The 103,037-nt window shown below is 41.7% G+C and overlaps 3 protein-coding genes and 1 long non-coding RNA gene across 15 annotated transcripts; 1 reads left to right on the forward strand and 3 right to left on the reverse strand.

Annotated features, from left to right (window-relative positions):
* Positions 1 to 3,163: 3,163 nt before the first annotated feature.
* On the reverse strand, positions 3,164 to 9,655 carry ACBD7 (acyl-CoA binding domain containing 7). Of its 2 annotated transcripts, none has more exons than XM_037060744.1 (4): positions 9,551 to 9,655; positions 3,687 to 3,804; positions 3,517 to 3,579; positions 3,164 to 3,431 (listed from the first exon to the last, which is right to left on the reverse strand). In XM_037060744.1, exons 1-4 carry the CDS (start codon positions 9,560 to 9,562, stop codon positions 3,358 to 3,360), a joined length of 267 nt encoding a protein of 88 aa, XP_036916639.1. In that variant the 5' UTR covers positions 9,563 to 9,655; the 3' UTR covers positions 3,164 to 3,357. The 2 variants fall into 2 exon arrangements, with proteins under 2 accessions (XP_036916639.1, XP_036916638.1); XM_037060743.1 differs by lacking the exon at positions 9,551 to 9,655 and adding an exon at positions 6,695 to 6,875.
* Positions 9,656 to 14,729: 5,074 nt separating this feature from the next.
* RPP38 (ribonuclease P/MRP subunit p38) lies at positions 14,730 to 29,417 on the forward strand. Of its 9 annotated transcripts, none has more exons than XM_037060751.1 (3): positions 24,344 to 24,443; positions 26,566 to 26,624; positions 28,475 to 29,417. In XM_037060751.1, exon 3 carries the CDS (start codon positions 28,489 to 28,491, stop codon positions 29,332 to 29,334), a length of 846 nt encoding a protein of 281 aa, XP_036916646.1. In that variant the 5' UTR covers positions 24,344 to 24,443; positions 26,566 to 26,624; positions 28,475 to 28,488; the 3' UTR covers positions 29,335 to 29,417. The 9 variants fall into 9 exon arrangements, with proteins under 9 accessions (XP_036916651.1, XP_036916646.1, XP_036916645.1 ...); XM_037060749.1 differs by having other exon boundaries at positions 24,360 to 24,423; positions 26,517 to 26,624; XM_037060752.1 differs by having other exon boundaries at positions 24,381 to 24,423.
* Positions 27,489 to 100,537, reverse strand: NMT2 (N-myristoyltransferase 2). Of its 3 annotated transcripts, none has more exons than XM_037060746.1 (13): positions 100,361 to 100,481; positions 75,123 to 75,258; positions 74,706 to 74,748; positions 70,731 to 70,875; positions 63,632 to 63,750; positions 63,444 to 63,535; positions 63,213 to 63,329; positions 62,383 to 62,553; positions 60,913 to 61,021; positions 53,265 to 53,435; positions 34,941 to 35,108; positions 32,925 to 33,062; positions 27,489 to 27,586 (listed from the first exon to the last, which is right to left on the reverse strand). In XM_037060746.1, the coding sequence occupies exons 1-13, from the start codon at positions 100,386 to 100,388 to the stop codon at positions 27,563 to 27,565; spliced, it is 1,461 nt and encodes a 486-aa protein (XP_036916641.1). In that variant the 5' UTR covers positions 100,389 to 100,481; the 3' UTR covers positions 27,489 to 27,562. The 3 variants fall into 3 exon arrangements, with proteins under 3 accessions (XP_036916641.1, XP_036916642.1, XP_036916640.1); XM_037060747.1 differs by lacking the exon at positions 27,489 to 27,586 and adding an exon at positions 32,157 to 32,744; XM_037060745.1 differs by lacking the exons at positions 27,489 to 27,586; positions 74,706 to 74,748 and adding an exon at positions 32,157 to 32,744 and having other exon boundaries at positions 100,361 to 100,537.
* LOC118997126 (uncharacterized) lies at positions 90,297 to 95,939 on the reverse strand. The gene is made up of 3 exons (XR_005068616.1): positions 95,929 to 95,939; positions 94,299 to 94,305; positions 90,297 to 92,086 (listed from the first exon to the last, which is right to left on the reverse strand). It is a non-coding gene; the product is annotated as an uncharacterized LOC118997126 (long non-coding RNA).
* Positions 100,538 to 103,037: the final 2,500 nt, after the last annotated feature.

The following is a 103,037-nucleotide window of genomic DNA, read 5'->3' on the forward strand; positions in this document are numbered from 1 at the left end:
TAGAACAGTCTCTCGCCACTGACAGACAGCTGCTGCTGTTACCCACGTGTGGGGTCAGCTGCTGGGGTCAGACGGGGAGCTCTCAGACACCCCGAGCCTTGTGGGTGGGACTCTCCCCACATGCCTGCCCTGTCTCCCTGTGGTTGGTCTTATGCAGAAGTCCCTGCCCTTCCCAGAAGTAGAAATGTTGGTACAGACTTGCTTGGCTCTCACCCCACTTTCAGTCACTTCTCTGACTACACACAAGNACAGTCTCTCGCCACTGACAGACAGCTGCTGCTGTTACCCATGTGTGGGGTCAGCTGCTGGGGTCAGACAGGGAGCTCTCAGACACCCCGAGCCTTGTGGGTGGGACTCTCCCCACATGCCTGCCCTGTCTCCCTGTGGTTGGTCTTATGCAGAAGTCCCTGCCCTTCCCAGAAGTAGAAATGTTGGTACAGACTTGCTTGGCTCTCACCCCACTTTCAGTCACTTCTCTGACTACACACAAGCAAACTGGGCCGTTCTGGTGCTCATTCCTGGGTGGATGGGTTTGTGTAGGTTCTTAGACCCTGTGGGTCCCTCCAACAAATTCTCCTGTGAGGCTAGGAGTTTCTCCTGCTGCCATGACCCCCACAGGTTTTTGCAGTCAGAGGTTTTGAGGCTTTCTTTCCGCACTCTGGAACCCTGGGTAGCGCAGTCTGCCTCACTCCCCAGTTATTCCTCCCAGTTTATCTGCACACAAATATGGGACCTCCCAGTCTTCTAGCCACTGCCTTGCTGGGCATCCTCTGTGCCAGTCTCTGCCCCTCTTACTGGTCTGGATGAATGTTTCTTTTTTAACTCTTTGGTTGTTGGACTTCCATACAGTTTGATTTTCTGGCAGTTCTGTTGGTTTTTGTTTTTAAATTTGTTGTTGTCTTTTGGTTATGTGAGGAGGCACAGTGTGTCTACCTATGCCTCCATCTTGGTGGAAGTTCTTCCTGTCACCTTAAGGATGACCGAAATCCCAAGGATGGCCTTTATGAGGCCTAGACTTGGCCCTCGTCTACCTCTTTTACTTTAATTTGTCCCAGTTCCTGCTTCACTCTCAGAAAGCCTCTGGTTTGTGCTCATTCTCTTTCCTCTTCTGCTGACTCCCCCCCATCCCTCCCTGCCAAGTTTTGTCCTATTCACTCAGATCTCAGACCCAACTTTTTCCCCAGGGAGACTTTGCTTGACACTGCCCCACCCGCTCTGTCAACTGGTCAAGGGTCCCACTGAGCTCCAGCTGTCTGATCACCTCACTCATGTCTGACTCCTCAGCCAGTGGAGGTGGAGCCAGTGGAGGTGATTACACGTGCTGCTCTACTCATCGGTACACAACATCCAGGTTTCCTTACAGAATGATGGCTACTAAAGCAATTTAGATTCTCAGTTATTAATTTAAATACTTCTCAGTTAATATAGTACGCAAACCTCACAGTGAAGCCAATGCCAGCTTTTGAGGTAGGCTTCTCACCTGCCTCTCCCTCTGGTGGAGGCAAGGTCCACATGGGAACAGCTCTGAGTTTCCAAGCCCTTGACTGGAAGGAAGAACCAGGCCTCTCACTGCTGACTGACAGTTCTTCTCACTGTTGGATTTGGATGTCAGCTTCATCGTGCAGCCTTCGGACTGTCTTTAGGCAAAACTTAGTAGAAATGAGAATCACTGTGACTTACCCCAATTTTCCACGTTAGAATTCAAGCTGATTTGTTGTTATACTTTTTATTTTTAGATAATTGTAGATGCACATGTGGTTGCAAGAAATAACAGAGATACCCATTTTTTGCCTCATGCTAACAGTGCACACAATGCAACCGGGGCAGGGCCATTCACACCATCAAGATGCAGAACGTTCCCAGACCAGAGGACCCCTCCCGCTGCCCTCGTGGAGCCACGCCCTTGTCCCTCCACCCACGGCCCCTGTTCTGTCCTCTAGGTCTGTCATCAAGAACGTTAAAGAAATGGGGCTGTCCAGTGCGTCACCTCTTGGGATTGGCTTTTTTCACTGAAATTCATCTAGTGAATCTAGTTTTTTTAAATCCCATGAAATCAAGCTATCCCTCTGGTCATACCACACCTGAACCCCCATGCAGGTAATAAAAGTACACTGCTTTGGGGAGGCTGGTAGCCTATGAAACTTCAAACAGATTTTCAAACTACTAACATGGGACTATCTTCCTTCAGAGAGCTTGTACACCAGCAGGAAGGGCTGAGTCCTGGGCCAATGAGATATTTCAGCTCTACACTCTCCCTCTGAGAAAACTCAACAGGAGAGTACAGTGAGTCACACTGTTTACCACCATTAGACGCTGCATTTCAATTTGATTTTCTGATTTGTCTTAAACATAAAAATTTAAAGAAAAATAGCTGTTAGTCCCATGATGGCTTTTTCTCCTTTGAAGAGGAAAAAGTTTATAAGCTTACAGACTCACAAGCTTATTTTTGGAAAATTAGCTTATTTATTGTTAGGTTTTATGTAGCATAAGCTTTAAAGTGCAAGCAGAATCATCAAAATTATCCCATTCAATTCTCACCACCCTTTGAGACTGGTATTTTCCTCCCATCTCTACAGAAGAGGCTTAGCAAGGTTAAGTGCTTGCCTAGGTACCTAGTAGCTACCTCACAGGGTGAGGAAGGACTGGAACCAGGACTGGAGTCAGGCCTTGTGTTAGTGTGAACCCCACGGCCGCACTGTGCAACAAAGGAACAGTAGTTATTGGTTCTTTGAAGACTGTTGATTATACCAGTAATACCCCAGGCAGAAAAAGACCAAAAGAACAAACAATTGTTAATGCTGTGTGCACACACTACCAGATCAATAACTTTTTAAAAGAATATTTAAAACCACCTTGTTATGTTGATTAGTCTTTGATACATGTGATGAATCCAAAAACTAAATACAGATAATTTTTTAAAGATTTTATTTACTTATTTTTAGAGAGAGGGGAAGGGAGAGAGAAAGAGAGGGAAAGAAACTTTAATGTGTGAGAGAAACTCCGATCTGCTGCCTCTCGCCTGCCCCCAGCTGGGGACCTGGCCTGCAAGCCAGGTATGTGCCCTGACTGGGAATTGAACCAGCAGCTTTTTGGTTCACAGGCCAGCACTCAGTCAACCGAGACACACCAGCCAGGGCTGAAGATAATTTTTTAAATGTGAAAAAAATTCACCTTGTTTTAGCAAGTAACATTTGCTTAAACATAGTTTCATCATACTTCTTAATTAAGGACTATAATTAATGTTACTAGCAAAAAACGTTCATGATACATAGAATTAACAGTGCATTTCTCCACTAATGTTAGGTCATGATACCATTATGAAGGCTTTGGAAGGAAAGTTTTTTCATAGGCTGGATTCTAAATTCCATATTTTTCTATGAGCTCTTTTGCTTTAGAAATATAGGCATTCATGGCATCTTCCTTCGATAATCCTGGAAAGATACAAATAGATTATCTCACTAATAGATACACTGGGAAGCTAAGACAATGTGTTGAACTTATTTAAGAATTCACAACCTTTTTGGAGGTTCCATGCTTCCCATTTAGCCTTGCCTTTCAAATCTAACATTCCTGGACACTCTGCCAAAAGAAGGGTAGACATAGCTTCAGGATTGCTTTTTACTCTACACTTCTACACACATTGCGCAAACGAAGTCTATCACTACTTTTAAGATGACAGTAAATACCAATATTGACGTCTCCAATTACAGACTGTTTGTAGAGCCCGTAGAGTTCTTTCAGTTCTTCATCATCCGGCCTTGCTTTCAGCTTCCTCACATCTTCCGCTGCCTGATCAAAATCAGCCTAAAGCAAAGGGGGAAAAGGCACACGGTGTAATCACCAAGTTTATGAAGGCCTGTCTGTCTGGGGCATTACCACCAGGCAGGGCCAACTCCCTGAGCAGCAAGGGGGTTTCAAGGAGAAATAAGCTCCCGCTGCTCTGGCTCCACCAGAATGATTGTTAACTTACGGACACCGCTCCTGGTGCTTCCCTGATACACAGACAGGACATGGAGAAGGAAATATAATTCTGAATCTTGAAATTGTTCAATTTATCTGTGTTTAAAAATTGAAGAAGACACAAGAAAATGGAAAGATATCCTGTGTTCTTGGATTGGGATTCTCAGTATGGGTGAGGACATGGAGAAAAGGGAACCCTCAAAGTATGTTGGTGGGAATGTGAACTGGTACAGCCACTGTGCAAAACAGAATGGAGGCTCCTAAAAAATTAAAAATAGAACGACTATATGATCCAGCAATCTCATTTTGGGAATTTATCTAAAAGCAGCAAAACTGCTACTGTGAAAAGACACCTGCACCTTCCTTTTCACTGCAGCACTATTTACAATAGTCAGGACGTGGAACCAGCCAAATGTCTATCAGCAGATGAATGGGTAAAGAAGATAAATACCAGGAAGTATTATCCAGCCATAAAAAAGAGACAATCCTGCCATTTGTGAAAATATGATGCACGTGAGGGCCTTGTACTATGTGAAATAACTCAGACGAAGACAAACCCCATAAGCTCAAACTTACACACTAATATAAAAAACAGAACTCATAGAAACCAAGAACAGACTGGTGGTTATGAGAAGCAGGAGGCTGGAGAAGAGAGAAATCAGTGAAGGTGGTCAAAAGATTAAAGGAAAATTGTAGCACATGTTTTCCCTGTAAGTGAAAAGCACATAAATAAGCTTCTATTACATGTTGTTTAATCACATTGCACTCAGTGCACCTTTCTCAATCACTCTCACAGACACTTTCTTCACTTCTTCCCAAACCTACATTTTACTACACATAACAGCTTTGCTACCAATAAATATCTTGCTCAGGGCATATGCCTCCCACATTCCTCAGCATCAGTATTAGTTCGATCTGGTTAGTGGACTAGCTAGTTTCTGAGGTCAGTATCACTGATTTCATTGTGTAGATTCCTGAAAACAAAACTTTTAAGACTTTTTCCAGTTGGTTCACAGAAAAGAGTTATTCAGCCAATTAAGAGCTGATTAGTGAAAAGAAACAGGCTTCCTGGAAAGTCTGCACACAGAGATTCTCAGTGATAGACTGTCCTCCCCCCACAACTTAACTCTGAAAACTCTGACCCGCCTCACTCCCCTGGACCCTCGGGCTGGCCTGGGCCCCTGGGCTCAGGGCTGGCCAGCAGCCGCGCCTTGGCAAATTCTTCTCAGAGACACAGTGCTCCTCCAAACTTGGTTCCTGTCCCCTTTTTAACTTCTTAGTGTACATACAAAGGCCGTGGTGATTTTCTTCCTCAGTAGAATTTTTCCATTCTTTTTTAGTAGACTGTATTTTACCTAATGTTATTTGTTTTAAACCACGGGTAAAAGGAATTGTAGGGCATCAAACAAGACAGTCTCAGTGAGGTGTCCCACCTGACCTCGTATTTTCTTTCTCCAAAGCTAGAGCTCCTTTTGACCCAAAGATCCAAATGCCTAGGAGAGAAAGCAGATAGCCCCACTGTAATTTCAGAACCCCAGTGATCTTAGCAGAGCTGCCGGATAAAATTTCCACCCAGTACCAAAGACTCCTGTAACACAACCGAACCGTTGTTTTGTAACGAACAAAAATCACTTGCAAATGGGAGACCAGACTCCCACCTAAATAACCTTGAAAATGGCCCCACTTCCTAATTTATTCCCTACAGGAGTCTGGGAAGCATGGGTGCATGTGATGAGGGACAAACCCTCAGCTCATCTGAGTTTTTTTAGGAAACAGTCAGCTGCTTTGTACATAATGTCATGGTTAAGAACACAGGCTTTGGAGCTAGACTGGCCTGGTTCGAATCTCAGCTTCACCACTTCAGAGCTGTGTGACCTGGGGCAACTTACTCAACCTCTCTGTTTCTTCATCCAGAATATGGACCAATGACAACACCTGTCTACCAGGTTGTTGGGTGGATTTAAATAAATGAACACATGTTAAATATTTAAAATAGTGCTTGGCACACAGTAAGTGGTCAATAGAGTTTAACTACTATTATTTTTATTATAAGGCTCTTTGAGAAAAAATGGTTCTAGAAAAAACTGAAAAAAGTATTCACAATAAAGAAAGACATGAAAAATACTTTCCTATAATTTAACAAAGAATACAAAATTGTTTTTAGATACTCAGCTTTGCAAATAATAAAAGAAGACTAGAAAGAAATATACTAAAATATGTAAAAATTACCATTGATTATTGGTAAGTTTTCTGGTTTTTTAATACTTTCTATACTCTCCACATCTTCTACAATGTGCATGAACTGTGTCTATAAAAAGGACAAAAAAACAAGGAAAATGATACATTAGTGGCGGGGCTTCCTCAGGGCAGGGCAACGCAGGGCAGGGCTATTGGGAGAGGAGGCAGCGTCTTCCCCTTCGGTCTGTCAGGAGTCTTGGGTGTTCCTGTTTCTTGTAAAACCTCATGCCACTGTCTAGCGACAGCAACTCAATTCCTCTTGGCAAGCTAAGCCTTAATTAGAATTCTAAGGCTTCTCAAAAAACCACATTAGGTAACGGCCCTCCAGGAAGGAGTTTCGGGAAAGTTGTCCTCAGACCCTCTGCACGGAGGAGTCCAGCCCCACACAGCTTCACAGGCAGTGTCAGGGGTCCCGGTTTCTCCTCCCTCCCCAGAGCAGCCCATTCCAGGGCAGGGCCCAGGACCAGTCCCTCTCCAGCTTGTCCTTCCCTGGCACTTTGATTTGGTGTGTTCCTGCTCTGCAGGGTGGTTCCCACATGCCGTCCTCTGTGAGGACTTACGCGTCCAACCATGATGAGCTCCAGGGGTAGAACACTGGCCCTGCGGCAGGATGCTGGATTTGAATTCCATCTCTGAGATCCACTACCAAGGGATTCTGGGCAAGCACCTAGCTCCTCTGAGGTTGGGGTTCTGCTGAAAAAGATCCTATCAACCTGTGGGGAGGTGTTAGCATTACACACAATTAAGAATGTAAATTTTAAAATTTTATCCTGTTGATTCTGCCCACCCAGGGCTCATTACTTGCATCATACTGTTTAACAGACACATTGGCTGGGCAGCCAGGGATGAATAGGAGGGCAGCCAGCACTCAAGGAGCTCAAGGTTTCCTGGGAGATGAGCAGACAGACAACGATCATGCGATATCTGGGTGCTCTTGGAACAAAGAGGAGGGAGCAGCCAAAGATACATTCCCAGAGGAGACAGAGCTTAGCTGAGCTGGAGGCTAGCAATTTTGGGCTGGGCAGGAGCAGGAAAGGGTTCCTGGCAGCATGGATGGCATTCATTAGGGCTCCTCGTAGATGCTGGGGGACTGTATTTGTTGTTTCCCCGTATATCCACAATAGAGGGCAGGCATAAACATCTGGGTAGCGGGAGTCGTGCTTTACAGAGTGCTGGCAGGTGGTACAGCCTATGTAAGCCCCTTGTCGCATAAAGGAATATGTGAATGGATACGAAGTTATCATAGGTGAGGAGCAGCTTCAAATGTACAGCTGTTTACATTTAATCCCAATGCATTCTTGGCAAAAAGGAATGTTTTGTAATGTTCTTGAGCTTCTTCGAAGCTGGCTGTGCTGGAGCCGGGTCCCCAACACCCTGGCTGAAGGTATGTGCAATCATTCCCTGGAAACTGTGGTGGATTCCTCAAAACAAACTGCCTCCAGGCCCCCTCTCAGACCCTTACTGGTCCGTGTGTGTGCTGCAAGGACACCTGACTACACCGCCGGGGTAGCAGTGACCTCAGCATCTCCACTATCACTCATAGCGGGTGTGTCCTACCTTCCTCGAGATGGGAGCTGTCTCTTACCCCCTAGGAGTGCCGACCACCCTGGCCTCTGTAGCTTTCCTTTCAAATTTCACCACAGCTGAAGGCAGCCCCTGACAGTGACTCTCCCCTATTCTGCCTCAACTCTCTGCAGCCAAACAACGTGATCATCCACAAGGGCAGCTGATGACACCTTTGGGAGCCACCCTTTCCCTCCAAGAAACTGGTGTAGGAAGATCATAAATTCTCACGCTTGGGAACTGCACAGTTCTCAGGTCCAAAAGAGGTGTGTGTGGAGGGTAAGGGGTTCACTAGGTCCCAACTGTAAAATCACCAATTCCCTGGCCTCAAAAAGATGTGTTTTCTTGAAGAAGTAGTCTGCCTTTTATTTTCATTATCTAAGAAAGAAATATGTCCAGTTTACATGACTGTCAACTGGCCTAAAAGCTCTGCTGTGGGTGTAAACACATTATAATTTTAAAATAAAATTTGGAGATTATAGCTGAATTAGAAATCCCATTTGTTTGGTCAAACAAAATGAAACAAAATACTAAGCTAAAAAGGAAGAATGTTCTGACCTGGAAAGATTTATTTGGGGGGAAAGTTCAGTATGAATTATGTCAAACATAAGAGGAAAATGCAGACAACTATAACTGAACAAAAAAGAATTTTTTTAAAAGAAAAATATCTAAAGGTTCCAGGACATGCTTATCCTTACTGCACAGTTAGCACATGCACAGTTAGCACATGCCAGGCAGTTTTAAATGCTCTACACACGCAGCTCATTTAATCTTAGTTCCCCACTTCCATTTTTAGATCAGGAATCTGAGGTACAGAGGGGTTAGGTATGTGACAGGCTAAGAAGGGATGAGTTTGGATTTGAAACCTGCAGGCTCTGGAGTGTGTGCGTTCGCCCATCATAACATTTTTCTTAAAGAATGCTCAATGAAGTGAGACATGCTCATTCCATGAAATTGTATGCAGATATTTTTTAAATTATATTTTAGAGTAATATTTAATGGTGAGAAAGTGCTGATAAAGTAGTGTTACATAAAGGAACCCAAGTGTACATACACAATAGCTTAATCGGTGTGCCTATATACACCCGCATATTTGCACAAGAACATGCCTGCGTGTGCACACACATGCGCATGTACACATTTCTGGCACAGAGGAGACAGTAATCCATTATGTCAGTGCTGGTTATCACCTAGTTGAAGGAATTCCTGATGGTTTTCATTCACTTTATGTTTGTTCGCCTTCGCAAAAAATTCCACCCTCAACATACATATTTTTCACATATCAGAAAAACAGTATTTTTAAATCAGTTTTACAGATACCTACCCTTGCCTAAGAGAGCCCCCAGACGTGGCAAGGCCAAAGAGGCGCGAGTGGGACCCGAGATGCCCTCGCCTGGGTCTCCAAGAAGGAAAGAGCGGCGGCGCAGGGCCGCGTCGTTGTCCCGGAGTCCCCCCGCGTCCACCCTCCCTAGGGCCTCCCCGCCCCGCGGTTAACCAGTCCCCCGGGTTCACAGGAGTTGCCACGGAGAGCCCCGGCTCTGCGTCAACAAATGGCACCTGTGCGGTCTCCCCTCCAACACGCGGGCGCCGGCGAAGGCTTGGGAACGTCCTCGGGGTCAGCGCTGACCGCTCGTGGGTGGCGAGGACGGCGGGCAGCAGCCGCCGAAGCCGGTGGGAGACGCGCCGCCGCCCCGGGGACCACACGCCCGCCCCACGCCCCACGCCCCACGCCCCCTCCAGCACTACCCTTCGGGGAGCAAATCTCCCGCGCCGCCCGCCTCCGGCTCACCTGCAGGGTCATGGTAGCGCCAGCCTCCGACACCCGCACTCCGAACACCGGTCCCAGCACGTCCCGCGGCCCGCGGCTCTTTAAAGCGCGGTGCTCCCCGCCCACCGACTCCCATTGGCTGTCGGACCCGGGCTGGGCGGGGAGTGGCACCCGCCGCGGGGGGTTGTGGGCAGCCAGGGCAGCTGCAACGGGACCGAGGAAAGAAGTTTAAGTGAGTTTCTCTCTGCGCTGGGCTCGCTCCCCGATTCATTCTCAAAACGTTGTTCGCGGGAAATCCAAAGAGGTCGCCCCTGGTCACTGACTTCACTTGAAATTCTTTTTTAAAAAATACATTAAATGTATACATATTTTATATATATATACACACCTGTCCTCTCCATAATTCCCAGAAACCTGGAAGGCAGACAGCGTTTGTTCAGACCTCTCACGTCTCCCCACCGTCCCTAGACACACTTCGTCAGTAATGAAAAAGGCTGGTAGTGTGGGTCCTTCCTCCTCTCTGCAAAGCGAAGACACCTTCTGAACACGCACTGCAACCCAATTAGTTTTCAAAGGCGAAGGACTCGCCTATCCAATGTCACTCCAAGTCTGCAGGCACAGAACGGGGCGATGAGTCACATTTGATTAAATTTTCAAAGAACTGGAACTGCATTTCTCGGCCATATGAGGAGTTCACTTGGCTCTTCATTTAAATAGAAACATTGTGCAGCAAGGTGACTGGATAAGCCCACAAAGTCAGTGCCAAGAAAGTTACTGATTTGAAACGTCTAACGATTCAACAACGCTTCACAATGCCAGGGACAGAGTGGCCCCCAAATATTTTACCTTGTTTTTCCACAAAACTACATTTAAGAATTTTTGCTACTTTTTTTACATAAATCCCTTGGTTTTTTATTTTCTCCTCGAAAATATTTTCATAGTGCTATAAGTGAATTTCCAAGAAAAGGACAAAAAAGCAAATGTTAGGAAAATGGACTGGGCACAATTTTTTCGTTTTTATATTTTGATATTTTATATTCCTGGGCGGCAGACCATGCACGCTGGGTTCAAAGGCAAACAGCAGCTTCCCAACAGTGAGCGATTCCTCTGCTGGGGAGAGCCCTGTCTCTCTCTACACAACAGGGAGAGACTGCCATGAGGGCCGATGTCCATCTGCGACAGAGGCATTTCGGCTTCATAGTCATTTTAAGGAATCAGGAGGAGAAGAGAGGGAAAGTACTTTTCTCTGCTGTATGCTTTAAGTCTAGAATGTCCTTTCAAGAACTCAGTTCAAAGCATGTTCTTCTCTTGAGTTGCCATTCCTAGACTGAAGGTCAGAGCTATGGGTGTCTTATCTCCAGGAGCAAGAACAAAGAAGAAAGAACAAAAATATTATTTCTTCCTCTTACTATTATCACATCCTCTGTCCAGTGATAATAGTATACTAGGTTCAGTGGAAACTCAGCTTTCTGAAACCCTTAGGAGTGAGTCAGTTTGGACAGAAAAATCAAGATTTTTTTTACCATTTTTATTTAATGTTAATTAATTATAAACCAATGTACGTATATGTATGATAAAATGTTACAATTAAAGGGCACACTCATGAAGCAACCCCCAGTTTAAGAAATAGCACATTACTTTTACCTTCGTGACTCTCCTGGTTCCATTCCATCCTATCTTTCTAGTCATTCATTAATTTGCCAATTCATTAATTCCATTCTTTCATTCAAATAATAGTGCCTAATATAAGCCTGGCACTGTTCTAGGTTCTTGAGAAACAGTCATCAAAATTGCAATAATCCCTATTCTTGTGTGATGTTCTGGTAGGAAGTTACAGATAACAAATGCTGTAACAAGCAAATTATATAGTTTATTAAAAGATGTTTGGTGATCAGTGCTATTTTTTAAAAGAACAAAGTAGGAGGGATGGAAAGTCTTGGGTATATGAGATGGAGAAGGTGACTTGGAATTGTAAGTAGGGTGATCAGGAGTCTCCTTGAGAATATGACATTTGAGTAAAAACTAGAAGGTGGAGAGCTCTGCAGGGAGATCCCTGAGGAAGAGCTGCCCTTGCAAAGGCAGCATCCAGCACAAAGGCCCAAAGGAAGGAGCTCCTCAATCCAGTGAGAGGACAGCATGGAGCTGGTGTGGCCAGAGCAGAGTAGTAAGAGAAGAGGACAGAGAACAGGAAGAGGAGACCAGGTAGTATGAGGTGTTCTCGCACAAAGGCATTTGGTTTTATTTTTCATTTTTAAATTTTTATTTAATGATGAGAGAGAGAGGTCAAAGAGATCAAGCTGTTGTTGTACCTGTTCAGGCATTCATTGGTTGATTCTCACACATGCCCTGACTGGGATCGAACCTGCAACCTTGGCATATCAGGGCCATGTAACCCAGCCAGGGCACAAAGGGGGTTGGTTTTAGTGTAAGTAAAACAAAACCACTGATGGGTTTCGAGCAAGGACTGACATAATCTGACTTACTGTTTAAGAGACTTGGTCTTGCTGCTGTTATATTGAAACAGACTACAGGGGAACAAGGTTGGAAGCAAGATCTTTACTGCCATAACAATCCAGGGGAGAACTTAAGGTTGTCTCAACTCGGGTGGCAGCAGTGGAGGCAGTGAGAAGTAGTTTAGATTCTGGGTGTATTCTGAAGGTAGAGTCAACAGGGGTCGCTGGTGGAGTCTGCGTGGGATGGGAAAGAAGGAGAGTCAGGACCACTACAAGATTTTTGACCTGAGTTACTGGAAGGACTATAGGTAGAATTTAGTTGGTGGCAAAGATCAGATGTTCAGTTCTGGACTTGCTTCTTTTGAGATATCAGACATCCAAGTGGAAATGTCAAGTAGGTAGTTGGGTATTCAAGTCTAGTCTGGACTGAGTATATAAATTTGGGCATAAAGATGGTTTTTAGAACCTTGAGAATGGATGGCCCTAGAAAATGATGTAGATAGAGGAGAAAAGGGAGGAGGACGAAGATTGAGCCATGCAAAATTCTAACATTAAGAGTTTAGGTGAACAAACCATACGCACACCAAAAACAAACAAACAAACAAACAAATAAAGAGTTTAGGGAGAAGAGGGAGAATAAGCAAAGACAGAGAAGTGACAATTGAGGTAACAGGAAAACCAAGAGAATGTGGTGTCTCAGAAACCAAATCAAGAAAAAATAGCAAGTGAGAAAGTATATTAGGTTAGATGAAGACTGAGAATGATTGGATCTAGGCCATTGTCAAGATCATTGACGACCTGAACACAAGTTTCAATGCTGTGCTGGTGGGGTGAAGGGGGCAGGGTGTAAAGCCTGAGTGGAGTGGGTTTAAGAGAAAACATGAGGAGCAATTACAGAATAATGTTGGGGGGCTATTTGTTATCCCTCCATCTACTGTCTTAATTTTAAACCCTCCCCATTTGGTTCTTCTTCAAGAAGAGTTGTTTTGGGCACTTGGCTCTTGCATGTAAATTTTAACATCCATGAGTCAACTTCCGCAGAAGAAATTTTTTTTACTTTATTTTTATCATTGACACCATTACAGATGTCCCCATTTCCCCCCAACTTTGCCTAACTCCACCTGGCCCCCACCCCATTCTTTCTGGCCACCACCACACTGTTGTCTATGTCTGTGCATGTACACTAAAAGCGAATTCTTGATTTTTTTCTTGGAATTGCACTGAAACTCCACACCAGGTGGGTGGGGGGAGAAAGGTTGATATCTGTGTGACAAAGAGCTTACTATTCATGGCTCATGCCTCTTGTTTGATTTGTCTTAGGTAATGTTTTCAGATAAAGTTTTCTCATTTTCTCCACTGATGGTCATGCACATCTCCCATAGATTCAATTTTAAGTAACTTTATAATTTTTGATTATGTGGATGGACTTTTAAAAAAGATTTCATCGTTTATCTGTTTACAACTGGGATATAGAAAGGGAATTGATTTTTGTATACTGAATTTCCAGCAACCTGGATAAATTGTTTAAGTTTTAATTATTTTTCAGTAAATTATTTTGTATTTTCTATGTAACAAACATAGTCTATGAACCATGACAGCTACATTTCTTCCTTTTTCTCGCTTTGCTGCACCAGCTGGGACATCCAGTGTGATCGTGAACAGGGGTAGGGACAGTGTGCACCCCCTCTGTTTCTCAGATGCAAGGACTCCAGTGGCTCACTCTTAACTGTGATGCTTACGGCAGCGGTTCCTTCATTCTTTGTAATTTAGTAAAAAATTGTTTTCATGAATGGATGTAGAATTTCATCGAAAGGTTTTCATGTCTCTGTTGGGATAATCACATGGCGTTTCTCCTTTAATCTTTTAAAGAGATGGCTTACATTATTGATTTTCAATTGTTAAACCAACCTTACATTCCCTGTTAATCCCAACTGGATCTGGATGAAGTTTCTTATCTAAAGTACGCTGCTGCCTCCCTGACCGGCTTAGTTGGTTGGGCATCACCCTGTAAAGCGAAAGGTCACCAGTTCGATTCCCAGTCACATCCATGTTTCTCTCCCTCTCTCTCTCCTGTTTGTAACTTTCCTTCTTGAGACTGTGTTTTTAAAAAAAATTCATATCACCATTATGCCAACACATAAACAAGTTGGGAAATCATCCTCCAGTTTCTATATTCTGGAAATAATTACAAATGACAGAAAATCATACAGCAGCCAATGACACTTCCGCTGATTTTTCTCTTGCTGCCTCTCTCATTTCCAATCCCTGAGGTTAAAACCCACTTTCAAGGTACGAGGGAAGCCTAACTACTTATCTCATCCAATCTCCAACTTGCAGCCAGAACAAGTGCCCTACAATACCAATGGCCCTATTCACTCTTGGTTGGGTCCACAGATCAGTGGCACCAGCCCTATTATGATAAACTCCAAACTCCTTTTGGCAGCAGAGGTGGTTTTAATGCTGATGAAGTCCTACATAAAAGTCACCTACGAGATTTTCCCCAGAAGAATCTGTTAAAGGTTCTAAAATGTCACCAAACTGCCACCTAGGAACACCAACACCCCTCCCCACAAGCGCAGAACAGACAGCACAGCACAACAGAGCACAAACAATAGTCAAGGGGTCTCCGGAGTTTTGCCCAGGTCGGGGCGCAAAACTCTTGTCTCCCTGGGGGCTCTTAGCAGCCTCTTAAAGGTTGAGCTGTGGTGACTTTGGAGGCCATGCTTTTGAAGGTCGGAACAGTTTAGGAGAACAGACTGTCCTCTTAAATGGAACTCCATTGAGAAATAGCTGATTCTTCAGACCCCTCCACCCTCCAGTCAGAGAGGCTGGGTGCCGTATGTACACAGCAGTGAAAGTTTCCTGCTCAGATTATAATGCCACTGTCTGGTTCCAGCACCTAGCTGATCTCCTGCACCTTTTCACTGGGCTCTGTGAAGTTCATGACCTTTATATTCCACCTCAAGTGTAATGAGCATGACTTGACCACACATCTTTTAACACTGACTAAGCTTCCATTCAGTGAGGTTTGAGGGTCTCCCCCCAGTCTCTGCTTTCAGATTCCTTCTGGCAAACAGGGGACACAGATGTGTCAGTATAAATTTGAACTTGAACCTGCTACAGAAGCTTCCTGTGGCCCTTTCTGGCCCTGACTCTAGTCAGAGGGAGAGGCTGGGGTGGCTCATCTGTCCAAGATTGCCCAGGTGGATGGAGCAGCCTTTGGACACCCCCCGGGAGAAGGGTGGTAGGGGCACTGGTTTCTTCTCTGGCTCTGCCACTGCTTCTGATGCGTGGGCTAAAGAGGAAGTCAAAGGGACACAGTTGGGAGGCTGGGCTGGGCTGGGTAGGGGCATCTCACAGATCCATTCTGTTGGGCACAGCCCTGAGGCCTGGTTGGATCCCTGGCCCAGGTGGGGCCTTGTGGGAAGACTGGGGGTGGGGTGTGATGTGGAGGGGAGCAGAGGCTATGGAGACCCAACCCCAGATGGATTAGGCCATCTTTGCCCTTATGCGTGGAGGCCTGGCTGAGGCCGGGCCACTCCAAAACGGGGGGGAACTGCTGCACTGATTCCTGCTGGTGGAGACGTCTGGTCCTGGAGGCATCTCCCCCCCCCCACTCCTGCTCAGGAGGCGCTTCCTCTCTGGGAGGATAGGGGATTGGCAGGCTCGTTGGCTCTGCTGCTGTCCTTGCACCTGGGACCTGGTCCTTCTCAGGCTTAAGTTCAGTGTTACTCCTTTGAATATTCTTAGAGTAGGAATGAGAGGTGGGAAGAGCCGGCCTGTGGACGCGCCACTGCTGTATGTTGGCAGAGGCTCTATGTACCGAACGAGGAATGGAAGCGTGCTGCGGTCAGTTCTACCCGCCGGAGCCTGAGTTTCACGGCAACAATGTGGCCCATAGCTCAGCCCTCTTGTAACTCAAGAACAAATAGATGGCCATCGCTTTGTGGTGCTTCTGGGCCATCAGCAAGTCTTAGATCCACTCCCTTGTGTGACACATGGACACCATCGATGCAGCTGGCCAAGGTTCTTTGTAGTCAGTGGGTGGCTCCACATAAGGCTTTAGTTTGTCTTCATGACCTTTATTCACCCATGGATCCTTCTTTAAACAAAAAAGATTTTATTTGTTTTCTAGAAAGAGTGGGAGGTAGGGAAAAAGAGAGGGAGAAAAACATTGATGTGTGAGAGAAACATCTATTGGTTGCCTCTCGCACATCCCTCATCAGGGACAAGCTTGCAACCTAGGCATGTGCCCTGACTGGGAATCAAACCAGCGACCTTTTGGCAGGATGATGCTCAACTCACTGAGCTTACACCAGTCGGGGCCATGGATCCTTCTTAATGGGCTCTAAAGCGCTTCCTTTGCTGGGATTGAGAAAGGGAAATTTCCTGAGCAGTTTTTCACATTTCCTGGACATGTAAATGGAATGAATATTCACTGAGTCCCCAAGACCGAGAGGCCCTGCAGCGGGTTGGACTTATTGCTGACCTTGGAGTTAAGATGACCCCAGGTTAACTTAAAATTGGGAGAAGCTGTGAAGAGCTTGGCCCAAATCATCTCCAAAGAAATTCATTTCCACAATCCACCTGATGGACTGGTCTTTATAATAGAATCAAAACACAATGCCAGCCAAATATATAAATAACAACAAATACTGACAATCCAAATAAAAGGGGAAAAATGAGGAAAAGATAGAAAAAGTAAAGAAAAGGTGAAAATGAAAAAATAGTAAAGCAAAATGATGGAAAAAGAGTAAAAATGAAGGAAACAGAAAAAATAGGGTAAAAGTAAAAATAACAAAATGGACAAAAACCGCACGATGTCAAGGAGAAACTTGGGTCTGAATTTTTTGAAAACCAGCTTCTTGAGCCAGAAGAACCAAAAATGTAGGCCTAGCCAGGGACTTAAACAGAGGCCTGAAATTTCATAATAATGACATTTATAAGGCCAGGCCAAGAAATTGACCCATCCAAGCAGGGATCACCCACTGCAGATTTCTTACTTTTTGGATTCTAGAACACTTTACTCTTTTAAACAAATTATTGAGGATCCCACAGGAATTTTTGGTCAGTTGGGTTTTGGCTACCAGTATTTACTGTATTAGAAACACCAACCTGTAGGATGCTTCAGTGGCCTTTTCATTTCTAGTCTGAAAAGCTACAATAAGTTTTTGGCTTTGAAGAACTCATAATGTCTACATATTTAAAAAGTTGTATATAAGCCCTGGCCAGGGTGGCTCGGTTGGTTGTAGCGGTGCCCCACAGGCCAGGAGTTTATGGGTTTGGTTCCTGGTCGGGGCGCGTTCCTGGGCCGCAGTCGGAGTGCGTGCGAGAGGCCCCCGACGGATGTTGATGTTCCCCCCCTTCCTCTCTTTCTCTCGCTCTGGAATCAACAAGCATGTCCTCAGGTGGGGATTAAAAAGTTATATGTGAAGCAAATGGCATGTTTCAAAGATTTTTTTAAAAAAGATAAAAAAATTCTGCCCATTTTATGTTCTTTCCTGCTTTGTGACATTTTTGGTGATGAGTTTGACATTATTTTACTTGTCACTAATATTGGGGTTTTTTTTGCATAAATCTAAGTGGTTTCAAGTGCTAGATTAACTACTATAATATGGCTATTTCTGACATATGGTTTTGTGTGATTGGTTGGATTTGTTTATGGTCTGATTAGCCTAAGCATCTGTCAGTGATGAAGTTTCACAAAATGCAAGACGGGTAATCAGTGTCAGCAAAAAGACTTACACTGCGTTGTTCATAAGAAATGAATTTACTAGGGCTGCCAGATTCATTACAAATAGGTCTGTAGGCAGAAAATCAAAACAGGAGTCCTAAGAGTTTCTGACTAAGCACTAAAATGAAGTCACCTTTACAATAGTAAAGTTATAAGGTTTGTGATGTCACAACATTGGATTAGTGATTACGATACTTGTAATTATATTACAACTTTAGGTAAGCACATAATTTTCTACATTCTAGTGAGTGTCATGTTCTGAAGCAACAAATAACTGATATAATTTCCCCAAACAAATAACTAAGTGAGAAAGGCCTAGACATGAAAGATCCCGTTGCATGTCACTTTAAAGTTAGGATGTTTTGAGACAACTTGCAACAAAACTAGCCAGGACCATTTTACTATCAACAAGTTTCAGAAAAAGAATAAATCCAACAGGAGGCACTTTTACCTTAACTTGGTTTAATATTTATATTTTTAGAGCATTCGAAGTAAAGGTTCATAGATATCTTCCATCTCTAGCCAACCTATCAAGATGTAACTGCTAGCCCAGGGCTTCAGCCTCTTAAAGCACCATTGGCATCAATCCCTCATTTGTTTGAATGTTCCTCATTAAATTTGTGAAATGTTTAGCCTTTGTTTTCAGTGATAACATGTAGGTAGGGCTCAATGGAAGTATATAGGGCTTAGAACTTTGTCTCCACTCTGCTCTTCTGGTTGTAACATTGCATGTGTTTTACATACTAATGCCCAGTTAATGTGTTTTGCAACTGAGCTCCAGCAAACTCCTGTCTTCCTACTGTGGTTACTTCTGGTTCCCCACCTAGAAGTTATTTCCTTTCCTTTGGTCGACAACCCTACTTTTGCTTAGTTATGGAGTCAAAAGATGCTCAGGGAGGTGGGTCCATCTTCAGGAGACAAACCATACTTGGCCTAAGCCAGTCTGGCTCAACTCATCCACCTCTGCCAGTGGCCGATTTAGGTGTGGGCACATGACCAACTCTATCCAATAAGCCACAAAGTGTGCTGGGGCTTCTTAAACTTTTCTTTCTGGTAGAAAGAAATGCACGAGGTAAACCTTACTGCGATTGTGCGGGATGGGATGATTGGAGCTGTGACAACTAAATTGTGGCTTGGAGAGGACAAGCTTGAGGGCAAATGCCACCATTCTGAGGACAGCAAAAGGGAAAGAGAGAAAGCCCTTGGGATTCTGATGAACTGCTGTGTAGCCAAATGAGCCGTGTCTGGAAAACCTCCAGACCTCCACGGCAGATTAGAGCCCCTATCGAATTACCACTTTCAGTAGAACGCTTTGTTACCTGTAGACTGAAAGCGTCATCATCCTTAAAACTGGATGAAGACGCCTGCACCTTTAGACTGTATTTAATACAGACGGCACAGGTGGGTACGAAGAGGCACATTCTTTGCAACGAAGTATTCCTCGCTTTCCTCCAAGGCACACCTTTACTGTGCTCCAGCCCAGGGCTTCTCATCAGGTGAGGGGCAGGCCACATCTGAGACCTCTGACAAGCATTTTTATGTGTGTGGCAGAATGTACAGAACACAAAATTTATCGTTCTAACCATTCTTAAGGGTACAATTCAGCAGAATTAAGTAGGTTCACAATACTGTGTTACTACCACAGCTATCTACATCCTTTGCCTATTTTTGAATTGGGCTTTTATTGTTGAGTTGTAGGAGTTATTTTTATATCCTGAGTATTAATCCCTTAACACGCTATGATTTGCAAATATTTTCTCCATTCTGAGGGTCATCTTTTGCTCTAGACAGTAAATGCACAAAAGGTTTCAATTTTGATGAAGATCCAGTTTACATATTTTTCATTATCTGTGTCATACCCAAGATTCATTGCCAAATGTAATGTGAAGATTCTTCCCTGCTTCAGGAATTTTACAATTTTAGCCCTTATGTTTAGGCCTTTGATCCACTTTGAGATAATTTTTGTATCAGGTGTAAATGAGGGTTCAACTTTCTTTGGCTCGTGGATGCCCAGTTTTCCCAGCACCACTGGCTGAAAAGACAGTCCTTCCCCCATTAGCCCCCTTGTTCAAATCAACTGACCAGATACACGAGGGCCTATTTCTGGGTTCAACTGACAAATTTTCCTGTTGGGACTTCCATTTAGTTCATCAAAGGACTGTGGCTAATGACATAACTTATCACCAGGTATCTTAAACCACTCTTACATCATGCCAAATATATAAATCTAATAGCAGTCCAATTCTAGAATTAATGTAAAAAAGCTTTGTTATTCAAAAACCAAACTGAAGTTTTCCATGGTGAAATTGTTAGGTAGCAGCTAACAATAGGCAGGAATGAGCAGCCAGAGGGGAAATAAAGGCAGGGTCTTCGCCATTACAACCCAACAAAGAACTCAATACAGGAGGCTGGAAGCAAAAGGGAGACGTGTCTCACCAACTGACTCAGCAGTCCTGACTGGGCTCGGTCTGGTAGAACTGCTGGGCATCCCGAGCATTACAAGAAAAAAGAGCCCAGGAGAAGCAGAGTCCTTGAGCCTGTGTGAAGAAAAGGGGGGCTTCCGTAACAATCTCGCTAAAGTTGCCAGATACAGGAAGGGGGCCAGACTGTTGGGAACTGCCCTGCCTGGTTTCAGAAGCTGTTAAACCGCCCCCCTCCACCATCCCAATTATCTAAGGTTGAGTGAGTGACCTTTGGACCATAAGCCACTAAGGAGACAAAACTTATCTCCCTGGCAGGAGTACGCTTCTGCTCCTTTTACTTCGTCCATAACTGGCCCCCACTGCTTGGTTGGTTAGCCACTGATGGGTAAGACCCCCAAGGGGGGAACAACCTAAGCATTAACAACCTTAATGCTTAGGTTGTTAAGAATTAAGAATTCTTAAGAGTTAAGAATTAAGAATTAAGTTATACTCTGGTTTCTCTTCAGATCGTATAAATCTTTCGCCTTTTACTAAAGAATTAAGTTAATAAAAATTAACTTGCCTCTATGATTTTAGTGCTTGTGTTCTAGTTTAAGACTAATCATATAATTTCCACAAGAATTTTTGCTAAAATTAATAACTACATTTCTCTCCTATTCGTATCATGCAAACATAACAAAAAAAGTAAAAAGAAAAAAATATTCCCATGACTCAATTACCTCAAAACACATTTCCTTTCAGTGTTCCCTTCTAATTTGTTTCATATTTATGCATACATTTACATTGTTAAAATGATAATAATGTAGGTACAATTTTGTGTTCCAATTTTGTTTCATATATAACATTTTCCATGTTTTTCAGAGTCTTCAACTTATCACTCTAACTCTTATTTCTTGGTGTCCTGTACCGAATGATTCATTTTACTTGTCAGTGGCAGCTGTTACAGTATTTTGTGACGGACGGAGAGAAAGAGATGCTGGTCAGGAGGCTTCTTTCCCCGCCTCCGTGCTTGGTTCTTGTCTCTCCTCAAGAGATAAATCCAAGTGAGCAACAGCGCGTATAGTGGAAAGGAGACAGTGAGTTTGCTGGTGAAACACACATGAGCACAAAGCCGCAAACAGCCACCCAGCTAGTCTGAATGCTGCAAGTATAGAGAAAATAAAGTTGTTAGTAAGTTAGTAAGTGTGTTCTATACACTTGAGCCGAGGCTACAAGTAGATACTTAGTTAACCTAAGTATGCCGACTATTGGGGTTTAGGGGTGTGTTGCGACCCTTTAAGGCCAGGCAGGTCCATGGAATTTGTGCAGACAGAAAAATATTCGTGGAGCCATGGGACGTCTGGCATGCCTTTATTCTTGGGTGGATGAGCCACGCACGCTGCAATCTGCGTGTCACACATCATGGTCCTTGCTCCCCAGAATGTCACCCATCATGGCCTCTGTTCCCATGTGTGTCTCCCATCATTGCCCCCAGCAGGGAGTCCCTACCTGTTTAAGTTCTAGAAGGGAACAAAGCTGGAAAACTGCTGGAACATTGCATGACATAACATAACCCTGTGCATGCGAGCCCACTTCATGTTATGGGAACAGTTTAGCGGACCCAGTCTCAAGGCTATGAGAACACTGCTTCTCTTAGTTACCCAGACACCCGGGGGAGAAGCCAGACCGCCTTCACTTACCCTACAATTGGTTATATACCTTAGCTGGCTTCTCGGTTCCCCTCCTTTCTCCTTGGGAATAATGTACAGCTACAAAGGCCTTCTTTCTCAGTTGGTGAAGCTCTTTGTTTTAGTGAAGTTGTTACAGGAGCTTCCTTTCCCAGCATTGGATCTCAGGGACTGGTGACGCTGACACTGGCCCGCAGTGTTCACAGGGTTATGGATGAGACATGAGGCAAATTCACACGGACTACCGAGTCCTGTGGAGGAAAAGGGGTGGCACAACTACTCTCTCAAGGGGAGAGCACCCTGACCCTTGCCCAGACAGGCTTTTATTGGGTTCAAGTAGCACAGGAATACAGGGGTAAAGTTCATTAATCATTGTCAGGCAGTAAGGATCAAACAACAGATAGCATACAAAGAACTCTGAAGGCCTATTCTGAGTCAGGGTCTGTTAGCTAAAGGGCTACAAAACTTTGGGAAACAAACTCATTTCCTGCTAGGACTCTTATCATTTAATTAAGAGCATTTTTAGCAAAGCAGGTTTCACAGGATTTTATATATTCTTTCTCAGGCCTGACCTTTTGGGGAGCCCTGCCCTCTGTAATTATTTCAGGCTTAAGTCAGGCAGAAGAGGCAAGATAGCCAAGAAATTAGGAGACTTCTTGCAGACAGAATGAGGACTCAGGCTACGTCAAAGCCGAGGGGTGAGGGTCCATCACCCCCTTTCTTCATGGTCCCCCAAGTCCTTCCTTGGGGCCTCCACCTAATCATGCCTGTCTTAAGTTGTTAAGAATTAAGAATTAAGAATTAAGAATTCTTAAGAGTTAAGAATTAGGTTGTTTAGGTTGCTTAGGTTGTTAAGCAACCTAAATGCTTAAGAATTAATGCTTAGGTTGGCACTAGAGGCATCATGGTTATCATAATCAAGCACTTTTTATGCACCAGGGACTGTGCTAAGCATCTAACACAGACAGGCTCTTCTAATGCTCACAACAGGGACTATTCTGATCACTCCACAGAGGATTAACTAGCTTGCTTTACAGTCGCAGGCTTACTCAGTCATGGAGTTAGGGTTTCAGTCTAGCCAGCCTGGCTCCGGAGCTCGGGAGGGAATGGCAGGTACCGGAATATTCACCCAGCAAACATAGACTGGGATTATGTTATAACTCTAAAATCTGGAACCTTAAGGAGGCAAAACATTATACTCATTTCCTTCTCATTACTTTAGCACGGCAAATTTCAATCTTTTTCATGGCACACATAGACTAACTACTAAAATTTTGTGGCACACCAAAATACATATTTTTTTGCCAATCTGACAAAAACAGGTATAATTTTGGTTCACACTGGACAGCTATTGTTGTGTTGACTGTTGTCATTTTTTTATTTGACAATCTAAGGGAAAAGAGGTCAATGCCCCGGACTAAACAGTCAGGCATTGTGTGTTTTAAACACGCTTGCAGGCAGTTGAAAATCACTACTCCAGCATTGCAATCAGACATGGCATCTCTGTTTGTCTTAGGGCTTCAAAGTAGAGATCTATTTCTACTTTAGAAGTGCATGTTTACAGCTGATCACGATGAAGAGAATTCATTTTATTAAACAGGGTCTGTTGTCACACTCAGACTCGCTGTAACTTAGTTCTTTTTGATCTTTCTAACTGTGATTCTAAAGATCACATTGTACTCTACCCTGTGCTCAATCTTTGACAAAGGGCAACACAGCTTTGTTTTGTTTAGTTTACAGCCAATTAGGTACATGTAGGTGATGAAAAATGAATATACAGAAACTAGAACAAAAGAAGTAGGGGGAGGGGAACAAAATGAGCAGTTAAGGGACTGAGAAAAAGGGGAGGAAACGGTAGAGGGGGCTAAATTAAACTGGAAAAGAAAAGAGTGCCTGAGTAGGAAAGAGGCTCGTTAGATAAGAATCAGCCCGTTTTCTAAGTTCTTGAAATGTTGACCTTGAAAATATTCTTCAGCTGGTTTACAACCGTCCGTAACTTCCACGCGACTCCATTTCTAACCATTCATCTCCATTGTTCGGAGTAGCCACAGCAGACGTTTGGAGTTGCCGAACTGCTGTCCCAGAACTCAAAGCAGCCTTTACTCCCTTTCTTTGGGTGTGGGGTGGCGGGGAAGGAGGCCTCAAGATTGCCTGTAGGAATGTTATTTCCTCAAACCGCTCCCCATCCTCCAATTATCTCGACTTTCGTGGTTCTGGGATTTTCTCGTTGATTCCACGGAGACGGGAGGCTGGGAGGGGCTAGGGTTTTACATCCCTTAGGCAAGCCAAATGTAGAAAAGCAGGAAGAGAGAGCGGGTTGCCAAGCCCGCCAGGCTGAAAGGTAGCAACTGAGTCAAAAGGGAGAAGGTGGCAGGCGAGAAGGCGAGCTTTCAACAATTCCAGTCTGACGGGTTCACAGACTGTGCTATCCAGCCAGCTTACAGCAGGTTACCGTGGTAACTGCGAGATCGCGCGAGACAGACTCCACGCCTGCGCACTGCTGCCATAGGGCCTTGATAGACACCTCCCCACCCGCCCCTGCGTAAACCTTACGCTCACGTCTGAAGGGTTTTAACAGATCCGTCCTGGTTGTGTAGCTTCCGGCACCCGCGAAGCAGTAAGCGGACTTTTTCTGTTGTGAGTGAACAAACGCAGAATGATGAAATGTCAACTTCCGTGAGCATTTAGGAGGCGGAGCCGGGAAGGCGGGGGCTCTGCGCACGCGGGTGGCAGCTCACGTGGGCTCTGCGCACGCGTGTGGCGCCGGTGGCGATCGTGAGTGGGTCGGGGTAGGGTGGCTGAGGGACAGGAGGGTCCACGTGGGTGGAATCGTGGCTGGGACTCGTGGGGTGCCGAGGTCGGCGGGCACGAGTCGCCCCTGCCAGGCGGCATGTTTTCCCGTCTCGACCTTATTTAGTTCATGCTCTGTGCTCTGTGTAGGGTCTTTTGGGTACCAGAGATACCAAGATAAAGCCGCACGTTGGCCCTTCAGTATTCCACAGCCCGGAAGTGGAGCCGAACAACAAAATAACTACACCCCGTGTGCTCAATAATAAAGTACTGAAGGTCCTAGATACCAGCGCGGTGTCCAGAGAGAGGGATTAACCCTGGGTCTGGACTGCAGCCTCTGGGAACTGGGCCTGTTCCCCTTTCGCTATTGGTTCTAGAAACCGGAAGGCATCCCTGAGTCCATTCTCTGCTTTACTCCCTGTTGATCGCTGCGTTCAGGCGATTTTACCTAGCAACAATTTTAACTAGCCTGTATTTCTGTACATTCCCTCTGCAGTGACTCTACCATCATTTCTTACCAGGACTTCTTCGGAGTCTCTGTTGCTTCCACTCCTGGCAGATGACCCGACCCTTACACGCCCAAATCCATAACGATCTGCCGTGCTTGCCTCATCCTGCCCCTCGTCTACCTTACAAGGCAGTATAGTTACTTCCCACTTTAAGGTCTTCAAAGACCTTCACCATGTGGTTTTTACCCGTCTTTCCTAGTATCTCACTGCTCTCTAGCCTCTACCCCAGTGAGTTGACTTCCTTTAATGCTATTCCCTGGGCATTGTACTTGGGGTTCCATTTGGTAGGCATTCTTCAGATATTTAGTTAAAGGTCATCCCTACCAGGAGGCCCTTCCTGACCCCCTCAACTAGGTCAGGCTTCTGCTATATGTTCCTTTAGTATCCTGTAGTTCCCTGAACTGAATGTTTTATTATGTTGTTACTGGGTTGGCCAAAAAGTTCATTTGGTTGTTTCCATAAGATGGCTCTAGAAGTGCTTAGTTGTCTTTTAACTTCATTCGAAACAATTTTGTCAGATTGTATGGTGACAGCTGGCATATCAGTGTGCATTTAAAAATTTATCAAAGTTGGTGATTTTTATGTAGTCATTTTAATATTGAAGATGGAAGAAAGTATGTAACATTTTTGGCATATTATGCTATATGATTTCAAGAAGAGTAAACATGCAACTGAAATGCAAAAAAAGATTTGTGCAGTGTGTGGAGAAGGTGTTGTGACTGATCGGACGGGTCAAATGTGGTTTGTGAAGTTTCGTGCTGAAGATGTCTTCCTGGAGATGCTCACAGTCGGTTAGACCAGTCGAAGTTCACAGTGATCAAACTGAGACCTTAATTGAACAAGCATTGTGATACCACTCAGGAGATAGCTGACATCCTCAAAATATCCAAATCAATCAAGGTATTTGTGAAAATGAAAAATGTGTCTTTTATTTTACAGAAAACTAGACAGACTTTTTTGCTAACCCAATAAAATACTGATATGCCTTCCTCATAGATTCGATGCTCAGTGAGGTCAATGAATTTTTTTCTGTAATACTTTACTGGTTGGTACATTGTAGATAATCCAGAAATACTTGTTGAAGTGAGAAGAAGCAGGGTCATGAGGCTGAGGGTGGGAGTAGTATTCCAGGCAAAGGGAATAATATGCATGAGGACATTGAGATGAGAAACTGGTTCAGTGGTGGGGTGGAACATGCATGGTGGGGCATATTAAGGAGAAAGGCTGGTGGAGAGATGGGGGCAGAGTGTGGTGAGCCTTCTGTGTCACCTTAAAGAGTTGGTACTTGATCCTGTAGGCAGTAGAGGCCTCCAAGGTATAGCTCAAAAGGCATCTCAGCAAGATGAGATGCCTTTTTTTCTTTTCCAAAGTCCTTCTTCTTACTAGTGAGTACTTTGTTTTTGGATTATAGGGCATGGAGATTTTGCTTATCTGAATTTTTTGGTTCTCGTCTCCCCCAGCTGACTCTGAAGACAGGAAGAGTTAATGCACACCGTGCTTTCTCTGCAGAGCATAGACTCTAAGTATTTATTCTGTGTTGTTTGAATGCTGACACATTGACTTGTAGTTTGGCAAGAGCTCTGTCAGATAATTTTTGTCTTGATTCCTGATCACCTTCAGCCTGATGCCAGCCTCTGCCAGTCACCCGTGGGTTTGCATGGGCTACTTTCTGATTCCCTGAACTTGAGGGGAACATGGAGATAACGGGGTATGGGGAGGGCTGTGCAGTGGGGCTGGTTTGAAGGCCACAGATACTGAGTCTCTAGTAGTGGACGAGATATGGACACAAACGAGGTCTGACCTTTCACCTCATGGAGCTGTGGAGAAGGGAAGAGGTCCTGAGGCCATTTTTCAGGTCCAGTGTGGAAGGCCTCCTACACCTGTTCTGTATCACATTCAAAACAGTTCCAGTTCTGTATCACATTGACCCAGGCAACTTTTTGCAAGTCCAGATGCTATAGGCCTGTTCTCAGTGATTCCAGTTGAGTAGCTTGGATGTAAGGACCAACCGTCTGATGTTTTAAAGGCTACAGATTATTTATGAGGTGCAGCCAGGATTGGGAGAGCCTAAAAATTTAGATTTAGAAACCAGCTGTGACTTGGAGCAAGGTATTTGACCCGATGCTATTTCCTCATCCACACATTGGACAATTACACAGTTGTTTTGTGAGACTGAAGTTAATAGACGGAGAAAGTGCTGTATAAATTCTGACATTCCACAGGGACACTTGCTTGTCAACATCAGTAGACAGCCCAGTAAGTGGGCGTTTAATTGGAGAGGATTTACTTCTTAATCCTGGTTGGTACATTGTGTACATTTCAGAGAGGGTAGGCCTCAGTGGAGTGAATGAGGGCATATCTGGAGTGAGAGCTCAGGTTACTGGAAAATAAGGACAGTTCTGATTCCAGACTTCTCCTGGGCTGCCTTATTTGCCTTGAGTTTTGCCACATGGGTTCCTATGGTGAACATGAGGAAGAAAACTGAGAGAAGAGAAAGGAATATGCATTTAGCTCTGGGGAAGAGAAACAGGATATGCCCCTGGACTACTATTTTATAACATTTTCCCAGAAAGGCTCCTTCTGGTTATTTTTCCTTAATGGAATAGTATCTTTAAATTTCATGACAAAATTACCCTAGTTTTCCTCACATTCCCAGCTGGAAGAGCGGCTGGATAACTAGGAAAGGGACCGTCCACCTGTGCACGTAGCAAATGTTTTAGGAAGGGTACACAAGAAGCTCAGGGTCCAGAGAGGGGGAAAGAACTTACAAGAGGGCATAAAATGAGAGTGTCATTTGAACTTTTAATCATGTACATATGTTACTGTTCATTTTTTTAAAAAAGAAATCACGTCTAGTTAATTATAAAAGCAGAGGCTTCCAGGGCCCTCATGGCTTGTGAGCTTTGTGTAGACAGACACAGGGACTCATGAGTGGGTTGGGGACTTGTTCACTGCTCACCCCGGTGCCTAGAACAGTGCATGCATGTTGAATATTTGTTGAATGCACAAATGGAGGCCTAATTCCTAGAGAGGAATTTGGGAAATGGTAACAAATCTATAAGATTAATATGATATAGTGATTAAGAGGGTAATTTTGAACAAGTAGAAACATGGAACAATTTTTTTAAGAAATAAAATTTCACTGTGATTGCAGTCATGCAAAACATTCATATATTGCCTATATATAAATAAAGACTGTCATATAAAAAATAGGGAAAATAAATTACTTAATCTTAAAAGACAGGTTAAATGTATGGTCACATAATTGGTCCTCTATATTAAGCTTGCTCTGGCCTATAAAGAACCAGGATGTTCTTAAGACATGCATTGCCAGTTAGCACTAACTTTCCTTTGTCATTTGCTCCTTAGGAAGGATTTTCAGAATGGCTGCGGCTCCTCAGGCACCAGGGAGGGGCTCTGTTCGGAAGACAAGACCTTTAACTGTAAAGACATCGTTGAATAACCCATATACTATCTGCTGGAGTGCTCTGGAGAGAGAGGATATGCACTTCATCTTACAAACACTTGAAGATAGATTTAAATCTGTTGGGCTTGAGAAGATTGAGGATAAGAGGAGAAATAAAAAGCAGCTTTTTTCAAAAAAACAAGGCAGAGAGAAATGTAGCATAGATGTTGATATGAGTGAGGATCTGGAGAAAAAACCAGAAGATAACCAACAAGTGTCAGGGTGGACTTCTGTCCACGTCAGGAAGCAGCTTGCCATTGGCGTTAATGAAGTGACCAGGGCTCTGGAAAGGAACGAACTGCTTTTAGTTCTTGTGTGTAAGTCAGTCAAGCCCGCTATCATCACCTCACACCTGATCCAGTTAAGTGTAAGCAGAATGGTTCCTGCTTGTCAGGTTCCCCGTCTCAGTGAGAGAATTGCACCCGTCATTGGCTTAAAATGTGTCCTGGCCTTGGGATTCAAAAAGAACACCACTGACTTTGTCGATGCAGTAAAAGCTATAATCCCCAGAGTGCCCAGTTTAAATGTACCATGGCTTCCAGACATACTTGAGGACTCCGGAGCACATTCAGAGTCTGACTCTTTGGAAAACAAAGACAAAGAGATTTTGGACACTTCCTTTGAAGACCTCTCTAAACGTAGGAGAAAGGCAATTGAAGGTCAGCAGGCTGTAGTGCTGCAACCCCTTAAAATAAAGAAACTGATTCCAAACCCTAATAAAAAGAGGAAACCACCCAAAAGTAAAAAAACTACTTCAAAGTAATCTTGTGTAAACTTGTCACTTCATACAATTGGAAAATGACACCCTGTAAAAAAACCTTGAATAAATTGTTACTTTTACATAGATTCATGGGAGATTGGTAATGTTCCTTTCAAATGCATAAGACTTAGCACAGAGATGCTGAAGCTTAAAAACACTTAAATGCAGAGCCCTGGCTGGTGTAGCTCAGTGGATTGAGCACGGGCTTGTGAACCACACAATCATGGTTCGATTCCCAGTCAGGGCACATGCCCGGGTTGCAGGCCAGTTCCCAGCAGGGGACACACCAGAGGCAACCATACATTGATATTTCTCTCCCTCCTTCCCTTCCCCTCTAAAGATAAATAAATAAAATCTTTAAAAAAAACCCCAAAACACTTAAATGCAGAAAATAGGAGTATGCATAGCAAAAGTTTATTGTGACCAGTTCTATGCTTGTGTAAACTCACTTTTTAAAAGGCAGCCACAATGCTTGTGAACCAGAACATCTTTCTTTCAAACTTGGAAAGTGTACCACAGTAAACATGGTTGTAGTTAGGGTAGATGAAATGGGACTGCAGATATGTCATCGGTTTAAAGGAAAGACACTAAATGCCAAGCAATACATTGTCTTTAGAAATAATACATCAGTTTTTATTCCTCTGTTTGACTTTAGGTGGGTATACTGCATCGGCTTGGGAGAAAAGGCTTGATACGAAGAAGACAGTTAAGGTCTTTTGACTGGTTAGAATTCACCCTTTTACGTGGTTAACATTTCCTTAGAAATTTGACATGTATAAAAAAGTGTAATGGTGATCAGGTGAAATGAGGCAGGAACAGAATTCAAAACCTGAGGAGCCTGAGTTCTCAGAGGTGGGTCTGCAATGATGGGCGTCCCTCATGTTGGGAAGTGGGTGTAGTCAACACTGCAGTGAGGTTACGGTGGCTGCTACTTACAGTGTGTGTTTGGAAAAGCTACTTTCTCTAATTTAGGGGAAAGAGTTGCCAAGTTTATTTTCAGCTTAAATTCTGGCTGACACTTGGATTATGCTGCCTCCACTCATTTAAATTTTACTAATGCCATCCTGGCCACCCCCCTTCCCCCCAAAAAACAAACAAACAGAAAGAAACCGCTTATGAAATAGAGCACTTCCATTATTGACAAAAGGATGCAGGGTGAAGACAAATGCAGTTTTTAATATATATGAAACACTGCATGTTACACTGAAATTTAATTCTAGTAGCTCTTTAGTAAACAGTTTTACTGATTATTTGAAAATGTTTATTAATAATCTTAAATTACAGAGGCAACTGCTATTTTTAAATGACAGAAAAAATAGGACTTCTATGACAATTGGAATTTTATAAACGAATAAAGGAACAATGCCACAGTTTCAGCATGAGGTAAGCTCGTGACAAGATTTCAGACTGAAATTCAGTTACTTGAAAACCTACTTCCTATGCCTGTTCCATAAAAAACTAAACATAAATCCCAACTGAGCCTTGACTCCAGATTAAATTAAAATCTCATTTACTTAATGCTAGTTCCTTAAAAAAGTTTTAGTGAATTGGTTCAGTTTTGCTTCTTGAAGTTTTCATCTTCTGTTAAGAAATATGGTTATACAATTGGGTTGAATCATCCTGAGAGAAGTCTTTCCCTGTTCAAGAAAGTACACAGTGCTGTCCTAAGTGGCACTGGTACACGTGCGCCCTCTACTGGTAGCCTCAGGGATCGCACAATCGGGTTGGTTTTCAGGATAATGAATGGCAAGCTGCAGAAAGTGGCTTTTGGCTTGTCAGTGTAAATCAGGATCAACAAAATTTGTTTGTAAGGGTCAGACAGCAAATATGTTAGGCCTTTTGGTCTAAATTGAAACAACTCTGCCTTCTGTAGCATGAAGCAGCCACTGGCAGTGGATAAATGAAGGAGTGTGGCTGTGTTCCAATAAAACTTTATTCATTCATGGATGGTGAAATTTGAATTTCATACAATTTTAACATGTAACATGTGGGGGGGAAGTAACATTTTGTTACTTCCCCCCCACAACTCAAAAACAAAAAACCATCCTTAGCTTGTGGGCTGTACAAAACAGGTGATGGGCTGGATTTAGCTGCTAGCTGGATTTTAGTTTGCTAGCTCTTGCCTGCTATGCTAGCTCTTGCCTGCTATAAGACGTGACCAGTTTTACTTAACTATTCATAACATGAAGGAAAAGCCATTATGTCTAAAACAATTACATTTTTCTGGATTAAACAGCCTAGGCACTGGAAGAGGGAAGGCAGGAAGAAGTATCTACTTTGTGATATTTGAGTCAAGGCCAGAGTATGTGGCCTCATTTAGCATCTTTTTCCCCTTGGACTATTGACAATATATGTATATATGTACATGTGAAACTTGGTTTTTCATTTCTGGATAAAAACACCATCAGTAACAAAATTATGAATACTTATTTACAAATAAGACATTTTCCATTAGCATGACAGCTTTCATGATAAATTAAAGTCAGCATAAAGGAATATGTGCAATTTTGCATAAGTAATAAAAACATTCAAACTATCGATATCCTGATAGCACTAATAAAACCCACCAGGCATTTCCTTTGACTTTAACGCTTCCATTTCTTACCTGTCCTTGCTGTGGCTGAGAGGAGATGAATTTGCGCAGCAGCAGGAGTCTAACCAGTTACAGTGCACGTACTTTCAGAGAACACAGTTCGTGTCTGCACAAAACTTTGCTTTTGAACTAATCCACTGGCAGGTTGAAAATTAAAGCACACATTTATGTGTCTACTGATTTGGGAACTTTGCTTCTGTAGAAAAAATGTACTAGTCCCCAGTACATTTTAATCTTGCTCTACAAGTAAACATCCACCACTCATCACTGAGTTATGGAAGTGCTGATTTCAGAACTGTTCCCAGTGATAGCGTGGAAGGTGATACAAGGACAAATTTCTCAAATGGATCCTTTATTCTGTTACACAGACAGACAGACCACCACTTGATAAATAGAAATGCAGCAGTTTATCTCCACACCTTAGCAAAGATTTTCTTACATGAGTCTGTGACTTCTGTTCCACCCATTAAAAGGGTCCCTTTCTAGAGAATGGAAAAATAGCTTCTCTTCATCGAGAGACAGCTGCAAGTTTGAAAATTAGAGGAATGTGCTCTTTGTACCCTGTCATCCCTCCTTCAAATGGGTAAGCCGTGGGGAAAAAAGGAAGAATGTTAACATTCTAGCTAGAAATACAAAGTACTGGTCATATGGATGCTTTTTCATCTTCTCCAGCTGTTACCGACTACATCGATTTCACTGAAGTTGTGCTTTTATTCTTCTTTGGAAAGAAGTTCCAGGAATCATTAAGTAGAACATTAACAAATGATGGTGTCAGAGTTCTAGAAATGGAAATATTCACCTATTGTAATACAAGTCCAACCTAAAGGGAGGGAAGAAATGGAATAGTAAGAACAGGTAAGCACGAGGAATTAAATTATAATGTGGTATGATAGATCTGTATTTTTAAAAAGCTACTAAAAAACTTAACAATCCTAAGGGAAGTATGGAATTTCCTATGTAAATTTATTAAGTTTACAAAGGGTATATCAACTTCTCTTACCTTTTCAGAATCTGTTCCTGGACACCTCCAATTGTACAAGTAATACTGTAAATTGCCATCTCCTATACCAAACTTGAGCTTTTCCAAGAATGTCTTATTTTCCATCAAATCTAGTGCATTGAATACATCAAATCCTTTCTGCCAATATAAAAAGGGTTTAAGATTGAAAATTCGAAAAGACTAGAGTGTTTTCTGTATTATGTACTTCAGTGTAACACTGAATTCCTCTAATAACCTGAATATGCATTTATAATAAGATTTAGTGTCTGTCATATATAGTATAGGTTAAAAATTCAGTTCCAAACTGTCTCATACAACTAGCAGTGAATCTGATGGAGTCAGCAAGATTGTTCAGAAATGCCGAATCAAAATGCAGTGCTCTGCTAACAATGACATAACAAAATCTAGTAAGAGTTCTGAAAATATTCTGTTCCTGTTTTAAAAGGAACTGTTGCCTAGATGTCTCCATCTCCAGAGCTATTAGTTACTAGTCTTTCTAAATTCTGACTTCTCTTAACCAAAAAGACAAGAAACCAGCTGTAAAACCTTTAAATACTTTATTTGTCTTTCGCTGATAATGGGAATTAAATTTAATAGTAAAAATCTAATGTCTTTAAAATGTTAGATAATACTATGCAAAGTAATATATTGAGTTGACCAGAAAGTCCTTTTTTTTTTTGGTAAAATGAAAGACACACTTTTCTTTTTCACCAATAACTTTATCCACTTGGATATTTTGAGAATGCTGGCTGTCTCCTGTGTGGTAGAACAATGATTTCTCTCAATGTCTCGATTTGATCACATCAGCGCCAACTGGTCTACCCAACTGTGGCGCACTGTCCAGTGAGAAATCTCCAGCATGAAACTTCACAAACCACTTCTGACTCATTCGATCAGTCACAGCACCTTCTCTATATACTACACAAAACTTTTTTTTGGATTTTAGTTGTGTTTTAAACTTTCTTGAAATAATAAGACATAAAAAGATTGAAAATGTTACATATTTATTCATATTCAGTATTAAAATGGCCACACAAAAATTTGCCAATTTTGAAAAGTTTTCTTTTTAAATGCATGCTGATATGACAGCTGTCACAAAAAAATGAACAAAATTGTTTCAAATGAAATTAAAGACAACTGGGGCTACGAGAGCCATCTTACAGAAAAACAACCAAATAAACTTTCTGGCCAACCCATTAGATGAAGCACCTAAATTTCTACTTCTCAAGGTTTTTACCTTAAATAACTTATAGGACTTTATTGGGAAGCAGCTGGAAATGAGTAATAGGATCAAGGAATCAGGATAATGTTGATTCTAGGATCCACTAGTAATGAATTTTTTTTTGAAAAATCAGTGATCAAGTACTAGATAAATGAAAGGAAGACACTTTTGATGTGGTGTTCCAATTTCTCATCAATGATATTTTCTCATATTTAGTAATGTGCATCTGTCTACTGATTTCAATTTATTTTTCAAGAAAAATGTTTATTTGTAGCAAGAATTTAACAATTATCCTAACTACTACACCAAAGAAAAAATATAAACATAGTAAGGCATATTATGAACTTAATTCCTTTTAAATTATTTTAATTTGACCAGTAATCCCCTTAATTTAAAAAATAAAATCCCTTTATTTTTACAATTCAGAGGCCATTTATTTGAATCAGAAATCTTACTGTTGCTAATTATTGACTGTAGAACAAACACTCATGTATTTTCCTTATGTCATAGGGTCATATATTCCTTATGGGTTTTATATATACTTATATAAGTATTTAAATTATCTACTTTATACAAAAATGTCTTTTTGGTTAACTTACAATAGAATTAATGATGAAAAGAGCCACTAAATTCTTCTTTTGACTGATGGTAGAAAGTAAACAAACAAACAAAATAAAAAACTCAAATGATTCCTTCCTATGTGCAAGAAAATACGGTAAGATGCTTTATGTACTTTGACACACATAGGACAGTGTTGCAAAAACACATAGGACAAAACGCAGTGAATCACTTACCAATTTAGCTATAATGAGTGCATCATTCATGAGGTCTAGCAGGGGCGTCTCGGTGTGAATGTTGTAGAAGGAGTAGGCAGCTTTGAGGCTCTTGTGAGCAGGGTGGTGCATGACTGTGGAGGGGAGTGTGTAGAAGCTCAGGAAGTCAGTAAGTTTGCCACTGGAGTTCTAAAGAACAAAGGGAACATCAGGTAAATACCCCCTAGAAGAAATCTTATCCATGCATTTAAGCTAACTTTTTGACTTACACCATAACTTTCTGTTAGAACAAAAAAGCAACAATTCATACCCTCCCTTGGCAGTCTGATTTGGAAACCTGTAGGGTATGCTATGTGGAGGCTGAGAAGGGCATGGCATTGCAACCGTAGGCTAAGTGCTAGTTCGTGACTTGAATAAAGATGTTGATCAGTAGAAGGTTTAAAAGGAAAGCTTCCATTGGGATGACTAATGAGTCTCTCTGGACTTATGGAAAAGTGATCAGAGTAGAATCATTGTTTTTGCAGAAATAAGAGAAAGCTAAGGATTTGAAGGCTGCCTTTTCCAACTAACAGACACTACATAATGGTTCACATCATCTTGGCACAAAGTGAGAATTTTATTAGCTTAAAGCAAAGTTGGATAGAGTTTGAAGCTGTTTTTAGAAGCTTGTGAAAGGCACTGGTACTTCACCAAAATATACATATGTGAGTAACAGAAAATCCAATGCTATCAAAAATCAGAAGGGATGCAAAAGTGGTATTGATTTCATTATCTCTGGTACACTTTTTAATACAACAAATTAGCCAGTATTATTGGGCTGTTTTGGCCCACACAGGTTGCATATAATTCAAAGATATCATAGTTTGAATTATACAGCTGAGGCAGCTAGTCCAAATGCATGCTATTGTTAGTGTTTCTTTCAGCAGAAAACACAATTCCATAGGGATGGATTACTGGCTTTTGAGTGTTTCTGACTCATTAGAACATCTTTTTAGACATTAATTTAGAGACATTAAGCTAAAGTGATTGTCTGTTGCACAGGTGGCAAACACAAGGCCTGTGGGCTGAATCCGGTCCTCCACCTTGTTTTATCAGGCCAGCACCTTGTTCCTGCTCAGCGGCAGCACTGAGCTCCTTGCCCCTAGTTAAGGAGCAGTTGCATTTATACAGTCCTAAAATTGCATTCAGCCCTTTGTAGGCAACTATGAGGCTGATGTGGCCCCCGGTGAAAATGAGTTTGACATCCCTGGTCTATTGTCTTGTATTAGCAGCTCAGTATTAGAGATGAATACTTCAGCATTAATAAAGAGTTTTAAATTAAAAAATAATACAACAAATTAAAAAACTCACTGGACGGGCTTAATAGTAGAGTGGAGATGACAGAGGACAGAATCACTGAACTTGAAGAATTCAGTAGAATTTACTCAATCTGAACAAAAAAAGAGAAAACAGACTGAAAAAAATATGAATGAAGTCTCAGGAATCTGTGGGACAGTAACAAAAGAGCTAATACTTATTGTCACTGGAGTCCCAGGAGGAAAAGGAAAATGTGTGGAGCTGAAAGAGTATTTGAAGAAATAATGGCTGACAATGTCCCAAATTTGACAAAATACACACAACAGGTTCAAGAAGCTGAGTGAGTCTTAACAGGATAAGTGCAAATAAATCCACTCCAAGATCATCATAGCTGAATTTCCAAAAAGTAAAGACAAAGAAAAATCTCAGAGGTAGCCATAGAGAAACAATGCACTACCTATAGAATACCAATTCGACTGACAGAAGATTTTGCAACTGAAATCTCTCAGAGGCCAGATGAAGTGACATTTTTTTAGGTGCTGAAAGAAAAGAACCATTAACCATAAATTCTGTATCTGGTGAAACTATCCTTCAGGAATGAAGGATAAATAAGGACATTTCAGACAGATGATAACTAGAAGAATTCGTTGCTAGTAAACATACCTTTAATACTAGCCAAAGGAAATTCTTCAAATAGAAAGAAAATAATAAGGAATCTTGGTACATCAAGAAGAACAAACAACAGAAATAGCAGAGCCCTGACCAGTGCGGCTCAGTGGGTGGGGTGGCATCCCGCAAAGCAAAAGGTTGCCAGTTCTATTCCTGTTCAGGGCACATATTTAGGCTGCAGGTTTGGTACCCAGTTGGGGCATCTACCAGAGGCAACTGATTGATGTTTCTCTCTCACATCAATGTTTCTCTTCCTCCCTTCCCCCCTTCCCCTCTCTGAAAGAAAGAAGAAAAGGAAAAAAAGTAATACCAGAAATTTTGTTTACAGTTGACCTTTGGACAACGTGGGATTTAGGGGCGCCAACTCCCCAGGCAGTTGAAAATCTGCATATAACTTTTGACTCCCCTGAAACTTAACTACCAATAGCCTGCTGTTGACTGAAAGCCTTATTAATAACAAATAGTTACATATTTTGTATGTTTTAAGTATTATATCCTATATCCTTACAATAAAGTCAGCTGGAAAAAAGAAAATGCTATTAAAATCATTAAAAATACATTTATAGTACTGTATGTATGTATTGAAATAAATCTGTATGTAAGTGGGCCCACACACTTCAAACCTGTGTTGTTCAAGGGTCAGATGTATACTACAAATTATGCTTCAACTCTTAAGTTTTACAAATTTACTTTATGATGGAAACAAAAACTGTAACACCATCTGATACTCAAGACCCTGATATTTAAAAGTTGAGAATGTAGAGGGAATTTAATGGAAATGGAGTCACTTGAAGTGGTAAAATGTTAATGATACCAGTAGACTCTGAGCAGTCACATGTGTATATGTAATATACCCAGAGCGACCGTCATGAAAACTATACAAATACACCGAATGTGCTAAAAACAAATCAAGACAATCCTAAAGAATTCTTCAAGTAATGCACAGGAAGGCAAGAAAAAAGAAACAGAGTAACAGTACCAGAGGGATCAACCAGTAACAAATAATAAAATGGCAGAGTTAAGCTCTAACATATTAATAATTATCAAATGTAAATGGTCTAAATATACCAATCAAAAAAAGATTGGCAGCCCTGATAGGATGGGTCAGTTGGTTGGAGCATCATTCCATACACTAAAAAGGCTGCAGTTTCAATCCCCGATCAGGGCATATACCTAGGTTGCAGGTTCAATCCCTGGTAGGGGCATGTATGGGAGGCATCCGGTCAATGTTTCTCTTTCACATCCATGTCTGTCTGCCTGTCTGTCTCTGTCTCTATCTCCCTTCCTCTCTGAAGTCAATAAACATATCCACAGTGATGACTAAAAAAACAAAGACCAGCAGAGTGGATAAAGAAACATGGCCCAACTATATGCTGTTTGTAAGAAACTTGCTTCAAACTCAGTGACATAGACAGATTGGAAGTAAAAAGACTACAAAAAGATATATGCAAACATTAATGTTTAAAAGGTAGGAATGGCTATATTAATATCCAATAAAATGACTTAAGAACAAAGAAATTACTAGAGACCAAGAGGGATATTACATGATGATAAAAAGATTGACCCACTAAGTAGACATAAAGGTCTGAAAGGTGTAAGTACCAAAAAGGCCTCTAAATACATCAAGAAAAATTGACAAAGCTGTAAGGAGAAACAGACAAATACACAATTGTACTTGGGAAATTTTACACCTCTTTCATCAAATAGAACGACTAGAAAGAAAATCAGTAAGGATATCAAAAATCTGAACATAATCAACAGGATCTAATTGGCATACATGGAACATTCCACCTAAAAACAGCAGAATATACATTTCATTAGCACATGGAACATATTAGGTCCACAGAGCAAATGGGCCTAAAAGAAACCTCAAGAAGCCCAATAGAGTACGAATCATTTAGCACATGTTCTCCAACCATAATGGAATAAAACTAGAAATCAGCTGGAATTCCCTAATTACATCAAAACTGAACAATGGAATTTAAGTAATCTGTAAGTCAAAGAGTCTCAAAGGAAATTAAAAAAATACATAGACGTGAATAAAAATGAACATAGAAGATACCAAAATATGTAGGACTAAAGGATTAAGTTAAAGCAGTATAGAGAGGGACACTTACAGAAATAAATGCTTACATTGTAATAGGGGAAAGTCTGAATAGTCTCTCCCTTAAGGTATGAGAAGAAGAAGGAAACTGGCCCCCTCAATAGCCAAAGCATGTAGAAGAAAATAATCACAGGATCAGAAATCAGTGACACTGAGAAGAGGAAAATAATAGAGAAAATCAATGAAACAAAAGCCTGCTTCTTGGAAAAAAATATCAGTAAAATCGATGCAATGCTAGTAAGACTAATAAAAATAAAGTGTGAATCATCAATAGAAAGAATGAAATAAGAATTACCACTATAGATCTGACAGCCATTAAAATAATAACAAAGGAGTAGTATGAACAAGTTTACTCTAATTTGACAATTTTGAAGAAATGGACCAATTCTTCAAAAACCGCCAACTATTAAAACTCAATCAAGATGAAATAGATCATCTGAATAGTCCTTATTTTAACAAAACACATTCCCTAAGGTTAGATGGTTTTAGCTGGAAAATTCTAGCAAAAGCATTTAAGGAAATATCATCAATTCTACACAATCTCTTCTTGAAAACATAAGAGGAGGTAATATTTCCCAGCTCATTTTATTAGGCCAGTATTATGCTGATGCCTAAACCACACAAGGAGAGTACCAAAAACCAAACAAACAAACAAACAAACAAACTCAAAACCCCACTAGACCAACTATCTCTCATGAACTCAAAAAATACTCAACAAAATATCAATAATCCCAATTAAAAATGTATAGAAAGTATTATACACCATAATCAAGTGGATTTTTTCTGAGTAATGTAAGGGTGGGCAAAAATTTGAAAATCAATCAATGTAATATATCAACAGACTAAAGAAGAAAACTCATGATCATAGCAATTGAAGAGTGAAATGCACTGGGGAAAAATTCAACACCCATTCATGATAAGAACTCTCAGTAAGTTAGGAATTGGGGGGGGGAATAATTGCAAACTGGTAAGGTGCATCGACAAAAATTCTACAGCTAACATCATACCCAGTGGTGGAAGTCTGAATGCTTTTTGCCTAATATGAAGATCAAGGCAGGGGTGTCAACCTTCACCACTTATTCAACAAAATATTGGAAGACCCAGACTCTAAACAAGGCAAGAAAAATAAATAAAAGGAATACAGATGAGAAGAGAGGACATAAAACTGTTCTAATTTGTAGATGACATGATTGTGTATGTAGAAATCCCAAGAAATCTACCAATAAACTGGAACTAATAAGTGATTTCACCAAGATTGCAGAGTACAAGATTAACACAGAAAAAGCAATTGTATTTGTATATACTAATGATGAACAAGCTGAAACCAAAATTAACCCTGTGGAGGTCATGGTCAAAAAAATTACAGTGTAGGTCACATGTATCCAGGAGATACATTCATTACTAGTATGTGCTGAAATGCAAAATAAATCACTGCAAATTTGTATTTATTATATTTATGTAATAAAATACATGATTTTCATTTATTTTCTGTTATAATCTCTAAGTTAAACAAAGAAATATAAAAACATAAAGAATAAAACTTTTTCTTTTCAAATAATGAAAACATGGGTATTGCTAAAAAATACAACAAAAAATATCTTTTAACGTTAATCAGAATCTTCAATAGTTGGCTTTGCAAAACGTCTGTAACAGCTATTGCAAATGATATTGCTGTGCTCAAGGCATAACTACTTTAGACAACACTTGCAAAAATATTTTGATAAGCCACTCACTTTGGATGCATAGCACCTAACACACCTTTTTCTGCTTGCCCAGGGAGCCTTATCTGTGCTGTCATTAGCATTTCCTTCACTTTGTGTTTGAAATTGATAAAGTTTCAGGTGTAAAGGCTTGTGCACACCTACAGAGATTTCTGAACACCTTTTTATTTGTTCTGACACTAACTGCATGACATTTCTAATACATATTCTGCACCTTATTTTCACATTGATGTTCAGCATAGAATAGTCTGAACATTTATTCCTGCAATATTCCAAATTGTGTAGAACATAACCATAGACCATCTTTTGGTGTTCCTGGCCACATTATATGCACCTATCATTTGGTCCCCAGTGTCAACTACCATCTTCAGTTGGTTGTAATATTCTATTATATCAGGCTTTTGTGAATCTAAATTTATGGCAGCATTGAAACGCATACTCGAAACTAAAATTGCGTTTCCCCTTTTTGGGTATATGAGATACAAATGTGCAATCTGTACTAAAAGCAAATAAGTTGGATTTTTCAGGCCTGTTTTTGAAGACACAAATTCAGGAGGTAGTTGGGGTTTATTCTCATGAACAGTACCAACACACGAAAGTCACTTCTGTTTCAAGTCACAGATAAGGTTTGTATCAGTGAACCAGGTATCCGCTGTAGTGTTACATCCTGAGGAGTAAATGGGTTCTTCAAGTCCCTTGATTATGTCTGCTGGTTTATTACTAATCAAGTAAGGACCTCTGGCCTGCTTACTGACATGTATTTCAAGATTTCCTGTGTAAAATACCTTTGAATCAACCATAGTAAAATATTTATACCATATTTATTGGGCTTGGATGGAATATATTGTCTAAATCCGCAAACCCTCTAAATCCAGGTAGCATTCCTTCTGTTGTTACATTCTGTCCCAGAGATAAATAATTTACCATTCTTTACAAATGCTGAGGAAACGTCTCTCACAGCTGCTAATTTGTCCATTTCCAGGAGTTCTAAGCAGGTAAGTTTGTCATCAAACTTGATACAATTGTGAATAAATATAGCCCTGGCTGGCATGGCTCAGTGGATTAAGCACTGACCTGCAAACCATAAACTTATGGGTTCGATTCCCAGTCAGGGCACATGCTTGGGTTGCAGGTCAGGTCAGGTCTCCAGTAAGGGACGTGCAAGAGGCAACTACAATTATGAATAAATATAAATCTCTGTAAAGATATCATAAGTCTAAAAAGTTCAATCCCACTACCATCTGTAGCCCATAAATCCTGTAAATTTAGCCAATTGCTGCTATATATAAACCAGCTAGATATGGGCCTAAAAATGCTTTCAATTCGATTTTGTCTATTTATTTAGCGTCTCTTTCTCATGAAAATCAGCTCAAGATAGAATCAATATATTTATTTCTAAGATTAAATATAGATCTAACTAAGAGTAGATCTAAAATATCAATTGTGATAAAGCAGTTCCAAGTTTCAAGTGCTGTCTTAGCATTTTTTGCATTTGGCCAAACTAATGGAAGTTGACACAAAATAGTCTGTGACTATTTTCTAATTTGTCTTCTTACTGGATTTTCCCTTCACTTTGAACCTTTTTCCTTTCCCCCCCAAAAATACTCTTCATTAATGTCCAATCAATCTTTATTTTTTACACTAAAAATATCTTGCTCAGTATCCAAATCTTCTGAACAAATTTCCACATACACTTCATCTTCTAAATCACTTTCACTTTAACATTCAACTTTTACCATTCTCATCAGACTCAAGTAGCATTTGCTGAAGTTCTTAAACATCTCTTGGATTATTGAGTCAATATATTTTTCCAGCCATTTCCAACAGTAAATTTAAAAAAAGAAACAAAACACTCCTTTGAAGCTTATTAAAAAACAAACACACCAACACTGACTTTGAAGTTTGTGGTATCTTTCAGATACAATTTACTATCAAATATCACATGCTTTTACAAAACATGTGTTGTAACCAAACTGATGGCTTAAATGTATGGCTTAACATTAGTCACGTACCAATGTGCAGCTAGTCATGACCTTGAACCTATGTACCTAATATATGTAATAATATTTAAGACAACAGTTTGTATCTCTTACATCAGCTGCATCCTTTGCAGGGTTAAAAACAGAATGCCATCATAATCACTGCAAGGAAAATGAAGCATTTAGGTATACACTTAAGAAAATATGAGGGGTGGAAATGGGAGGGAGAAGGGAGGGCTGGGTGAGTGGGCTGGGATGGAAGTAAAAGACAGAAAACTGTACTTGAACAACAATTAAAAAAACTTAAAAAAAGAAAACAAAATATGAAGCCCATGCCAAGACACCTTATAACTAAAATGGCAAAAGTTAAAGACAAAGAGTCTTAAAAGCAGCAAGAGACTTCTGGTCAAGATGGAGGTGTAGGTAGACACACTTTGTCCCCCTGTGCAACCACAAAAAGAATTACAACTAAATCTCAAATATTACCCAGAACTGTGAGAAAACTGAAGTGTATGGCAGTCTGACAACCAGGAATTTAAAGAAGCCATATCCAATCGGATGGGCAGGCGGAGTGAAGACACAGAGACAGAGCAGAGAGGCTAGTAGATGCAGTGCGGTGCGGACAGGTGGTGGTGAAATGGCCACAGGTGACTTCACATTCACATGTGGGAGACAAAAATTGGGAGGGACACCTTGTGAGTGATGGATCCCAGCCCCAGGACAGACCACACAGCCTAGGGTTCCAGCACCAGGAGATAAATCCCCATCATTTCTAGATGTGAAAACCAGTGAGGCTAGGGGTGGGGAAGAAACTGCTGGATTTTTAGGAAACTCCATTTAAAGGGCCCACACAGTCTTAAAATATATGTAAATCCACCCACCGTGGAATTCAACACCATGGCAACAGTTGGAAGGGCACCAGTTGCATATGGGGAGTGGGTGAAGTGACTAGAAACAGGGTGAATGCCGGGCAAACCTCCAGAAGCCAGGCAGAGGCACAGTCTTCTTTCCAAGTCCTCTTCCCACACAGAGCCCCAAAGTGGTAAAGCGGGTTGCCCCACCCTGGTGAATACCTAAGACTCAACCCCACCCAATTTATAGATACCTTTTTTATAATAGGCTGTGCTACTAAGATGGGGACTCAAAGCAGCTTTGCCTAATACATGGAGACAAACACAGGGAGGCTATGAAATTGAGAAGGCAAGGAAATGTGGCCCAAATGAAAGAGCAGAACAAGATCCTGGAAAAATAACTATTAGAATGGAGATAGCCAACCTATCAGATGCAGAATTCAAAACACTGGTGATCAGGATGCTCAAAGAATTCATTGAGTACAGCAACAACATAAAGGAAGAAATGAAGGCTACACGAAGTGAAATTAAGAAAAATCTACAGGGAACAAATGGTGAAGGGAAAGAAGCTGGGATTCAGATCAATGACTTGGAACATGAGGAAGTAATAAACATTCAACCAGAACAGAAAGAAGGAACAAGAATTCAAGAAAACAAGGATGGTGTAAGAAGACTCTGGGATATCTATACATGCCAACATCTGAGTTATAGGGATGCCAGAGGGAGAAGAGCAAGAACAAAAAATTAAAAACTTATTTGAAAAGATAATGAGGGAAGGCTTCCCTAGTTTTGCAAAGGAAGTGGACATGCAGGTCCAGGAAGCACAGAGACTCCCAAAAAAGTTGGACCCAAGAAGGACCACACCAAGACACATCATGGTTAAAATGACAAGGGTTAAAGGTAAGGAGAGAATCTTGGGAGCAGAAAGAGAAAAGCAGAGAGTTGCCTACAGAGGAGTACCCAGAGGACTGTTGGCTGTTTTCTTGGGAGAAATACTGCAGGCAGAAAGGAACTGGCAAGAAGTATTTAGGGTGATGAAAGGCAGAGATCTATAGCCTAGATTGCTCTATCCAGCAAAGCTATCATTTGGAGTGGAGGGACAGACGGAGTGCTTCCTAGACAGGGTAAAGCTGAAGGAGTTCATCATCACCAAGCCATTGTTACATGGGATGTTGAAGGGACTTATTTATGAAAAAAAGAAAGATCAAAACTATGAACATTAAAAAGGCAAAAAATTCACAACTATCAACAACTGAATCTAAAAAACCCCAAAACCAAACTAGGCAAACAACCAGAACAGGAACAGAGTCATAAGTATGAAATCGTTTGGTGGGTTATCAGCTGGGAAGGGGAATTCGGGAAAAGGTGCAGGGATTAAAAAGTGTAATTGGTCCTGGTTGTTGTGGCTCAGTGGACTGAGCATGGGCCTGTGAAGCAAAGGGTCACTGGTTTGACTCACATTCGGGGCACATGTCTGGGTTGCAGGCCAGGTCCCCAGTAGGGGACACATGAGAGGCAACCACACATTGATGTTTCTCTCCTACTCTTTCTCCTTCCCTTCCCCTCTCTCTAAAAAAATAAATAAATAAAATATTTGAAAAAAAAAGTGTAATTGTTAGGTACAGATAAACAAGGGGATGTTAAAAATGGTATAGGAAACGAAGAAGCCAAATGGCTTATTGGCATGACCCATGGACATAAACTGAGGGGTGTGCTGCTGGAGGGAAAGGCGTACCAGGTGGAGGGGTGCAAAGGGAGAGAAACTGGAACAACTGTAATAACATAATCAAGGAAATAAACTTTAAAAAAAGCAGTAAGAGAAAGATGGTTAGTTACCTATAAGGGAGCTCCCATAAGACTACCAGCTGATTTCTTAACAGAAACATTTCAGGACAGAAGAGACTGGCATGCAATATTCAAAGTGAAAAGCAAGGACCTACAACTAAGACTACTTCACCCAACAAGGCTATCATTTAAAATTGAAGGGCACATAAAGAGCTTCCCAGACAAGATAAAATCTAAAGAAGTTTGTTATCACCAAACCAGTATGGCAAGAAATGTTAAAGGAAGAAGACAAAGAAGAAGGAAGGAAGAAAAAAAAGAAGGGGAAGGAAAAGAAGATGAAAGAGGAAAACACTTGAAAGAATAAAATGGCAATAAATATATCTCTCTCAATAATCACTTTAAATGTAAATGCCTAGATGCTCCAATCAAAAGACATAGGGTAGCTGAATGGATAAGAAAATAAGACCCATATATACGCTGGCTACAAAAGACCCAACTCAGAAAATATAGACAGACTAAAAGCAAAGGGGTGGAGAAAGATATATCATGCAAACAGAAAGGAAAGAAAAAGCTAGGGTAGCAATACTTATATCTGACAAAACAAACTTTAAAACAAAGGAGACAAAGAAGGACACCTCATAATGATAAAGGGAGCAATCCAACAAGAGGATATAACACTTACAAACATCTATGCACAAACCACAGGAGCACCTATATATGTAAAACAAATACTGATGGATGTAAAGGGAAAGGCTGACAGGAACACAGTCATAGTAGAGGATTTTTAACATCCATCAACAGATAGAAAATTTTCCAGACAGAAAATCAACAGCAGCCTTAAAATGACACACAGATTTAATTGATATCTTTGGAGCATTTAATTGATATCTTTGGAGATTTCATTGATATCTTTGGAGCATTTCATCCCAAAGAAGCAGAATACACATACTTTTCAAGTGCTCAAAGGATGCATTCTAAAATAGAGTGCATTAGGACACAAAAACAAGTGAATAAATTTATGAAGATTGAAATCATATCAAACATCTTTGCTGACCATTATGGTATAAAACTAGAAATCAATTGCAAACAAAAATGAAAAACACACAAAAACTTGAGAGCTAAATAACATGTTACTAAACAATGAATGGGTTAACAGATCAAGGAAGAAACCAAAAGATACTTTGAAACAAATAAAAATGACAACACAACAACCCCAAAATCTATGGGACACAACAAAAGAAGTCCTTAGAGGAAAATTCATAGCATTACAGGCCTAATTCAAGAAACAAGAAAAATCTCAAATAAACAATCTAACTTTACAACTAAAGGAACTAGAAAGAGAACAAAGCCCAGAGTCAGTAGAAGAAACAAAATAATAAAGATCACAGAAGAAATAAACAAAGTATAAAAAAATAGTACAAAAAATCAATGAAATCAAGAGCTGGTTCTCTGAAAGATAAACAAGATGGACAAACCTTTAACCAGAATCATCACGAATAAAAACAGAACCCAAATAAATAACATCAGAAATGAAAGAGGAAGAGTAACAACTGATATCACAGAACTACAAAGGACTTTAAGAAAATACTGGGAATAACTATATGTTAACAAATAGAACAATCTGGACGAAGTAGATTAAATTCCTAGAAACATACAATCTTCCAAAACTGAATCAGGAAGAAAAATCAGAGTATTTGAATAAATTACAACTCGTGAAACTGAAGCAATAATCAAAAATGCCAATGAACAAAAGTCCTGGACCGGATGTCCTCACACGTGAATTTTACTAAACATTCAAAGAGGAACCAACACCTCTCCTTCTTAAACTATTCCAGAAAATTCAAGAGGAGGAAAGACTTCCAAACTCATTTTATGAGGCCATCATCATTATTCCAATTCCAAAACCAAAGACACTACAAAGAACATTACAGGCTGATATCCCTGATGAACATAGATACTAAAATTCTCAAAAAAATTAGCAAATTGGATCCAGCAATGCATTAAAAAAATCATACGTCATGATCAAGTGGTACAGGATTTATCCTTGGGATGCAAGGTTTGTACAATCTCCTCAAATTAATAAGTGTAATACACCACATAAACAAAATGAAGGATAAAAACCACATGCTCATATTGACAGGTACAAAGAAAGCATTTTAAAAATCCAGCACCCATTTATGATAAAAACTCTCAGCAAAGTGGAAACAAAGAGAACATACTTAACCACAATCAAGGATATATATGACAAACCCACAGCCAACGTCATACTCAAAGGGCAAAAGATGGATGTCCACTTTCACCTCTCTTATTCAACATAGTACTGGAAGTCCTAGCCACAGCAATCAGACAAAAAGAGAAGAAATAAAAGGTATCCAAATTAAAATGGAAGAAGTAAAATTGTCACTATTTGCAGATGACATGATATTGTACTAGAAAACCCTAAATAATCCACCAAGTAACTACTAGAACTGATAAATGAAATCAGTTAAGTAGCAGATACAAAATAAACATCCAGAAATCAGTTGCATCTTTTTACACCAATAATAAACTATCATATCGTGAGACTAAGAAAACAATCCTATTTGTAATTACATCCAAAAAATACCTAAGAATAAATATAACAAAAGAGGTAAAAGATGTGTATCTGGAAGACTGTAAGACACTGAAGAAACTGAGGAAGATACAAATAAGTGGCGGCATATACTGTGTTCATGAATAGGAAGGATTAACATCATTAAAATGTCCATACTACCCAAATCAATCTATAGATTCAATGCAATCCCCACCAAGATACCAATGGTGTATTTCATAAAACTAAAACTAATAGTAAAAAAATTTATATGGAACCACAAAAGACCCTGATAGGCACAACAATCTTGAGAAAGAAGAACAAAGTTGAAGGAATCACTCTTCCTAATATGAGACTATACTGCAAAACCATAGAAATAAAAACAGCATAGCACTGGCATAAAAACAGACATAGAGATCAATGGCACAGAACAGAGATCCCCAAAATAAAATCATGCCTTTATGGTTAGTTAACATTTGACAAAGGAGGCAAAAACACCTAATGGGGTAAAGGTAGTCTCTTCAATAAGTGGTATTGGGGAAATTGGACAGCTTTGTGCAAAAAATAAAATTAGACCCCCCCCATTACACCATACACAAGTATAATTTCAAAATGGATTAAAGACCTAAATGCTAGGTTCTAAACCATAAAAATAGTAGAAAACACAGATATTAAAATCTAGACATTTCTCATAGCAGTATTTTTTTCTGACATATCGCCTCAAGCAAGGGACAGAAAAGAAAAAAATAAATGGGACTATATCAAACTAAAAAGGTTTTGCATAGCAAAGGAAACCATCAACAAAATGAGAAGACAAGTCTCTAAATAGGAGAACATATGTGCCAATGATACATCTGATAGTGGGTTAATATTCAAAATTATAAACAACTTATAAAACTCAACACCCCAAACCCCAAATAATCCAATTAAAATATGGGCAAGCCCTAGCTGGGTGGCTCAGTTGGTTGGAGCATGATGCTGTACACCAAAAGGTGTGGGTTCAATCCCTAGTCAGGGCACATACCTAGGCTGTTGGTTGGATCACCAGTAGGAGTACATATGGGAGGAAACTGATGTTTCTCTCTCTCTCAAATTACTAAACATATTCTTGAGTGAGGATTAAAAAAATTTTTTTAATGGGCAAAGAACCTGAATAGACACTTTTCCAAAGAGGACATATGCACGGCCAATAGACATATGAAAAGATGCGTGATGGCACTAATCAGAGAAATGCAAATTAAAACCACAATGAGAAATCACCTGATAGCTGACAGAATGGCTATCATCAATAAATCAACAAACAACACGTGCTGGCAAGGATGTGGAAAAAAGGGAACCCTTGTGCACTTTTGGTAGGGAAGCAGATGGGTGCAGCATTGTGGGAAGCAATATGCAGTGACCTCAAAAAATTAAAACTCTAACTGCCTTATAACCCAGCAATCCCACTTCTGGGAATATAGCCAAAGAAACCTGATTCAAAAGAATGCATGCACTCCTATGTTCATTGCAGCATTACTTACAATAGCCAAGATTTGTAAGCAGCCCAAGTGTCCATCACTAGATGAGTGGATAAAAAGAAGCTATGGTACATTTACACAATGGAATACTACTGGGATGTAAAAAAAAAAAAAGAAAGAAAATTTTACCCTTTGCAATAGCATGGATGGATTTAGCGTTATACTAAGTGAAATAAGCTAGTCAGAGAAAGACAAGTACCATATGATTTCACAGGTGTGGATTCTAATGATTAAACTGAACTAACAAGCAAAGTAGAGACACACTCATAGATAGGGAACAGACTGACAGCTGTCAGTGCGGGGGTAGCATTGGGGGCTTTGTGGAAAAGGCAAAGGGATTAAGGGAAAAAAAGACTCATAGACAAAGACAATAGCACGGTGATTACCAGAGAGAAAGGGGGGGTGGAGGAGGTAGAAGAGAGTAAACGGGGGATAAATGGTGATGAAATGAGATGACTTTGGGGGTGAACACAGAATACAATATACAGATGTTATATTCTAGAATTGTACACCTGAAACCCATATCATTTTATGAACCAATAAAATTCAGTTAAAAAGACAACATGTACAGGATCTGCATGCTAAGTTACAGAATGCTGATAAAATAAATGGAGACAAAGCATGTTCAAAGATTTGAAGACTTGCCAATTCTCTCCAACTTAATCTCTAGATTTAATGTAATTCTTATCAAAATCTCAGCAAGGTATTTTGTAGACAAAGATAAACTTATTCTAAAGTTTATATGAAAAGGCTAGCTAAAACAATCTCAACAAAGAGGAAAAAAGTGAGAGAAATCACTCCACCCAATTTTAACACACACTACCGAGCTTTACTACAACCAGGGCAGTGTGGCGCTGGTAGGGGACAGACACAGAGATCGATGGAGCAGAACAGAACCAAGAAATATACCATAACACAAAGTGATTTAGCACGTAGAAAAGCTTTTACGAATTGAGATTAAGGTCAAAAATAAAAACAGGAAAAAGATGTGAACAGCAAACTCATGTAAGAAAAAAATGGCTAACAGATTTATGATAAGATACTCAAATTCACCCATAGTAAGAACATAAAAATGAAAAACAAGACACAATTTGATACCCATCAGACTGGCTTATGTTTGAAGTCTGATAACACCCTCAAATGGTAGTGCCGGTGGGTAGAACAGGACTCTCATGCACTGCTAAGAGATACCTGACAATCTCTAGTAATGTCAAAGATGTGTGTGACCCTTAGACTCAGCCGTTCGACTTCTAAGTAGTTAATGCTAGGGCAGTTCTCAAAATGTGGTCTGTGGGTACCTGAGACCCTCGGGGCCCGTGAGGTGGAAACCATTCCCCTAAGATCACCAGGAAGCTACCTGCCCTGCTCACTATGTGGACGTCTGCACTGGGAGTGCAGGAGCTACGGTGGGTTCAACTGCCGGTGCCTTGGCACCAAGCTAGGCAGTGGCACCTCACTGCGCCAGGAGGCACTTTACTCACTGTCACCACACCCTCGTGGTTAAAAACAGGTTTCACATGTGTCCTTGACTAAGAATCAATTTTATTAACTCTTGACCCTTAACTCATCTTTTTGATCCTCTGTGGGAAGCGTTCTGCTGCAGACTGAAACACAAATTCTGTCTGAGGAAGTCCTCAGGCGGCTGGGTGAGCTGAACCAGCCACTGTTCCCTGCGACACCACTTCGCTGTGGGACTGGCACACTGGTCACTCAGATGTGGCTGTCTGGCACATCCTGAAAGTCAATGATGCAAGTCTTGCACTTCAGAGGAAGGACTGGCAGGATTTGTTGCCAATAACATCTGAGTCGGCAGGTGCAAGTTAAAGTTTGGAAAAACCAATGCCCTCCACCAGGAGACAGATTTTGTGTTTTCTGATGACGACAATGGTGGTAATATCAATGAATGTGATTTTTCTTTATTACCTAGTGAAATGTCAGTATTTGGAGACCTATGTAACTCAGTGAACCAATATTTTCTAAGTGATTGATAAATGATGTTCCAAATTCACTCGTAAAAGAGTCATTCAAAAAACAAGATAGGCCTGTGGATTTTAATCTAACAGAGTATGAAAATTCATTAATATGATTTCAGATACCTACAACTATCTGAAGAGGCTATTAAAATACTCATTTCTTTTCCATACTCCAATACTCTGTGTGAAGGATTTTTTTCATATACTTCAACCAAAACAATATATCACAATAGACTGAATGCAGAAGATGTGAGAACCTAGTTGTCTTCTATTAAGTTGGACAATTAAGAGATCTGCAAAAAGGTAAAACAATACCATTCTTTTAACTAATTTTGTTACTTTAGAAAATACTTATTTTTCATATAACATATGTCATTTAGATAAAATGTAATGGGCTTATTGTTCTTATACGGTTATTAAATAATATATATTTTCCAATTATTCTTTTTTAAACTGAGCTATAATTGACACATAACATTACATTAGTTTCATGTGAACAAAATAATTTGGAATTATGTATATACTGTGAAATGATCACCACAGTAAGTCTATTTAACATGCATCACCTCACAGAGTTACGAGTGTTTTTTCTTGTGATAAGAACTTTTAAGGTCCACTTTCTCAGCAAATTTCAAATGTATGACACAGTATTGTTAACTAAAGTCACCACACTGTACATCACATCCCCATGACTCCCTTATTTGATAACTGAGAGTTTATACCTTTGACCACCTTCACACAGATCACCCTAGTCACCCCCCACTTCTCATCTCCAGCAACCGCCAATCTATTTTCTGTAGCTATGAGGCTGTTTTTAAAGATTCCCCATAAGTGAGATCATATGGTAGTGGCTTTGTCTAACTTACAAAATAATATTTTAAAATTTCTGTTTTAAGTTTGAATACAGTAAACATATGTAGGTATAATCCACAAAAATGCAAAGTTCTTTGGGGTCCTCAATAATTCCTAAAAGGGTGAAGGAGTCCTGAGATCAAAAACTTTGGGAACTGTTACTCTGGAGAAACTTACACAAGTGCATACCGATTTGTACACAAAGATATCTGCTCCAGCACTGTTTCAGAAACCGAAGTTTGGAAACAAAGACTGCTCAAATGCTTTTCAGAAATGCTGTCCGAATTCACGCTGTCTGCTCCCACCATTACCGCCCCCTTCGGCCACCACGTTGCATCCAGACCCTGCCTGACGACGCTGAAAACACACCTGCAGCTCAGTCCTCACAGCTGCGGAGCGAATGGGCAGTTCTCTGCAGCAGCGTCTACCTGACCGCCTCGCTCCTTTCCCCCCTCCAGGTACTTACCAGTCTAAATCCCAACTTCTCGACCCAACCCAACTTCAACTGAAAGAGCTTCTAAGTGAAACATCATTTGTAAAAATTCTAAGCTTTTTTAAAAAATGGTTTAAAATCACTATGTTAAACTCATCTAACCAACAATCGGGAATGGTAAACTGTTACTTTTCCTTCCTTCCTCTAAACAGGGTTAAGTAGTTGAGTCTCAGACAAAGGCAGTTCAGTTCCAGTTTTGCAAAACCAAAGGAATATTAAACTTCAGCATGTATCTACCTTAATGGAGATCATCTAGATTGGATATTTTCAAAACTGAGAAAAGCAATTAATCACAGAGGTAGCAACAGAAAAGTATCATGATTTCCCATTCACAAGTAGTAAATGTAAGCTTTTACCCAGGAATGGAAATTGTAAGAAGAAAACTTGGTTCTAGAAGGGTGAGCAGAAATCTAGTGGACAAGCCGTAATTCGTGGAGGAAGAGAAAAGAGATGGCACTCTATGATCTTTCTGAAAAGAGACTCAATGGCACAGTCTTTTCACATTTCTCTGCACTATCATATCACCTTATCTTTACCTCCACTACGAATGTGTCAATAATGTGCTCCTTGGGGAGGAACCAGTGGGCTACTTCTTCTTCATTCATCACTGGAGCAAGATGAAACCGTTTCAGGTAACTGTTGGTTAATTCTCGAACTGCTTTGACGTCTCTTGGTTCCATTGGTCTTAAGCCCGAAGTCTTTGTCACCTTGTCAGAATGAAAACAAAACAAACTGGAAGTTTAAATACGGAGGAGTAAAACGTACTTTGCACTAAAGTGTGGTCTGCAGACCTGGCCAGTCTGCTTGTTAGAACTGCAGACTGTGGGATCTGTCCCAGATTTACCAAGTCAGAATCTGCTGTTTGGCAAGATTCCCTGGTGACTCGTATACGCATCGAAGTTTGAGAAGCACTGAGTTAGAATATATGCTAGACAATGTGTTGTGTCTTATCTTTGTGTGCCAGGTCTTTGGTGAATATTGCCCATGACTCAGACAAAATCGCACATTAGTGTGCGATCTGTACACTAATGGCAAGAATTCTGACAGCCTAGATGACAGGGCAGAGCAATCTTAGCACGTGTTCTGGGCACTGTGCTTTAAAACTGCCTTGTCTGGAATTCTGAAAACACAATGGGAAAAGTCCACACATTGATTTCAATGGTCCGTGAAAAGGATATAGCTATTTGTTCTCATAAGCAACAAAAGTGAAATCCTATTGATCAGAATGGGAAGGCAAGCATTTAAATAGCCAAGATTTTTCTAAAGGCAAGTGGCTGGCTCCCAAGAACTGGCCCTGGCCTCTCACGCCATCTTGTAAATAAAGGTGATCAGAATAGGTATCTGAGTTCTTTCTTCCAAAGCATCACAAATTTTTCATTAAGTCACAGGAATATAATAACCTAAAGGTTAGGACATTTGGGTTTGTCTAACTTCCTGTCCTGAAAACAGCTCCAGACACCACTTAGCTCTCTAGGAACTGCCTACACACCAGCACACAAGAAGTGAGAAAACCCACTCCATGTGCTTGTTTGTGCAAACAAAATACCAAAACCTTAGAAATGCAATTTCATTTTCCAGTTAATTTGATTTTTTTGAAGAAATATGGGATATATTTAAGTGGAAACTTGTATATAAACACTGCTATTCTACCTTTTCTGTCTTAATTATTTCTAAATATATTAAAGGCTGCCTCTGAAATTAGATCATTATGATATCTGCATACCCCAGACTAGTAGAAAATAGGTTTTCATCTTGTGTGCTGGCTCTGCTCGATGTTAGCAGTTGTGCTGAGGTTTCCAAGGTTCTGTGACAAAGAATGCTGACTGACTTATTGGCTGGTGAGGGGAAGGAGATGGGAAATACGTTCTTTGTGTCTACCCACCCAGCAGTTCTTAAGTATCTACTAAGCAAAACTCGGTTGTGACTTAAGCATTCTATAAAGACACAGTTACGCAGCTAAAATAGTTTCATGGGCTAAATTGAGAGAATCTAAGTTCTTAACATTTATAATAATAGAGAAATCACAGTTCTAGCTTTTGTGGATCTCAAAGCGAAAGGACAAGAAATCTCCAGGTCCTTGTTTCCATCCTAGGCTAACCCTTCAGGCAAGCAGGGCAATACCATCCTGAGTATGTATTGAATGAATGCCTGTGTTTTGTACCATAATCACTTATAAAGTGAGGTGAAGGCTACAGACATGGAAAAAAGTCACTGTCGGCTATGAAAAGATGATGCTTCTGTGGCCTGACATTTATATGCAAGCCAGGCGTGAAATTGCAATTTTGTTCTGTTTCCTCTGAGTCAGTTTTAGTATTGGTAGAATTTTTATACTGCATTTCATGGGAAGTGGGAACCTATGTGTTTCTAAATACTGTTAAATGTAATGAACATGAATTTCGAAATGCTACTCGGAAGACCAAAGCCATATATGTTGCATACTGGAATCATTAAAAAAGACTGTTTTTTTGCTATGAGGATGACCTTGATAAATTTTAAATAGCTTTTCTGAATATTAGATTTTTTCTTTTGTTACTGACTCTGTGACAATCAACAATATCAAGCTACTAGATTAATCAATGAAAGCAACAGGATACATAATGTGTTAACACAGAAAATTCAGAAATGAAGAAAAGTCCTGCCAACTTCCTTCTAAAGCAAAATATATATATTTTATATTTTATATTTTTGAAAGAAGAGAAGGGAAGGAGATAAAGGAGGAGAGAAACACTGATGTGAGGAACAATGATTGGTTTGCAGCTTCCTGACCGGGAACCGAACCCGCAACCCAGGCATGTGCTGCGACCTGGAACTGAACGGGCGAGCCCTTCTGCTCCCCTGCCTCGGTGTGTGGGACAATGCCCAACAAGCTGCGCTGCACCATCCAGGACTAAAGCAAAATATTCTTCTGCAGCGCAATTCCCATGAAGTCAACACTCAGACTACCCAGTCACTAAACCAATGTTCTGAAAGCACCTGTTCTCAAGCGCTCAAATACTAGGCTCTAAAAGATTATCGAGTACTTCCAGAGAGCTTTGCTAATGTGGTTATAGCCATCCACATTTGTCATGTTAGAAATTAGACATTTTAAAACAAAAGAACATATATATCTATATATATATTGTGCATATATATATATATACATACCTATATATAGATATATATGAACACAAATTTCAAACAGCCTGTGGGAAGACTTCATAGTACATTGTAAGATAATGAAAGTAAAAAGTGCAAACTATGTTTTAGTATTATTATAAAATGCGGGGGCTTCATGGAGTGCCTGAAAGGGCCTCAGGGACTCTGAGAGCTGCTATCTCAAGTCTCCGAAGGCCGGACACACGAGTAGTGGGCTGCAGATAAGGAACACTCGGGGAAATGTGTGTTTGGGCATACAGGGAGAAAATAGATAAACTTAGCAATTTATAAGCACTTTGAGTTTTTACAGAAGCATTAAAGCAGAAAAGAACAACAGACAATGTCAGCTATAAAAAATATAAGGACCCAGAAAACAAGGGGCAAATATTTACTTTTGCTGACCAACAATGGCTTATGTATCTCAGGGCCTAAACTTGCTTCTTTCTGACATCATGAAGTCACATACTCTTCAAAAAGTCTACAGAAGCATGAAATAAATTTTAAAATGTAAAACAGAAACACTCAAATTATAGCTGTTGTCTTCAGTAAGTGATGGGAAGAACCTAAAACTTAGGTAAAAATGGTAACTTTGGCATAATCTGGAGTGAAGTGGTAATGTGTTCTGAGTGTTCAATAAAAAGCAAAAAAATATTTACCAATAATTGAGAAGAATCTCAAATTTCATAAGCAAACTCTGTATCTCGATCAGACTTACTCTCCCATGGTCCAACTAATATGCATTCTTCACTGGACTCCATGTATATGGAAATGTGTGTACAATCTGCTAATAAGGTCATCAGGGAATAAAGCTCAGAGTCTACCAAAAACAGAAGCAGTGCTGTGTGTCCAACTAAGTGGCATGAATGTCGCAGGGGTGTCTGACCTTTTGGCATCTCTGGGCCACACATTAAATACACAAACACTAACAAAAACTGATGAGCAAAAAAACAGGTTTTAATTAAATTTACAATGTTGTGTTGGGCCCCATTCATAGCCATCCTGGACTGTATGTAGCCCATGGGCAGTGGGCTGGACACCCCTGTAAGCCAAGGTTCCAGAGTGAGCAATGATTTCAGTTATTTATTTGATTTTAAAAAGGAGCAGTAGGACAATAATCACTAAAAAAATCATCTACTGCCAGTAAACCTAGAACATCTCATGTGTCTTAGCACACCTTCACAAGCAACACAGCAGGAAGGCTGGGAGATGCATCTGACTCCTGTTCTTCATCTGATTAAAATTTTCCCACTTTTAAGACTACTGACCAAAAAGACGCCAACTTTCTTTTGAAATGCTCAACACCAAATTAAAAACAAACCAATGTTAGGGTTGAGAAACACATTACTCTTGGGAAAAACCCTAGCATGTTAGATAGCAGTAGCCAATGGGGTGGGCTTTAGGATAGTTCTTCCTGATGTTAAACCTCGGTAAATGAGCCTGGTATTTCCACATCCTCTTCTGTGAAGTGGGGAAAATGACCTGCCCGTCTATGATTTTTATGAATAATAAATGAGGCCAAGGATGCACAATGTCTAGCATGATGCTGGCCATAATAAGGGTTATCTCATATTTAGGAATCCACAAAAAGGTAGAAAGCAAGCACAAGAAGCAAAAACAAGAATAATGAATCAGAAAATAAGACATGCGCAGAGCAGAAGTTGCATTCACTGAGGTTCTTCTCTTTGTGCTTAATGATACAAAGCTATTCTAAAAAGACGTGACTGCTAGCCGTGGCATCACCCCTCTGGGCCGCCGTGAGAGGAGCAGATGGCCTGGAGTAGCTGCAGTGTCCAGGTCCTAACTCAAGAGATTACTGTCGGCACCTTCCAACTTTCCAATACAGTGGGACCTCAGTTCTCGAGATTAATTTGCTCTGGAAAACTGTTCCAGAAGCACTTTGCTTGAAAACTGAATGTCCTTCATTTGTCACCTGAGAGATGCATGACTGATCATACAGGTATCAGCATGAAAGGGTTGTCAAGTAGAGAATCGAGGCCTGAAGTTTTGTCAGACAATGGAGGCATTTTTTTCTGTGAACAACTTGGAAGAGAATGGAACTGTTCAAGACCCAAGATGATTGAAGTTTGACTGTATCTGTACCTTCATCTCTTCTACTCTTTTTTATTATTAATTTATTCTTTATCTTTCTTCCCTTCTCTATGACTTAAAAGGGGGAGGGTAACTGGAACACGCCAACGAGAGCTGTCTGGACCCTGACATTGTCCTTTCCTATCTTATCCTACGCTCCACTGACTGCGCAGCGAGACAGTTGCTGGGACTGGACCATGAGGCCCACCCAACAGGTGTGTTAAGAGTTGATGGCAGAAGCAAAGGAAGCTGACAAGCAAAACATGGGATCTGGGGCCTACATCCCCTGACCTCCACTTATGAATGACAGGCCCCATCTAAGTGTCAAATTCACCAGCATTAGTCTTTTCATCTGAAAAATCAGGAAAATAATTCAAAAGGTTATTTTAAGAATATACTGAATAACATGTGTGAGAGTATTTTATAAACTTTAGTTCATTGGGGAAATAAAAACCAATGCCTGACCAGTGACTTATCACCAACTGTTACCTCTCTGGACTAGTTCTTGTACAAAAACATAAAGGTTGATGGGCACAGTCAAGTCAAAAATACTTTTAGCAGCTCTGATTCTAATTATCCTGAATAAACCAATGATAGGTACTAAAACTCTTGGGCAAGCTACATGTAAGTGGGTACTTCCCTTAGATATGGGCTAGACTGCCTTAGGTTCAACATGCTAAAACCTGGGGAGGCCAAATCAGAACAGCACTAGGCTCTAGTGAGAAAGGCAGGCATGTTTGAAGTTTCTAATTCAACTCACAGAAAGCAAAGTAGCTAACAACTGGTAAGGAAAACACTGAGAATAAATGGTGCCTACACAGGGCATATTTCGTCTCAGCAGGGTGCTGTGCCCATTTTCCTCACTGCCATTTGTGCCCCTGTGACTCTGTCCCTCTCGACTGCTCTGGGTCTTGGCCATTAGCAGAAATTGTTTCTGGCTTCAACAGAACCCATAAATATTGACTGTCATGATGACAGTGTGACCGACCTCTCTGAACATTTTCTATTTTTTCATTTCAGAGCCCTAGCCTGAGAGGGCTGCTGCTCCTTGCCCAGGTTGTGTGGAGGCTCCTTCTTCACATCACTGCACTTTCTATATTACCATCTGCTCTGATCTACGTTCCCCCTCCCTCCCTGGCCTCCCAGAGGGGCAGGGAGCTCATCAGTTTGAGCCCCGACTTCTGCAACAGCAGCTAAGACAGAAGGGAAGAACATTCCTACCATTTCATCAGCCAGGTGGCGGAGCCCAAGAATGATGACCCCAGCACCTCCAACATCTGTTTCCTGCCCCTCCACTTCTCTCCTCATTAAATTCTGTCTCTGGTCAGACATTAGGTGATTCTCGTTTATTATCAGAAAAAGACCTCAGTTCATGTAGCTACTGATCACACTCATTTGGCAAACATACAACTGGCCAAAAGACAAAAGGAGGTGGAGTATGATGCACCTAGAATGGCCACAGGTGGGGTTGCCAGCGCTCTCGAGAGGAACATGGCTCCATTCTACCTGTCTCCCTCAACCAAGTTAAAGTGTGTACTAAGACTATGTTGTAAATACCCCTCAAGTAGAATAATTCTGAAGAAACCAAAACTCCAACCAAGAAATCTCATCTGTGGTGGACACACTCTAAGATGGCCCCCAGTGAGGTCCACCTCCTTGTGACCCACTCTTTCAAACGTGGGTGGGACCCGTGACTTGTATCTAACTGATGAGATATGGTGACTGGATGTCACTTATGTGGATTGGGAATGAGGTTCTAACATCCCTCTTGCCAGGAGATTCTCTCTAGGACTCTCTCCTCATCAGTTTTGATGAAGCAAGCTGCCACGTTGTAAGCAGTCCCACGGAGAATCCCATGTCGCGAAGAACTGAGGTTGGCTTCACCTGACAGCCCAGAAGGAACTGAGGCCCTCGGTCCAGCTGCCCACAAGGAACTCAAGCCTGACAACAGCTACGTGCACTTGGCAGTGGATCCATCCCTGTCAAGTTTTCAGATGAGACCTGGCTGACACCTTGATGGCAGCCTCACGAGAGACCCTGAAGCAGAGGCTTTGGCTAAGATGTGCCTTCATTCCTGACAAATGGAATCTGGGAGACAGTGAGCGTGTCATTTTAAGCTGCTACATTCGCAATCACTTGCTACAGAGCAATAGATAACTAACACACTATCCAAGCCAAGAATGGTAAGCACATTTAAATTTTCATAATAGAACACTACTCTGCAATAAAAAAGAATGAATAACCAAGTAATAAAAAAAGAATGAAATCCTCCCATTTGCAACAACATGGATGGACCTAGAGAGTATTACACTAAGCAAAGTAAGTCCGAGAAAGATAAATGTCATATGATTTCACTTATATGTGGAGTCTACAAACAAAAACGAATGAAAAAACAAAACAAAAACAGACCCATAGATACGGAGAATAAGCTGATGGTTGCCAAAGGGGAGGGTGTTGAGGGAATGGTAAAATAAAAAAAAATTTTCTTAAATGATAGAAACAAATGCATTTTCCCCTATTAAAATAGAGACAATTTTTTGTATAGGGAATTTGCTACTTTAAAAAGGTGATAACTTATTAACACTTTATTTCCTCTCCCAGGTCTCTCCTCTAAATTTTACGTCTTGGTTCCATTGAGTTAAGATTTCATCAGAAGCCTGAAACTTTTCCTCCCTCTTCCTTAACAGACCACAAATACTCAAAATTCCAAAACTTATGTGTCTTGAGATCAAGGCCAAGCAACCCAAACTGAAGAACTTGAGTCTTAAAAACAAACAAACTGGTATTTCCAAGTGAACTCCCTTATTCCCCTAGCCCCTTAGTTCAATGCAGACCTTTCAGCTACCCATTCATATATTTAGACACGTAAGTCAGTTTTTAAGACCCCTGCAAGCAATTCCTTTCTACATTAAAAGCATCCGTTGTTACAGTCTCGGAAAACGGCAAATCACTTCTACTCACATCTGGGAGTCTGTACAGCTTCATTGTTCTCTGTAAAGTCATGTTTCTACTCAAGTGAGAAAACTTCACTTCCACCAATTTTCTGGGGTTTAGCGATCGATGCCAGTATCTGGAATACAATAAAGGTTTGAAAATCAAACTGATTTCTAACTCTCCAAACCTTTACTCTGTCCTAGCTCAGCTGTGGTAGAACATTTAATGAACACTTCTGTTGTGTCTGACCCATTGCTGGATGCTGGCTGTCCCTCTTCCAATGCAGTTACTTTATAAGGCCTTTTTTACCTCTAAAATATATCCTACATTCTTCATTATGTTTCTTTGTGGTTTGTGATCTTTCATCTTTCAGTAAAGAGGTATCTTAAAACTGTAAAAGTCCTATTAGTAACGACCAACTTGCAAGTATTTAATAACCATTGCTGATTCTACAGAAAGCAAACCAAAAAGTTTAAAAACCTGAAAGTAGCCCTGGCCAGTGTGGCTCAGTTGGTTGAAGCATCGTCCCATAAACCAAAAGGTCTGGGATTTGATTCCCAGTCAGGGCACATACCTAGGTCGGTCCCCGGTCAGGGCATGTAGGAGAGGCAACAGATCAATGTTTTTCTTCCGCTCTGTCCCTCCCTTCGCCCCTCTCTAAAATCAGTAAGCATGTCCTCAGGTGAGGAAAAAAACCCAAACATAAATATATTCTCCCTAAAGTAGCAGCCTTCATGTTTATAACACAAAACAAAGAAAACAGCTTTTTGAGAAACTAGCTTGAATTTTTTAAGTGACTCTAATTTATGTACTGGGATGAATGATTTCTATTAATATGTACCTGCGAAGTCTTATTTGCTCTATTTATTAATAATTTAATAGGACATAGTAATTTTACAGTTTTATTTTTTATACTACGTCTGCTTGACGTTTCATTTTACTTGACTCAATAAAAACAGTGGAGGGAAAGAAACTCTGATTCCTCAGAAATAGATTACCCAAGTGACAACCTGATAAACAACTTTCTCACCGGCTTAACCTTTGAAAGCCTGATAAGAGCAGAGAGAGTCATAAAAACAGAGCTTAAGCCTCTTGAACAAGCATGTCTGGGCTTTTCAACTGATGTTTATCAATGTTTTGGAATAGTACCGTACAGCACGGTATAAGACTGTGTGTTTAGAGAAGGGGAAAATGGTATCACTCTGGATAACTCCACATCACAATGCCCTGGGTTTCCCCGAGGTGGAGACAGCACTGATCTTCTACATGGAAGACACTGCTGTGTAGCTCCAGCCGCTGCATGGTACTGAAAAGGCTAGGCTCACTGGTTCTTGCTTCTGGTCTCCATCTCTGCTACCAACCAACTATACGACCATGGGTAAGCCAAAATCCCTCTGAGCGACATGTGAGGAGAATAATGTTGTACTTCTGGCAACAGGGCAGGGAGGCTCAATGCTCAGGTGCAGGTAAGATGCAAAGTAAGGACGTTGCTATTACCTGCATGTGGCCACTGGCTTAGGAAGAACCACACCAGCAGTATAAACAGCCTGGAAAATCCCTTCTAGGTTCACTCTTCTAGTTATTTCTCGAATTAACACTGGGGCAACCCGTTTGGATCTCAACTTCTTATGAACACAAAGAAAGTTGATTTCAACCATCTTCTTCACACTAAGAAACAAAGATGTCAAAAATCAGAGCAAACATAAGATGAAAACATCTTTACATATAAAGCAATACACACAAAATTTCAAAGAATAAGAAACTGAAAGGCCTACTTAAATACAACATTTAAGAAAAGTATTAAGAAAAACATTCTATCATCTAGACTTTTCGCAAGTTCAGATCAATATACTATTTCCCGTACACCCCTAACAAAATAATTATAACTGTAGATCATGGTGATACAATGTCCCCTTTCCCCCCAGAAATAAATCTGAAGCACCTATTTATAGCTTTTTTTATTCTGCTATACACATATATGCATGTATATACAATGTGTGAGTATGTACACAAAACATACCTGTGTGTGTGCATGTATGATACTAAGAGACACAGGGAGAAAAAGAGAGAGTTGTCTTTTTTTGTTGTTCACAGGCCAATGCTTTTAAAAACTAATAAACTTTTTTTTTGGAGCAGTTTTAAGTTCACAGAAAAACCAGGCAGAATGCACAGAGTTCCCATTTACCCATGGCCCTGCCCCCCTCAACACACACACACACTCTCTCTCTAGCAACAGCCTGCAGGAAGTACTTTTAAAAACCTGTTATAATGACAATTCTTGAAACAGCAACATATCAAAACTGACATGGGCAAGCTTTAATACGTACCTGTCGTAAATCCGAATGTCGGCTGGGATGGCACTTATGAATCCTACCAGTTTTTTGTTTGAAGACACCCTGACTCCACAGTGCCACTGCAGAAGCCAGCCCGGGGGACGCAGAGCCCTGACGGTGATGCAGGCAAGGAAAACAGGCGCGAGTTAGCATCCTGGAACACAGGGACCGACGGAGCCATGCCAACCCCCACGCACCACGGCTCCTGGCCCGCCCCAGACTCACCACAGCAGAAACTCAGGCGAATAGTCAAACCGGAACATGTTGTCATCATCCTCCACGTAATTCTCGTTCAACAAGGTGTACAACTCCTTGAGCTACAAGACCAAAAGGGCGTCCTGTCTGTGGTGCTCAGAACCAACTCAGACGCAATCCGCACGAATGCGGGTGTTGAATTTCAGACTTTTACTCACCACTTCCGCATTACCCAGATCTAAAGTGTCCCACATAAAACCCTGTGGCAAGGAATATGGTTCTTGACGCACATTGTCTTTATCTGCTTCAATTGCACCATGAGACGTTATCACTTCATCTGCAGAGAAAGAGAAAAGAAGACAAAAAGAGGATATTCAATAACAAAGCACTCTGACAATCCAAAACGGTCCATTACATACAACACAATCATATTTGGGGTCCATGAGTTTAACATAATCTTTAAACAATTTCTTTCACACCACAGTTCACACCTAGTCTTTAAAGATAGACTATTATTTCAGCTACCTGTAGAGTGAAAAAGGGTGGCTAGGTAGTGGTGGAGAGTAACTGCTACTTCACCACTAAAAGGAGAAATACTCTGCCATGCAGTGACGAAGTGTATCGGATCTGGTAGTGGCTTCCCAGTCCCTGAAACTACAGCACCATGGGAGACAACGCACGTCTGATGACAGACTTAGAGATGCTCCCTTCTCATTCTGCACTTCAACGAGCTGGGGGTCGGGTGTGGAATGGGAACTGGGGAGGAGGGCTGCAGGGATCTCTGACCCCTTTCAGCAAAATTTAAAATTTTAGTTTTGCTCATTCCCTCCACCCCCTAACCCCGCCCCCTGCCCGCTAGCTGTCATCTGCTCTCCATCTATAAGCCTGTCTCCATTTTCCTCGTTAGGCAGTTTGGAGAAAAAGCACTCATGGACATGGACCACAGTGTGGTCCCTGCAGGGGGAAGTGGTAATGGGAAATACTTCAGGGGTTCTAGGAACTAGAGAACCCTGCAAGGATTTAGGGGAGAGGACCCAGGCTACCTTCTCAAAGAGGTGTACTGGGGTTAGGTGCACAGGGGGACTAGATGGCAATGGGAAAAAATGCAATAAAGATTAAATTAGAAAATAAAAACCAGACACTATCTAAACTGAAGATAAGGCTTATCCATCAGGACTAAGATACTTTAGAATTAAAGTACCTATTATTCCCCAGATGCATCTTTCCAGAAGCTGCTAATCTTTGCTACCATAATATTGGGACCAACTAGCAGTCACAAAGGCAAAGTTTAGATGAATAAAATTAGAGAGTATAACTGTGAGTGTGCGTTTACACAGTGAAGCATGGGTTCATGTCCAAACATATTGAACTATGAATTAAGTCTAAAATGTGTTGAAGTATTCTAGAAACATAATAAACAATGAACCAAGAATATAGCTGAGTAGTTTGACACTATAATATGAAATCTTAAAAGTTCTATAAACTTATTTTTTTAAAGATACTCAAAATATTCCACTTAACACTGAGTTTTCTTTCTAAAAGAAAACGGGAGGCTCAACTATATGATACTCTCAGAAGTCAAGAACTATTAATGCAAAATAAATGTCAAATTGTTGGCTAGTCAAATAACAAGTACCACTCATAGATTTTTAAAATTCATTTCTGCATTATGTACTTTTAGCAATGGTACATGCAGAAATTACAAGTTGAACTAGAGGAATCACAAATTATATTTGGCCACAAAACACAATTAAATAGTTGTGATCAAGGACTGAAAACATAATTATAGTTCAACACCAGAAACAGAAAAAGGTCCCACACAAAAACTACATTAAATTATGTCTCTCCACCTGGATTGCTGGCAGACCAGTTCAAGTCATCAACGTCTCTAGCAATTTTCCACAGAGGTGGGCTTTTTCAATTTCTCCTCTGCAGCTTCCCAATGTGGCTGGGACAAAACCCAGGCACACCAGCCCCACCCAGCTCCCCAGGCTTAGCCACACTGACCGCCCTCAGGCGGGCCCCAGCTCAGGGCCATGGCCAGGCCCTTCCCACGCTCATCACAGGGATGGCCACTGGAGTTTTTTCAGGTACCAGCTTCCATGTATCTTCCCTGACTAAAGCTTTGTCCTACCTAGAGTATATCCTCTCCTCCAACCCCCAACCGGGCCACCACTTATCCTACTTTCAGACCAGTTTCACCAGTGTGTACCTCAGTGCCTGTCATTTAATAACAGACACTCAACAAATCTCTCCTAAATATAACTCAGACATGGAAGACGAAGGAAACCCTGCCATGTGCATAGCACGGGTGGACCCTGCTCTGGGCACTATCCTAAGTGAGATAAGTTGGACAGAGGAAGACAAATACCATATGATCTCATATGGGGAATCTTACCAAAAAAACAGAAAGAAAACAAAAAAAGATAGAGAAAATAGACTGGTGGCCGTCCGAGGCAGGAGGTGAAGGGTAGGGAAGTGGGTGAAGGAAGTCAAAAGGTAAAAACTTTCGGTTATGATAAGTCCTGTAATGTACAGTATGGTCACTATAATTAATAAAACTGTATTGCATATTTGAAAGTTGCTAGACAATACATTTTAAAAGTTCTCATTACAAAAAAATTCTGTAACTCTGTGTAGTGACAGATGTTAATTAGACTTACTATGGTGATCATTTTGCAATATGGACATATATTGAAACATTATGTTATACAACTGAAACTCATAATATTGTATGTCATTTGTACAAATAATAAAACAAACAAATAATAAAACCAGGAGGAGGGGGAACCCTGGCCTCTGCTGATTACAAACAACCCTCAGGTACAGGTTCTTACCATCACAGATCTTTTGATAGATGGAAGTCACGGTGTTTGTACCAGCTCCAAGGGGTTTCCTTTTCTCTTCTTTCTAGCCCCTGACTTTGTTTCATTCATCTTACCTCAACTCTACCAGCTCATCTCCATAGAAATGCCTTAGGCTTCCTTAAGTCAGCCCAAGTGGCCAGATTCCCAGCTGCCCCCTTAGAGTTGCTCAGACCTTTGCTTAGGGCTTCCCCATCCACACAATGCCAGGAGACCATCCCATTCAAGCAGCTGCAAAGAGCTGATTGTATTTAGACTGAATTGGGGCATAGCTCTGAGAGAAACAGTCTCCCTGATTTTTACACATTCTCCCCTACCTCGGACTCCCTCTTCAGTACCAGGGGTTCTAGGAACTAGAGAACCCCGCAAGGATTTAGGGGAGAGGACCCAGGTTTCCTTCCCAAAGAGGTGTACTGGGGTTAGGTACCCTGCAGGTGGCTTTCTTCTCCCCAAGGCAGTGACCTAAAAGCTACCAACAGCTTGCCAAGCAGCATTCAGCCAAACCCATACATTCAGATCAATAAAATACATCCTTTTAGCTACTGGTCACTCAATTCAATGTCATTTAAAATCCTGTAAATTCACTTCAAGAGAGTCTTCCTCCATTGCGATATACACTTCTAGAGCCTCAAAGAAAAGGGAAGGAGGAAAATTTCCTTCCTTCACACTCTGAAGCTATGCTTTTTAAGCTGCTTGCGGTGGGCATGGGTGGGAGACAAATGCTAACTTCAAAAAACTTTGAAAACCAAGCCCTGGCTGGCGTAGCTCAGTGGATTGAGCGCGGGCCTGCGAACCAGACAATCGTGGTTTGATTCCCAGTCAGGGCACATGCCTGGGTTGCAGGCTGGTTCCTTGCAGGCTAACTACCAGCAGGGGATGCACAAAAGGCAACCATACAATGATGTTTCTCTTCCTCTCTCCTTCCCCTCTAAAGATAAATAAATAAATAAAATCTTTAAAAAAAGGATCTTTAAAAAAAAAACTTTGAAAACCATTATTTGAAGGCACAGAGAAGAATTCTTCCCTAATTCATATGATAAAACAGATCATCTGTACATAACTGGGCAATTAAGAATTTTAGATGACAATTAATTATTTATATTACACAGAACCCAAACCAACCAGAAAGAAAAAAATAGAAATAACGGAGACTCCTGGTCAAGATGGTGGCATAGATAAACACAGCTCACCTCCTCACACAACCACATCAAAATTACAACTAAATTATAGAACTACCACCACTCATTCAGAACTGGCAGAAATTGAGATGAATAGAAGTCTGACAACTACAGAATTAAGGAAGCCATAGCCATCAGAAGGGTAGGAGGGGCTGAGATGCAGAACAGGCTGGTCCCACATCCACATGTGGTGGATAAAAATTTGGGAGGGATCTCTCAGGAGTCAGGAGTCCCAGCCCCACACCAGACCCCTCCCAGGCCAAGGTTCCTGTGTCAGGGAGATAAGTCCCCATAACTTCTGGCTACAAAAACTAGTAGAGATTCTGTTGGTGGAAGAAACTTCTGGAGCCTCAGGCAGTTCCTCTTAAAAGAACCCACACACAAACTTACTCAGACTCTTTCTCTCTGAGCTCCAGCACTGGGGTAGCAGCTTAAAAGGCACCAGTGGCAGACAGGTAGGAACTGAAGTGTCTAACATCAAGGAGAGAGCTGGCGGACAGCTTTCTTCCAGACAGAAAGGTAGGCAGAGCCAGAGCCAGCAGGCAGGTACCATATCTGAGACTCCATCAACCTGGTTAACACTATTTGCCCAACACTGGAGATCCCCTGAGACTCTGTCCCACCCAACTTACAGCTGTTAACAGAATCTTTTCCATATGAATGGCTAGTCTTGGCTTAGCTACACAACTTCCTAAATAATCTCAAACCAGCAACAGCTGGCCTCAGTGAGCCCCGAGCCCCCAGCCCCTGTACCTCTTGCTAAGTGACCCCAGGCACAACACTAACAGCAGTCAACCTGCATTCATAGTTTGGCTTCGCATGGGAATCTCCCAGCACAACTCAAGTAGCAGCCATCCCAGATTGCTTTATTATAGCTCAAGCAGGGTGCCCCAGGCAAAACACAGGTGGGGAATAACCTTGGCCTATACCACCTGAGAAACCCCAGGACTTGTGCACCCAGCAGACAGCCACAGACCATGTCAAGCACCACCACCCTGCCCCTGCACAGCTGATCCTCCACAGAGAGCGGAGATTGGTAGTCAGTGGTCACAGCCAATCTTTGCAGCTGACTGGCCTGGGTAAATCCCTCCCATTGATGTGCCAGCAGCAACCAAGGCTCAACTACAAGAGGAGGGTGTATTCAGCCCACATGAAGGGCACTCCCTGAAAACCCAACTTAGGTGATAGGTGAGGCCATGCCACTGGACCCTACCTTAGGCCACACTACCAAGACAGGGAGTCATAGTAGCTCTACCTAATACACAGAAACATACACAGGGAGACTGACAAAACAAGAAGACACAAAAACATGGCCCAAATGAAAGAACAGATCAAAACTTCAGAAAAAGAATTAAACAAAATGGTGATAAGCAATCTATCATATGCAGAGCTCAAAACACTGGTTATAAGGATGCTCAAGGAACTTAGTAAGGACCTTGAAAGCATAAAAAAGAGCCAGTCAGAATCAAAGCATACACTAATTGAAATAAAGAACAATTTAAAAGGAAACAGTGGATGAAGCTGAGAATCAGATCAATGATGTGGAACATAATGAAGCAAAAAACAACAAATCAGAAGAAAAAGAAGAAAAAAGAATCCCAAAAAATAAGGTTAGTATAAGCAGCCTCTGGGACAACTTCAAGAGGTCCAACATTTGCATCATAGGAGTACCAGAGAAGAAGAGAAAAAGCAAGAAACTGAAAATCTATTTGAAAAAATAATGAAAGAAAACTTCCCTAATTTGGTGAAGGAAACAGACATGCAAGTCCAAGGAGCACAGAGAGCCCCACGCAAGATGGATGCAAAGAGGCCACTCCGAGACACATCATAATTAAAATGCCAAAAGTTAAAGATAAAGAGAGAATCTTAAAAGCAGCAAGAGAAAAGCAGCTAATTACCTACAAAGGAGTTCCCATAAGACTGTCAGCTGATTTCTCAAAAGAAACTTTGCAGGCTAGAAGGGATTGGCAAATAATATCCAAAGTCATGAAAAGCCTGGACCTATGGCCAAGATTTCTCTACCCAACAAAGCTATCATTTAGAATCAAAGGGCAGATAAAGAGCTTTCCAGATAAGAAAAAACTAAAGGAGTTCACCATCACCAAACCATTATTATATGAAATGTTAAAGGGACTTATTTAAGAAAAGATGATCAAAACTATGAAAAACAAAATAGCAATAAATATAAATCATCAACAATTGAATCTAAAAAACAAACTAAGCAAACAAGAAGAACAGAGACAGAATCACAGATACGGAGAACATTTTGATGGTTGCCAGATGGGAGGTAAGTATAAGGAAATGGGTGAAGAGGTAAGGGAATGAAAAAGTACAAATAGGTAGTTACAGAACAGTCCTATGTAAAGTACAGTGTAAGAAATGGAGTAGCCAAAGAGCTTATATGACCCGTGGACATGAACAGTGGTGTGGGGATTGCCTGAGGGAGTGGGGGTGCTGGATGGAGGGGGACCAAGGGGGAAAAATTGGAACAAGTGTAATAGAATAATCAATAAAATATAATAACAGTTTTTAAAAGTAGAAATAATTATGTAATGAGATATCATTGTTTAAAAATAAAGCAAAGCAGCAGATTTAGCTTTAATATATTTATAAACATTTATGTGGCATTCATATCATCCTTTTTTGCATAATGTGAAAGGGGAATAATTAAATGGCATTTATTGAAACTGAAGCAGTAAAAGTCTAAGTAGGCAAAGTGCTGAGGAAAGAGGCCTATTATAAAGGTTCTTTCCTAACCTGAAGTCCTTCATGAGGTGGCCCAGTTCTCTTGTTATACTGGAATACTATCACATTGGTTATAGTCAACACCACTAGTGAGTGTTGAGGGTCTTGGTGTTAAACTGTGCAAAATTTTCCATTTCAGTAAGATTTCATAGGTCAAATTTTTTGTCTTAGAGAATAACTGAGATGTGAGACAGCTAAAAATTCATGTATAGGAAAAACAGCTCCATGAAGCTCAGAGTAAAAAAAACAGGGTGTGGGGGAGACTCCTTCTTTTATAGGTTTTTTAAAGATGCTAATGTTTCAAGTGAGAGAAAACTGAATTTTTTAATAGGGGTAGAAACTGGATTAAAATTGCTCTTACTGAAAACTAATGTCACTACCCAATACATATCTATATTTTAAGAAGGAAGGTATTACGTTTGTGTAAAGTTCTGAAACAAGTTTTAAAAGTGAAGTAAAGCCTCTTTTGTATTTTTTGTTTGTTGTTAACACAGCTTTGTTTGGGGAGGTGGGGAGGCAGAAAAGCTTACTTAGTTTGGGTACCGGCTGTGTGTCCCAAAACTGGTATCTGTGTTTGGCAGCCTCATCGATGTTCCTGGCGGGGCCCTGGCACGCCGATAACAGCTCCATTGCTCTCTGGATATCCTGCAACTTCTGCATTGGAATGGCAGGATTCTATAACAGCAAAGACACACAGACACAAACTATGAGGAAGCTGCCACCGCTCCAAAACCTGGGGCAGAGGCATGTGCATCTATCTGCCTTAGAGACCACAGCACCAAAAATCGAACAGTCCTCCTCTAAGCCTGGTCAGGGCCTTGGGTTCATGTATGCTTACATATTAAAATATAAGCAAACATATGATGTTAAAGATAACCATAACTCTATAGTTTTGCTGGAGCTGTGATAGTTCGGAGAATTTAAGGTAAATCGAACTACCCTTTGCTTTAGTTTCCCACCCATAGGCAAACGGTCTCCACCATGACTCATCTGAGCGGAGCAGCAAAAGGAAGTGACATGCAAAGCATGCATACTGTCGCACCAGCCAGCCACTAGCCTTGGTTTCATTGTTAGGGTTATGCTCTGCAGTAGCAATGTGGGGACAAAGGAAATAACTTCCAGGATGGGAACTAGGCAGACAAGGGAAATTTCAGTCCATTAAGAAGAAAGAAAGAAATCTGAATTTAGTACTGAGCTGGGAAGGCAGTGGATCAGGAAAGGAAACCTCTAAGGATGCCTCCCTCTGGGGCCACCCCCTCTGTCTCCTACCCTGGGCACCCCTGCAGAAATAAACCTTCCAACAGGGACCAGCAGTTCCTTCTGAGCTCAATTCCTTGGCAGCCCCAGCCTGTTCTCCCCAACCCAAGTGTTCAAAACTAACCTCTTTTTTAAAATAAAACACATTTTCAGTCTATAAAATTGAGAATACCTTTAAATTATAAAGTTCCTTCCTCAAAGCCAACATTCCTGTCATCACTGATGATTCCCCAGCTCTTTTTTCTTTTTAAATCCCTCAAATAAGGTCATACTGCATGGAAAATGAAACTATCCTGGAAATGAGGAACTGAAACTGGAAACTTGTGAGTTTTTTCAATGTGCAAAATTACTGATTAGTTTTAGTATGTTGATGCCATCCAAAGAATGCTCTTCACTGCAGTTCAAAGTGGTCAGAAGGAATCTCAGAGCCCTCACGTTTCCCGTGTGCCAGCACACCGTGGGCATTGAGGAGGAGAGCCATTGGTCCTCGACAGTCTATAAGCAGCAGCTCCGAACTTCTACTCAACTTGGACCCTTAATAGTGTGATCCAGGGCAAATCTTTTAAGCTGGAAGCTTAACTTGTTTGGCCAGGTACAAAACAGAGCCGTTTAACACAGACTGTCCTGCGGATGCTTTACTCACTAGGCTCCCTGAGGATTCTTGCCACTAAAATGATTCAAGGAAACAAAGTGGTGGAGTTCAACCAGAGGTAGGTTAAAGTCTACCGTCTCCCCTTACAAGTCCAACAGCATCACCCAGGGCTGCCACGATTTCTGTAAGCTCTTTACCTCCTATTTTGATCGAAGTCCAAATTGTAAGGGTCATATCTCCATTACACATACTCAATAAACAAAATACTTCTGCTCTTCTAAAAAGGCTAGTGCATTTTTAAATTTCCATTTGTGTCTCTTGAACCACCAACATAAAAGTAACTGGTTTCTAGCAAAGTGGAACTTACATCCAATTGGAGCCCCCAACACAATCTGTTAGGACACCTACACCTCGACCAGGAAGCATATTCCCACTCATCGCGCTTTAACACTCATCCGCCAGTCTTTAAAAATGGAAAGCAGAACCCACTCTCTCAGAAATACCCCTACAGTGTCTGTACTCGATGTGTCATGGTAGTTCTTCTTTCCCAACAGGAGTTAAATCCTCTAACACTAATATCTCAAAACTAAACTACTTTGTAACAAACACAAATCAGCAGCTTGGTGTCAAAGGAGCCAATAATATCCCAATCCCATGAAGGGGCACACAGAGTGCTTTCTGCTCGACTTTCTTAGCCTTGACAGGTTGACCAGCAGTGTTCACACAAAACCACCATTTATCCACTTATGTCCCATTGGGACTAATTTATATCCCAATCGCATATAATTAATTTAAATGCTTTCTAGAAGTAGGTTCGAGTAAGCAGAATTTTCAAATCCAGGTTGACAAAGCAGAAGGAAAACTCAGCTATGATAAATTCTTAAACCTATCCATCCACCTTCAGTAGTAGCACCACCTGGGGAGAAACAAACAGTGTTAGGAGAGGTGAGAATGTGCACCAGTTTGGCATGAGCTCCCCACTATACATTCCTATTACAGAGTCAGGCAGGCCTCTTCCACATCTGCCACTTGTGATCTAAGTACATCAGCTGTTCTCTTCATCCATTACTTTCCAAATTTAATACTTTGGAAATCTACAAGAATCCAGACAAATATTTCATTTTGGTTTTTTATTGTACACCAGAATATTCTCTAAACAGTGTCCACTATAGCCTGGCTGGGTGGCTCAGCTGGTTGGAGTGTCGTCCTGGAGACCAAAAGGTTGCACGTTTGATTCCTGGCTGGGGCACATACCTAGGTTGTGGGTTTGATCCCCAACTAGGGTGCATACAGGAGGCAACCTATCGAAGTTTCTCTCTCACGTTGATGTTTCTCTCCCTGTTTCTCTCTCTCTCTCTCTCACTGCCCCCCTGCTTCCTCTCTCTCTCAAATTAATAAACATATCCTCAGGTAAGGATTTTTTAAAAAGCAATAAACAGGGATCACTATAATATATGGTGTTATCTAGAGCTGGCGTCAGCTTAAAAGAAAAGAGCTTAAGTTTTTAAAAAATACAACAGAGAATAGCACATATTAAAACAATTTTAACTTATTCTTAATTAAAAAGAAAAGAATTTTTCTACCACATAATGCTAACAGTTCCTCCAGCCTTGGCTGGCTCTAGTTTCTTGTAAGTGACCGGAAATGGGAAGGGTTAAAAGTCACTAGGGGTTACAAAGACGGCAGAAGCTGATGGTGATGACAGAAGCAATAAGGAAATGGCCACAACCGAATATAAGTGACACCTCACTTATCTGATGAAGCAACGTTTAGAAATGGAAAAAAGAAAATCTTGCAAGCTTATGGTGTACCTTATATGAATTACCTTGGAAATTATGTCCGGTAGATAGAATATTTATTACCTGAGAACCAAGGTGAAAAGCTAGGGAGGAAGACTCCATTTTCTTCTCACCCCACAAAGGCAGTCAGGGGAAAATTGGGGCAAGTAATTTTCCTTCTCAGTGATTCCTGGTCCTTACGTGTAAAACAGGCGACAATAACAAAACTACCTGCAAGATTCACTTCATGCGATACATACAATGCAAACTTTGTACAAGAAAAAATTTTAATTCCACAAAACTTGCATAATAGTTATAACTACCATGTAGACAGAGTGCTTTACAAAAACCATTTAATTAGAATGATCTAATTGTAGCCTCATAACAACCCGGTGAGTTGTGGAGAAGGCATCGTCCCCACTTTGCAGATGAGGAGACAGGCTTAGGAAGGCAGAATCCTGTGCAAAGGCCAAGCTCGAGAGCCATGGGGCCAGGTCGGGGCCCAGGTTCCCCATCCCACCTCCGGAGCCCTCCCCGTGACACATACTACAAGCATCCAAACAACTCCATTTCATTGTGCTTCTAATTCAACCCCTTCTTGCTGCGAGTTCTGTTGCACCAAGGAGGCTCTGTGCTTCCCCGGGCCCAGCACACAAGGCCTGGGCCCACAGCTGGGGTGACCAGGGTTGGCCCCACAGAAAGGGGCGCCTGCCATCTGCACCACCAATCTGCCAACAGTGCCCAGCCAGATAACTTCTGGTTTGGTTTAAATGGGTGTTTCTTCAGGGCAAACATCAGGAGCTAATTCCCACCCCTGGCAGTGGAATTAAGAATGGCCACCGAAGACTGGACTGATTCAAAGTCAATGTCAGACTTACCCGTGGCTGCTCCCGTTGAAATCTGCTGCCAGATGGTGTTGTGCTATTCAGATAATTAGACAGACACCCAGAAAAATTAAAATGTGAATATCTTCTAAACTAAAAGTCATCAAATATTAAGTGTAACTTCAAAAAACCCCTAATAACTCACATTGAAACTGTGTTCTATGATTACAATCTGCATACTAATTTACTGAGAAATATGCAGGTGGCATCCTAGCACACCCAAAGGCACAGCATGTACCTTTTTGCTATTGGGTGCTGACGTCGACCTAAGGCTGTAAGACCCTCCGGTTACTATCAGTACAGTCTCAGCAAAACCCTAACTGCTCCGCTGATCCAACAAGGGCTAAACTGCACAGACCTGCTCTCACATGCATGAGCAACCACACAGATGGAAATAAACACGGCTCTCACTTTCGAAGGCTGCTGAATCTTGATCTCCTGGGAATCAGACGCAGAATCGGACTTGGTGCCTCCGGAATTTGGTTTCTCCTTTTTTCTCTTCTGTTTCTTCTTTTTCTTTTTGGCACCCAAGTCGCCTCTGGAACTTCTGTTAGGTAATTCACAGAGGGTAAAACAACAACAAATCATTATAAAGAATTAATCATTTAAAACAAAGTGTGTCATACATAGAAAAAACCACTATGTTAGGATGTATGATACTGTGATTGATAAGAAACATACATATTTGATCATACAGATGACCAAATATACATTTCTAATATATATTTGGTTTTCATTGATGGTTCCTGGCTGGCAGCTCCCGTATCCCTTGGAATTTCCTACGTGATAAGAGCTTAAAGATGTCTCTTACGTTAATGAGGTGACTTTTGGAAGCACCTAAGGGATGGTTGCGAGTAGAACCAACCATGTGAATAGACAGCTGGGACTTTCAGTGTCAACCCCCAACCTCCGGGGATGAGAGAGGGGCAGGAGAACGGCCCGTGATTTCACTGCTCACGCCCGTGTGATGAAACAGGCATAAAACCTGTAATGACAGGGTCTGAGGAGCTCTGAGGATGGTGGAGGCGCTGGAGTGGGAGGGGCGTGCCTGGAGAGAGAACGGGAGCCCCGTCTGCTTCCCCACGCCCCACCCAGTGCCTCTCTTCCACCTGACGATCCTGAGTTACTGTACTTGGCCGTGTACAATGCGCACTTTTTTGCTCAAACTTTTGAGGGGAAAATAAGGATGCACATTATACATGGGTAGTACTAATTCTGTATCTATAGAAATGTTTTTATCTCTTCTATTTGTGCTTATGCATTAAAAATATAACTCTAGAAAGCAATAATGATATCTGTGTGCCAAATACCCTGGAATACGATAATCAGTTTGATTTCTAAACATAAATAAATTAAAAATTGAATTAAAAAATTAAAAGGAAAGATTTTTGTCCTGAAAGTTTGGGCCAAAAACATGGGTATGTATTATACATGGCAAAATGCAGTATACCCTTTGATAATACACTAACGGTCTAGTAAGTAAAAGGCTCCCTGAGTTGTGTGGGCCACTCTAGGAAACGAATCTAACTCAAAGAGAGGGGATCTCGGGAACCTCTGGTCTGGCAGAAGTGGGTGTAAAAACCTGGGCCTGGGACTTGTCTGAACCCTGACCCTGGGGGATCTGAGGCTGTCTCTGGGTAGGCAGAGTCAGAATTGAGTGGAATTCTCGGGTACTCTGCTGCTGCCTGAGAATTGCTTGGTGTTGTTTGGGAGGCCCCACTGCCACACACTCACATCCAAATTGGGTCCAGGAACCCAGAATAGGTGTGCGTGGGAAATGAACTTCAGTCAGATTAGGAAGTTAACAGGACAAGTAACTCGGGAGAGTATCAGTCTGCACTCAGTCATCCCGCAGGACGCTTGCATGTCATCTCAGCAGGAAAATCGTAGCTATAAACCACATTCTATAACAGAAGCCAAACTGCTTTCACAGTTATCACTGCTGCACTGATCTACTTCCTAGTCGGCTTTTTAACAGGAGAGACACATGTTGTAAAAATTCCATTACAAACATCTCTTGGGTAAAACAAACCACTAATCTTGACACAATAGAACCAAAGAAACTGCTTCTGTGCAAAGGGGGCAATTTCTCTTGAAAAAAACTTTTACTAAATGGATTAGCAATAAAAAGAAACTCTACAGGAAAGAAAAAAACATTCACTGGTAAAACACCTCTATTTGAAACCCTGCCATCTCCTGAAGAGCAAACAAAACATGGGATTTTTTAAACTTCCACTCACTGGGGCCTGTCCTTGCCTATGCTTAGAAGGTGAATTAAAATTTAGAGTCAGATTATTTTTGAACTTCTGCCTGATGTAGGAGAAAGTGATAGAAATAATGAGATCCGTTCCATGGTTCTCAATTAGCTCTACTGGTCTCCGCCCATTATCCTTCTTGAATTTTTACCTAATTATAAAAATAGATATTCATCATAGAAGACACAAATGTCATTAATATATTAACATCCTTCATATAGCACTGTCCCTTAAAGACAAATCAATAGTTGTTCTGGTATAGATTCTTCTAACATTGTCTGTCTTCTCTAAGGATGCTTTCATTTTTATTATAAATAAGTTTTAAGGAAAAGTTGAATCCTAAACATACCATTTTGAAACTTCTTTTTTTCTCCTTCCACTTCACAATATAACTTCTTTTTTTTTTAAAGATTTTATTTATTTATTTATCTTTGGAGGGGAAGGAGAGAGGGAGAGAAACATCAATGTATGGTTGCCTTTCATGCGTCCCCTGCTGGGAGTTGGCCTGCAGGGATCTGGCCTGCAACCCAGGCATGTGCCATGACTGGGAATCGAACCGCGATCCTCTGGTTCGCAGGCCCATGCTCAATCCACTGAGCTACGCCAGCCAGGGCCAATATAACTTCTTTTCATGTCACAATATATTGAGCTACCTCATTTCTTTTTAGCTACTGGATAGCATTCCATCATGTAAATATATCATATTTCATTTCTATACTAAAAATGCTGCTGCCAAAAATATTCTGGTACTTACATCTTTGTTCATTCATGATAGTATGTCCGAAGGTTGACATGCTAGGTTAAGGGGCATGTACAGTTTTGGTTTTCGTGGACAATTGAGACTGCTTTAATAAACACTGTACCAATTTCCACTCCACCAACACAGTAAATTGGACAGTTTCTGGCTCTGCATGGAAGGAGCTCGAAGTCATCATTTTATCCTAACAGACTGAAAAATCAACATTCTTTAACGTGCAGAAAGCTGACACAGGACACACTGCTGCCCCCAAGGCTGCAGGGACAGAGAGGCAAACACAGAGTCACAGTCCCAGCAGCGGAGACTCGCCGGCTGAAACCAACACAGGAGCCACTACCCCGGCGTGAAAACCACGAGTGCACCTTCGAGACTGCACATGGACAAGCCTGAGAGTTGAGCGGTCCAGGGGGCCCACCAGAGGGGTCTCCCACCCTTTTGTGAGTTTTACTTCCAGGAGCCCAACAAGGTTCCCACAGTAAAGATTGGAGAAAAGTCCCCTTGGGCTTCCACCAGGGGACAGGGAAAGGGAATCATTTTGAAATAGCCAGAGTACTCTGTTCTTCTAAGAAGGTCTGCTCTCAGGAGAGACCAGCCAACCACAGCTTAGCCAGCTGGCAGATTATCAGAGCCTAACTGACCTGGGGAAGGGAAATACCCAACGCCAGCCCATTCTAGCCATTCTGTGCCAGTTAAGGGGGCTGGAGAAAACTGAGAAATGCTTTAGTGAAGCACAGCCTCATGAAAGGCTGGAGCCTGATCACAGAACTATAGAACACGTCCCCTCCCCCCACACCTCACCACTACTAAAAACCTATTTATAGCAGTTCCTTTACCCAGTATATCATGTCCAGCTAACAAAAAAAATTACAAGGCATACTCAGAGACCAAAAATACAACTGGAAAAGACAGAGCAAGCATAAGAACCAGACATGGCAAGGGTGTTGAAATGATCAGACCAGGAATTTAAAACATCTATGATTAATATGCTAAGGGCTCAAATAGACAAAGTAGAGAGCATAAAAGAATAGATGGGCAAGGTTAACACAGAGATGGAAATTCTAAGAAAGAACCGAAGGGAAATGCTAGCGATCAAACAAACTGTAACCGAAATGAAAAATGCCTTTGACAGGCTTGTTAGCAAACTGGGCACAGCTGAGGAAAGAATTTCTTACTTACAGGACACTGCAATGGACATCTTCACAGAAAACTCCCAAACTGAAAAGCAAAGAGAACAAGGACCGAAAAAACAAAACAGAATAGCCAAGGACCGTGGGATACCTAAAAAGGTACAACATACATGTAATAGGAATAACTGATGGAGAAGAAAGAGAAAGTACAGAAAAAATATTTGAAGCAGTAATAACTGAGAATACCCCAAATTAATGTAAAACATCAAACCATGGATCCACAAAGCTTAGAGAACACCAGATAGGATAAATGCCAGAAAAAAATCTCCCCAAACAATCAAACAAACAAACGAACAAAAACAACAACCCTACACCTAGGCATATAATTTGAGACTACAAAAAAATCAAAGATTTAAAAAAAATCCTGAAATAAGCCCAAGGGGAAACTAGAGGAGGACAGAAAACACTTTGCCTAAATAAAGGAACAAAGAACAGTAAATATGAATGTCAATTTCCCTACTTCTTTGCCAGCACTGAAATATTACCATTCTTTTTACCTCCTGTCCACAAGTCTTTTTTTTTCTCCCCTCAGATCTTTAGGTAGGGAATAAACTTGTAGATTTAATTTTCTTTATTTAATCAGGTGTGAGGGTACACATGCTTATCGACCATTTATTTTTCCATGAATTGTTCATTCTTACCCTTTTTCTCTTAGCCATCTTTTAAAAATAGATTTGTAGGTGCTCTTTATTAAAAGCATGAATAGAATCTATCATGTATTAGGTATTTTTACTTTGGGTACTTTAAACCCATTCAACCTTTGCAACAGCCCTTGGAGATACTACTTTTTGCTTATACTACGTTGTCTAGTTTGTTGTGTATTATTGTAATTACAAATACTTTACTCAGTTTATTTTCTACCTTTCAGCTTTACTTACGATATCTTTTCCTGTACAGACACTTAAAATTCTTATAGAGTCTAACACTTAAATACTTCCCCTTGTAGCTTCTTGGCATTTAAATCTTGCTCAGAAAGGCCTTCCCTATTCCAAAATTACATAAGCACCCTTCTATACATTCCTTTCTATATGACTTTTGGAAAAAAATTTCACTTCCTAATTCACTTAAAATAAAAGGTGTATAATATGAAGTATCGTGTCATTTTTTTTCTTTTATTGATTCCAGAGAGAGGAGAAGGGAGGGAGGGAAAAAAGGGAGGGAAACATCACCGTGAGAAACACTGACCAGTTGCTTCCTGCAGAGACCATGACCAGGGACCAAACCTGCAACCCAGGTATGTGTCCTGACTGGGACTCGAACCTGAGACCTTTTGGTTTGTGGGATGACACCCAACTAACTGAGCCACACTGTCCAGGGTTTAGGTCTGTATTGCACAGAGACAGATATAAGAGAGGAAAACATGCCTACTCCGTAGACACAATTACATAGTGAGGTTCTCTTTTTGCCTGGCATGGCTCTAGGTCCAAGCACTTTCAAAACGTCTAAAAATTCTTTGATACTTATCCCAACAAGAAGTGGGGTCCCTTCCCCTCCCCTTAAATCTGGGCAGGGTCATCACTTTGCTCTTAACACAGAAGAAAGGACACTATGTGACCTCTGTGGCTAGGTCACAAAACACAGTTTCCACCTGGCTACTTTGGGATGTCCACCCTTGCGGCAGCCTGGAGCCAGGTGAGAGGTCTGACCGCCCCAGCCACCAGGCTGACAGTGCTGCTGAGCATCCAGGCAGCAGCTGGCACCAGGGAGCAGCCGTGGGAGGGAGGACTCCTGGACGATCAGCTTGGTCAGTCTTCAGAAGACTCCCCAAGGCGATGTCTGACTGCACCTGCACAAGAGCCCCAAGCGAGAAACTGCTTTTCCAGCGTCCTTACCCACAAAATCCTCAAACATGATAAAAAAAAGTGTTTTAAGTCACCAGATTGGTAATAAAAACCAGAACAGGAATTTGGAACCTGAAAATGTGTTTGGGGGGAACACAAGGCATCAGCACCAAGACCAGGTGGAAGGACCCCGAGGAGACTGTTGGCGGAAGTCTAATGGCCTTGAGGAGGCTACTGGAAAGGGCTTGAAGAAAATACAGAACATGTTTCATTTCATGATTATTTCGATGACTTCTTCATTTTCAAATAAAAAAAAGATTGAGGAAAAATGACCCTTGCTTTGCAGTAGAGGAGCATTTACAAAACTGTTGCAGGCAATAATGTGGAAAATAGAAAATGTTCCTAAGGAACTCGATCTAGCTAAAGAGACTTCTGGGCAGAGGGCTGAAGGTGCTGACTCGCTGGCCACTCCAGACCGAAAGCCTTGCAGGTTTTGGAGGGAAGTGCCTTGTCTATCCTCTCTGAACCATATGGCTCCTAAGAATCTCTGTGTTGGGGCAGCTTCACCAGGAGCCCAAGGAAGAGAAAAACCTGGAAGAGATCTGTGGGTAACGTTCATCTAATGGAGTGGATGAAAAATAGAATCACAGAGAGCTCAGGACGTTTTTAAAAGAGTTACATTGGCTTGGAAGACACAGAGCAGAAGAAAATGAAAAGAGGACTTTGGACCCTCTGTCTTTTACAAAGCAGGAAGCAGACAGAGGGGGTCACTCACTCAGATGCAAAGTCAGTTTTGTTTTGGAAGGATGTCGTAAAGGGCACAACCAAGAGCCCAGAAGACAGTGGTCAGAGCCAGAGAGAACAGCTCCCGGAGAACGGGGCTTAGTTTGACTCAAGGAACTGGCAACACATTACTAAATAGATTTCGGAGCCGCTACGAACCAGACGGGGGTGTGCTCCCTATTTTCCCCTTTCAGAATAGTGGCTCTTCTACCTCCGTCCACCACTTCAGGATGGGTGTGTGGACAGCAGAGGACGTATCTGCTCAGTTCAGGGGCACGCAAATTGACCAGGAGAGGGGCCTCGCCCACACCTGGACTTGGTTTAGATGACGAGATCCTCTACTTGAAGCCTGAGCCTAATACACAGGCTAAAACACAGTATGATTTTGGAGAGGGCCTTAGGGAGGGTAAATGTATGCTGCATGTAGGGGAATGTAAATAATTTTCAGCCAGAAGAAGGACTTGTGGCTCCTACTTTTCAACATGTCCTCAAAATTGTTAAGACAACTCCCAGTGAAAAATGGAATCTGGACCCCTCCCTTTGAAGGTGACTCACAGCGAATCATTCACAACAAACGTGTCAATACGTGACTTCTGAATCTAGGTGAGAAAGGCGACGAAGCTCCTACCCAGTTCCCATGAAATCAGGTTCTTTCCATCAGATGACCCTGAGATCCACCATGCTGGTGAGACCACAGGCAGCCCTGCTGGGTGAGAAACCAGGGGGTCTCTGGCCGAGGGCCAGCCCCATGAGAGAGCCACCATAGAGGTCCAGGACAGTGAAGTCCTGGGCTGACTGTGGCCCTGGCCAAAATCTAACCGCCACCACAAGAAAAATCCCCCAGTGAGAACTCCCTCGAACTGTGCCCTTTCCAAATTTCTAACCCACAGGATGTGTGGGTATAACAAACCAGTTGTTGGTTTGTTATACAGCAATAGCTACTGGAGCGTAAAGATTCAACAGTGAGCAAACTGAAGTCCCATCTTGGGAGACATACATTCTTAGGCAGCAGACCACACACAAATGGCAGGCCTTCGGGGAGTGAAGGAGACAGGGCCTGCGAGTATGCGGCCTGATGGCTGGTGGGGAGTCAGTCTTTCAATAAATACTGAGAACTGCTATGATTCCACATTTAAACACATTGTTCCCCCTACTAGGACACCTTTCTACCCTTCATTTCCTGGCAAATTGCTTGTCGCTGAAAATGCAGGCCCAACACCACCTCTTTTGAGAAACCTTGCTCCTTCCCTAATCTGAATCAGATGCCCCCAGCGCAAAGAGCCCCCTGCCACCTGAGCACCGTTCCATCTGGCACACCCTACACCTGGTGTTCTCATCCACTCTTCCCACTAGAATATGAGCTCCTTCAGAACAGAAAGCCTCTCATTTCTCTATAAAATGTGTGAATAAGAGAAAACATACATATTGCTCTCTTCCCCCAGTTCCTGGCACAAAGCTCCTAAAACCCTTGTTGTTTCCTGGATGAAAAGGAGTGTCTTCCGTTCTACTGAGGTGACCTGGTAGCTTGCTGAATGGGAGCCAGTCACCAGAAAGACCAAGCACCCTGATTAGAAGCTTGGTATTTTCAGCCCCACTTTTCCATTCTCCAGAGAGGGGAGAGGGGCTGCAAATGGGATTAGTGATCAGTCATGCCCACTCATGAAGCCCCCAGACAAATCCCGACAGCGCAGGGTCAGGGAGCTTCTCGGCTGGCGAACACCTGGAGGTGTGGGACAGTGCCGCCGAGGGCAGAGAGGTTCCGCATTCTCCCCATGTGCCTTGCCCTACGCACCCCTTCCATCTGGGTGTTCATCTGTATTATAATGAACTGGTCAACGATAAGTAAATGATCTTCCTGAATTCTGTGAATTTAAATGAACCAAACCTGAGGAGCTGGTCAGTCAAGAAGCACAGGTGACCACCTGGACTTGGGATTGTCATTTGAAGTAGGGAAGTGGCAGTCAGGCAAAATTGAACCCTCACCCTGTCTCCCGGTAAACAGTGTCAGAATTAAGCTGATCTGTAGGACGCCCAGCTGGTATAGGAACCGCCCCCTGCACCTACACACAATGGTGTCAGAAGTGCTGTGTGTGTGACAGTAGTATGACAGCAAAAGAGAAGCAAAAGAGAAGCAAAAAAGGAGAAACCCAGTTCTCTGAGTGGAGAACCGGGTTTTCCCCACTCAGATGTGTGGGAACATCATTCTTGCTTACCAGTATTTTGAATTCCCTCTCCTGCAGGCAATTGGGAGTATGCCGCATACACTTCCTGCCCCTTGAAATGAGGCACAGGTGGGCAGTTTGCTGATGGAAGATGAGTCATTCAAAGACTTTTCAGGTTTTGCTCCCTCAGTGTTCCCACGGCTGGTACGTTGTAAAGTGTTACTCCCATGTGAAAGCATGGAGAGCCTTTCCAGGGGTGTCCAACCCACGGCCCACAGCCCAGATGCAGCCCATGATGGCTATGAGTGCGGCCCAACACAAAATTGTAAATGTACTTAAAACCCTTTTTTGGCTCATCAGTTTTCATTAGTGTTTGTGTATTTAACACAAGGCCCAAGACAACTCTTTTTCCAGTGTGGCCCACAGATGCCAAGAGGTCAGACACCCCTGCTAGACTTCTCTCTGCCGAATTCCCCTTCCAGCCAAGTCCTGCACAGCCTTGTCAAGATGATGGCAATGGGAGTGATGGAGTTTGCTTTAGCCCAAGCCCCTGAGTCCCTCAGAGGAGCAGAGGACCCTGCCTGCACCCATGCAGGGGAGGTGGCAGACAAACCTTTGCTGACTTATGCAACAGAACCATAGTGCTGTTTCTACCGCGTCCTAACTTAGAGCATCTGAACTGATGCAAAGTGCTACTAGCCTCACCACCCACATCTAGGTCACAAAGGGGCTTTTTCCATCAGTCATCCATCTAGTAAAAATCATAGCCTTTTTACATTTAAAATGGATAATTTGTTGCCTACAAGGCCAAAATATGAAAGGCATGTTCAATATTGACAAAAACTGCTTAAGAGACAAGCGCTTGGGCTACAGCTTCATATTTCCCTGTTCCAAGTCCTACAATAGAAAGTGCTCATTTTTTGGAGACAGATTGAGACCCCGCCAAATGGCACCCTAGTGGTCTAAAAATAGTAATGCATTCCCACCTCAAAATGAGCAGTTTATTTTCTTCGGTAGAATCAAATCTGTATTATTGTGATGTTTACATTTAAAATCATCTGGTGGCTAAGGACTCCCATAAATATCTGTCTACAAACTGGGCTAAACAAACATATCACAGCCAGATACTGGAGCTCAACATACGCCATGGATAAGTACGTCAGATTCTCTGATTTGGGAGTCTGAATATTTTAGGCTTTGCTCCCTCAATGTTCCCATGGCTGGCACCTTGTAAAGCAGTGAACTTGCTGTATTGTGAACACATGCTTTAGGTATGCATTTGTTAGTGGTGGGCGGGTGGAGTTGCAAAAGAAAGCTATTTATATTTGTCTCCCTAAGGTCTCTAATGCTTCTATGCCCAAAACGCATAGATTTCTATAACAAAGGCTTGTTGAATGAATGATTAATTCTGGCTCTTGAGTTGGCTCCAATTACATATTGTCAGGTGGTAAAATACCTCAGGCGGCTAAAATTCTCCCTACCTGGACAGTAAAGTCAAAGGCAGACGCATTCACTGAGCATCTACTATGTGCTCGGCACTGTGTCGAGGGGAAGATGGTAACTGAGATCATCCAGAACATGGCCTTGGCTTCACAACCCAGAGAATTATCTTTCTCCTGCCTCACCTTTCCACTACTGCTGGTTATGGCTCTTCTAGAAGTCACTAGGAGCCCAAGATCTCACAGCTTTTCTGTTCAATCCACCCAGTTAAAAGTATCTCCACATTTCCAAGGAGCTTTCATCCAGACAGACAGGCTGAGAAGTGCACCAATGGTATTGTTAAAATTGTGCTATGTTATTTTGGTATAATGAAGAAACTAGAATCATTTTTGTTAACTCTAGTTTGTCAAAGTTTTATTTTCGCTTGCAAATATAAATTGACAGGGACCAGCAGAAATTGGCACTAAATTAGCCATTCCCTGCTCCAAACTCCCAGACATATCTGATGGTATTTATACAGTGACGAGAAGCAGAGCTGCCCAACCCTTAAGTTAGAGCTACTTTCCATTCCCCAGAAGCTTCAAGGAGAGGAGAATTTGAGAATGAGAGCTGATAGGTGCACCACCTTACCACACTCATTAGGAGAACTATAATCAAAAAAGGTAATTTTTTTTGTTGGTGAAGATGTGGTGGGAATATAAAATGGGGTAAGCAAGAGCTTTCGACAAACAGTCTGGCAGTTCCTCAACGTGCTAAACAGAGTTACAACAGGACCCAGCAATTCCACAGCCAGGAATATATAGCCAAGAGAAATGAATATATATCCACACAGAAATCCATACACACATATTCAAAGCAGTACAAAGAGTGGAAACCACCCAAATGTCCATCAATTGATGAATAAAGAAAATATGGTACATCCACACAATGGACTATTACTGAGCCAAAAAAATGAAGTATGACACATGCTATAATGTGGATACCTTGAAAACATTATGCTAAATGAAAGAAGCTAATCACAAACTATATGCTTTCATTTATATAAAAATTCCAGACTAGGCAAATCTACCGAAATAGAAAATAGATTAGCAGTTGCCAGAGGCTGAGAGGATGAGGGGGGTTGGAAGGTGTCAGCTAAGGGATGCAGGGTTTCTTCTAGGGACAATACAGATGTTCCAAAGTTGGCTGTGCTGATGGTTGCACACTCAGTAAATATACTAACACCACTGAATTGTAGAGTCTGTGAATTATACATCGATAAAGCTGTTTTAAAAATTGGGAAGTGAAATTCTTGTCTCTAGGGGTGGTAAGATATTGCTAAGGCCTCAGGACAATAAAGGAAAATACATGCTTGTAAAGATTCTTTTTGGAAATCCAATGAAGAAAAACTGACTCAGATCCCCAGTACTTAAGGCTGGTTACTGAATTACAGAAGTTTAGCCATGGATATTATGCAGCCCTTTTACAGATTTCTATCGGCACTTTAAGGACAGGCATTCCATTTCCCATTTCCCCAACAATTCATATGAAAGATCCACAATGAAAGCCTCTGAATTTTGCTGCCCCAGAAAGATACTTCAGTCTGTGCCTAGAGAGAATCTCTAGCATATTCAAACCCCAAGGGTAAGCCAATAAACTCCTTCTTATCCACGCAGATGTCAAATATTCAGTAAACACACCCAGCAAATCCCTCCAAAGAAGAATTCAAGGATTCTACAGAGTGGGCTTAATGGAATGAACAAAAAGCACATTTTATAATAAAGTGTAAACATGTTAGAGTTGCTCCAGGAGAAACAAGAGAGGCAGAGACTACTGGCTGCCCCCAAATCCATCTCCCTCCCTCTCTCCCTAGCTCGCAGTGGGATAGCACTTCCCAGCTCCTCGCACTGAGGTATGGCCACGTGACTGAGTTCTGGCCGGTGGGACAGGAGTAAAAGTGACGCCTGCCTCTTTGCTGGCCCGGAAACCGTCCTGGGCTGCTCCTCCACACACACTCCTTCCTGTGCTGACTCGGCTCAGGTGCAGGGTAAGACACTAGAGGAGAGCACAGCCCCATGATGGGGAAAGCTAGACTCTGACTGACAGATCAAGGGGAAGCCCCCGGCCATCCCTCTGAACACCTGGCCCAGACTGTCCCGTGAACAAGAAGAAAACCTCTATTGTGCAGAGCAATTACACAGTAGGGTCTACTGGTTATAGTGGCTTAGTCTATCATAACTAACACATTAATTGTAAGGGTGACAAGCCTGGTCAATTTATGACATGTGAATGCCAAAGGTGAGAAACAAGTTTAGATTTGATAGGATTCCACCAGGGAGATCATTGAGCTCCTCCACACAAGAACCATTAGTAATCTGATGTTATAATTATTTCACAATTGTCCCCCTTGATTTCCAGTTTCCTGCATAGAAAATGGTGGGATTATGGGCGATTTCAATCTTCATTGTATTTTCATGCATTTTCTAAATTGTCTATGATGACCACAACCCTCCTGCAACTAGAACATTATTAAAATACAACTCAGTTCAGGAAGAAATAAATTGATCAGGGAAACAGCACAGATGGCCCAGTAGCAGCCATGGGACACAGGGACTTGAGACAGGATAACACTTGCATCATGCATCGGTGGTGAAAAACGAACTTTTCAATGAATAGTATCAGAAAAACTGACTTCCTATGTATGGAGAAAAATTTAATCAGTTTGCTACTTCCCATGAATGACAGAAACAAATTCCAAAGGAGTTACAAACCCAAACTTGGAAAACAAAACCTTAAGACTGAGGGCAATGATTTTAGTTGGTTCAGTTAACATCTATCCAGTGCCTAGAACAGCGTCTGGCATATAGTAGATGCTGAAGTAAATATCTGTTGAATGGATAACTGAAAGAATAAGAAAATAACTTCATAATGTCAGTGAAGGAAAGAACTGCTTAGACAAGGACCCAGGGTATAAACCAACAACTAAAAGGGGATAATCCAACTATATCAAAGTTAAGCATTTTGCGGCAAAGTGACTATAAACCAAATTTTAAAGCTACAGAATGAGGCAAGATTTTTTTTAAAAAAGCATATGATAAAGTGTTACTAGTCAGAACATACAAGAAGCTCTTTCCCTTTCACATTCTGTCTCCAGTACAGCATAGAGAGGCAATGTGATATGCTCACCAGGACTGCAAGCATTAGCGAGAGTCTGACCACCTGGTTTTGAATCCTGGCTCGGCTACTTCCTAGTTGTGTGACTTGGCGCTTATTACTTAACTCATCTGTGCCTCTGTTTCCATACCTGTACAAGGATGATGTCTTCAATAAACAGTGTTATAAAAATTGTGAGGATGACTTAATACACCAGTATTAGTAGTTGGCACATAGAAATCATACAATAAATGTTACATATTACTATAAATAATATGCTCTACTTTTCTTCATATAACTTATGGTTAGCTAAAGCCCTGGCTGGTGTAGCTCAGTGGATTGAGCGCAGGCCTGCGAACCACATGATTGCGGTTCGATTCCCAGTCAGGGCACATGCCTGGGTTGCAGGTCAGTTCCCGGCAGGGGACACACCAAAGGCAACCATACATTGATATTTCTCTCCCTCTCTCCTTCCCTTCCCCTCTAAAGATAAATAAATAAAATCTTTAAAAAAACTTATGGTTAGCTAAAAATGTATTATTTATTCATTTGTCTTCCTCTAACTAGAACGTAAGATCCATAAAACAGAATTTTCCATTGTATTCTCAGTACTTAAAACAGGGTCTAACATATAAAAAGTCCTTAATAGATATTTTCTGGATGAATGAGAAATCAATGTAAAAATCAATAAGACAAGAGACTGACAGAAGAATGGGCTGAGGATATGAATAAGCAACTCGCATAGAGGAAACTAATAGCCAGTGGATTATGAAAAGATGCTCAACCTCACCAGGAGTAAGGAAAATGAAAATATCTCCGATTCTACTTTTTATCCACTTATTTGCCAAACATTTTGAAGTCTAATGCTATCAGAAAAATGTGAGGGAAGGGAACATTCATATACTGCTGGAGGAATGTAAGCTGATGTAATCACTTTGGAGAATAAGCTGGCACTGCTACCATCACCAGCATCATCACTGTCATGGTCACAGCAGCTAACATTTAGCACAGGATGTGTCAGGCACTGTACTAAGCACCTTACAGACATCACCTCTGTAAATTGTCACAACAACTTTGTGCGGTACATCCTCTATTATGATCATTTTCATTTCACAGAAGAGGAAACTGAAACATAGAGGGGTTAAGTAACTTGCGAAGGTCATGGAGCAAATAATGGCAGGGCCAGGACTTGATCCAGCCGACCTGGCTTCAGAATCCATGCAATTCCTACATTCTACTATTGCTTATGCATTTCCACTGGCTGAACATCTTTTTAGATATTTATTAGCAATTTTTAGATCTTCTTTTATGAAATGCCTATCTAGGATCACTGACAAATTTGTATTAGCCTATTTGTGTTATACTGAATTGTAGCAGATCTTTATTACTCTGTGTGTCTGTGTGTGTGTGTGTGTGTGTTCAGAAAACCAAGTCACTTTACTAGAGGGAAAGGCAATACAAGGGAGAAAACATGAGAAGGTTTTGGTGCAGTTTATGGAAAACAGCCGAGGTAACTCAAAGGCACACCACAGTGCCCTGCTGATGAAGAGAATTCACACACAGCTACGGAAGTCAGCCAAGGCAGAGTCAGATTCTCCCACGTACTAGCCACGAGCCTGTCCTCATTCTGGGTCAGGGCACCCATCTGACACAAGCTGATCATGTGGCCACCCAGTTCAATAATGGATTCCGCCTGTAGCTCCGGTTCTTGAAGACATTATATGAGTGAGTCTGTTTCTTGTCAGAGGCTCATCCATGCAATTCCAGTAATGGCTTCCTTAGCCTTCTTCTCCCCAAGTGTGTAATGCACAACCCAGAGCTAGAAGCAAACCGTCCACCTGCCAGCATCTGGCTTCAGTATGGCCAAACCTAAAGTAATACTTCAACTCTCTCATTGGTTAAGTAGCTTCATCTCTTTCTCAACAAGTCCTTCTCCCCTTGGGATTGATGTAGGAAAAAAAAAAACAAAAAAAACATCTGTCAGAGTCTCTTCAAAACCTCATCATCTCTGGTCAAAGCAGAAGGGCCTAAAGAAGCCCTCAGAAGGCTTAGAGCTCAAAGCTCCCCCAAAGTTTATGGCCAGTGAGGGGCGGAACTCAATAATGACCTTTATCATTATAAACATCAACCAAGGAGGTAGGTGGCGGCAGCTACTGAGGCTGAAGCACTGGGCAGAGGCCACAGTGGGCCCAGCCAACCATTGCCGTGTTTACGTGGGTGTCAGCATCAGGGGGTGACTGCTTTGGGGCAGTGGCTAAACCAGAAGCCCTGGGTGCAGCACAGGCCTGGCTGGTGCAGAACCCGAGGACTCCCTGGGCTAGCTTCTGCTCTGCGCCTTGTTAACTAATCCCCCTCTCGGAGAGATGGAGCTGTTCCCAAGTTTTCAATTCTTTCCACTCTCACCATCATCTAGTGTGGGAACATACATTACATCTCATTAGACTTCTCTTTCCATAAGTATTATATTACCAGCAAACAAATTTGGGGGCCCTACCCCCAAAAAACCAATTCTAAAGAGTGAACATTTAAATGATAATAAAATTTAATCAAGATTCATTGGCCAGAAACTAGTCTAGTGTGAAGTTTAGTTTGTAAAGTAAGACCTGTCTTTGCAGATTGTCCACAATCAAAATAAAGGAGGACATTTAAAATGCTAAAATGATGTTTTATATATCTTTTAGATCATTACATATCATTGAATGACTGAATACAAATTGTTCAGCTATTTAACAAATAAATTTCTTAAAGGCTTACTTCTTTGCCTCTTAGTTAAAACTGTTCCTAAAGATGAAATGATGAAGGGAAATGTAGAAAATTCAGTTTTTTAAAAAAAGCTTGAAGGAGTTGGCAGAGTATATCCTTTATGACAGTCCAAATTGGTAAAAAATCACCCTATTTCCTACACCTTTAATCACCCATGTTCAGAAATCATTTTTGTGATAGAATAGCTGACATACACTAGCTCCTATTTATATGACTTTTGTCATTTCTGGGCCTTTCAGAGTTTATTAAGAGAAGATAATAAGTCACAAAAATATTTTTTCTAACTGAGATTCATTTCAGTATTGTGTTAGTATTTTATATTCAATAATATTAATTTGTGCCAGCAAAGTTAATAATTTCCTGTGCTTTTCAAATTATATTTCTATTTCTAAATTCCCTTGCATACCTAATTTTAATTCCTTCCTCTTTTCTACATCCCAACGCTGATCATGGACCTAGTCAATTCTTTCATTAAAGGAATGTTCCATATTAGATTAAAATTCTTGTCGTTACAGAGTGTGGCAAACAATTATGCTTCCCCCCCAAAAAATCTTGTGAGGAAGCAGGGGCAAGCTGTGAGTGGTAATGGAAAGCTGCCATCTTTGGTGGTTCAGTCTGTGAGGCGGAGCAGTGAGGCTGAAACAGCGATGAGACAACGGCCAGTCCTGACCTGGAACAGATCCCCAGCACACGCAGGCTAAGGGACTCCAGGGACAGAGGGCTCAGGGGAGAGAATGACTAGAACAGAGAAAACAGGATAGGGCCACTGAGTAGAAGGGCTGAGAGATAAGTCTGTGACATGTGATCAAGAACATAGGCCAGAAATGAGATGGAAAACAGGACTTCCGTGGGCAAAGTGAGGGTCACAGGCAAAGGTGAGGCTCTGCGAAGGGCACTTCTCACCAGCAGTCTCAGAGATGCATGTGATGTTCTCAAACACAAAAGAAAATGACCTCCTGAATCCAGAAGAGAGCTAAAGGTCACAATCTGCTTTGGGACAGTAGAGGGAAGAGACAAAGACAGAAACATCCCAGCGCTTCAGAGAAAAGGAACAACTGATGGTGCCTACAAGGACAGCTTAAAGTTGGGACAAGCCAGGGGGGAAGGCAGGAATACTTACCTTTTCCCTCTTACCCTCAGGCCGTGGCAGCAGAGAATTCACCCACGCAGAGCAATGGGGCATGGTAGGAGCCAGAGACACAAGGTGTATGATCCACCCCCAGGCCTGTGTAGTGCTGACCGTTCAACCCAGTTTCCTCCCAGCCTCTGTTATCCCCAAGGGTAGGGACCAAGCCCAGGACAAAGTATGTACTTGTTAAATCATACAACTTTGAGAGACAAACTCTTCAGGTCACTAGAGAAGACACACTTGCCCAGAGAGGTTAAGTGACTACTCTAAAGTCAAACTGAAGGTTAGTGACAGAGGGTCCTGCCTCCTGGCTGAACACTTATTTCAACACTGCCTCCCTAAAACTTGTGAGCTGAAAAAGGTTTTAAAATATTAAGAAATATTTTGAAATAAAAAATACTCTGGAGAAGTGCTATACATTCAAGGATACTAATTGCAGAACTGTTTGGTAGCACAAAATACTGGAAATAACCTTATGATCTATGAACAGGGCAGATTAAAAATAATGATACAACCATTCAACTTCAAAATATACATCCTTTTAAAAATGAGGTTTATCTATGTGGTTTGATATATATAGTGACTTCCATTATATACTGTTAAGTGGAAAACTGAAGAGCAGCAATGGAACAGCATGTTACCATTTGTAGGGAATGTACGTGCAGGCACAAGCGTGTGCACACACATGTACAAAACACCACCAGAAGAACAGCCAGAAACTGGCAAGAGTAGCTGCTTATGGGAGGGAAGCTCAGTGCTGAAAGAATGAGACTCATGTTGCACTGGATACTCATGTGCCTTTTGAATTTTGTATCATAGGCCCAAACTACCTATTCAAAATACTAAATAATTAAAAAATTAAGGCATCTATAAAGCCAAAGCTAATGTATAGATGTAATATTAGTTAGCATACAGGTTGGGCTGGGTTGGATGGAGTCCCAAAATCACTGTAGCATCTGACACAGGGGCTCAATTTCAATTCTATTTCATGGGAAAGTCTCAGCTACCCTCACTGGGTGAGTGGGGGGTGGGGGTTTGACAGGAAGAAGATGGGCCAGGCTCCCTTTACTTTGCTCTCAGCCATCCCCAGGATGTCTGCTGGGCTTACTCGGCCCAAGATGACTTCCCACCACATGCACACTCCAGCCAGTGGGGGGGAGGAGAAAGACATCCCATGTTCCAGGGAAAAATGGGGTTGCTTAGGAGAAGGGGCTCAACAATAGTGGCCTAAGCAAATTATGATCCTCTCTATAGAGCCACAATCTTGTATAGCACTTGATGGACTGGCCAGCAATTTTACATGATCAGGAGAGGGCTTTGCAATACCTTGGAAAGAAGTTCAAGGTACAGACTGATAGGAACTCCCAGGATAATAGATACGGCCTTTTTCCATTTTTGTAACCACATGTGAATAGGAAAATGTACAAATGAACATACACCATAGCACTGCTTTTTCCTTGATGATACAGTCTAACATTCTGTATTAGTAATGGTATGCTTTTGCAAAAATAATTTTTTTAAAAACTTCATTTGGAAAAACAAAACAAAACTCTGCTTTTACTGGCTCTTTCTTCAGTTTCCATAAAATGTTAATAAGTACCCAGAGGGTGGTGAAGAACAACTATTACTGCCACCCTCCCCACAGCGCCCAAAAAACCAAATGAAGAAACTATGGGAAATTATCATATTAACTGAATCACAATCTTTCTCTAGGAAAGTACTACCTGAGCCTGAACACTGAGTGAACACAGCAGTGGGAATAAAGGGGCCCATCCGTGGTGAGTGTACTAAACCAGTAACAGAAACACGGCATGCTAACAAAACAGAAACTATTGAAGCTAAAATCCCAAGTCAGTAAGGGACACCCACAAGATCACTTTTGCACTGGATTTCTTCCTGTGGCTGGGGGAGCATAGCATGTCACTAACTTACAGGAGCTCAAAGCAGCCATGAAAGCACTCCGTAATACTGTAATAACTCAATAATACTGTAATACAGGTGGGTATGTGAAATATCAGGGGTATCGGTTTGTAAAGTATGTCACTGCCTAACCACTATGCTGTATACCTGAAACTAATATAATATTGATTGTCAACTGTAACTGAAAAATAAAATTAAAAAAAAAAAAGAAAAACACTGCCCACCCATCTCAAGTGCTAAAGGGGCCGGACAGGAGAGCAGGGCCCTGATTGCTGCACGGGTTTCCTCCAGTAGTGCTGTCATCCAGAGGTGCTCACACCATGTTCCACAGCTCACCTGCTGCCTCTCACAGGCACCCGACTCCGTGGAGGCCTGACCGACTAGTGCGGGGAGCGGGGTTATGGGGGCACCTGGAAAAAGACGCTGACATGCATGAGGCTACACTGGGGCAAGCTACTGAACCTTACAGAAAGGAGATGAGACAGCCGTGAAAGAAAAATAAAGGAAAAAAGATCTCAGTGCAAACTGTATTGATTGATGCCATAATTAAAAGCAAGCCTTTAGCCTTGACCAGGTGGCTCTGTTGATTGGAGCGTCACCCCTGTGCACCAAAAGGTTGAGGGTTCGATCCCTGGTTGGCACACTCCTATAGGAGGCAACCAATCGATGCCTCTCTCTCTCTCTAAAAATCAGTGAACATATCCCTCAGGTGAAGGTAAAAGAATAAATAATCCTTTCAGAGACTTGAAGAGACACTTAAAAGGTTCTCTGTAGTCAAGCTGCAATATATTTTTAAATGAGTAAATGTATTCAGTTTTTTAAAAATTCATTGACATTAGTGTACCCATTACACTGGTGAATTTTGACTCTAGAGGCACTCAGGTTGGTAATCTAGGAGTTATGGAAAGATAACCTTGACACATTATCAAACAAATTACTCTATTTTGTTTACTTATGGTCCATGAGACCATGCAGTTTACTGAAAAGGCAAGAGTTTGCAGTCAGTGAGAGGCCCAAGACCTTGGTTTGAATCTGAGGTGTGGCCTGCATAATTTAGTTAGCCTCAGTCTCCTCATCTGTTGTAATGATACAATAAGAAAAACTGTACATACAAAGTAGGAGGCACCAACAAAAATTACCTGCTATTCTACCATGTTGGGTCCTGTACCACATGGACACCCACCACCAAAAACACTACAGTACAAGTCCTTTCAACTAGAATTGGAAAAAGAAATCCTTCATATATTAATATTCCTAATGTCCATAGGGAACACTTTTTTAAATTAGAAATTAATTTGTCAACAGGGACTAAGAACACCTGGGATACATTCTCTAAACCTTTATTAAGCTATCAATGTGTACAATGTATTGGATTGGCCAAAAAGCCCATGTTTTTTCTGGAAAAATAAAAAAAGGACACATTTTTTATTTTCACTAGTAACTTTATTGATGTGGCCATTTTGAGTATGCTATCTCCCTCAATTGCTTTCTAGTGGGTAGAGGCCAGAGGTGCTGCTAAGCATCTTCTAATGCATAAGACAGCCCCACAGCAAAGAATTATTCTGCCAAAATGTCAACAATATCAAGAAACTCCACAAACCACTTTTGACACATTCAATTAATCACAGCACCTTGCACCTTCTCCATACACTGCACGAACCTTTCTTTTGCATTTCAGTTGTGTTTCCACCTTTCTTGAAATAATAAAACATAATATGCCAAAAATGTTGTGTATTTTTTCCATCTTCAATATTAAAATGGCTGCACAAAAATTCACCAATTTTGATTTTTTTAAAAAATGCACAATGATATGATAGCTGTCACAATATAATCTAACAAAATTGTTTCAAATGAACTTAAAGATAACTAAGCAGTACTGGAGCCACAGTACAGAAAAACTAAACAAACTCTTTGGCCAACCTAATAACACCAGCTACGGCAAGGATGGGAGACTGTGAGTGCTGTCTCCATGCTCATAGTCTACCTGCAGGCAGACAGGCAGACAAAGACTCATGTTCTGAGGTGCCAGCCTCATTTATTATCTCCTTCTGTGATAACTACTTTGCAGACTCCTCTAAAGGTGTGGCCCTGAGTGGCCTTTGCAAAGGTGTACCGTGTGATAATCCCCTCCCTCCACCTTCCCACCTTCTCCCACAGCTGCTGGACCAAGCCTTGCTGTTCAGAAACCAATGAGACCCTTCCTGTAGGATGTGAATCAAGACACTGCATCTTCAGACAGTGAGTAGTTGATTAGTGGAAGGAAGAAGGCTAGAGAGATAGGTAGACCCTGAATTCGTGAACTGCTGATCCTCAACTTTAATTCTAATATCGTTTTGCCATACTTTATTTTGAGGTAACGTACCGTGTGTTTAAAATAAAGCCTTCCTTAATTTTAATCAGTTTCTAGGCAATGTTACACACACGCCTTCAACAATGGACATAAAGAACTCTGTTGTCCACTTACCAGCCATGTGACCCTGGACAAGTCACTTACCTCTATGAGTCACATTCTTTTGCAGTAAAACAATGATCTGCCTGAGAAGATGACTGGAGATATGGGGGCAGGGGAATGTGACCGGTGGAAAGGCACCACGTGAAGGATACACCCCGTAAAGGCTACAGGGCCTTTGGTTATAATGACCATGGAAGGCTTCATAAAAGAAAGGACAGTGGAGCTGGACCCTGAATTTGGTGAAGAGGTGGAGTTCTCACAGCCAATCTCGATAGTGCAGAGAAGTAACCACATCCTGCACAGAGTCACCTCAATTTCTTGGAGAAAATAACAGTGTTTTGAACAATTAAGAGACCACTCTCAGAAGGAGAGAGGACTCCCAAGAACAACCACAGGAAATGATACAACAAGGAACAACAAAGGAACACGGGCAGTCATAAATCCCTTTGGTGAACAATGATGTCTGGTATTGAACTTGAAGTTGTTTTCTGCCCTATGCTATAATAAAACACTCCCTCATTATTTATAAAACCATCAGTAAATGATGTGCACAAGCAAATGTTTTATATTAGTGGTTCTAGGGGTGAATGACAGCTAACTGTATTAGCCAGGGTCAAGTGTTTGAGGAGAAATACTAAATGGGCCTAAAACATTAGGAGCTAGTGATGCGGGAGCTGGCAGCAGCCTGGATGTGCCAGAGGACCATGAAAAACTCAGTCCCCAAGAAATCCTCAACCATATGTATGACCCACACCATTTTGTTTATCTATTAAAGAAAAAAATTATCCTAGAAGGGAAAAGGATGTGGAAACCCTTGGGTTATACAAAGATGGAGAGAAAATCCTAGAGGCTTCTAGATTAAAAACATGACCAAACCAAAAAAGAATAAGGTTTCCCCATATGAGAAATGCAAGCAGATTGGCAAAGAAACAACATCTGTGCCACTAAATGCTAGAAGATAACAAAACAATTTTATGGAGATTGAAGGAAAATGATTATCATAGAATTACATGCACACCAGACTGTGGCTTACTTATGAGAGCAAACGAAAGGCATCTTCAAACATGTAAGAATTCAGAAAAATAAGCTATAAAGAGAGTGAGATGCAAGTATTTTATCAGATATAAACCTTGGCTTTTGATGAACATAAATCATATTTCATTCACGAACTTCCATCATTACCCACAAAATGAAATAATCTTTTAGTTCATAAAGAAAATTCTATGAAAATGAAAGAAAAGTATATTCAGTAATATCTATACTGGGAGCAAAATAATCTAATGTGGTAGTTTCCTTTATCCGAGGCTCTAGTTTGAACTTTGATATGTCTGAAACAACTAGTAAATAAATATATTATACTCAATTGTGGGCGTAAATTAATTGTTTCAGGCCACAAGGATACTATTTCGTAAATTACTGCTTTGTGCACTGATCCATTCCTAGTTGTCTCAGTGATAATTCACTTTTAAAAGCTAAAGCATTTACCTATACATTCTACCAAAGGCTTTTTATTTGTCACTTAATTTAAATTGGCAGAGAATGAAGAAGCTAAGTGTAGAAAAGGAGAGTCAATTTTCTTAATTTAAAATGTTTTCCTTTATTTTCACCCAAGGATATGTCTTCTATTGATTTTACAGAGAGTGGAAGGGAGAGAATGATAGATAGAGAAACATTGCTCGGTTGCCTCCCACCCACACCCTGACCAGGGATGGAACCTACAACTTAGTTATGTGCCCCGATCAAGATGGAACCACACAAACTTTTGGTGTATGGAACGACGCTCCAACCAACTTAGCCATCTGGTCAGGTGGGTCAAATTTTCAGATTACACACATGAGCCACTTAAGAAAAAAAAATCTAGGTTTATACTGATCCATCGGTGCATGAGCCAAAAAAACCCGTAAGTACTATCCCAAATTTGGCAGACATTATCTAAGTTTAAACCCAAAAAAGCAGTCCAACAAGCAGAGCGACTTGGATTTTTACTACTCTATATCTTAAGAGGCTATAATGAATCAATGATATCAATCTCTACCACTAGTAGTTATGTTATCTGCTCTGGGTTAAGACATTTCAGTCCACTGGGCGTTCTTAAATTTTGAGTGAGCATGTTATCATATATTTAATGTGCTGATGTATAAAACTAAACACTGAAGAGGGCATGGAGATGACTTTGGGTGCTAATCTGGGAACGTCACACAGCCTATAGCAAGGTTGCTGGGGACAGGCCCAGATCAATGGCACAAAGATGAATAATTTTTTGTACGGTGGGCATTCTTAACTGTGTAAGCAAAGAAGTACTAACCAAATCTACAAAAGGACAAAGCAAAATAGACAGAAATTTCAGGGGAAATGGGAAAATCCTAGGGTTTCTCTGGAAAGATAATGAACGGGCACTGAAGTTTTGGGGTAATCTATCACATTTGGATCCAGGCCCATTTCTGGCTATTGCTATTGTTTCAAAAACATATCTATCACAGGCAAATTTCTATTACTGCATAACCAAAACTCAGTCTCGAGATTTCTGTAGAATTTCCTATCTTATCTTTAAAAAATAAAAGCATTCTAGACTTGAATTATAACACTAGGTATTGGCAGCTGCCACTGAAATAGTCACTGCAAAAATAATTTCTTTAAAAAGTGACTCACAAATAGGATATACATTTACTCAGCTTTTCTTTTTCTTGATCTTTTAATATTTTATAATACATTAAAGCTCAGTAAAAGTTTCTTCCTTAAATAAATCTTCCAGCGGACGTTAAATAGAATATAAATGATTTACACTTCAAATCACCAGTCATTTAAAGAATTCTCTGCATGAACTGAATAAATAAGCCATCTGTGACTAAGGCCTCCCGTATCATGATTTTAAGTTGACCCAGTTCTTCATCAATCACCAGGGTTTGCAAAATCTCATTTCTAAGGGGCACCATGAAATGTTCTGTGCCTGCGCATAGTTTGAATCCAACAGGGAAAGGGGTAATGTGAACACCACCTTTAAGGTCGCCAGTCTTTATTTAAAATAACCCCCGTATCCCCTGCCACTAGAAGAACTTCTATAGCCCCCTTAACCGGAAGCAATCTTTTCTCCAAAGGAGAGCAAGTCAAGTCTGCGGGGGAGAAAAGGGAGCCCGTGAAAATGCAGGAGAAAGCCAATCAGGTGTGAAAACGCACTGCGTGCCCTTTGGCCTTGAAGATCAAAAGCCGGCCCTATAAGCTGGGTCTGGTCAGGGCTGCGCGAGCGGACTCCCAAACCCGCAGTAACCCGGGGGATGGGACCCACTCTTCAGAGCTTTGCAGACACGCTCTGCGGATGCCCTCGGCGAGGCCACCCTGCGCGTCGCCAAGGGCGGCCGGGCCGGGACCCCCTGGGCGCCCCCAGTCCGACTGGGCTCGGGGTAACTCAACTTTCTGCAGTTCCCGGCCCGCAGGAGCATGGGCAAATCTAAACCACTCCCCTGCCGGCAGCTTCCCTTTTTTTCTGCTGGTGGCGGTAGCTGGAGGAGGGGTGGGTGGGTTTGGAGGTACTTCAGGAGAGGACGACAAGGAGCGAAGAAAGGACGACGACTCCCCACAAGCCTGGCAGCCATAAAGGGAAGGGGACCGCCCCTCCCCTGGGTCCCACCGAGTCACACTCGGGCCGGGCCGGGGGCGGGAATAGGCGAGGGCCGGCGGGCCGCACGGCAGGTGACAGCAGTGTTGCTGGTCCCCGCTCTGGGGCCTCTGGCCTCCCCGCCCACCACGGGGCCTCGCCGCCCCGGCGCCACTTAGCCCGGCAGCCGCGCGACCAGACCCACGCGGGGACCCCCGCCCCCTCGGACCGGCCGCCGGCGCCTCCCGAACCCGGGACCCGCGTCCGAGCGGTGCCCGAGGTGCCCGTGCGCCTACCCCTTGGCGTGCTCGATCTCCTCCTCATTGTCCCCGTCTATCCCGCAAGTGTCCTGGTCGTCCAGCTCCAGGCTCTGCTGGCTGGCTGCAGACTCGCTGTCCTCCGCCATCGCGGCGGCGCGGGCTGCGGAGGCGGCACTGGGGCCGCGACGGCGACGGCGGCGCGAGCAGCTCCCTCTAGTGCCGCCCACCGTCTTGTCACAGCCCGAGTCCGCGGCTCCCGTCAGGCCTGGGCCCGCCCACCGCGCCGGAGGGGCGGGGCTAGGAGGGGCTGGTTCGCGCGCAGCCCGCCGCGAGGGGCAAAGGGGCCTGAACGGGCGGTGTGGGGGAGACGGCCTGTGGCTGAAAGCTGTCGGTCGGACGCCAGGGGCAGCCCTGGAACCCAAACCTGTCCGGCGTCTCAGCCTTAGGCCTGTCTCCGAATGCCGCAACCTGAATGCAGATGTCACATCTTGCAGTCTTCGTTTTTGAATCACAGGTCACACGATTTCACATCTGTACAGGTCAGCGAGCACTCTTCAACGTTGCAGATTTTTGACTCAGGAGCCGGCATGGCAAGATTTTTAGAAGCTTTCCCCACCCCATCTCCCATGTACATTTTAAAAAAATTCCATTGTATATCTATAGGTAAATTTCCAATGCAATAGCAAATTAAAGTCAAAATCAAAAGGGCTCCCAGCCTTTCCCTCTCCTCCTTCCAGCCAGGCTCACAGCCCTGAACTCTTGATAGAAAAACTCTGGAGCTGTTCCTGTTTTCCCTGTGAAACAGGTGGAATAAAATGTTCCCCAAAACTGCCAGACAAATTGCTCCATCAAGTTAAGCCCTGCCAGAACGATGGTAGTTACCAATAGGTAGTTACAAAACAATGGTCCAGAAACTAAGCTGCATTCTTTTAAGTTTATCTTTCAGATCTAAAGCCAAGCCATCAATCACAGGGCCCAACTCCATACCTGATGGGGAAAGTGCCTTTCTGCATGCCATAGAAGAACTGCACAATCTCAGAGTGCTCAGCTTTGCTGACATATGGGGATGTAAGTGTTCCAAAGAAGGAAAAGCCTGCTAACCTACGGCCTGATTGGTTAACCCTAGCAACTTCCATGTGCCCAAGCCACAAACACCCTTAAGCCCCACATTTGGGGCGCAGAACCTGGGACCCTATCTCAGTGTTCTTGCCCTTGGCAGAGCCTCAGTAAATCTGCCTTTGCTTTTATCAGTGTCCCTGGTCTAAATTCTTTTACATTAGGAGACAAGAACCCAGACTTGTTGGTAACAGTTGGATACCACAGACTGTTGGCACAGACCTCTCGGGGTGGGGCAGGGGTGAGGAATGGGGATGTTGTCCATGATGCTGGGGAAACATGCTGGAGGATTGGACAGTTTCAGACAGACCAACTGGGCTTCCCCAAGTCAAGGTCATGACCTAGACTTCCAAGCAGAAGTCAGTGGCTTTCTAGGTTGAAATGATCTCTTCCCATAAACACGGTGGGAAAGGAGGTGTTCCATGGATTGCCACATAAAAGGCAGGTGCAGTCACTCCTATTTGCTGTTGCTCTCTGTACACAGCAGCCTTTCCTCTGCTTTGCTGTAGTGGGTGGTATTCAAGGTCTCGCCAGGCCATGGAAGGTTTTACAGAGACAGTGGAAAGATAGTTACCAGAAACTATTCAGTGAGGGAAATAAGACTTTAAAAAACCACCTGAAATTTTTTTGCATAGGGTATTGGGAGCATTTTGTGGCTTTTTTTCCCCCGGAAGGGGATCTATACCTTTAAAATGCAATGAGAGGTGTATTGAAAGACAAAAACTGCAGAATGATTTCAAAGTCCACCAGCCTTTTATGACAGACTGATATTCCGTAAGAAGTGCAAAATGGGGTCAAGACATAAAGGCAATTCAATACTACCTTTCAAAACTGCAACTATTTCTGAGGCAGTAAGTCCCATGTAGCCTCTACCTTCAAACTTTAGAATAAAGGCAAATAGAGATTAATAAGTTTCCTGAAGCTCACCTTTATAAACATGAAGAGTTGGGTAACCAGCCTGGTTGAGTAACCAGTAGGTTCCTGACAAAGTTTATTAGATCAGTCACTATAGCCTATCAGAAGTGGCCTGTAAAAGATTTCTAAACTACAAAGCAAAGGAAACTCAGCAGACATATATGTATTTAAATCTTTAAGAAGCTTTGACTAAGAACCTCTCAAAAATAATAAGAAAAAAATAACCCCAGGAAAATAAAATCAGATCATCAAGAAGCAATTACACACTAGAAAGCAATGGCAAACAGGGGCCATCTCCTTCTTCCCTGGGATAAAAAAGGAGTTGCCCCAGACATCTGTTCAATGCCGGATCGAGGTATTATATAATAGAAATGTTTGTCATTGTCAATCATTTGAAGGCAGTCAAAGTTGGCAGATGAGCCTGGAAATGACTTTAAACCCTATTGCCATGTGTAGAAACCCACTCTGCTTCTAAAAATGTTCGTGTCCAGTTTACTTCCAGAGTTTGGGGGATTGGAACCAAGCAGCATCTTCTGGAATCTCAGGTCCGGGATGTATGTGGGGAGAGGGAGAGCTGCAGAGCGGCTGCCCGGGCGCCGAGAGAGGCGCTTGGGAGTTCCCTACCCGCCTGACTCACCTGCTGTCACAGATGCAAGACCATAGTTGCGTAATTGGTCATGTT

This window comes from Sturnira hondurensis, unplaced genomic scaffold (assembly GCF_014824575.4).
Source record: "Sturnira hondurensis isolate 20B ecotype Veracruz unplaced genomic scaffold, ASM1482457v3 Scaffold0012488, whole genome shotgun sequence".
Classification (NCBI taxonomy): domain Eukaryota; kingdom Metazoa; phylum Chordata; class Mammalia; order Chiroptera; family Phyllostomidae; genus Sturnira; species Sturnira hondurensis.

Coding starts and splice junctions, on each gene's coding strand:
- ACBD7 (XM_037060743.1), bottom strand. CDS start 6,736: ATGTGGGAACCACCCTGCAGAGCAGGAACACACCAAATCAAA. Junction 3,805..6,694: donor CAGGAACACACCAAATCAAA/GTGCCAGGGAAG, acceptor CCTTTGCTTTAG/GCTGATTTTGATCAGGCAGC. Junction 3,580..3,686: donor AATTGGAGACGTCAATATTG/GTATTTACTGTC, acceptor TTCTTTTGGCAG/AGTGTCCAGGAATGTTAGAT.
- RPP38 (XM_037060756.1), top strand. CDS start 28,489: ATGGCTGCGGCTCCTCAGGCACCAGGGAGGGGCTCTGTTCGGAAGACA.
- NMT2 (XM_037060745.1), bottom strand. CDS start 100,470: ATGGCGGAGGACAGCGAGTCTGCAGCCAGCCAGCAGAGCCTGGAGCTG. Junction 70,876..75,122: donor AGATTCAGCAGCCTTCGAAA/GTGAGAGCCGTG, acceptor TTGCTGTTATAG/AATCCTGCCATTCCAATGCA. Junction 62,554..63,212: donor GACATTCGGATTTACGACAG/GTACGTATTAAA, acceptor TTTGTTTCTTAG/TGTGAAGAAGATGGTTGAAA.